The 107680-nt window shown below is 43.6% G+C and overlaps 1 protein-coding gene across 2 annotated transcripts; it reads right to left on the reverse strand.

The window, feature by feature from the left end:
- Positions 1–34162: 34162 nt before the first annotated feature.
- EFHC2 (EF-hand domain containing 2) lies at positions 34163–93880 on the reverse strand. 2 transcript variants are annotated; one of them, XM_054973952.1, is made up of 15 exons: positions 93762–93880; positions 82586–82774; positions 77407–77557; positions 74496–74719; positions 65133–65384; positions 64181–64291; positions 63741–63879; positions 58748–58913; positions 56213–56355; positions 54182–54378; positions 52067–52200; positions 49669–49866; positions 46936–47028; positions 40283–40388; positions 34163–35730 (listed from the first exon to the last, which is right to left on the reverse strand). In XM_054973952.1, exons 1-15 carry the CDS (start codon positions 93801–93803, stop codon positions 35635–35637), a joined length of 2241 nt encoding a protein of 746 aa, XP_054829927.1. In that variant the 5' UTR covers positions 93804–93880; the 3' UTR covers positions 34163–35634. The 2 variants fall into 2 exon arrangements, with proteins under 2 accessions (XP_054829927.1, XP_054829928.1); XM_054973953.1 differs by lacking the exon at positions 93762–93880 and adding an exon at positions 83737–83755.
- Between the last annotated feature and the right edge of the window lie 13800 nt (positions 93881–107680).

A 107680-nucleotide genomic window follows, 5' to 3' on the forward strand; every position in this document is an offset into this window, starting at 1 on the left:
TTGGTCAAGGATGAACAATATGTTAATAGCTCCTGGCACATTATTTTTTCCACAAAACAAAAAGAGGGATTTCACTTCCAAACTTGTGCACAGAAAGAAGGAAAGAAGTGAAAAATCACATTCATAAATTATTTATGCTTATCGCAATTCACATTAACAAGGTCCACACTGTCTACCGATTCCCAACATACAATAATAAAGTTCACGGTATGTACATCGCTCAGGAGAGGGAGGAGATAGAGAAGGGAATTGAGGACCTCAAGACACAACTTAAATTAGATTACTCTGAAGAGGAGTATAATAAGGGAATAAACGAGACCAATAGACTTATCAAGGATTGTGAAACAAGGCTGAAGGATTTGAAAATGAGGAAGCTACATCGAGACAAGCAGGACTATTCTACTGGAAATATTTACAATTGGAAGGAGTCAGCCCCTAAGAAAAGGGTGACCTGGGCACCATCCACTTCCGGGGGCCCTGATTTTGATACTACAGACCTTTTGGACACAGAATTGTCTGGAGAAGAGGGGGGCCGCACTCTTAGAAACCGTGTGGTTCCTACCCCCCAACCCCGACGTCCTTTTTTGGCGAGGGGACGGCTCTCCCGCCGGGGGAGACACAGAATATAGTGTTTAATTTATCTTCACGGACTCTTTCGGATGTTGAACTTGGTGTACTTAATAAAGGATTGGGATTTGTTCCAACTCCCCGATACAGTTGTTTAAATACTCGCATAGATCTCTTTAAATTGTTTAGACAAATAAAATTGAAAAAGCACTTTGGTAACATTGCCTCAGCTCCTCCTTTAGACGGATTAAAATCCAGATCTACTTTCACACCCAGGGTGTCTGATATACAAATCGACACCTTTGAAAAGTTGGTGTTGAGGGAGGTTGAAAAGCTAGAGAAGAGGGATCTACATACTTGGCACAACATGACCCATCAAGAAATGGCGGCGATACGACAACTGCAGAGTGATACAAATATAATTATTAAGCCAGCCGACAAGGGGGGAGGGATTGTGGTCTTGAACAGAATAGATTACAGAAATGAAATCCTAAGACAACTAGAGGACCGGGAGTTCTATTGTCCAATAGACCATGATCCGACACAGGAGATCGCAAGGGTAATTAAAATCATACTCGACAATGCCCTGGGCAATAATTTTATTGATCAGCCCTTACACAGGGCATTGCAAAACTTGGACCCAAGGGTCCCGGTCTTCTATTGCTTACCTAAAATCCATAAATCCTTGCAGTCCCCCCCCCCCGGAAGACCGATAATATCTGCATGCAACTCCGTTTTGGAACCGTTGGCTATTTACATCGATCGCATATTACAATCGGCCGTTAAAGGGGTACAGTCCTATATTCAAGACACCACTGACTTTATCCATCTAGTCGAAAACATGGATGTCCCGGAGGGGGCTCAGTTACTTACCATGGACGTTCAGTCATTGTACATGTCCATTCCTCATCAGGATGCTCGGATGGTGATCCAAAATGTATTTGATCAACGTCCAGAAAAATTTCCACCTACCAGCTTTCTTCTGGATTTACTAGATCTGATCATGGAGAAGAATTACTTCAGGTTCGACTCCCAATTTTTTTATCAGATAAAGGGAGTCGCTATGGGGTGCCCAGCAGCTCCAAGCATTGCGGTGTTATATATGGCACATTTAGAGGAGAAGTTTATTTATGACCATACTGCCAATCCTTTCTATCAGGAGATTGTCTGTTTTAGGGGATATATTGATGACATCTTTTATATTTTACGCCATAGTGACCAGGTAGAAGGGTTCATGAACTGGATCGATGAGATTGATCCCAATATCAGCTTTACATACCATAGCAGCCCGGACCATCTTCCTTTTTTGGATGTTATTGTATTTAAACATTCAGCCCGTTCACTTGGAGTTAAACCCTATAAAAAACCAACAGATAGAGCAGCATACTTACAGTATACATCCCGCCATAGATCAACTTTAAAGAAAAATATACCGGTGGGGCAGTTCCTTCGTATCAAAAGGAACGCTACAACAGAACAAGATTTCTGGCAAGAAACAACACGTATGGGCGCAGCGTTTAGATCACGAGGGTACCCAAGTTGGACTGTTAGCCGGGCCATTAAAAAGGCTGATTCTACACCACGATCCCATTTACTTACTTATAGACCCCGGAATCAGAGTCAGGACAGGATCACCTGGGCAATTTATTTCACCCCCAATTCAGGGGCCATTACTAGCATTATTAGAAAAAATTGGAATGTACTCAATAACCTACCTGGATGTGAGAAATTACCGCAGATTGGCTATCGGAGAACTAGGAGTCTGCGTGATTTGCTAGTTCACTCGGATTTTAAAACGGCAGAAAAGAACGACCTTCCCATTGGACATTTCCCCTGCGGTCACTGTAGTGTATGCAGTCTGAGTATAGATTTGAAATACATTCAACATCCGTTCACAGGTAGCCCCCTGTATTCCAGGTCCTTTTCTACATGCAGTACTATGAACGTCATCTACCTTCTTCAATGCAATTGTGGTCTCTTATATGTGGGATGTACCAGTCGTCCGGTACGTCTCCGTATACAGGAACATCTCTCGAGAATTAAAAATCACAATCTGGACACCCCTTTGTATCAACACTTTGACTCAGCACATCCCTCTAATAGAACCTTTAAATTTTCGGTTCTAGAGAATATAACTAAGCCAGGACATCACCAGAAGTTTCTCCTCCAGACAGAAATCAGATGGATTTTTAGGCTAAATACCATGATTCCTCATGGTCTTAACCATGATATTGATCTTTCGGCTTTTCTTTGAATTATGAATTTACTTGTTCCTTCCTTGTTCCTTCCCTTCTCCCTCCTCCTTACTATACCTGGTAGACCCAGTTTCCCTCCCTATGCTACTAAACTTATGTTAACTGTGTAGTGGGACTTTAAAATAACTAAGGCGTGTTCCCTTGGATTAGCTAAAAGATCAGGGAGGGACCGGGAGCGCACACAGGAAATTTATGGAGCATTTGATGTGAAACGGTTACCCAACCGCATAAGAATTCTTAGTAAGTAAAATACCGGGATATGTTTACATAATTATTGGGTTTTGACGCAAGGCTTGCAGTATCATTGTATATTGTCAATTTCAGACATTCTGGCCTGAGGAAAGACGATTCGGTCTGAAACGAGCGGAGAGACATTGCCGGCTCATACTCGTTGCCATCCTTAGCAAACGGAGTTTTGCTTCACTGTAAAGCCATACTTAGCAAACGGAGTTTTGCTTCACTGTAAACGGTGCTTTGCTTCTCTGAATTGCATTTTGTCATTGACTGAACTTTTGATATTGCGTTGCAATATAGGAGCGATTCCTTTCAGGACTTTGGAAATTGTATAGGTTGTAAACTTTATTATTGTAAACTGTACATACCGTGAACTTTATTATTGTATGTTGGGAATCGGTAGACAGTGTGGACCTTGTTAATGTGAATTGCGATAAGCATAAATAATTTATGAATGTGATTTTTCACTTCTTTCCTTCTTTCTGTGCACATTATTTTTTCCCCCAGTATTTAGTCAACTGTATCACAGCTTTGAGTCTCATTATTTATTCATTTTATTTATTCAATTTTTATACCACTTCTTTTCAGTTAAGATCTCAAAATGATTCACAACAATTACAATGGTTAAAAATATAAGGTTCAATAAAATCACAATAAAACAGCCTAATACAAATAATTAAAAAAACACTCTAGTCCCAACCTCAGCCTATAAAACCCTGTGAATAACGTAAAAAATGCCGGTAGATAAGAATGCACAGCAATTTGCTCAGCCTCACAAAATAATATTAAATGGCAAAGGCACACCAGAATAGTTCTGCCTTACAGAGTTTCTGAAGCATCAACAGGTCCTCCTGAGTACGAGTGCCTTCTGATAGTGCATTCCAAAGGGAGGGCACCACAATAATAAAGGCTGTCTACCTGGTGGAAGAAAGTCATGCCACCCTGGGCCCAGGAACCACCAGCAAGCCTTGCGTAGATGAACAAAGCAGGTGGGTGGGGGGAATCATAATGGAAGAACAGACCCAAAGGTATGAGGGCCCCAGACTGTGAAGGGCTATAAAGGTGAGTACCAACACCTTGAATTGGATCCAAAGGCTAATTGGTAACTTGTGCAGCTGCTTCAAAATCAGTGTTATATGAGCTGACCATGATGACTTGGTCAGCAACCTAGCAGCCGCATTCTGCACCACCTGAAGTCTCTAGAGCGTCTTCCAGGGTAGCCCTATGTACAGCAAGTTTCAGTAGTCTAAACGAGACTTGACTGTTGCATGGTTCAATGTGGCAAGGTCGGATTGAGATAGATATGGGGAAAGTTGTTGGACCTGGTAAAGATGGAAAAATGCTGTTCTAGCCACTGTGGCCACCTGTTTGTGCATGGAAAGCTTAGAATCAAGCCAAACCTGAAAACTCTTCACAGAGTCTGCAGTAGAAAGCTGGGCTCCATCAAGTAAGGGGAGTGACAAATTCCCCATAGTCAAAGTCCTTCCCAGCCACAGGACTTCAGTGTTCAAAGAATTTAACTTCAGCCAGCTACCCGTCAGCCACTCCAGGCACTGGGCCAAGGAAGAGATACCTGTTTCTGGTTGCTTATCAAGTAGAAGGTAGAGTTGGGTGTCATCAGCATACTGGTGGCATCCAACCCCAAACCTTCTAACAACATCTGCTAGAGGGCATGTATATATATTAAAAAGCATTGGGGACAAGATCTATCCCTGCAGGACCCCCCAGTATAGTTCCAGTTGGGATGAACCCTCATCCCCAATGACCACCCTTATTGAGCATCCCTGGAGAAAAGAGGCAAACCATTGTCATGTGTAACTCTTACCCCCAATGAGGCTAGGTAGTCAACCAGCACCAAATGGTCAACTGTGTCAAATACTGCCAACAGATCTAATAAAATCAGCAGTGCACACCTGCCCTTATCTAGCTGAAGCTGGATGTCATAAACCAGAGCTATTAAAACAGTCTCAGTCCCAAAGCTCAGCCTGAAACCAGACTGGAATGGATCAAGAACTGATTATCATTCAAAAAGCTCTGAAGCTGGTCAGCCACTGCCCTTTCAATGACATTACCCAGGAAATGCAAATTTGGCACTGGGTGGTAATTTCCTATCTCCCCTTTATCCAAGGAAGGCTTTTCCAACAGAGGTCTCACTACCGCCCCCTTGAGGGAGCTAAGAAATTGGCCCTATGCAAGGCAACAGTTAATAATTGCTGGCAAGGGGCTTCCCACCACATCACAGCAAGATTTAATTAGACAAGAAGGGCAGGGTCCAACAAGCAGGTGGTAGGCATTACAGCCATCAGGGTTCTGTCAACATCTGCAGGGGTAAGTGGACTGAAGGTATCTAAGAATGGACTCAACAATGCAGATGGGGTTGCTGGTATGCTACTAGCAACAAACTTGGCAGCCAGGTCAGCACAAAGCACAGATACTTTATCCATAAAATAAGTCTCAAATAAGTCAGAGCTAAAAATCAAATCATATGCCACTTTAGACTCCATAGAAGTAGTTAACTGTTGAATCAATCTAAACAATTGAGCTGGATGTGAACTAGCAGACGTGATGGAGGTGGGAAAGTAATTCCTCTTTGCCACTTTCACTGCCACTTTGTAGGCCTTCAATTGAGCCCCATAATGTGTTCTTATAGTCTTGTCATGAGTTTGGTGCCATTTATGCTCTAGACATCTTAGCTCCTCATTATACCATGGAGCCACCAAGGGCTGAGAGCGAAGAAAGCATTAGGGAGCAACTCTGTTGATGGCCTCCTGAACACCCTTATTCCAAGGCTTGGTAAGCCCATCAAGTGAGCTGCCAGCAGGCTGAGAGAAATCCTGCAAAGCATTCCGGAATCCATTAGGATCCCTGTGTCTTCACAAGCAAGCATAAATCAGCTCATTGCCCAAGCATTTGCAAAACGACAAGCTGCAATGGTCATGATATTAGGGCTATCAGCCCTTCTAATGCATGAGGGCTCTGTGTGAAGCACAGCTGGCAGTTTATGCTGCTTAGGAACATAAATCAGCGAATGGGCTCTTTACTCTTTTACGTTTTGTTTGGAATCGTCATCTAGCAGTCACCTGGAGAAACACCTTCCTTTGTCCTGTGAACTCACTGGAGGTAGTTTCAGTCAATGCCAACAGTTCCTCAAGCAGCAGACATTCCATTTGCATGAGGCAAACTCCCACCTCACCTTCCTTTAGATCATTTCTGTACCAGCAACTCTATTTTTAATAGGGCAGTGCTTGGGAGTTCAGCGGCAAAGCTCAATGTGAAAAGGTAAATGCAGTCCCACAGGCCCCTGGCGCTGCAGACAAGTGCCTGGCAGCCATATGAAAAACTGTGCAGCCCTGTCACTGTTATTTAGGTCAACATTACATCATCACCATCCACATGTAATAAAATCTAATTTGGAACTCACAGACAGTCCCTAGCTCTCACTTGTTGTTCCAGCAAATAGTTGAGTTACTTTCAACCTGCAAGTCTTGTGAGAGGAAACTATATTTTGATTTGCTTGTTGGACAGGTCAGAACACAAAGTTTGATGCATAGCAGGCAAGTGCCTTGCAATGCAAGTTGATCTGTGAGAAACTGTCACAGATATTCAAGTAAATTGACATGTATAAAATCAGACTCGATGGGATTTATCCATTTTCAAATAAAAAAATACTACACTGATTTTAACCCCTCATTTATTCTTGTCTCACTGAGAGCATTTTTATCTTCTTCTCTGTGTTCATCAACTACTTTTTGCCAGTTTTTCATATCTCAGGTCAAGTTAGGGTTGCCATCTCCAAGCTGGGAAATTCCTGGAGATTTGGGGGGTGAAGCCTGGAGATGGCAGGATTTGGGGAGGGAAAGGTCTTCAGCATGGTATAATTCCATAGAGTCCACCCTTCAAAGCAGCCATTTTCTCCAGGTGAACTGGTCTCTGTGGCCTGAAGATCAGTTGTAATCCTGGGAGATCTCCAGCCACCACCTGGAGGCTGGCAACCCTAGGTCTCATATTGCTATTCCACAGAATTCCCCTTTCTAAACCATTTTTGGGCAGGTGTAGGGTTATTTCTTAATTATAAGACTGACCTCCAAAATGTAGTAATATTGGTGATATTGGCTTCTGTATTGCACCTGTTAGAAATATAAAAGTACTGACCAGTTGTTTCTTTGTTCATTTTTAGAAAGGGCATCTTAATGTCTTTTGTAGTATCCTCTGGTCTCACAGTCAAGAAGATCGATCAGTACAGTGTGCTTATGTTTTGCAACAAAGAATTTAAGAGCGGGAGTCATTATTATACACTTTTTTATTGAAAAGTCCAATGGACATTTTTTTACATTTTAAGGTGATCCCTATATTAATCTCATTAGAGTGAATGAGTTACCTTTGGTGTGTTTTTGAAATAACTGGGCCTCATTAAGACACCATTAGGCAGTGTTTAGGTTTGTAATGTGTTCATGATTTCCTTGGAAACTTTTGCTGCATGATACAGCTGTTTTCAAAAAGAGTTTGAATAGAAAGGAGATTAATAAAAAATAAATTAAAACTGAGAAGGTCAAATCATACTTCCAGAAGGGGCAAATGAATGGAAAATAAGGTCTTACTGAAAGGCTTGATGTGGAGGTAGTTAATCCGTTGGTTTCTAAATGAGCAGTCTCTACGGTAAAGACAAGAATACTCAAAAGGCCAAGAAGGCCCCAGAGGTTAAAAACATGAATCTCAATAGCCATTTAAAAGAAAGTTTCTCTCACAGAAACCAGCTCTGTCCCAAATGGCAAATCCAATCACAAATAGTTGTGGTAAGTATTGAGTCAACTGGGTAAGTGACAAGAATTGAAAGAAAAGATGGAGATCAAGCTTTTTTGTGCAAATTAAGTTAGAGCAATTGATAAAGGTCTCAACTATTTTGCGCAGAAAAAAACATAACAACATTATGAATGTATTTCTACAAGTGAATTTGTCAGCACAACTACATTCCCAAATAATTTGATTGCTTACTGGGATGAAGTCATAACACATTATAAAATACATTGTAAGATTTGAGGGGGTTCTTTTTCAGTCAGAGAAGGATTTATTTTCTTTTCAGTTGGCTTCATTAATCACCCTCCCTCTTCCAAACAAAAAGGGAATTTGGTTTTACCATAAAGGATTTGTCTGAGTTAACCTTCAGGTTGTCATTGATGTCCGTACTTGAACCGTAGGATTCATTTCTCTGTGAAAGGGAGCTGTGAGAGATGCTGGTGATTGAGAGGTTAAAGGGAGTATACACATTCACTTCTGACTTTGTTTTTTAATTGTTTAAAAGCTATTGTGCATTTTAATTAGCATAATGACAGCAGAGAAGAATTTGATACCACAGTTTATTGAAAAGACCCAGAGATACCACCCATGTGGATGGATTCATTTCAGATTTCAGATTTTGAAAAATATTGCCTGCAGTCGAAAACAGAAAGCATCACTTCTGGCAGACCACCTGGATGCTAAGAAAGATGGGAGATCGCCAGATGAGTCTGAAGAATTCACTGGTATTTACATAGGTAGCTGAAATGTTTTTCCTGAGATAGCATTTCTCCTTGGTGTATCGAGACCACCAACAAAAGAAGGAGGGACTGAAATCTTGTTGCATTAATAGCCGCGGTGTTTATAGGTTTGGCATTTATTAACTTGTGGGAGCTATTTATTGAGCCATAAACTCTACTAATGGGGATATTATCTCTAAATTATATACTTCCTGCATTGTTTGGTTTAGTTATAGTAGCATAGTTACAGTTTATCACTATTACCAGCATAATCCCCTAATGGGATTTTAATTGCTAATTTTTTGTTTATACTGTGAATAAATTAAGAGCAATAATGTACAATAAGTTGCACATGTGCAGGCACATTTCCCTATACTTCCCTCACCCCATGAATACAATGTAATAATACAAAATTTACTAAATTCAAAGTGAATTCTATGCAGCAGCACATTTTTATAAATAAGTCAAGTTGAGTGCATGTGCCCCACGGTATTAAATTATCACCCCCCCTTCTTAGTTAAAGAAGAGCCCTGTTCACAAGTTACAGTGAACGCATTGTGTGTGTTATGTGCCGTCAAGTTGTCTCCGACCTACAGCGACCCTATGAATGAAAGACCTCCAAAACGATCTATCTTTAACAGACTTGCTCAGATCCTGCAAACTGGAGGACGTGGCTTCTTTTATTGAGTCAAGCCATCTAGTTTTAGGTCTTCCTCTTTTCCTGCTGCCTTCCACTTTTCCTAGCATTATTGACTTTTCCAAAGAATCTTGTCTTCTCATGATGTGACCAAAGTATGATAGCTTTAGTCTTGTCATTTTAGCTTCTAAGGAGAATTCAGGATTGATATGATCTAGTACTCACTTACTTGTCTTTTTGGCTGTCCATGGTATCCGCAAAACTCTCCTCCAGCACCACATTTCAAATGAATCAATTTCCTTCCTGTCATCTTTCTTTACCATCCAACTTTCACATCCATACATGGCAATGGGGAATACCATAGTTCGGATTATCTTGATTTTGGTTCCCAGAGAAACATCTTTATCTTTAAGGATCTTATCTAGCTCCCTCACAGCTGCTCCTCCAAGTCTCAATCTTCTTCTGATTTCTTCATTGCAGTCCCCCTGTTGGTTGATGATTGAGCCAAGGAATAGAAAATCTTGAACAACTTCAATTTCCTCATTGTCAACTTTAAAATTGTGTAATTCCTTGGTAGTCATTACTTTTGTCTTCTTGATGTTCAGTTGTAATCCTGCTTTGGCACTTTCTCCTTTAATCTTCATCAGTAGTCGTTTCAAGTCTTCACTATTTTCTGCTAGTAATGTGGTGTCATCTGCATATCTCAAATTGTTAATGTAACGTAAAAGAATGTATGATTAAATGGGTGAAAAATTGTGGACATGATATATTAATGGAGCAATGGGAAAATATGTGGACAAGAGGGTTGAAATTTACATTAATCTCCAGTATTAAAGAAATTTTTTACAAAGTGATGTATTGTTGGTATATGACTCCTGAAATGTATTGGCTAGGATGTATAAGGGGACATCAAATGTATGTTGGAAATGTGCTAAACAAGAAGGTACTTTTTTTCATATGTGATGGAGATGTAAGAAAGCAAAGAGTTTTTGGTTGCAGATACAATCATCGATGCAGAAGATTCTGAAGATTAAACTTCAGCCGAAACCAGAGACTTTTCTGATGGTTGTTGTGGGTTTTCCAGGCTGTATTGCAATGCCGGTCTTGGCATTGTAGTTCCTGATGTTTCGCCAGCAGCTATGGCTGGCATCTTCAGAGGTGTAGCACCAAAAGACAGAGATCTCACAGTGTCACTGTGACACTGAGAGATCTCTGTCTTTTGGTGCTACACCTCTGAAGATGCCAGCCACAGCTGCTGGCGAAACGTCAGGAACTACAATGCCAAGACCACGGCAATACAGCCCGGAAAACCCACAACAACCATCGTTCTCCGGCCGTGAAAGCCTTCGACAATACATCAGAGACTTTTCTGTTGGGAATAATGGACAGCCAGTTGGAAAAAAAGTTTTAGAACACTGTTTTTATATTTTATTACAGCAGCAAGAGTACTTTATGCACAAAAGTGGAAAACTACAACATTGCCTACAGTGGAGGAATGGTTGACAAAAGTTTTGGAGTTTGCGTTAATGGCAAAACTTACGCATTAATTAGAAAAAGGACATTAGTTAACTTCTTGACTGAATGCAAACCGTTAATAGACTTTTTGCATGAAATGGATAACAAGGATTTGTTGACATCTGGATTTATGGATTAAGAAACATGAACAATAGAAAAAAGAGGGGGTTTGTGACCAGCTTAGAATAAGTGGGACTCTAGAAATGATATATACTTGTTGCGGAGAAAATCGGAACTCAACCTGTAGTGTAATTTAGGGGTGTGTGTTGTTGTTTTCTTTTTTCTTTTCCTCTTAATTTTATAGATATATGTATTGTTAGTGTCTCATGTTTAGAACTGTGTGTTTTTTCTTATTCTCTGTGTTTATTGTTTATTATGTTATGGTGTATAGTTATAGTTTAAATAAAGAAAATTCAATCAAATTGTTAATGTTCCTCCCACCAATTTTTACTCCACCTTCTTCTAGATCTAATCCAGCTTTCCTTATGATATACTCTACATAGAGATTGAACAGGTAGGGAGACAATATGCATCCTTGTCTGACACCCTTGCCAACTGGAAACCATTCTGTTTCCCCATATGCTGTTCTGACAGTAGCTTTTTGTCCAGATTACAGGTTGCGCATCAAAACAATCAGATGTTGTGGCACCTCCATTTCTTTTAAGACTCTCCATAGCTTTTCATGATCCACACAGTCAAATGCTTTGTTGTAATCTATAATGCCCACTCTATGTACAGCGTACACTTGATTTTTATTATGTGCTTTGAGTAATTCTCATGTTACAGCCTGAACTACCCATCTGGCAATGGTTCGAGAAGTAGCTTTTCCCCCTTTATTTGGGCCCACATAACAAAGAAAAAGATGGATCTCTGACTTAAATGGTGCCATTCAGTTTAGGTAGAAGAGTATGGCCCTCCTTATGTTCAAGATATGAAGCATCCTGGTACTGGTCCCTAGTTTCACAAACATTTTCTCATTTACAAATTTTATTTAAGCTATCCACAGTAAACATAAAAGATAAAAAAACACAACAATCTAAAAAACCCCACATTAACAATACATATAAACAATACATATAAACATGAAATAACAAACACACACTGGTTCTTTTTATCAACAGATGTATGTACCTAAATGCAGGATGTACATGCATTCACTTTAACATGTGCACAGGCTACATAAGTTGATGAAACTAGCATTCAGTGCAAACCAGGATTTGAATGATCATCTGCAAACTAATTCCTGTTTCACAAATGAACCATACTTAAAACAAAATTATGGTTTCATATCATGACCGAACTGTACCATTGTTTACAAGAGATTTGGGTTGTCTAGTTTTTTAAAAAGCACCTTCTGCTGGGGTTCTCAATGTGGCTCCCATGGGTGCCCACTAACTCTTTTCCTGGTGCCAATCAAGCATTTTAGAAAGGTGTGGTGCCAGCCAAGCACTATTTGCCTAATCTACCCTGTGAAGGAATAGATTTGCAAGTCCTTCCAATTCCTTTGGGTTGGTTACCAGGAGGTCAAAAAATCCCACAACCATCCTCTCTGCTGGAGAGGCCATCTTTCCTCACTCTCCAGGGGTGCCAAAACAAACTGGATAACAACTACTGCCACTCTGAAAGTATCTCCTGCTATAAAGGTAAAGGTGCAAGCACCGAGTCATTACTTACTCATGGGGGGATGTCGCATCACGACGTTTTCTTGGCAGACTTTTTGTTACAGGGTGGTTTGTCATTGCCTTCCTCAGTCATCTACACTTTACCCCCAGGAAACCGGGTACTCATTTTACCGACCTCAGAAGGATGGAAGGCTGAGTCAACCTTGAGCCGGCTACTTGAACCTGGCTTCTGCCAGGATCGAACTCAGGTCGTGAGCAGAGCTTGGACTGCAGTCCTGCAATACAGAATTGCAAATTAAGCACTTTGTACCTGTGTTGCCATTTGCAGACTCCACCAAGTTGTTGTGCACACGCACACACACAATGCTCCTACAAGCTAGTGTAGGAGTGATGTATTACAACTTCATAATTTCAAGCTATCCAGCTCCTCCACATTACCACACTCCAGATAGCAACACCAAATAGGCATGGTGTGTCTCCCAAGATTAATCTTATAGTTTTCAAAATACAAGGAAGTGTAATAAATAAATAAAAAGGATGCTCATTGTCTGTTCAAGCATTCAGGTTGAGCAAGGCTACAAAGAAAAGGTGACAACACATAGACCTCTCTCCCTACATTTGGTACTTAGCCTAAATGATGTTTAAATAGGACAGGCTAGTATTTCTTGAAGTTGCAGTAGTTAAAGTTCAGCATTGCCTTAGTGCTCATGTAGGGAATTGTCCCTCATCATCTGGACAACATGGAGACCCTAGGGGAAAGCTTAGTCTTGCATGACTTGTGTCTCCTCGGTCAGCAGCTATAAGAGAAGAGAGCTTCTCTGTGTCTATAGAATTTGTAATCTCCCCTTGGGAGATTCCCTCCCATTGGGGTCATTCAGCCCTTTCTTCTTCAAGACGAAGGGTTTACTATCCAACCATATGGCTTTCAGCAGTCTCCATTTCTTTGGTGGTGACACAAGCCAGAAAACAGTTACTTACCTGTAACTGTTCTTCATGGAGGTCTTCTGTGCAGGCACACATGTGGAATGTGAATGTGCAGGCCTTTCAATCAATAGATTCTGTAACTTAAAATTCCTTTAGGAGGCATCTGCCCCTTTCCAGAGCACAGGTGTGGCTTGTTTCATTCTGAAACATCCCGCTGTCTGGTAGGAGCAATGCTTCTGACCCTCAATTTCTTCTTAACTGCTGGACTCTCCAGGTAAGTGGTGAAGAGCTCGCAGTTGAGTACAAGTGAGGGTATGTGTGCCAAGTGTTTTAAGAAAGTAGAGGCCAGCTTTTGCCCAGCAGGGCTTCTGATTGGCCTGTACTGATTTTTAAAAAGTTTTTTCAGCAACAGCTGCTACCACAGCACAAGGTTTTTCACTGCATTACTGTATGTGTATGCAAGAAAATATTTTTAAACAATATGTTCATATTTAAAGGAATTCTTCCAGTGGACAAGGTAAGTCAGTTTGCTCATAGCACATCTTGATAGTCTGAACTACCCATCTGGCAATGGTTTGAGAAGTAGCCTCGTTTCCTATATTTGGGCCCACATAACAAAGAAAAAGATGGATCTCTGACTTAACAGTGCCATTCGGTTTAGGTAGAAGAATATGGCCCTCCTTATGTTCAAGATATGAAGCATGCTCTCTGCCATGGATATTGGAGAAGGGGAAAATACAAGTAGTATTAACTCCTGCGAGGTATGGAATTTGGGAACTATCTTAGGTAGAAATTCCAAAGTAGATCTCAGCACCACTTTTTCTGCATGAGTCTTTAAGAAAGGTGAATCCATGCACAATCCTGGCGGAAATAATAGCTACCAGGAATGCCACTTCATTCAAATGAATCCTTAAGGGACAAGTGGCTAGAGGCTCAAATGGTTTAGCCATCAGTCTAGCCAAAACCAGTGGCAATGACCATTGCAGTATAATTCGAGCCACTGGAGGAAATATGTTCTGAAGACCCTTCAGAAATAGTTTAGATGTATAATGAGAGAAAACTGTCTTTTTGTCTACAGAGGAATGAAATGCTGAGATTGCAGCCAAATATACTTCAGTACAAGAGGAAGAAAGCTCAGTATGCTTTAGACTCCATAGATATTCCAGAACAGAAGCAAACAGGCATGTACGGAGTCAAGGCCTTTATTCTTGGACCACCCTAAAAATTTATCCTATTTATGGGCATAAGATTTCCTAGATTTGGCTTTCTAGCATTCAGTATAACCACCTACTGCAGGATTAACCATGTTGTCAGTTTGAGTCTGGGTATGTTGTAATACCTCACTCCTCAACACGAGGAGATCCATTACCAATGGTAAGTGTCAAAAATTGCCCTTGGCCATTAGAGAAAGTCTGTGAAACCATGCTTAACATGGCCAAAATGGTGCTATCGTTATGCAATTCGTCTTTTACATCTGTAGTTGTATCATGGTACAAGCTATGAGGGATATGGATGAAATGGTAAATAGGTGTCCTGACCATGTTAAGTGGAACGCATCTCCCAGAGACCATGACTCCATTCCCCCTCTAGAACAGAACAATAGAGCCTTTTTGTTCTCCTCTGTTGCAAATAGGTTTACATATGGGAATCCCCATTGTTGGAACATTGGTCATATACATGACTCTTTCAGTGACCACTTGTGAGTAGAAAAACCTAGCCTGCTCAGTCTGTCCACAATGAGATTGGATGTCCCTGGGATATGAATGGTCTGGAGGGAGATATTGTGTCACACTGCCCAGTCCCAGTTAGACATAGACTCTAGACAGAGGGTTCTTAATGTAGTCCCTCTCTTATTGTTTATCTAGAACATGGTTGTACAGTTATCCATAAGTATTTCGACATGTTTGTTTTGCACAATATCTATGAAGGAGGTAAGTGCATAAAGAAACACCCTCATTTCCAATACATTGATATGTAAACTCCTCTCACCCTGCAAGTGGCAGGGAAAGGGCCCTTTAAACTTCAGCTAACAGGCGGGGGAGATCCCCCCACCTGCCAGCTGAAGTTTAAAGGTCTCTGCCACTTGCAAGCAGCAGGAAAAGGGCCCTTTAAACTTCAGCTGGCAGGCAGGGGGGATCCCCACCACCTGCCAACTGAAGCCAGCCCCGGGCCCAAAGCTTCCCAAAGCAACACGAATGCTTCGAGAAGCTTTGATTCAGGATTTCCGAATTGGGGCCAGCATGCTGGCTCCTATTCATAAAACCCGAATCTTTACAGATCAGGTCTGATGCAGGTATTTTTCCCGAATTGGAAACCCGAGGCGCACACCCCTAGAAGAAATGCTGAAACAGAACATAAGCAATTCTAGGGCTGATATTAGACAACATGAAGCACAGATAGCTCATAGGAGCACATATTTAAAACAACAGATAGTTCGTAAGGCAACATAGTGGTGAAGTCTATGGTCCTTAACTTACTAGCAAAGCGTCTGAGACCCCCACCCACAATACAAAAGTCATTTCGAATAATTCTGTTTTGCATCGTTTGCAGAAAGCTTGGAGAGTGGAAACTCTCCTAACCTCCTCAGGCAGGTTGTTCCACAGGGTAGGGGCCACCACAGAGACAGCTCTTGTACAGGTTGCTGTTGATTTCACTCATGTGCAGGGTGGCACCTGCAAGAGACCCTGTTCAGATAAGTGAAGCTGCCGTGAGGCTTGGTGCCTCAGACAGTATGATGGTTGGTGATGTCAGTTTGGATCAGTTGGCAAGCTCTCCGAGGACAGAGGACTTAACTGATTTAGTAGAGAGGCTAGTCACAGCTAGTAATGCCTGTTCCCCTAAAGTAGCTTTGAGCCTGGTGGCTCTTTCGGCTCTGGCCTTAAGGGTGAAGCTATGGCAGTGTTTGCACAAGCTAACATTATGCCCCTTTCCCAAACAGACTAGGCAAAGAGTTCTGCTGTTCTGTCCGTTTTTGCCATTTTCATATTGCACTGAGTACATCTTTTAAATAAGGCTTTTTCAGCCATTCTGACCATCTGTCTTCTTGTTCATCCAGATGGAGAATGAATCTGATGGAAAGATGCTATGAAGGATTTCTCTGGCTGGTGGCAAAAAAGGAACGGAGGGTTGGAGGCGTCGCTCCTCCCAGAGAGTGGGCTGTTTTGGCAGGAAACAAGCTGTGCCTGTGCTCTGGGAAGGGGCAGAAGCCCCCTAGAGGAATTTTGAGCTACAGAACTTACTGATTGGCAGGGCTGCACATGCACAGTCCGCATGTCAGACTGCACAGAAGACCAAAGATAAACTGGAAGAAACCTGGTTTGACAACTGGATCTGCTTATAAAGTAGGAGAAACCCACAAACGACCCAAGGACTCAATGATCTGGGATTCTACATGCATTGGAGCTGCCTGTGGTAGAATCAGCTGCGCGATCACAAGTATGCCTGGGAGATGGGATGTTTGTGCTTCATGATTTACTCCCCAGGTTGCCACAGCACTACAGAGTCAGAGTTTTCTTGTCACTGAATGGTAGCAGTTGCAGAGAATTCTGAATTTTAAGGACACCATTTCCTTTGTAATAGTTTGAATTTTTGTTGTAAGTATAAATCATAATAGCAGCACATTGACAAAGTGGAGCTCAGGAGGACAAGGTGTACTGAGTCATCACAATGTCATAAGAGTAATTTCACCAGTATCATGAGTTAGTCCACAGGGATATCCTATGCACCATATGGCTGCCATTAACAAATGTAGCTTTCACTTAGTTCACACAAACAATAGAGGAGGTAGTAAAATGGCTCCTGAACTTTAGGCAAGGAAAGAAAGTACATAAACGAATGGTATTTCTTTTTTAAAAAGGCTTGTACATATAAATTGTGTGTCACAAAGAAAAAAAACATCTTTAGCTTCCGTCTTAAGTATGGTTAGTATTTCATAAAAAATCGTCAAGGCCTGCAGTATCTTTTCAGAGCTGTACTTTCTCCCCAACACATCTTCAACTACGATCAGTACTTCCAGATGAGAATATGTGCCACAATCTTCCCACATCTCCAAAACTTATTGATCTTGTTTATAAATAAAATGTAGTTTACGAAGAGCCAAATACCACTGAAGTTATGTTTTATAAATATTTTCTTTGAACAATCTGGATACATTTTGAAGAAATAGTATGCCAGATCTAATTCCGTTGCAGGATTGCATAGCTCAGATCTTGTGTCCTCCATTATTGATAGATGTTTATTTGAAAGGATTTTTTTTATGACAAAGCGTTTAGTCATTTCATTGAGTCCAGTGATAAAACATCCAGCAGCAGTTCTATTATTAATTTTTTGTAGAACTAGGCATTGATAGGGCTACCTACAGCAACTATAAGTGAGAAATAATTTTTAAAAATTATTTATTGAAACATTTTTACCTCACATTTTCTAGTGGTTCAATGTAGTTTACAACAATAGATTAAAAACATTTACAGTTAAAATTAAAATAAAATAATCTCCCCCTTTTAAAAGATGCCTTTCATTTAAATCCTCTCAAAAGCTCTGGCAAACAGAGGCCCTGTAGTGCCTCCTAAAGATCTCCAAGGTGGGAGCTCTCCTCACCTCTTCAGGGAGCCTATTACACAGAACAGGGACCACAGTGGAAAAGGCCCAAGCTCTAGTTGATGGCAGATGGGCCACCCTAATAGGTAGGATCATCAACAGATGTCTGCCTAGAGACCATAGCTAACTGAAGCAAAAGGGCACTGTGTAGTAGATAGCAATACACAAAACAAAGACCTACCACGGTCAGGTCTAAAAGACCCACAAAATTGAAGCACACTGTATAGCTGGAAGAAAACACACTTCCTCTAACAGTTCAGCAAAAATATAGTTATTTATCTAACCAGCAGGTATTCATGCAATCATATAATAAGTATAATAAAGTTCCAAAGTCACTAGAAACAAGTCAATGAGCATGCGATTTGAGCATCATAGAAATTATCCCAAAGAAAGGTCCAGATTCTCCAAAGTCCGTATGAATAGAAATTGAAAACGGAGCCCAAGCCTTCAAGGGAACCCGAAGTCACGAGCAAGCAAGAAGCCGACTTCTGGATCAGAGAACCCACAGTGGAGAAAATGGACATGCAGGGAAAGAATCACAGCTATCAATTGCTCAACAGGGCGCAAGCTGGATCCCTGTTTCGGTGTCACTTTTTCAAGAGCGTTGATAGACAGAGTTCCAAATGCAAAAAGAAACCTCACTTCTCTAATCCCAAGTGGTGTTGCCGAGTAGGCCCCCTCCCCTGCTTTAAAGCCTGCTATGAACTGTGTTAAAGTTTCCTGCGTTGCTGTTTCACTGCTGCACCAAAGATTGCTTTGCACGTGTGTGTGTTCTGATACACGTGTCAGTTTCCTGCCTGCGTGTCAATTACCCTGCTGCAATAGACTATGTAGTTTACTGACTCCATGTTTGGTTAACTGCACAAAGGACTCTCTTCCTGGGCAAGCCCTGCCCTGGCCTGTATCTGGAATTCCCAGTGTGTGTTTGGACTCTGTTACCAGTGTTCCCCGCGCCTGCTTTGCCATCTGCCACGGGACCGTGCCTGTTCCCTGCCTTGGACTGTGTTTTAAAGTGTTGTTTCCCCTGCCTCCATGGAAGCCTGCCTCATATGGGCCCAAGCCGCTGCTAGCAGCCGGGCGCCTGCCGGGGAAACCTCCAGCGAGCCTGGCTAGGCGCTCCCTGGTCAGTTCCCGCCTGGAGCCTCCCGCGGGCCGGTCGCCGAGCTTGCCCTCGCTACCGGGCAGCCTGCTATCCAGCCCCAGCTATGCCCAGCCGGCATCCATGTTCTCAGGCAGCCAGAAGACCCTGGGAAGAAGACTGCTTTGAGAAGCCATTTCAGCGAAGCGGGCACACCACGTCCGCAGCGAGAGCCCCTCGCCCCGCTCTGCATATCTTAGGAGCCGCCCTGGAGAAGAACTAAGTGCTGACCATCCCAAGCACTTAGAGAATGCATCTCAAAGAAACCTCCGCATTCCAGAAGCTGATGACATCAGGACAAGCCCTGTCCGCTGGAACATCCATTCAGCCCACTTGGATTTCCCCCTCCCTCTTTTGTCCCCTCTTCCTGAGGTGTCACTTATCACAATCTGATTACCAAAGTGGCCCATCCAAGCCATTCAGTAGCCCATTAGACCCTTTGTTTTAATCTGTGAGAACCACCAAGTACAGCACCAGCCCCAGGGTACGTTTTGGGGTATTTAAGCTGGTCTCCCAGACCACTCGGTGCCTCGGCCATTCCCTATCCAGACCTCCTTGCTGTCCGTCTGTGGTCTCAGTGCTGGCATTGGGCCACCCTCGCTGCTGCGTCTCTGCTTCGCTCCAGGATAAGTGAGTATTCCCCCTATCATCGTTGGGAACCAGCTAATGCGAACGTCTCTGTATTTCCTACTCTGTATTTCTTAGACCTTGTATGTTCTTTGTATGATTGTGCAAGCTAGGCTTACGCTACACTCAATACACGTGTTTGGACCTTACTCCTTGTCTGCCTCTTTTTCACTAGAGTGTCTGGGATCGGGACCTCCGTAAACATAGGTTATGATCCTCGCTTAATATTAATAGTTACAGACTGCTACAGCTAATTCCCCATTATAATAAAGAGCAGTTCTGGTAACAGTTTACTGGTGGAGAATGCGGGCATAACCCAGTTCGTGTGAATGCACGTGAGTCGACACGCGTGTCTTCAGCGAACTGACTTAGAGGAAAATTTTCCAGACCTCAGTGTAAAGAGCGCAATTTAGCTCAGGGAATTAAAAGTGTGAATGTGTGTGGCTCTAGCGAGCATTTCTATCTTGTGGGTGGCTTTTCCCCATTTCCTCCTTCAGCCAGCTTTGGACTACTTGCCTTTTGTGGTGCACCGCGAGGCCCTCCAGCCGTTATAACCGGTGTACTGTGGGTGAGGACCTCTGAACTGGTGAAGTTCCTGGCCACCTTCCGGGCCGCCTAAACGCGTCTATGTGGGTGGGATCCCAGAAGTAGGCTCTATAGATATATATATCCTGAAGCAGCACATATAAAATTCTCTTCCGCCCTCCCCCGTCTCTCCTAAGCCTGTCCAAACCCCGTTCCTGCCAGCACTTAGGCTTCAATCCCCGCTCCGGAGGAAACGTGAAGGGATCGATAGTCCGTTTGGTTGTTCAGTCAGTATAGCTTTGGGAATCTGAAGCCAGGTTCCTGGAGCCCCGCGGCAGCCGGCCGCACCGTGCTTAAGAGTTTTAAGTTAGACTCTTGGGCGCCTTTCCGCTTGCGAGTTGTAAGTCAGACTCGTGGGCGCACCTCGCTTGGGAGTCAGTGGGACTCTTGGGCACACCTTTGCTTGGGAGTTGTTAGAACTCTTGAGCGCACCTCGCTTGGGAGTACAGTAAATTTACTCCTGGGCCCTTTTGCTTGGGGACGTGCAGAGGCAGTCCTTGAGCGCTTTCAGTCTTTTGGTCTTGGCTTGGAGACAGTTTAATCGTTTGTCTCTGAGCGTGAGGCCTGGGGACTTTTTGGAGTTTAGTTCTTGGGCAGAGAGCTTGAGAGCAGTTGTAGCTTCTGAGCAGAGGCTTGGGAGCATTTCTGGTTGCCTGAGCAGAGGCTTAGGAGACCCCTTAGTTGCAGTTTCCGGGCAGAGGCTTGGGAACCCTTTTTGGTTCTCTGAGCACATAGGCTTGGGAGACCCCTGAGTTTTGGTTTTCCGAGTATAGGCTTGGGAGACCCCTGAGCTTTAGCTTCTAAGCAGAGGCTTGGAAGCACTGAGCGTTTTTGTTCTTGGGCTTAGAGAGCTTGAGAGCACCCTCTGAGCCAGTAAACTTTTCCTGGTCCCGTGGCTTGTAGGCAAGCTTGAAACGGGAATAGGAATTTTCCTTCTCCCCCGGTGGAGAAGGACTGAGTGTAGAACCCTTAAAAATACCCTTGTGAACCTAAAAGTAGAACCTTAAAACCCCCTGGTAAAAACCCTTGAGGACCTGAGGGAAGGATAAACCTCCCAAAAGGAACATAGAGAGGAAGAAGTTGTTAAAACCCTTGAGCAGCTTTAATCGCCCCACCCCTGGTGTCGCTGATCCACTCTGTAACCTCCCCCGAGATCAGCCTTAAACGAAAGTAAAAATGTACCGGGCAGCCCCCACCGTGCCCCGCCTGGAGAAGTGGCTAGTGAAGAAGGGAGATTGCCCTTGGGAAGCAGGTTCCTTCAAGGGACCTGACCCGCTCCAGATAGTCAGAAGTGCCTTCCAAGATTTTTGTGAGAAAGAGAAACCCAAGTCGAGCAAGAAGGACAGATACGGAGCTTGGGCACTTTTCACCGCCCTACAGGACAGCGTGTCCCTGATAAATAAATTACATATTGCGCAGGAAGATAGTGAACAGGAGATAGAGAGGCTCAGATTAGCCCAAGACAAAGAAAGGAAGGAGCTAGAGGAAAAAGCAAAGCGAGAACAGGACGCCCTGCACCTAGAAATCCAGAGTCTCAGGGCCAAACTAGTCGAACAGGAGAGAGACCATGAGGAAAAAGCAGTTGAGTGGCGCGCCGAACGCGTCAATTTCATATTGGAAAAACAAGGATTAACTACCGCCCTCCAGGACGCCCAGCACAAGGCTGAGGCAGCCACCGCTCGTGCCGACATGGCTGAGCATGCAGTAATCGAGGGACAGGAAAGAATTGCTAAGCTAACCCATGCCGCCCAGTTCATGGCAGAGCACAATCACTCCAAGGTAGCTTCTGCAGACCACTCCGCTTGTAAGAGGGAGCTAGAGGCCCTAAAGCAGCACCTGGGAATGCAGCAGGCCGTAATTTCCGCCGTGCATCCCGCAGCCCTCTTGGCCCTCCCCGAAGGTAGTACCGACAGTTGGTCACCTCCTTCGCCCCAGCCCGAGGAAGCTCCACAGCCCCTCCATCCGATAGCTACCAAAGAAATTGTCACCACAGATGATGATGGCAGGAAGACAGACCGAATAGTTAAGGAGACCCGCAATTGGAGGCCCGATGAGCTCCAAGCCATAGCGGACCGCATGGGACCCCTGAACCGAGACTCAGCTATACAATGGTTTGCACACGTGACCATGTCCCAGCCCTCCGCCAGTGGCTCCGATGTAGCTCAGCTGGCTCGCCATTGTGCCAGCCCCAAAATAGTCACCTCCCTCAACGCATATATTTCTAACCGGAGACTAGCCACTCGCAGTCAGTATGGTGCCATGAAAGAGCTGTGCGCCTTCCTGTGGCCCACCAAGAGTTTAAAAGCCCTGTATATTGCAGAGTCTCAAAAACCCGGAGAGGATCCAGAGGCATATTTAGCCAGGAAACAGCTCCTAGCCGAACTAGCAGACGAGGTAGATTTAGATTTGAGCGACATGCCGGACTTCGACGACTTAGAATTCAGGAGGGCAGTCATAGATGGACTCAACAGCACCACTCGCCTAGCCCTAGCAGGAGTCGAGCCCGGGAGCATTACATGGGGAGAGCTGGAATCCCGCATCAGGAGCATTGCTGGCCTGTTGCGAGAGACCGGCGCCATCCGCCATGTGAAGTCCCCGGCCTCGCGTAGAAAGGAAAGCGAGCCGATTAGCGCAGTTACCTATGCCAATCATGGCCCCCACTCTCAGTACCGACCACAGGGACGCAGCCCGTATCCGGAGGCAAGGGGAGGAATCCTGAGGGGAAGGAGCAGTAGCTTTAACCGGGGAAGAGGACCGAGGGACTACCGTCCGGGAGTTTCCTTTGCACCTGCCCCGAGTTACAGTTCCTCCTCCCAGCAGGGACCCCACGAGCCCCGACTACAGGATGCACCCATAGCCCCTTCTCACTCGCGAGCATCGCACCCGTACCACCATCAGGTCTACCCGCCTCCAGATCAGTCTAATGCTTGGGGAGCATCGCAGGGCGACCACGAGGGCTACCGGGACCGCGGCAGCACGCCCCAGTCCAGGGACTCCCTCCGTTGGGAACTATGGATGCGCCTCAAGAACATTGGAGCGAACATGGAGCTCTTCGACGGAAAGCCCACGTCCGTTCTAATGAAGGCGATCATGGAATGGGAAGACCAGCAGCAGCCCCCAGTACCTCCGTCGGCGCCCCCTTTGCCGCCAGACCCTCCCTTCTCGAGTCCCCCGATAGCTGCGGTTCGGGAACGCCCGAGCCCCAACAATCCCTTTAGAGGAAGCGCCGCTTCCACCGATCAGGGTGCAGGATCAGAATAGGGTTGCCCCGAGTCCCAGTCTCCCTCCGTGGGCATAGTTGCCAAACTAAAGCCGGACACATGGGGGAGACCGACAGTGAAGGCAGGGATCGGGACTCCCGGGGAAAAGAAGAAGCCTGCCACCCTCCTCATAGATACCGGAGCTTCACTTAATATACTCCGGCCCACCTTAGTTGCAAAGGGCACCCAGACCCCCACAACCATGCAGCTCGCCGGTTTTGGAGGCGGCACGCAGGAATCCCCGGTCTGGCAGGATATCCCCCTCTCCGTTGGGAACCTGGCCACCCGGATTTCGGCGTGCGCAAACCGGGGAGAAGACGATGGACTTTTGGGCATGCCATTTTTCCGTGCCGAGGGACTGACCATTGACTTAGCGAACGGGCTCCTGTGGCGCATCCCGGGAGGCCCAGACTTTGTTAATGCGGTCCATCGATGCGCAGCCCTCAAGGCCCCCCTTCCTCTCGCCCCCATCACAGGAGACCCCTGGGTTCAGGACTTTCCCGAAGTGTGGGTGACAGACAAGGCCGAGTGTGGGATAGTGAAGGGCGCCTGCGTCCTGATTGAAGGAAAGGACCCCCCTCCCCAAAGACAGTACAAGTACCCAGCAGAAGCTGAGGCAGGGATAGCCAAGACCATAGAGGGACTCCTTGAGTGGGACGTCATACTCCCGATGCAGTCCATCTGCAACGCCCCATTGTGGCCAGTTCTGAAAGCAGATGGAGTGACCTGGAGAATGACGGTCGACTTCCGTGCCCTGAATGCCACCACCCCTCCAGTTGCCCCGGTTGTGGCCAAGTATAATGAGATCCTAACGGCCATTGCCGCTGGGTCCCGGTTCTACTCGGTCATAGACCTGGCCAATGCTTTCCACTCCATCCGGTTGCATGAGTCTTGCTGGTACAAGTTCGCGTTCACTTTCCGCGGCCAGCAATACGCATTCAAACGGACACCCCAGGGATTCCACTCCAGCCCCAGTATTTGTCATGCCCATGTGGTTCAGATGTGGGAACGCCTCCAACCCTCCTCGAGGCCCCACGTACTGAGCTACGTGGATGACATTTTAGTCCACGCCCCCACGGAAGAATTAGCCCGCCAAATCACCAGGGAAGTCCTGGAACTCCTCCGCGAGACTGGGTTCAAGGCTAGCAGGGAAAAGGCCCAATTGGTTCAGACCAGCGTCAAGTACCTGGGTCTGACCCTGGGACCCGAGGGTCGCACCCCGGACGCCCAGCGAATGGAGGTCATTTCCAAGCTGCCTGCACCCACCGATGTCCCCTCCCTCAGAGCCCTTCTAGGAACTTTTAACTTCTCCCGAGACTTCATCGAGTCCTTTGCAGACAAAGCTCGCCCCCTTTATGCTCTCCTCAGGAAGAACACTCCCTGGGAGTGGGGACCGGAGCAACAGACAGCCTTAGCCGAGCTAAAGCGTAGTCTGGCCGCAGCCCCGGCCCTAGCCCATCCAGATGTTACCCAGCCCTTCTTTATCCAGTTAGCAGTATCAGACAAGAGCATAGGAGCCACGCTCACCCAGCAGCAAGCAGGAACCGCTAGAGTAGTAGCCTATGCCTCTCGCAACCTAACCGCAGTAGAAACTAAGTTTATCCCATGCGAAAAGACATGCCTTGCTCTAGTTTGGAGTCTGACCCATTGGGAATTTATCATAGGAGGTTCACGTACAATAGTGCAAACCACTCACACGCCCCTCAAATATATCCTGTCGGGAAAGATACAGGACGGACAAGTTTCAAACGCTCGCATAGCCCAGTGGACCCTGGCCCTGGTCAACCGCGGAGTAGAATTCAAAAAGGAAACCACTGAGCCACCAGCCCCCTATGGCCTATTGGTAACCGGGACCGAGCACGAGTGCCCCCTGGACCCGCCACCACAGGTTGTCTGGCCAGTCACTTGGGGAGTCCCGCTAGAGGAAGCCCGACAGAACGGCTTCACATGCTGGTTCTGTGACGGCTCCTCCTTTCACGTTGGAGGCTCCCCTCGGACAGGCTACGGCGCCGTGCGAGTGAGCGACGCCCATACCCTCAAAGGTCCAGCCCGCCCCCATTCCAGCCAAGCGGCTGAGGTGCAAGCGCTTCTGGCGGTGCTTGAGTTTGAGCCCCCAGAAAGCCCACTTGCCATTTACACAGACTCGGATTGGACGGCCAAAGCCGCCACGGTCTGGCTCCCGGTGTGGCAGAATCAGGGGTGGAGAGCTAGCGATGGGAAACCCGTAGCCCACCTACAGCTATGGCAGCAAGTAGCAGCACTCCTCCAGTCTCGCTCAGGCCCAACGCAGGTGACCCATGTCAAGGGACACCAGAAGACGAACTCAGAGACCGCTTACTGGAATGACCAGGCAGACCTTGCAGCCAAGGCAGCCGCCACTGAAAATGCTCCCCTACCGGAATCTGCCACCGATTGTCCCCTCCGCCCTGTCACCACTCGGGCACAAGCCCGCAGCCAAGCTCAGGGAACCGCAGGAACACTAGACCTGGCACAACTGCAGCGATCTGACCCAGAAATAACTGACCTCCTAGCCGCAGGAAGGGATCAGACAGGGAGACTCATGATCAGAGAAGAGGAAGGCATAGTTTGGGCAGTAGATGCAGCCGGCGAACGCCATTGGGTAGTGCCATTGGAAGTTAGGGCTGACTTAATTCAGTTTGTCCACGAGCAGGGACACCGAGGCAAGGATCTGACTCTGGAAAGGGTAAAAGAGGTTGGTTGGTGGCCTGGCATGCGCACCGAAGTAGCGCAATGGGTAGACAACTGTCTGTCCTGCGCTATGGTCAATGCAGACCCCACCGGACCTAGAGCTCCCCTCCAGCATCAGAGAATTGATGGACCCTGGGCTCGCATACAGATTGACTTTATCGGCCCCCTTCCCCCCACTGCTCGCGGCAATCGCTACTGCCTCACTGTCATAGACCCCTTTAGCAAGTGGGTCGAAGCGTTTCCGTGCAAGCGCAACAATGCAGCCACCACAGCCAAACTACTGTTCAACAATGTCTTCTCAAGATGGGGCATTGTGCGAGTCATGGACTCCGATTTAGGCTCACACTTTATCGGAGAAGTTACACAGGAGCTTTGTAAAGCACTAGGCATCCAGCAACGGTTCCACATAGCCGGCCACCCTCAAGCTTCAGGCGCCATAGAAAGAACCAACCGGACCCTCAAGGAGGCTCTCCGCAAAATGGTTCGCTCCTCCGGGAGAGACTGGGATGAAAAACTCCCCATAATCCTAATGGCCATTAGAGGCACTACCGCAGTTCACGGGCTCACACCCCATATGGTAATGACAGGGCGAAGAATGCAGCTCCCGGAAGCCTTCTGGCTAGATACGCAGCTCCCTTCCGATATGCAGCCTGTAGTGATTAATGATGCTTGGGTCCAGGACCTGCTCTCATCCATACACGCCGTCCACATGCAAGTGGCCCAGAAGTTGGGCACAGCTCAGAAGGATATGGACCGCAAATTGGGATGGGTCAGGAACCCCAGGCAGTGGGAAGAAGGACAGCTCGTTCTGTACAGGAAGTTTTCGCAAAAGGCGCACTCACTAGCAGCCAAGTGGCAAGGCCCAGTCCCTATCACAAAAAGAGTCTCCCCAGCTGTCTATCAGGTAGCCATCCAGAGAAGGACAGGAGGAACGTGGCTAAAATACTTTCATGCCTCTCAGTTAAAAGAATGGAAAGGGAAGCCGCTGCAAACCGCCCCTCCTGTGTACGACCCCGGGGGAACCACCACCAGTCCAGCCCCCCTCTGCCCAGTGATTCGCCAGATATCACTCCACCCTGGGCCAGAGATACCGTGTGTCCCCTTAGACCAGACCTTTGTAGCTTTAGAATAAAAGAAATAAGTAGAATATGTAGATATCAGTGTAAATGTTAAAAGTTTTCCCAGTTCTATTCTTTGACCTCATTAGGCGGGCCCCACAGTTGGGACCCTTAGGAGAAGACACGGCAATCAAAGCCAAATAGGACCACCACCGAAAGTGATTCTTAATTGGATTGTAAGCCGCATGTTCGGAAAAAATTGCACAGGCAAAAGAGATTTGCTGTGTGTGAAAGTGGTTGGAGAGGCGTTAGCCCAGAGGTGCATACATTCCTTCGAACATAGTGGAACCACCAAATAAGGTGATCCCTGTATTCGAAAATATATCACCCGCCGTGCTGGTGAAGATCCCGCATCTACGTAGATTCGGGGTCTCACCTGCCAGACCCACGCTTTCGCATGATGGTCGGCTTTGGCTTTGAGGGCCGTGCCTCCCCTGGAAAAGGTCCCCCAGATAACCCAATACCCCTCTTTTACTAATGTTCATATTCGTCATGGTGAGTTGCTATACGGCGCCACCAGCTAGTACGCTTCAGTGCAAAGGTAAAAGACCCGCCAGTATTTTGTAAATAGGTGCTCTCTGGAATGTGTTATTGAGGTGCGTTCGCTACGCACAAGGGACAGCGTGCCTCATTTACATAGCCAGAATCCCCCGCGCCAAGATGACCCCCGATTCACCCAGACCCAGTGGCGCCGGCAGATCTCGGCCGCCTCCGCCGCTTTTCGATAAACGCTGCCGAGCACCTTCGGCTCCACTTCGGCCCTTTCCGCCAGCAGCCGCCCGCCCCACGTAATCTTTTCCCTTGCCCGTGCCGTACAAGGGAAAAGAAGGGGGGGGAGACATGTTGAAGTCTTAATGAAGCCCTGCCAGGCCTTCCAAGTGAGGGCAACCCGAAAGTACCCCACACCCGTATGCCTCTTGCTCCGTGTATTTTTCTTTTTGCTCAGTGCATTTTTCTTTTGCTCAGTGTATTTTTCCTTTTTTGCCCGGTGTATCGTTTTGTCCTTAACTAGAAGATGGGGCCTCCCGAGGGAGTCCCCCCCAAAAATTGGTTGTCCTGCAAACATATGACGAAGGCCTATTTTTGAAAAATTAAAGCGAGGGCCCCCGTCTGCAGCAACCCTTATAGTTAATGGAAACCGCTCTTTAGTTTTTTTTCGTTTTAAAACGGCAAGGCCAGGCCGAGCCGGACCGATAACTCTCAGCCCGCAAAATAAAAGCAGCCCGCCACCGAGCAAGGGGCACCCGAAGGCCACATAGCCTAGGCACCCAGAGACCCCTGGGGCGAGTTTGCATAATCCCGCCTAACGCACAGCCGACCCTTGCCCAACGCAAAGACGTTTCCCCTCTGAAATATACACGTTATAGGAAGAAGCCCCCGTACAGGAGTTCCCCAGAGCAACAAGCTGGAAGGCTCGCTTAGTGCTCCGGGACTTCTCGTTCGAGCCCCACCTAATAGACAGTGCTGGCAGAAATACGCCCTCCGTTTTCCCCGCTTTACGTCATTTTATTTTGCTGCAATAAACTCAGGGAGCCTGTACTTATATCCGCAGGTCTCCCCAGGATATTTTCGCCACAAAAAGGAAAAGGAAGGCCAGGAGATGAGGCACCTGGCTACTCTGTGTTTGCTCGTGCTGGCAGGCACCCTAATAGAGGGACGCCCGTCCAAATTAATGCCCTACCCCCACTGGAGATGTATTAATACCCTGGCAGGAAATGAAATGATGGTCTGCAAGGTTGTGCAGCAGAGCAATATGACCACCCCCACGGATCGCACAAACTTCCGCAGTTGCGAAGAGCAGTGGATCCGACCCCCAGAGCTTGTTATTTTATGTGTGGGAGTGAAAACCATGTCTCAAGAATTAGTATGCTATTCACCTACTGACACAGTGTCACCTCTTGCTCCGATTCCGTGTATGTTTCTTCCCCGTATCTGGCCAGCCCCCACCACAGTCCCGGTGGTAGACAGATATACCACCCTTGCCGACTTCGAAACCTCGCCATTTGTCACTGAGGCTTTCGGACCATACTGTGAAGTTATTTTAGTGTCGGCCGCAGTATGGAAGGCAGGAGACCCCTTTAGAATGACCATCCTACTAGGCACTACTGCCACTGAGTCTGCATCAGTCACTATCACGCCCCCTTCAGGCGCAGTTCTCTCCTTTGCTATAGAACGCTGGGAGAACCTGACCTGGATCGTAAAAGAGGAAGACCTAGCCAAACATGGCCCACCCGATTGGATACTGGTTCAACAGACGCCCGAATGCCAAACCAAGCCCCTAGTAGAGAAATTTCACCGGCTTGGGCTGCTCTTTGTAAATTTGACTCATGAACCAGGCAATTATTCCCTGCTGATCCGGACCCAGGAGACCCACACCATCCAAATTGACCCTTTGATTGTTAGCAATAAGCAATTAAGCCAAGGCGGCACGCATATAGTGGGCTCCCATGTTTTGAAAACTGACATTCGAGAGAGAGTTCTAGTCCGCCCGCAAATGTCTTTAAAAGAGATCCGCATCGACTTAGCTGAACTAAATGTAACCCAGAGGCTGCCGCAGTGCGCTCCCTATCTGGAGGCCGGTAGCAAGGGTTGGAATGCATGGCTACAACTGTGGATCGATCCCTCCCCCTCTCTCTCGCGTGCCAGGCGAAGCATTGCCGACTGGACTGCTCCTGCAGCCGGAGGCTTAGCAATCATGGATTCGGTCAACATTGAGACTCTCGCTAATAAGTTTGCCCATGTCACGACTAGCATCTCCGACTTAGGTAAACCGGTGGTGCAGTCCCTAAATTCCATTTCGAATGGGCAACACGAGATCAGCTCCATTTTAGTTAACTGGGAGAGTCAAATTGAAAGAGATTTTTCTCTGCTGCTCAAAGGGACACAGTCTTTGGAACGCAACATGTCCATAGCCATGGCATGTATGCAAGCCCAACAATTAAATCAGGCTGTGGCCATGGGGCTAATTCGGCAAGCCACGGACGGGCATTTGCCCCTGGAAATTAAAAGATTGATTATGCCCAAATTGTCACCCATAGAACTGGAGCTTGAATCCTGGTGGTCTCTCGTAAATTCCTCATTCTCACCGACCACCCAGGAGCTTAAATTATTTTTATTAACGGCCAGTGCGCACGAGTCATTCCACGTGTATCCAGTCGTGCCTCTGGGACTCCAAGTCAGCGACACCGAAGTCCTCTACGCCCGCCACCCCGACCATTGGGCCCGCTTCACCCCGACCGGATGGCAGCTCATCAGCCTCCAAGGGTGCCAGCATCGAGACCAGACCGGCTTCATTTGCCAGGACCAAGCCTTTGCACCTCATCACCCCTGTGTAGCCCCGCAAGTTGACGCCCTCAACGAATGCTCTTTCGAGGTCGTCCAGGAGAACGGCTCCGCTGTGGTCTATATTGGGAGAGGATGTGCCTGCGTGCGAACGGCCTGCGACTTTGTGATCCTGAACTCGTTCCAGCTCAAGCCCGTGATCCCGAGAGTCAACCGCTGCTTCTGCAACCTGTCTTCGGTAGCAGCCTGCGACTTCACCTACACGGTACCGGTCTGGACCCAAGAAGAGATCCTGGTGGCACCCTCCATCTATCGTTATGTGAAGCCAGTTTCCCTTGGCATCGGTCTGGAATTAATCCACGAGCTCCTGGCCCACCCGCAGCTCCACCGCACCCTCCAGAGCATCCAGAGGGACGGGGACACCACTGCTTTGGTTGTGTCCCACAACGGAAAGGAGATTTTGGATCTGGTCCAGCGAATTAAGACCACCGGCGAGCATTCGTGGTGGGAGACCCTCTTTGGCTGGAGCCCCACTGCCACTGGAATTTACAATTTGGCTTTGCACCCGATTATTGTTATTTTGGCTTTTCAAGTTCTACTATGTGCCTCACTGCTTTATTTGGGCTGTTGGAGCCGCCGACAGCTCCAGCAACTCCAGCTGTCTTACCGTTTGGATCACTATAACCCCGACCTCCTCCTGCCCTAATGGTTATTCTTGGCGCCCTCCTTTAACCCTTGTTTATTTGCTTACGTTGGTATGAACTATGATTATGTTTATTATGTGTACGGACCCTGGACCAGCCCCATGGACGCTGTGCTGCCGGACACCGCTCCGAGGCCCTCTTGTGGACTAGGGGGGGACATATCTCTCTGCCTCCCAGCCCACGGCCCGTCTCCAAACGACCGCCAGCAGCGCCACCTCCATGAGGACTAGAACTGTGTGCCTGAAGCCCTTCTCGCCGCCTGCCGACCCTGCTCTGCGGATTGTCGCAGACAGCAAGGGGGGGTGGAAGTGTGTTTTGGAACACATGGACTAAGTTTGCCTGTTTCTGTAAATATGCAACCCAGTCCAGCAGCTGTACTGCGGACTGAGCCGTCTGCGATCTTCATTGCTCTATTGTCTTATGAATTTCTTGCCATTGCTTCTTATGAATTTTACTCCCATGAATTTAGCCCCGAACTAGTCCCTCCCTCTATCTACTGCAAGTGCGCCCATTAACTTTATCCCTATGAATTTGATTTTAACCTTTTGAATTGCCTTTTTAACCTGACTCCCTCCGCCGAGGTAATTCTAGCCTATTTATCGTTTTATGAATTCGGTTTTAAATGAGACCCCTCCTGAACGGTCTCTTTTACTGGGTATTTAAACATTGGTTTTAGACTGTCTGAATTTGGTTTTAATTTGACTGTATGAATTGGTCTTTTAATTGCAGAGTCTATTTTTCTGTCCCCTATGAGCCCTTCCGTCGCTCCCCCCCCTCATGAATTATTTCCCCGCACTTGCTTTTATTATTGCTGCTTTTGTCTATGAAATCGGTTTTAACTTCCTGAATTATCATTTTAAACCCTATGTATCTATGTATTTATGATTTTAACCACTTATGAATTAGCCTACCCTCAATGAATTATGCCATGCTTGCACATTTCACTTTACCTTGTATGAATTGCTTTTAATCCTACATTCATGAATTGAACCATGAATTGTCTTTGCTTTTAAATCCTATGCTTATGAATTGATCCATGTATATGAATTGCTCCTGGTTTTTAATGCTTTTTACCCGTCATGAATTCCGTATGAAGTACCTTCATCCATGAATTGATCAATGTACCCAAATATGAATTGTTGTTGTTTATATGCATGAATTGATCATTGCTGCCTATTACTATGAATTACTATTGCTATGAATTATTACTATTTATTCTGACAATTGCACTTAGCACACCCCCTGGTGTGAACCCAGAGACCTGCAGCCCATTGGCTGATCTAAATTGCACTTATTCGGTTAGGTGGTTCTCCAAACTAAATTTTTTGAGTGACGCCTCCCCCTCCTTCCCTTCCCACTCCTCTTCCGCTCGAAGCTCGACCACCGGACATTGCCGACCACCTCGCCTTTGAAGTCAAGTTCGGAGACCCGCGCGCCTGACGTGCCGGGGTCTCCGAGGGGGGGAATTGTTGCCGAGTAGGCCCCCTCCCCTGCTTTAAAGCCTGCTATGAACTGTGTTAAAGTTTCCTGCGTTGCTGTTTCACTGCTGCACCAAAAATTGCTTTGCACGTGTGTGTGTTCTGATACACGTGTCAGTTTCCTGCCTGCGTGTCAATTACCCTGCTGCAATAGACTATGTAGTTTACTGACTCCATGTTTGGTTAACTGCACAAAGGACTCTCTTCCTGGGCAAGCCCTGCCCTGGCCTGTATCTGGAATTCCCAGTGTGTGTTTGGACTCTGTTACCAGTGTTCCCCGCGCCTGCTTTGCCATCTGCCACGGGACCGTGCCTGTTCCCTGCCTTGGACTGTGTTTTAAAGTGTTGTTTCCCCTGCCTCCATGGAAGCCTGCCTCATATGGGCCCAAGCCGCTGCTAGCAGCCGGGCGCCTGCCGGGGAAACCTCCAGCGAGCCTGGCTAGGCGCTCCCTGGTCAGTTCCCGCCTGGAGCCTCCCGCGGGCCGGTCGCCGAGCTTGCCCTCGCTACCGGGCAGCCTGCTATCCAGCCCCAGCTATGCCCAGCCGGCATCCATGTTCTCAGGCAGCCAGAAGACCCTGGGAAGAAGACTGCTTTGAGAAGCCATTTCGGCGAAGCGGGCACACCACGTCCGCAGCGAGAGCCCCTCGCCCCGCTCTGCATATCTTAGGAGCCGCCCCGGAGAAGAACTAAGTGCTGACCATCCCAAGCACTTAGAGAATGCATCTCAAAGAAACCTCCGCATTCCAGAAGCTGATGACATCAGGACAAGCCCTGTCCGCTGGAACATCCATTCAGCCCACTTGGATTTCCCCCTCCCTCTTTTGTCCCCTCTTCCTGAGGTGTCACTTATCACAATCTGATTACCAAAGTGGCCCATCCAAGCCATTCAGTAGCCCATTAGACCCTTTGTTTTAATCTGTGAGAACCACCAAGTACAGCACCAGCCCCAGGGTACGTTTTGGGGTATTTAAGCTGGTCTCCCAGACCACTCGGTGCCTCGGCCATTCCCTATCCAGACCTCCTTGCTGTCCGTCTGTGGTCTCAGTGCTGGCATTGGGCCACCCTCGCTGCTGCGTCTCTGCTTCGCTCCAGGATAAGTGAGTATTCCCCCTATCATCGTTGGGAACCAGCTAATGCGAACGTCTCTGTATTTCCTACTCTGTATTTCTTAGACCTTGTATGTTCTTTGTATGATTGTGCAAGCTAGGCTTACGCTACACTCAATACACGTGTTTGGACCTTACTCCTTGTCTGCCTCTTTTTCACTAGAGTGTCTGGGATCGGGACCTCCGTAAACATAGGTTATGATCCTCGCTTAATATTAATAGTTACAGACTGCTACAGCTAATTCCCCATTATAATAAAGAGCAGTTCTGGTAACAGTGGGAAACCCAGATACCAGGATTTTTATTATTTTTTTTGTATGAAGCATTCGATTTTGCGGCACACACACCCAGCCATACAATTTAAGATGGTACAATTTGCAGATTTTTCTGTCTCTGAGAACTAGGTCTGCAATGCATCACAATTGTATTCTAATTAGTACAGATGTGCCTTGAATAGGATGCTATTGTGGCTGCATTGCTGTAGACCTCACCTCTGCATTATCACAGTCCCACAGGTCTGGGTGTCCTACGATCAAGTAAACAAAGTTGTATGGAACTGAGTGCTAGTTAAATTAGTTGGATGAGGAGGGGACAAACTTCTGCTACCTGTGTCTTCTCAGCTTTCACCATGTGCTTGAGCATTTGTGGAAGGAGGTGGTGCTCTCTAAGTTTTAACATGGGGTTCAAATAAGTATTGCCTCTCCTGCACACACAAGAACACACACATGCATAGAATCTGGATTGGCTTACTCCTATGAGAAGACTTTACCAGCTCAATTTCTTAAAATCTGTGTGCCAGTCTGATTTGATTTCTTTACTTATTGTTTGTAATTGTGGAGTAATACTACATTCAAGAAACAGAAAAAAGAATGAAACAAATGTTTAGGGCACTGAAGAACAGAAATCATAATTCAGATTTTCATAAAATCCCACTTAATCATCTTCGCAGAAAATTCATCCCTTTGTTCTGCTATGGATGGGATTTCCTCCTGTTGCTTGTTGCATCCTTTTCTATGGCTTGATTCAATTGATTTTGTAAGGAACTTTGAAGAACATGGGTTCTTCCATTAGAATTAGATAAGCAGTCTCCCATAACTGCTCTAGTAAGTGGTGATTGTTGCGTACCAGAAAAGTGCAGTTTTCTAAACCATCAGCCTCAATGTTGTGCATGTGGAAGATGAATGGTGGCTACTCAGTAATTTTTTAATCAATCAAAGCTTCAGGGCTGCAAAAGATCCTGCACCTTTAACTGTTTGATAAAATTCCATTAAGCACATCTTTTTAAGCAAGAGCAGCGGTGATGGAAGAAGCTGTACCTGGTCAATTTCCCCCTCCTATTCAAGGTAAGGAGGCTGTTATTTGACAATTCCATTAGCACCAAGAAACTATTCAGTCAGCAAGCAGCAAAGCTTGACTTGAGGGCAAGGGCTGGAAAAATATGGCAGGGTGGGCAGAGTTCCTTGGCTAAAATAATTCCTATCTTAATGAGTATCCACAACACATACAAAACCTGAGAATAAACATGTATTTAAATTATTTCTAATTGCAATACTGCATGTCCAATACAGTCTATTGGAGTCTGCAACAGTTACAGTATATGAATTATATTTCTACAATAAAGTAAAAAATCCCTTAAATTCCCCAACAAACCTATAACTGTGATTCTTTTATTTTTTAAAAAGTAGTAATATACAGTAACTCTCCAGAGAAATTTAGTGAAGTTACAACATTGATCCACAGAAGGTGTCCTGCATGGATTAAGTGCTATTCTTCAATGCCAAAAGCATCCTGTATTAGTGGTAAGTATTTGATTTTTTTCACTGGAAGGGTTGAGGGCTGCCCACTCCATTCATCTTCATACTGAAAACAACGAAGAAGACAAAACAAGTTTAGAACTATATATAATGCACTGGAAAGTAACCAGAATGGCTCCCAACACTATGAAGCAGGCACTTGCAAACAGACTGACACTGTTATAGAATATTAAATTACATTAACATTAAATTAAGATTTTTTTAATCAAAAGATAAATGCACTGTTTAAAAGAGGGCTGGAGGTAGCATTGTTCAAGAAAACAACAATTTTTCAGGAGACCTACTCCTCACTGACCTCTAAGGATCCCCAAAGTTTCAAGACGATTGGACTCTGGGATCCAATTCTGTAGGCCCCTGAATAAGGTGCCCCCAGCCACTCCATTGTTTCCTATGGGAAAAAAGTCAAAGCTGACTCCCATTGCAGAAAAACACTGGGGCAAGGCTGCCATGACCAAAGTACACTTCCAAATGCAAGCTTGAAAGAAAGTCCAACAGAACCAAATTAAGCACAGGAAAGGGATCCCCCCAGAACCAAAGTGAAGGAAAGGGACCAACATCAGATCAGAGAATAACATCTGTTCCACCCAAACACTGTTGCAACCTAGCCCAACAGAAGCAAATTGAAGCAAGAGAATGGAAAACCCCACCCCACCCCAAACCAAAGTGAAGTAAAGTAAAGCAACATCACAGAGAATCACATCTATTCTACCCAAACCAAACTGACGTAACGGACACTGTTACAACTTAGCCCAACAGAAACAAACTGAAGCAAGGAAGTGCCTTGTGCTTGTGGCTGGGTACTGCTTAGTTCTGTTCTCTAGTGTTTCCTCACTGGCTGAACCCAGTGCCTGGTTGCTGTGGATAACACTGGTTCTGTTGGGCTAAATTGCAACTGCTTGCTTACTTCAGTTTGGTTTGAATGGAATGGGTGTGATTCTCTGATGTGATTCTCTGATCATTCCCTTGCTTCACTTTGGTTCTGGGGTAATTCCATTTCCTTGCTTCAGTTTGCTTCTGCTGGGCTAAATTGCAACACTGTCCTTGGAGTGGCTGGGGGCACCTTCTTCAAGGGCCCATAGAATTGACCCCCGGGGTTCAAACTTCCTGAAACTTAGCAACTCCTTAGAGGGCAATCAGGAGTAGGTCTCCTACAAATCTGGTGGAGTTTGCTTGAAAAATGCAACCTCCACCCCCCACCCCCCGAAAACCTCCCAGATACTTTTCCCCATACGGAATAATGGAGAGTGGGTGGGGGCACCTTCTTTGGGGGCACATAAAATTGGCCTCCAGGATCCAATATTCATAAAACTTCGGGGGGGGGGGGCTTTAGAGGACAGTCAGGAGTAGGTTCCTTCCAAATTTGGCGAAGTTAGGTTTAGAAATGACCCACCTCCCAGCCTACCAGATATCCCCCAGGGTGATTGACCAATAGAAAACAATTGCTGAGTTTTACCAATTTTTTTCTGAAAATTCGGTAAACGTTCAGGATATCTTTTTTTTATTCAAATACCCAGATTTTACCGAATCAGCCAAAATTTGGTATTTTAATACAAATTCCAAACCAAACTGCACACCCATACCACCACTGGGAGATCAATGTTATAATGTGAAGACAGAATTAACTTCTAAAACTACTTCATTACTGCACTTTCTTACAATCCTGTTGTATTAGCGGTGATCTGGTTGATGGAGGTAGAACAAGTTTAAAGTTCAGGGACATATATTGTTGTTTTGTTGGGGGGATGGTTGGCTTGAGACGAATTCAGCTAATGAAAAGTGAACTTGAATAGCACATACTTAGAGAAGCTGTTGGGACAATTTGTATCTACCAAACCATGAGGGCCAATGATGAAAACATTACTTTCTAGGTCTTGTTAGTTTAGAAAGTGGTAGGTGGATTGAAAACACTGTGGATTCAGCCAAATGAATGTGAATCAGACTGAAATTTCTGTGTCAAATATAATCATCAACCACTCCAGAAACCGTCCATGCTAAATCACTACGGGGATAAACATATCATTGATATTGTTCAGAGATCCAACAAGGGGATTCAGATTCCATTTCCTTTTTAGTTTGATGCAATTTCATCTTTCCTGATCCTTCAACTTTTCCCATTAGTACCTCTTTTCATTAAAATGAACTCATTGAGATTATCTCATGCAAAGAGAAACCATGAAAGCCAACACAGTACTTTCAGGTAAACTGAATACATGTTGCTAATTTTAATCCAGATGTAATGCACCAGTAAGTATATTAGAAATCTACTTCTTAATGTAATTTGGAACTATATCTCCCTTGATATGTAGTATTCAGATACCCAAGTACAAAAAACATGTGGTTTATGTAGATTGTGAAACAAATGTAAGAAGACTGATCTTTTCCCAACTGTCAAGTAAATTCTAGCTCTGAGTATATTTATATAAGTATAGCAAAGTTTTAAAATTCCTACAGTGCATTCCTTGTTCTCAGTCATTATTACATAAAACTTTATACTTTGATAGCAAATACTAAAAGCAGTAGATAGTATACACTCACCATGAGGGATGTGCATGTTATTTCCAAATATTTGGGTTTGGCTTGTTTGTTAATTTTGTTTTAGTTTTTTTTTTAATTATAATTTCAATTTATAAACTGCCCTACCCCTGAGTACACTCAGCTCAGGCTGGTGAACAACATAGTAATAAAAACATTCATAAATAGTAAACAATTTAAATAATCCATGAGTAAAACATTCTTAGATGGTGTTAATACTTCAGATTCTAAATTTATCACTGGCTCCCAAGAAGGTGGAAAGAGGGCAGGAAAAACAGGAGAAGAGTGAAAGAGAGGAAAAAGGAAGAAGGAGTGTCAGCAGGATGGCACCTGTTGCTGTCCTCAGCCAAAAGCCTGACTGAATGTCTCTGCCTTGCAAGCCCTGTGGAACGGCATTAAATCACACAAGGCATGGATGTTAATTGGCAGAGAGTTCCACCAGGTGGAGCCAGGGCAGAAAAAGTCCTAGGTCTGGTTGAGGACAATTGGACTTCTTTGGGGCTGGAAGTCACCAGGAGATTGTTCTCTGCAGAGCAAAACGCTCTTCAGGGAACATACCAAAGGAGACAGTCCCGAAGATTTGCTCAAGGCCTTAAAGGTCAATACCAAGACCGTGAACCTGATTTGGTACTTCACCAGAAGCCAGTGAAGTGCAGCTGACGTAGCACTGTAAATATAGTTATGTCATATATTCAGGGCCATTACTGGATGCAGATGACTTTTACAATGGTTTCAAGGAAAAAGGATTCCTATCAGTAACTATCTTTGTCTCCCACATGCACAATCTTCACCTAAGGGATCTTCTCTCTCAAATTTCAGGCAGAACACGGGGGAAAGGATTCCTATTCACAATATATTTCTGATATAATGTCCCTCCAGCATCCAAATGGAGTGTAATTCTCAGATATTCACCCACGAGAAGTGCAGGAAGGCAATGGCTTTGCTCCCATTTCTCTGACTTCTCTGTTCTTGTGGTGATAATGATACCCTTCCTTCCTTTAAATGTGAATGGTCAGACTTGTGTGCAATTGTGGTGGGTGCAAAAGATTCTATAACAGAGATCTGCTCCCCTTTTCAGGTCCATTCAGCATTCAGTCCCGCAGCAGGACAAAAACGGCTCCCCCGGGACTATTTCTAGTTGGGAAAATGGCCAGTGTGGGAAGAGGAGGCTGAAACCCCTCCTCCCCCAGTACAGTAGTGCTTGGAGAATTAAGTTCTATCAGCTGCTGGGTGGTTGTGGAGAAAGCAAGTCAGGGTGGTGGGACCTCCCCCCAACTCACAGCCAGATATATTTTGTAGTTTGGCCCTCACCTCACCTTGGCCGTGTGTGTGTGAATATATGTGTGGTGGTTGTTGTTTTTAACTTCCAGGAGGATAGGGGACTCAGTACTCTGATGGGTTTAGCTATGTTTAATTCCAGTTTTAGAGCTAGTAAGAGGGGCAAAAATTTTAAATGGCCTGGACAGGGGTTTTCAGCAGAGAAGTAGTGGATGAAGGTAGGGTTAAGCACCTCTTCCCCACTACTAAGTCCATCTGAAAATGCCCCCTGCTCACATTTGCCATACAAGGAAAAGAAGGGTTGGAAACCCTGTACTTTCCTTGGCTCCTCTTATGTTATTCAGAGTTCACACAACAGCTATGTATATTTTTTTAAGGATATACACCTATCTGTCTTTCAATCACAGCTTTCCAAGTTTTCAAGGTAAGTACCATCCCTGCATCTATCATCCATCACCCTATATTGTACAGATTATTTGGGCCACACAACATACTCAGTATTTCCAGTGGGACTTGATAGTACCAGGTTCGTAATTCTTATGATTGCAGAAGTAAAACCGTTTATTCCTTTACGGCTTGCATCTGAATAAGTATTTTTTTTAAGTTTGATTTTTGATGGAACAGAGGTCACGGGGTGTGTGGGGGCAGGTAGTTATGAATTTCCTGCATTGTGCAGGGGGTTGGACTAGATGACCCTGGAGGTACCTTCGAACTCTATGATGCTATATGAACTTCAATTGTTGTTTAAAATTCCTGGATCTTTTGATCAGAAATGTTTTTTTATTTACCTGTAGAGGAAGTAAGATGGTCTGGAAAGTTGGAATTGGATGTTCTCTCCAGTTTAGTCCATCAATTAATTTCTTATAATTTACCTTTTCCTTGCAATCTTCAAACCTAAAATAAGATTGGATAATGCAGATACTCAGTAAATAGTATACTCTATTATTTTACTCAAGACAACAATGAATATCCTTTTTACATAACGTAAAACCTTAAGAGTTACATGCACACAAGTAAATGAAAGGGGAAGAAACCCTCTTTTTCCTGCATTTTATGTAATAGTTTTGATTCTGCTGAAAATATCCACTTACAGTGAAGCATGACTTCCTTGCCTGCCCCCTCCCACTGCAACCCAGAATGCACCCTGAAATGATGCTCCTGGAGAACAGGAGACCCTGAGAAAAAACATAAAGAGTGAATAAGAGGTCTCTGTGCAAGAGGAGAATGGACAACAAATCACACACACCCCTTCCATTAATGGAAATCCTCCATGGGATCTCACCCAGTATCTTGATGTATAAATCTTAACTGTATGATCATTACTATCATAATATTATTATAACATTTTGTTATTATTATTATACTATATTTGTGCTTTTAACTTATGATATAGTGGTTTTCTTTTTTACATGAAAAGTGCCTTATCACTTTTGGTCTACCAAATGAAAATCTTTAGGAGAACCTTGTTCTAGCATATCTACAACAGAAGAATTAATACATGCAATCAAATTAAAACAAATAAAGCTGGTTTAATGCAATCCATTTAGTTTGATTTTGCACTAGATATTTAAAAATATGCTTGGACTATGCCTTGAACCATATCTGGAAATCAGCTCACAGATAAGCCATCCCCAAAATTAATGTTACTCTTGTTTTAATGTTCCTTTTCTCTTTCAAACAGATGATCAACCTTCCTCCTTTGTCAGGCCATGCATATAGAGGATGAATGCTAGAGGTTCAGTTTTTCCAGCCTATTCCAGCTCACTTTCCCCCCAAAACATCTCAAATACATAACACAGCAGCTTAATTCAGACTCAATGTGAGACCACGGTTGGTTTATCTTGATGACTATGACAAACCAGGATTCAGCTCACAAACATTCACGTTCTAGTTTACCCTGTCTAGTATTGGTTTCATTTCTGTTTCCATGAGAGGGAACCTTCAGACAACAAGCTAGAATTAAACCAGGATGACTAATTCAGACATTGTAGATGTCATATGAAACCATAGTAAAGACTATGTTTAAGACTAGGGTTGCCATGCCTCCTATTATGGCAGGATACTTCCCCGCCAGCAATCTTCTCTTCTTGCCACAGCTCAAAGAAGTGGTGGGAGAAAAGTTAACAAAAAAATCAAGGTTGGGATGATGTTTTGATGTCACTTCTAGGGAAAACAAAGAAGTTATGTCTCTAGGAATCGTCAAAAATGCTAGTTTTACCATAGAGTTTCTGGAGATTCCTAAAGTAGTGTGATGGCTCTTCTGGGTTTTTCCCAGAAGTGATGTCACACCATCATCAATGGCACTTCCCATGTCCCTATCCTCCGGACTCCCTCTTGTTGCCAGACCATGCCTGGCACCCCTATTAATAAACCAATTTCAAACTCTGACTTCAACTTCTGGCTTTATAAATCCTCTCACCATCATTAGTAGAGTGTCCTTCATTCAGACAATCACACTAACCATAGTTAGTTTAATTAAGCCATGGTTTCATATGATGTCTGGACTGAATCTCTGCCCTAACTTTATACATTAAAAATTAAAAGTTAAAACTTTAAGTCTAAAGCAAAAGGGTGAAACTATTAAAAATAAAAGTTAAATGACTCTTGAGGGATTAACTTGTGGGAACATTCACAATGTACACGGAATAAACAGTGTAGAAAATGCAATCAGAAATTCAGTGGAAAGCACAGACTAGCAACAGGGGTTCCTCACATTTGCTTTCTCTTCTTCTTCCTCTCTAGTTTCCTTGATGTTCTTAACTGATCTGCTGTTGGCAGAGGAGCCTTGGCCCCTCCAGCTGCCATTAGTAGGGGAAAGACTTGGTACAGAGATGGTCCCCTAACAGTTCACTTTACATGCTGAATTCTGAGAAGAGCATCCTAACTGAAAATTAAATCCCTCCATCATGGATGATCCACCATGGGCTTTTAGTTGAGTGGTCTAAGAGCCTTTTGCCAGAAAGGGACAAGCAGAAATTACTGCTAATGAAGTATGAGTTTCCGTGTACTTAAGGGAAAGAGAAATATTAAACCTGTATGTTTGAAAAAGTGATATTAAAAATCCAACAAAACCAAGTAGAAGAAAATTATGGTAGTGAGCCCTGAGCCAAATCAAAGCAGTACTAGCTATGTTCCTGCTTTTGCTTGCTGATGGGGAATCTGGACAATTGCCACAAATATGTTTAACATTATTAAAATTATTCTTCTGGTTTGGGACAAGCAATCACTTATCACATACAAATTACTGAACCAATAAATTCTCATGTTTTTAGAGATTATACCCCAAATCCTAGACAATAATTATTCCCAAATCCTTTATGTTTAAATAGCAAACACACCCTATAAAAGTCAACTCGCATGAAACCTGATTTGTAGATGGATTGTAGGATAAAAAGAATTCTTTCACTAACTCTATAGCTCTTGAACATCTTTTTTTCAAAACAACCACTAGCTTTCATCATATAAGAATCTTCAGCAACACTAGATTGCTACATTATTTAACATCCTGTAATTTTATTAACAGGCTTTACCATTCCGTGCTCAAAATATAATATTGATATTTGGCTGGTTCTAAAAAGATCAGAGACGAATATTAGAACAACAGTTTAACCTTCATGGTTAGGGAAGGAAACCTGGCAATGTGTGTGCAGCGTCTGGTGAAAATGTCAGGATTCAGAAATGGGTACCTTTTAAGAAAAGATGATGATGGCACAAAGAACTGGAAAATTCCTTGTCCTTCTCCAGTGTCTAAAATTCCTAGGCCTCTATCCCACTTCCTCTAATTCTGACCCTTCTCGCTGTACATTTCCTAGTTATTGGCCCCAAATCCTAATTATTGGACTCTAGCTTCATTGCATTAAAAATTGCTCATATAAAATGTTAGTCACAGGCCTTTGTATGGGATGGTTTTTTGCGGGATGCTCAGCACATACAGGCCTAATTATTTCTCATCTCTTCTGATGATGCAATAGAGAACAAATACTGCCATGTCATATTTGTCTTCATAACAGCCCTACATTCTTTTTCAGTCGGATTCCGCTGCCGTCAGATGGTCAGTGGGTGAGAATAAAGCAGACATCAGAGGCATCTACAAGCCCTCAAAGACCAGCATGGAGAAGCACAGGGGAGGATTCTCTCATTCCTCTCCAACTCCAGTTCCTCTCCCAGTAATGATTAGAGAGAAATGTTCCAGATTTAAAACACCCATCAAGCTGATTGTACATTTGGGAGAGACAGGGAAACATTAGGCTATCACTTTTGGATGAACAAAGTTTACAGGTCAGAGAAACTTTTTTTTTAGTGTGCACAACATTGTTTAACAGGAATGGTTTTCAGGAAGATTATAAGGAGGATAATATGGGTGTCAACCCTCTGAGACTCACAGCACTGAGGCAGGAAGGGTCTACCTCTTGCTCCTCTCATTCTACTTTCTCTTTAAAAAAAAAAAAGACTACTGGCTGCTTTGCCAATATCCATCTGTATACTTTTTCACTATTCCTGTAAAAATTCAGGTTGTGTGTTGATGTATTGAAAAAACATCACATATGCACCCACCTCAGTAAAACTAGTATTATATAACTCAGGAAATAACCAGGAACGCATTCCAGTTTCCAGTTTTTTGGATCAAGTTTTTAGAGAATGTGCCAAAAAGTATGGTATAGTATTGTGGGAAACTGTTAAAGCTCTTATGATGCCTCAAGTCATCTTAATTACAATCCAATTGCCATGGCAAATTTGATTAATATCAGTATTTTAGATAAGTAATGCATTCCTTTGGTCCATTTTGTACTTCACAACAAATTATGCTATAGCATGTTTAAGATTAACATTATACTTCTAAACATTCTGGGTTTCAGTTCAGATAATGCTGATTTCAATAGGCAACAATCATATAACTGATACAATAAAGACTATCTAAAACTCACCTTTGTGAAATACCTTTAAAACCAGGCTATAATGCAATAGATTCATATTGATATTTTACAGTTTATGAATATAAAAGATCATCTCCTAAATGCTTAATACTTTTTTCTCTGCTGATATGGCATAATTCTCTGGTTGCATTTATTTAATTAACTGTTTTACAGAAATGGGGAGACAATTCTTCATTTCACTCTTGGATTCTGGCTGTCCCAAAACACCTTTCGACAGTTCAGATTAGCGGGAGTTCTAAAAATGAATTATTTTACTCCCTTTGTCAAATGCTCATGACCAGGTGTCAGAAATGATGAATGTGCAGCAAATTGCAAAGGCTGTCCATCTGCCTACCGCAGGGAACTCCCTGAAATGTTTGTGCTTTATGCATTTCTAAAAAACAGTGCCCTGTGCTCATTAAGGTGCTTTTAAAATAAGGTAAATATTAAGTATTATCTGTTGATCTCCTCTGATCAGATGTAAAAAAATCTTTTCACTGGGTGCCCTTACATAGAGGCTGCACTCACAAGTTCTATTGCTACTGTAAAGAAGCCAATCCCCAAATGCAATTCGGCAAAAATGCTTTCTACAAACTCAGTCTAGCCTGTAAGATGGTCCCATACTTTGACACAGCCAATCTGGCCACTTGGATCCATGCCATGGTAACATTGAGACTTGACTACTGTAGTGCACTGTACATGGGTCTCCTTTCTAAGTTAACTTGGAGACTCCAACTGGTGCAGAACCCTGCAGCTCTATTATTATTGGGAACTAGAAGCGTGTATATTATTTCCATTCTGTAGTCACTCCATTGGCTACCTATCAGTTACTGGGCCCAATTCAAGGTATTGGCTATCACATACAAAGCTCTTCACAGCCTTAGTCTGGCATATCTATAGGGCTGCCTCTCTCCCTATGTTCTACCACAGCAGCTTTACTCATCTGAACACGGTCTTCTGCAGCTGCCACCCTACACATGAGAAAATCAACAGCTGCCTGTACATGTGCATTCTCTGTGGAGGTCCCCACTTTATGGAATAGCCTACCTGAAGAGGTCAGGAAGGCACCCGGTCCCTGGTTTTCCTCAAACTATGCAAAAGTAGGAGGGCTGAACTGTAAGGAAGTGGTCTCAAAGAGATGCATTAGTAAAGGGATAGGGACTATATATAGTCTTTATTACTATGTCCTGTCTGTTGCTGTAAGTATAATCCTACTGGTAGTTTCTGTGTTGTTTAATATGTCAGTCTTATCATTGCTTATGTTCTGTTTCAGCATTTCTTCAGTCCTGTATTGTATTTTTGCTTGTTTTACATCTTTCCAAATTTGCATTTATACACCCTATTACCCTGTATATTGAAATGTCTCTGAATGACTCTGTGTAATGCTCCTTGAATCTCAGTAAGAAAGTAGGATTATAAGTACCATAAATAAATAAAATAAATTCAGCACACGTTAACTTTTTTCCAAAGTATCATCAGTTTTCCTGCTGTAAATATTAGCGTTATAACTTATTATATTCCTAAAGTAGCATAGGTTTTAAAGAGATCCGTTTCTAGTTCTGTAATCTGTGCATTCTACATAGAAATATTTTTACTGAGTCACTACTGACACAGCTGTCTTGACAGTGCATTTTCTAAGTGTCTATGTTTCAGTTCCTCTAATGTATTCAGTAGTACCACTTCTGTACTAAATAAGTGTGCAGTATATACATACAATCCACACCATTATCAATAAAAAGTTAAGAAAGGTTACACTAAGTCTACATGTAATTTTTATTTACTTATTTATTCATATGTTGTTTATAGTCCATCTTTCTCACTGAAACTCATGGCGGATTATTCAGTGTAAATCAAGACGATCAATAGCTGAGACATTCTATACACAATACAATAGGCTATGGATTGTAGAAATCTGAAAACAAGCATAATTCCAAATACAGGCTTGAAACACTGCTGAAACAAACATAAGTAATTTGACATGAACATACTAAATGCCATGGAAACTCTCAATAGCATATCTATACCAATAGATAGTAGATAGTAGTCTACAGTCCCTGTCCCTTTACCAAAGCATCTCTTTGAGCCATTTCTTACAACAAAGCCCTATTATCTGAGTGAAAAAGCCTTCCTGAATAATTCAAATGAATGAAGAGAAAGCTACTATAATGTGAACATATGAAGGGATTAACAGAAAGCATCAAGATTCCTTTCAGCTTTCTACTTAAATAGCTTATGCTAAAAGCAGATAGTAGATTTTTGGAAAATTAAAAGCAGGTTGAAGGGATGCACTCATCCCACTTTCATTTTGAGTAAACAGGCCCTACAAGCTTCTGCATTGTCTCAAAAACCTTCAAAACTTGTTTGATGAGAGGTGACAGCACAGACAGGGATGCTGGGTACACATTATCAAAACATTATCTACTGTCTCAAAAATGTCTGCCAGTCTCCAGTATAACTGACTTATCATCACACCTCAGACAAGCTGCATTACAACTATTTATGCAATGTTCCTGAGGAATCAGACTTACGCAGTCAGTAGTGCTCGCAGGAGATCATCTGCTATGGGCAGCCTGAAGGACTTGCAAATAGTCCTGCACTTGTTACTGGGCAGCAGTCCATACCTTTACAAAGAGAAATAATACTTTTCAGTCCTAAACCCAATCAAGTACTGAATGGCAGATTTTATCATATTCCATACTCAGATCGCCTTTGTTCTTGTGGTCAGGGTAAAATTGACACTTGTCTCATAAAATATTGGAATGTCCTCTTTTTACTGTTTTTAGGAATCATTCTCTGATTAATAATTCTCAGGGAGAGATTCTTCCCTATCTGATGCTAGATAGTGATCCAAATATAACCCTGTTGGTTGCTAAATTTCTGTGTAGCATATTTTCCTTTAGAATATCTAAAGTTTAGATATTAATTTTTTATTCTATTATTGCTCAAGATCATTTGATCATAGGAGCTCTAGAAAGGAAAGGAATATTTTTCAGGAGCATATGCTTCTTACAAATCTTTTCACAAGTATTTACTTCTTTTTAATGCACATTTAATAGCCCTTTAAAAGATGATTCTCATATTTTCATATTTCAAGAAAAAAATTCTGCAAACCTTGCCATTAATGACTCCTTGAGGATAACTTTGGCTACATTCAGACAGTACTTTAAGCTGACATTAAATTGGCAGGTGCACAAACCTGGCTTGTTGCTAGGCTTGAGTGTGTGCCTCCTTTCATCCCCATTCCTTCTCTCACAGAGAGTCAGAATTAGAAACTGATTCTGGTCACCTATAATATACAGATGTGGGGGTGCACAGGTTAACTGGAGTTAGTCACCCCTCCAAAGGATTCTAAGAGAACTCTGGCTAACTCAGGAAACTTACATGACCACACTCACACATCACAGGTAACCAAAGTTAGTTCCCAACTGGGATATAAGTACAAGAAAAGAAGGGGAAGAGCAAGGCATGTGAGCCAGGAATGAGCCAGGTTAATACATATACTAGTTTTAATGTTGGCTAAAAAATGATGGCTAAAAAGGATGTCTGAGTATAGCTTTTGAATACAGAAAAAGCCAGAGCCTGTGGACAGCAATGTTCCTCCCTTTTAGCCCCCAGCCAATGTGTTCATCTCCCTGCTCTTGGAAGAAGCCCTTTCAGGTGCTGCATAAGAGGTGAGAAACTAGTTCTCCCCTTCTTGTCTCCCCACCCCTACGCCATCCTGAATGAACATGTCAGGCAGGGGAAGGAAAAAGAAATCTCCGGCGCAGGTTGGGTCTGCCTGCCCCACTTCCCACAAACAAACCTCTCCTCAAGGACTCTGCCTCCAGGATGTTTAGAGCTGGTGAAAGAGAAATATTAATCTATCTTCTCTTCTAAATCTAGAGTTTTGAGCTGACTGAGTTGTTTTGGTCTATAAATTTTTAACAGTATCAAAATGTTTTACTCATAATGAGATCCAAACAGTATGATAGAATACGGTAAAGAACAAGTATGTCCAGTAAGGAAGAGAGCCAGAAAAACAACAGTACTCCATTATGTTGCTAAAGTGGCCTGGCAGACCAAAAACATTTTTATTTTTATTTCTTTTACTTCATTTATTCCCTACCTTTCTCCCCAGTGGAGACCCAAGGTGGCTTACATAATTCTCCTCTCCTCCATCTTATCTCAACAACCCCCCTGTGAGGCAGATTGTGTTACTGGCTCAAGATCACCCAGTGAGCTTACAGGGCAGAGTGGGGATTTGAACCTGCTTCTCCCAGATTCTAGTCCAACACTTTAGCCACTACCCAAAACTGGCTCTCAGGTGGGCAGAACTGGGGGGCTCAGGCACCCAGCCCTGATGCAGCTAGAAAAGTGCTGCTGCGCCTCCATCAGTCCAGGCAGCTGAAGTCTCAAAGGCAGGGAGACAAGGCAGCCACTCCATGTGGTCCTGCTGGCCAAGCAAAGGGCCCATGGCCATGGCCCAAGTCAGCTGACTGCCACTCTCTTCCCCCAAGGAAATCCTACGGCCTTGCTGTGAGGCAGAGTAGGATCTGGCCTCTGTGCCACTGGCAGCGGGCAGACCAAAGAGGGGTGGATCAATGCCCAAGCCCTGCTCCCAACAGGCTGCCTGCCCCTGGGTGCTGGGGATGGGGATTGGGGGGTGGAGCTGCGGAGGATGAGGGGAGGGATAAAAGAAGGGCTCCTAAAGCAGGCCAGGGAGGAGGAGAGGGGAGACAGCTGGCAAGGAAAGAGCAAGCCAACAAGCAAGCAAGCACATAGGCAAGCAAGAAAGCCAGAGAGCGAGTAAGCAAGCACCAAGGCTAATCCCCAGGGAGCTAGTGGGGATAAAGGTGGAACAAACCTACCTCTACTCTCTCATAACTTAGGCCTGCAAGGAACTCTCAGGAGTCCATGTGGCAGGATGGCAGACAGCCAGAAGCTGGCCCCCGCCCGTCTGAAGGGCTTACAGTTTAGGATCAGGTCATTATTCCTTCATATTTCATTGTAATCACTTTTTCAGCACTCTACAACTGAAATCAACAGCCCTGTGACTGAATTATGTCAATAAAAGTTGGTTCCCCTAAGATGATGGGATTTAGATCACATTAAGCCTGTGGCTAATAGATATCAACAAGGCAGACCCAGGTTTCAGAATGGAGCTGGTCAATTTTCCTGTCATGTTTCTTCTGCAAGTTGGGTAAGGAATTTCATATTCTCTAGTTGCTTAGAGAGGAGAGAATTAAACGATTCAGGTTTCTGAGAGGGAAAAGAATCCTTACTTGTCTCGGTCATAGTATACAAAGGATGCCAAGAGTTGACCAAAGTTTTCAAAGCCACTTTTCTTCAGATGTTCCTGGGACACTGCTAGAAGGAATGTAATGTCCATCTCATTCTTATCTCTTATGCTGTAATATCGCCCAACAGTTATAATTTCATGCTCAGATAATTTTCCATCTGAGATATTCATCATTACATTTCTGTTAACAAAAACAAATTCAAAATAAAGGTATATGTCGATATGAAAGAGAATATTTATGCAATTAAAGATCTTTGAAGCTCCTTTAGGTCAATAAAGGATACTTGCTTTCAGTCCAGGAACTTGTAGGTTTCATCTTCATGGGCACATTTTTAAGAAGGGACAGTAGGAAACATCTACGTTGTGCATCAATATGGATCTTGAAAAGTGGCACAACAAAGCTGCTGTCTGAAAGTTCAAGTCTGATGGAGATTCAAAGCTGCTATACAAGAATTTTTGGAAGGAAGAAGGTGGACTATTCATGACTGCAGAAACACAAGCAGATCTGGACCAGGGTAGGTTTGCCCCAGCACCCCAAATATGACCCAAGGTAATAAAGACAGACGCTGATTACATGGGTTCAACTAGTTTCTTTATTAACCTTCAACTTTAACTGCTGATCTCCATCAGTGCTCATACCATAAGCTGACTCTTTTGAGGGCGGATTGCACTAGGAATCCTCCTTGGATGCCCGCATCTGGCAAGTCCACCCTGGCTCCAGACTTGGCTAGCAGTTCTTGCCTGCCTTAATTATCATAGCCTGCACAGCCTCCTGTGCCAAGAGGTGCCCAGCTTCATCTGCCTCCCCTGACAGGCTGCAAGGCACCTACCAAGTTCAGGAGATGCTGTTCAGTACCCAGGGTGCTTCTTCACAGCACCACCCAACCGCCCAGCATGTGATGGCCTGGTCTGGACACACACCCCCTATTGCCGAGATGCCTCAGGGTAGTTGCCGATTAACCCTACTTATCCTGAGCAACTCACCCTATTCTTGCAAACTAGTTGTGGCAAAACCAGTTTTTACCAGGTCTATTTAAACTCCTATGACCATATACACCATGGAGCAGGTGAAAAACAGGCCCCCTCTCTTGCCAATCTAAGGGAAACTCCAAAAATTCCTGCACGGCCCCAACTGGCTATCAGCTATTCCCATGATGTATTCAGGGAGGGAGGGTGGTTTGATCTCTGTGGTGAATGGAGGTTGAGGGAGAGGGCAGCATGCTACATCCCTTGCTGCCCCACCTGGATTTGCTGAGCCACCTACATCAGCTCCCACCATCACACCTTGTGCCATATTCAAATTATGTGGGCTAGGGCAAAACTGGTCCATCGCTGAATGCAATGAACTTCACTTCTTTTTGTTATGATACAGAGGGGTATCTAAAGAGACATCTTTTGCATGACTCAAATACAACCCCCCTCCCTAAAAGAAACAACTGGGGTGAGTACATAAATGCTACATATTACAATAAGGGAAGACAGTACAATTCTATACATTCTTTAGTTCACGTTACAGTTGTTCACATGAAGCACACACTGGAGGGACAGCTGCAAACCTTTATGAGACTAAAAAGTATTGTCTGCCTTGGCCCTGTATCCAAGGAATTAATTATAGGGTTCATGTTTAACCAGCAGCTACGTCAAGGCTTGCTTTAATCAAGCTCCATAGAAATGAAATGGAAAATTGTCGTCAATGTATCAGATTAGATGCTTGTTTTATCTATCCATCAAGCATCAACTGCTTTCTGGAACATTTGATCAGACCCATGTAGGAATACAAGCTATATCTTAAAACATGGAAACAAAGCAAAGCAAGCAAGCTTTTACACAGTTACAGCACAGCCAAATTGCATTAGAATCTATGCAACATGTCATTTTCTGATTTTAAGGTTGTGCACATTCTGAGACAGGGACACTATATATTTGTTGTGTTTGTTTTGTTTTCCAGCAAGTTCTGAATGATTTTACATTAAGAATAACAGGTAAATAAGTTTCTGAGCAGAAAAGCCATGTGTAAATGTCTGTTTTGTCAGCATCCAAAGAAGAATGGACCAGAAGGAAATTTCAAATCTTCAAAAACTGTGTGAGTTATTAAACTAATTTCAGTGTGGCTGCTTTAAAGATGTTAGTTTGCAAAGTTCACTTAAATAGATTGTGTAATTCAAAAGTACATTGGTTGTATAGGATAGATAAGAGGTAAAGGTAGTCCCCTGTGCAAGCACTGAGTCATTACTGACCTATGGATTTGGTAAGATATAAATCCAAACAAATGCATGACTAAATGCTGTCATGCTGGAGTTGGGGACCACACAGGTAGGATTCTAAAATGTAAGAGCACTGAATTAAATTGTCTTCCTGAGTCATGTATTACACAGTCTTACCTGAATTCATTATAGTCCATAATAGTGGTATGCTGAGGATCCATAGCTGCAAAAATCTGCTTAATCTCTCTTGATCTTGGCTCTCCTATTGCTTTCAGTTTGTTCAAGATGGTGTTGATACTGGCCATGGCAAACTGAAAATATGTGATGGTGAGGAAAAGAACAGAACATATACTCAATACATAAAGCATTTTTAGTAAACGTACAAGACCCAAAACTATGACAGCCAGCAGTTTTTATTTTTACTTATGATAGGCACCCAAGTATCACTTGCTAGATTTTAGCAAAAGCAAACCAACCATCTCAATGTAGTTAAAACTGGGCCAAGGTCCCCTACAGTGCCATTTGCCAAAGTGCAGGTCAGAATGATGCACATCCATCTTCCCAGCCACATTAAAGGAACTTTTCCTCTGAGCAGCTCTCGTGTCCTTAGCCTGACAAGCAAGCCACTTTATTCTGTGTAATTCTTCTCTTCCTGGCACACGCAATACTACTGGAGTTGCCTTTAATTTCCCATAAGAAATAGAAGCAGAAATACATGTGTACTTATGACATGTCGTTTCCTTTGTGAATAACTGAAGAAACGACAAAGTGGTGGTCTGCCAGTGCCAGTGTGAGTGCCAACATACCGACAAAAAGGCTGGGGTTGTTAAATGTTCAGTCAGCCAGGGAAGAATTTGAAGGGCTGGGCATGAAGGACCTGTGTATAAATAGCTCAAAGTACAAGCATAATGATCTGGTAAAATAGGCCCAGGTATCGATGCATGTGAATCTATCCATGCAGTGAAGGAACCAGGCAAAGATTTATCTATTGCATGTTGTGCAATTGCCCCACAATAAGGAGTGTAGGAAGGTTGGAAAGCATGCAGATTTGCATGTTGATATGAAATTAGTCAAAAGTGATGCAATCATCACATCCAGGGTGACAGATGACCCTCCAGGAACTGTGTGCATACAGCTGAATGAATTGGCCCAAAGATACTTATGTGCCTGACCTGAATCTCAATGTCTTGATTTCTTAGGATTATACGATATGTTAAACTTGAGCTAGGTTGGGGGGAAACCAACCCAATATGCATTTAACATGTGTCCAGGGACTCACCTTTAAAACAGTGGGGGAAGGAGTAATCTCCCAAGCACAATGCAGCTGCAGGAAGGGCTTCATTATTCCCTCCCTTCCACCCCATGCACTTTCGCTAGCTGAAGAGCCAAGGGGAACAGGCTGTTTATCCTACTGCTGGTTCAATGTTTCTCCTGGACAGATACATGGAACTGGCAGTGAGACAAGCAACCTACCCCCCAAGCCATTTTCTGCTAGCAAAAGTGTATGGGGAATAATGAAGCCCCTCCTGCTGCTGAGCCACACACAGGAGACTATTCAGTATCTCCCCATTTTAAGGTAACCACAGATCATACCATGTTTATCATATATTCAGACCCTTATTCCCACTAGTGCAGATCTGCAAATTCAGTTTCAGACCCTTTCCTGAAACCTCTTGAGAAAATGCATCACCACATTGAAAAATACAAGTACCTGGCTGTTACAAAGGAATAGTTCTAAATTTTGTAGACATACAACTTAGGCAATTAAAAATGCCCCCAAGACTACATTATCCTTTTCATCACCCTATTTACACCTATCTTCTTTATCCCAGGAGAACTACACAAATGCTATGGCAAGAGGCAACCATAACAACTATCAGATGTTCTTATGGACTGTGTTTGGTTAGCATCAGTTCTTTTATCTATTGCATGGGGAAATTAACTGGTACAGCACAGACTCTATTAGCAGTTTCCTTTTGTTGCTTTTTCATTTTTATTCTTTACAGAGACAAAGAAAGAATTAGGACATCATGAAAGTAAATTTGCAAACTGGAATAATTAGGCACAAAGAAACTCCATGACATTTACCAAGATACAACAGCATGTGTTGTATCTTTCATGCAATAGGTTGAAGAAATGGACAAATTTCACTACTATGTTTTCAAATCAAACAACTATGAATGTATGTTGATCTTGGGATGAATAAACAAAGCATTTCAGAGACCATTATTGAAGCAAGATAATATTGCACGTGCTTTAATGGCCAAATAAGGATTGGAAAGCTCAGCTTGCCTCATTTGCATGCTTCTCCATGTAGTTGAAAGCATATTCATCAGCATCCACCACAAGAAAGACGTGTCCATGGAAACACACTTTGGCTCCAATATACAGATCTTGGGCTGTGTAATACTCAGACATTTCACTCTTAAAGGGCTCCTGCTCAGGCTTTGGAACACGGCTTCTTTCCAGGAATTTCCCACCAAGCACCCCTGTAACAAAACAACAAGCTGCATCTTTCAGAGAAAAAAAATCAGACCGTGCCCTTAGATGGCCCATCATACAGACAAAACTGCCCATACCTATTGAGCGACTATCTTCATTTTTAAAAAATATAATGTCTATCAAATACTCATCTTTCATGCTAACAGAATTTTTCATCTTTTAAAAGTTTTTACAGTTGTGCTGGAAACTGCACCAGGTGCATTTAGTTGTTCTTGAATTGGTAAGCCATCAGGATGCAGGTGCCCCATCCCACTTGTGTACTCTTATCATAACCATAGTTATGACAAGGCAAAGAAATGGTTAAGAATGATGGCCTACATACTAGTTGAAATACAATTTAAGGTCTATTCCCCCCATTGCAAGCATGTGTGCTTGCAAGACTGTAGTCCAGATGAAACTGCTTGTGTCACATAAAAGTAGTTACATTTTCTATCATGTTTTAAGAAAGCGTTGCAAAAGTGTTGTATTTTATAATGAATAGCATGCACAGAGAAATGGCTTTTCCATCAAACTGAGATACTGCCATTCTGTAGAGTGCAGGAAAGTGACATCACCCTCAGCACACTCTAGAGAAAGTTTGCCAACCATAATGCTTTGTGTTGAACAAGCAATCTGCCAATTCCAGTATGCTGTGGTTCATTTCCTGTTTATAGCTGGACTCATGACCAAAGGCCAAAAAGTGTGCATCTGAAACATTTTACGGTGTCTTGCATATTATTTGGTAATGCAAGTATAATAGAAAGGTATGGACTGCACATTAAAAGGCCATTTAGAGTAACAATTATATGAGAATGCAAAACCCAGAGTACTTATTCATCCAGAGTTTGGTATAGAAATCATCTTTGTCAAACAACACTGAAAGGTGAAAAATGCTTTAATGTAATCATCAGGGTCTGACTTAAGCCTGTAAAAGCAGGAACATACAGAGTCAAGAACAGAACCTGGTTCTTCCTATTTAGTTACTGGTGGGATAAAAAAACTGCCAGCCTGAGGTGGATACATTATTACCTAGTCAACAAAAGCTTTTAATGTCATTATTGATTCTGGATTTCTCTCACTAAAAACATTTTTTTAATGCTTTAAGTATAAAGAAAGCATGTTTTCAATTAAAAAGGTTTGGCCAAATAATGATAAACTAGCATAAAGGTAGCAGCACTGGCAACAGAATCCAAACTAGCTTCTCTCTCTCTTGATCTCTCTCCCCCCCCCCTCCCCTCTTTCTCTCTCCTGCTAAATTTTGGAAGACAGGAGAAGGTTGTTTTCTTGTAAAACATATCATCATGTTTATCCTGGCACAGGCAGCACAAGGGAAAGAGTTTCTATAATTTCCTCTCATAGCAAACTCTCTTGCATGACTGAAGGTGAAAACAGTTTCTCAGTTCCCCCACAATTCCCTGAAAGATCTATACTGTGTCACCACTCTGGCAGGAGGAAGATGGGAGTGAAGAGTAACATCTAGGCATCACCATCACAATTCTGGCATTTCATAAGGCCATATACTGGGCTACAGTTATTAATCCATGAAGTTCTGCAGTAAATGTCCATGAAATTCTGCAATTAAGCTAAAAGAAAATACACTTTACTGCAAAACTCTTATGCTTATATCAGTCCTTTTCCTGTTTCAGCACTTAATATTAATAGAGGATATTCATATTTCCCACATACTCTTTCCCATGAACTTAAATGAGGCAAAGTCCAGTCCTAAGAGTTGAAGAAATCTTTTTCAGCAAGTTCTTGATTATACCAAATTGACAACTGTCCAGTTGAATAATAAATATCCTTCCCTGTCCTTATCCAATTTGCTTGCAATTAGTCTCTTACCTGTATTTCTTTGTGGGGGCTCAAACACTGAAATGGTGTCATCGCTAAGAAAATAAGAAATTATGAACTTCCGCTGCTTGTCAATGGGGTCTGTAGTAATAAATTGCGCAAGAAACCGCAGTATATTGCTTTCAAGGCCTTGTCTATGACGACAGAAGCAAGAGAGGTACAAGACAGAGAATGATGCACTGGTCTTTCATCTGGACATGCACACTGCCTTTTCATTTATAAAATGAATACAATGTAACAGAGCCATGACCAAGTTTTTGTGCCAGTTTAAGCCCTAGGGAGATCATGCCATTGCTTAATGAATTAATTTGCCTTTCTAAACTTATTTATTATTAAGGGGAAGGGGACTGACAAATCTACAATAGCAAAACTTCAGGAATCTATATTAATGCTTATTTTTAAAAGCTCTTCTATTGTTATATGTATGACAAAAAGCAGTATAAAATATAATTAGATAAAAAGAAAAATAATGTGATGCTCCAGAGTCAATTCTATTTTACTTCAAACGAGGAACATTTTTTTTTTTTTAGGATACTGGAATGACTTAGTAGAAGTCACAATTGTACAGAATGCTGCATATCTGGACTTTCTCACCATTATGCAACTAACATTTCCCAATGCAAATCATATTCATCTCAATATACAAATTCCCAAAAAAGTTTAACAAATCCTAGAACCCTCTGCAAATTTAAAGAGCACCACTAGATAGCACAGCATATCAACGATTAGACAAAAAACACAAGAAAAATAAATGGGAATGCAAGAAGAAAGGGTACATTTCTTCTTTCCACCCCCGTGCCTAAGCATTACTGGAATTCTCATGAGTTATTTAATATTTGTGGTTCTTGCCATTTTTTTAGCAAAATGTTTGAGGTTCATAAAAACCTATGTATTTATACTGAAAATAAAGCACCGCATTCTGTGATTTCCTGACTTACAGGAATGGTAAATGTTGCAAAGCAAATTGTAATATATACATTTAGGGTTGTCAGGTGTCCTGTTTTCCCCCAGACAGTCCATTTTTTTCTGGGACTGTCCAGGGGGAATGCAGTTAAAATACTGAACATATAAATATCTGGTATTTTTGAGTGTAGGGGAGGAGGGGCGGTTGGCTGCTGGTGTCCACAAGCTGGTGGCAGCATCAGCAGGCCTTCCTGCACTGGCTCTGCCTTCACCCCCCTGCTTCCACCTTGCAGAAGCAAGCCCACTTGCCCACTCAAGCACCAGAGGCAGCAGTGGCGCCAGGGTTTTCGGTGCCCACAGCCGGCTGGCCGGCTGGCCACCCCCGCACACACGCACTTACCAGCCTGCGTGATAACATCGCGTGTGACGTCATCATGGGTGTGCGCGCGCCACTGGCCTGATCACTGCAGCTGGCAGCTGAGACGACACGTGGGTGGCCTCTGAGCTCTCCCGCTCGGTTGCCCTGCGCCGCTGAAGACACCTGCCCACAGCTGCTGCACCCGGCTGGGGGCGTGTGCTGGTGGCAGTGGCAGCGCGGGAAGGCTAGGAGGCTGCAGCTCCATGGCGCGCGCTCCCGCCCCCCGCGCCTCCTCCGGCGCTCCCTCCAGCACCCCGCGCCCTGAGGCCACCGCCTACCTGGCGTCAATGGGCGCGCCAGCCCTGACCAGAGGAGCACCTGCCCCAGCCAGTCTAGCCTCCTCTACTGCACATGGTGTTGGGTTTACTTAAGGATGGCTGGACCAGTCAGACAGCCCTTCCTTTCTTATTTAACAGAGTGCTCCTCCTGAGCTTCAGCACACCAGCGTGGCCTAAACTAATATTTACCACACTATCTTCCAGATTTCACACAGAGAGCCTCTCCTTCGAGTTAAAGAACCAATAACGGTCTATTTATTTAGGGAAGTATATTAACTTAAGTATAGTGGAGAGAAAAAGTGACTAACTAATCTAGCTAACTAGGATGGCTTCAGATTGATAACAGGCCATCTGCTTCATTTGTCCCAGGAGGAGATACCATGCTGCTTCTCCTGGTGCATGCAGGGAAAGGGAAGTAGAAGAGAGAGGAAGGAATGAAGTTCCCTTGGACTACATTCTACCAATCAGGAAGGAGACTGATACTAGCTATCTATCTGTCTAACTCTATGGTTCTTGCTTTCCTTTTGTTTTGTTTTGTTTTGTTTGTGGTCTTGAAGGTCTGAGCCAGAGACATCGCCAGTCCCTTTTTGTAACACCTGGGAGGTAACAGGCCTGCTCATCCACCCTCCTGAGCACCAGGGGAGTAGCCAGTGATGACACTGCTCTGTAAGTGACCTCATGGTACCAGGCCCAGGAGTTCGTGTGTGCGAGGAACTCTGGGGTCTACTCTATATTTTCTTCAATCTGGCAACCTTATATACATTTATATTACAATGAGTATACATGCTTAGGGCTGTGAGGAATAAATATCTTAAATAAATAATATTTCTTGATACATAAAATGTAACAACAATTTTCTTCCTCTCTTTGCCTTCTGGAATCTAAAAGAGAGAGGAATTTCTATCAGTGACTTCAGTTCAGATGTACCTGTCTTTTTCCATGAACTTCTTGAAGTCCTTTTGAGGTGGTTTGGGAAGCAAACTCATACAGGAGCAAAGGGAGTCTTCTTCAGATCCAAATCCATTGTATGGTGGAAACTGTTTTTCTATTTTTGGAGGAGGTGGAGCCTTGTAGGGAATTGGAGTAAAATCCACTGTAAAACACAATTCACAACCACCATTTTGCTCTTCAGTTCCGGAATATGTTTAAAATGATTCTACATTTCAATACAGCTATGCAATTCTGTCTACAGAAACAAAATTGCTCCCCGCTTTTGGCAGAAGTGTGTTTTAGAAAAGCAAATATTTCCTCTAATCAGGAAACCCCAATTTTGAAAACATTTTTCAAGTTTCTGTCCTCTGGGAGCAGACAGCTATTGATATTTTCCTCTGCTTTCTATCAACCTCTCTCCATGGATGGGAAAAACTCAAATGTTTCCCTGAGCCTGGGCAGACTGCCAAGAAATAAAGTCCTTATTATCCTAGAAATTGGACCTTTTGTTAAAGCTATATTTTCGGTCCCATCTCTTTTTTCCTAATGCAGCCTTAATACTCATGAATGGATATGAATTCTTCTCTTAAAGATCTCTTCTCTTCTCTTTAATATGATAAACTCATCAATATGAACCAAGTAAAACAATCTCTAACTTACACATGACCTCTCTGCCCTCTACTTACTGACAGCTGGGTTAAGTAAAAGCATTTGGGGTTAAGCCAATTTAGTTCCACTGAGTTCAGTTAGTTTACATGATTATGTTTTTAATGTTTTTTAAAAAATATATTATGGATAGAAATCTGCACATACAATTGCTTGAAAACAAAGTTTAGAGGGAGTTGCATGGTGAATTGCAAAATGATGGTAAGCATGTATTCACTGAGAATAAAGAACAGTAAAGTTTTCAAATAGACTCAGTGCTGTTGTATCTGGATAGCAGGACTTGCATAACAGAACTCTGATTAAGATCTTTCTTACATTCCAACAGTGCCATCTAGTGCAACTATAGAGGATGGGCTAAAGATAACATGTAAGTTTCAGTGACATCCCTAAGGAGGACAAAAGCTGTCCAGTCAGCTCTTTGGTGTCTTTCCCATTTGGCAACCACAGATTATACTGGGTTCAATCAACCTGTGAATGGGCACTGAATGACAAGAAGATGTTTCTGTGGCTCTCTTCTCCCAGGGACATCACTGTCACTTTGCTTTGGGAGCAAGCAAACGTCCTTTCCCATCACAAAATGTCTTCAGTTCCAGAATGCCAGCTAGAAAGAAACAACTATTAGAGGTGGTGAGGCTTGAACATGGTACACAATCTGGTCAATAGTTCCAAAGGGGCCACGTTAGTCTGACACAATCAAAGCAACCAAGAACCTTATGGCATCTTACAGACAAAATTAATTCTGGCCTTCTCTTTTATCAGCCAGGCACCACTTTGTCAGAAACATGAAGTATTATCCTCAATATAAACAGAAGGGCAGGGGGAGGAGAAAAGTTATTACAAAATAAAGCCAGAAGATGCATCATTATGAAAATAGGTATGCTATATTAATTTAGAGTTCATATGAAATCAAGACCCAATCAAAAGAGTAAACAATTTGATCAGAGACCACTCCCCACTGGTTTATGAATATTGCACATAAATTTGTAATGACTGGCTAAGCCAGTCAAAGGTAGTCACTCCCTTAATTTCAGTGGAAGACACTCGGTCTCATGCTTAACACTCAGTCTGGAATCAATGTAATTTAAAAACGTTAACCTCAGTAGGATTGTGCTCATTGTCGTCCTTGACCCAAGGAGTCCTGCTATGAAAATTTCACTCTAAGCTGACATTCAATTTGCAACCCTCTGCGTGACAGTAAAAAAAAAAAAGAATCTAACAGAAAGTGCTGATACATCTCTGACAGCTTTTAACTGCTATTAAATTTCAGTTTCCATCATTTGATTTCCCGTCAAAGCATAGGTAAAAACACTGTATTTATTACCTCCTATTGCATTCAATTTGGGTTCTCAGAATACAGCAATCAAAGTGATGTGAGAATAAATAAATTCTGTAGGTGGGAGTCACACATCCATATATATCCTAACACAGTTTAGATTAGAATATTTCCAACACTAAGCAACCCCTTGAGCAATATTAGATCAGAATATTTCAATGCTGAACTAAATAAAAGCATTTACTGTTACAGATTTATAGATGCTAGAAGAAAGGTATTTTAATATAATCATGGAAATGAATTACCAGAAGGGTAGAATAACAGAAAAAGGATTGAAGAACAATGATATCAGAGAGTTAGGTAGTAAGGCAAAATATCTCCTACCTCAAGTATTCCATACTGATGTCTGTTTACTCTAATTTTGCCCTAAATACTTACAAAGAATAATATTCTACAAGATCCGGGTCCAGTATCACCTTAAAGACCAACTAGATTTCCAAATCTAATTCAGTAGCTCTAAGGAGCTACTGAACCTGAATCTTGCTCTTCTACTGCACACCAACATGACTACCTACCTGCAAGTATTCTACAGCATCCTTAGGGAGCCTGTTCTATCGCTGTACTGATCCGAGTTAGGAAGTTTTCCCTAATTATTAGTTTTCTCTAATTATTAGTTAGATTTACTCTCTTTTAATTGAAACCCATAGTCCTGCTATGTGAGAACAAATGTTTCCTTATGTTCTTGACATCCATTTATATATTTCTAACTGTAGTCCTCTTCTGTTTAATATTATTTTAGACTAAAAATGCCCAGTTCCTTTCACTTTGATCATAAAATTTTGTTGTCTCTTCAGGATCCTTATAGTTTTCCTTTGAACTTTTTCCAATATGTCAATATAAGGGCCAGTCAAGCCATTAGGGAGTCTCAGATTCAATTGCCTTCAGCCATGATGCTCACTGTGCAATCTTAGGCCAGTCATGCTTTCTCAGCCTAACCTACCTATTAGATTATTGTCATGATCGAAAGGAGTTGCGGGGGAAGCCACGTATGCCACACTCAGCATCTTGGAAGAGGATAAAAATCGAGTAAATAAAATCCTTTCTGAATTGTGATACTCCAAAATGAACAAAGTACACCACATACAGTCTTGCAGGTACTGAATAAAAAAATGAGAGGAAAAGAGAGTATCATGGTAGCAACAATAACCAACAAAAAAAGCCATGAAATACTTACTAGAAAAACTATTATTGAACTCACATTAAAGGAGTGTAATACACATTTAAAGAATCATTTAGTAGTATAACAATTTCTCAGGGGTTTCATAAATAATACAAGCATTTTACCTTGGATACATAAGAAAGGCAAAGCATCTTACAAAAATTCATATTTTCAATGGTAAATGTAAAGTGCCAAGTGCAACAATAACATATTCATATAACAGTGGCAAAGAACAAAGTGCCAAGTGCAAGATTCAATTATTTTACAAAGTTTTTTGTAAAATAGTTTTTCTAGTAAGTATTTCACAGCTTTTTTTTGTTGATTATTGGTACTAAATAAAAAGGCAGTATTTCCCCCTTTTGCAAGATCTAAGCAAGTCTGTCCATGATAGGGCATTTGGAGGTTTTTTACTCATAGCGTCGCCATAGGTCAGAGGCAACTCAATGGCAAATAACACACACATTTCCCCCCCAAGTCTTGGCCATGAAAGAATTGTTCATGAAGATGATGATGGCATTGACATTCTTGGTCATGGTGTAAAATGTAATCATATCTTCAGTTTGACATCAACCATGACTTCTAATTTTGTTTCACTATTTCTACTGCCAAACTAGTACCCCATGCTGAAAAGAAGTCCAACAATCTGTAGGTCACCCACCTGGAGAGACGGTAAGAGCAGAAGCAATCAAGTATTTTAATAATAATAACATTCGATTTATAGACCGCTTTTCAGGACAATTTATTGCCCACGCAGAGTGGTTTACAAAGTAAGTCTGTATGCCATTAAAGGTACTTGATTGATTGACAAAGTATGTTATTATTATCCCCACAACAATCACCCTGTGAGGTGGGTGGGGCTGAGAAAGCTCTGGAAGAGCTGTGATTAGAAGAGCTGTGACTGACCCAAAGTCACCCAGCTGGCTTCAAGTGGAGGAGTGGGGAATCAAACCCAGTTCTCCAGATTAGAGTCCTGCCACTCTTAACCACTACCAAAAAACACCAAGGGGAGTCTCCAACAACCAACCACAAGCCAACCAGGACTTAGCCCAAGGAAACCCCAACACAATAACGTATATATTACCACAACAATATCTATTTATAAAGTGCAAAAGAAAATAGTGAATTTCGACTACTGTATATATACAATAAGCACCCTTCAAGTAATTGGGAAAAAGGCCCTTATGCCAAGTTTGTTATACAATCTAATTCATAAACAACTTAATATAACCAATGCTATAGAAAAATATCCAAGGTAAGTATCATCAATATCAAGTCCAAAGAAGATATTCATAGACATGTCCTTTGAAGTCCTTGTAATTAATTTATTTGCTTTTGCTTTAGTTTTGCAGGAAAGTCACCGCCAAGGAGAGCTCAGTTTCATCCGATGGGAAGCAGAGATCCGGGAGAGTTGGCAATGGGTGCGCTAGCTACTAAAACATCCCATTTCGCAAAGCTTCCTCACTAGCCAAATTTAAATTGTTGCTCCATTGCTGCTCCAATGGCACAGACCGTGTTACCAATGCATATGAGACAGTAGTTATGACTGGAGAAGCAATTTATGACAGTAGTTATGAATGGAGCAGAAAATTCCATCTTTCAATCTTCCTGCCTCTCTTCGCAAGTGGATCTGTGCCAGTCACTGATGTAATGAGGGCACTGATGTGATGAGGGCTGGGACATCACATCTACTGTTTTACTATTTGCTAGTAAACTACATTGTTTCTAGAGCTTTTTAGCTGAAATCCCTCCTGCACGTTTCAAAAATGTCAAAAAAAACACCCTCCCTGTAAAAGTTTACAATTTGAGATTAGTACATCAGTATTGTTACTTACTGACTCCGTATTTTGTCCTGTAATATTCCTTGGTAAATTCATCACAATCGCAGAGAACTATCTTTCTTCCCCAGCAATTGATTTCTGACCCTATTCTCAGGTCACAATCTTTATAAAATTCCTGATGCACAGCTCCTGTCTAGTAATAGGAAAAATACATTTTAAAAAAACCTCTACATCAATCTCTCATTGAGATGAACATTTCAGAAGTGAAAATTTAAAACAAAAATAAAACAAAAACAAAACTTGTTTTCCACCCAACCCTCAGCCCAAACCTCAGCTACCTTCTGAACTACCCAGCAAAACAACAAAAAATACTGAATTTGGCAAACCTTTCTGCTAAGGTCTCATTTACTTTCTTAAATAAAGTTAATCTATTTAAAGATCACATCTGCAAATGTACCTACTTCCACAGAGTACAGTTGCCTGAGCTCACTTACCTTACAATTGTCCAGAATGTAACGACCTTTATTTCCTACTAACCCTCCAAACACATTTAGAACTGTCCGATCTGTGATTGTACCAGGTTGGTACAATCCAACTGGAGCATACTGGGTGAGAAAATAAATAGGTATTTATTTGCATTTGTCAGAGCAATAGAACAGAATTAATCTGGGCTACTTAATAAATTGAAGTTTACAGAATCATGTTGTATACTCTTTTTGTATTGTTACTGAATGCAATGATACATTTGGCCAATTGAATGCACCAAGCAGCATGGTGTTACCAATGACATCATTAGAAACCAAGCATGATAAAGGAATAGATTAGTGTGAATTTTGTATTCTTCGTTATCTAGGAGACAGAACAAACTGTCATAAAAGTTATTTTGGAATTTTTAAAAAACACACTAGAATGTAGGAATGCATAATCTCACCAGCAGATATTTAGTGCAAATCCAACCAGTAAAAAACAAGAAACTCAAAACCTAGAAAGGTACTGCTGGCCAATAAACAGTAAATTACTGTAAATGAATTACTGTAAATTACTGTAAATATCAACTTAAATCTAGCCATTAAAAAAGAGCTCAACTAAAAAGGCCATACAATTTTTAATGAAGATATCGAAGTCTGAACTTTGGCAAATATTAGTGGGGTGAGGAGAGTTAAGGGGAATATGAAAGAGGATTCAGTAATTGTTGGACAAACGTCATTAATTGAAAGAACACAACGCTGCCCACAGAGGTTGCAGTGGGGCATGGGGAGCCAAACAACCTTTTAGGCATGTAGGACCCCAACCATTTAAAATATAATGGGTACCCTCTCACACTAAGGAACAACATCACTTTGAGTACTTGCATGTCCTATTGAAAGAATGAGAGAAGAATTTAAGGACTGGCAGCTTGAAGGATTGCATCTGGTACATTCAAGCCACTTGAATTTATTTCTTTACCTTTGGTAGTTTCTGCCTGTTGAGGAACAGAGGTACGGCATCTCGACCTGCATTCACTGGTGTCACTTCTTTTATCTCAATAGTGTCATCAGCCAAAAAATAATGCAGCACCAGTTCTCGGACATCCCCAAACAAGCTTTCAGTGTCATCCCACACACCATAAAAACGTAAAACATGTCCATCATGCTCCAGAAACTGATGGAGTGTATCAAAGCGTTCGTAGGGACGCAAAGGCTTCATACTGTCTATCAACTGCACATCAAGAGAGAATAAAGATTTTATTAAATTACCCCTCCTTAAGTACAGAAAAATCTAGATACATCATGGTATGCTTCCATGACCAAGTTTATTTTTTAAAAGAAAGTATGTAACAACTTTTGAAAAAATATGTTCCTTGCATAGCATTAAAAGCCCTCATGGCAAGAACCATGATGGCTCTTATTTGCACTTGTCGCAGTGAGCCACTGACAGTTAAGGCATGGGTTCAGAGAAGAGTATCCCGAATCAGTTCCCACAAATGAACCTTAAGGTTCTACCAACCATACCAACATAATAAAGTACTAAGAGCAATTAATGGTGCCTTTCTGCAGGAATGAACCTTATTGTAGATGAGGCTAGTTGGGCCCTGTGGAATGTCTATTTTGGGTGTAACCCACTAACTCTTACCCTTAGAAGGAATTCTCTCCTTCTAAGAGTAAGAATGTTGCTACCCCTGGAACATGCTGAAGACCTGTTTGGAAAGCCTCTGACATGAATTAATAGAGGAATAGATGTATTTTTTTCCATTTACTGTTTTAAAATGCTCTTGGTTTAAAGTCCATTTCATTGTCGTAAACTAGACTGTTGAATTTTTAATCTGTTAGCTGCCTCGTTGGGTCTGTGAGAGCAAAAGGTTGGCTATAAGTACTCAGAAATCAATTTTTAAAGATTACCTTGCCTAGCAAATAACAAAATAATTACCACGTCACTCTCTGTTGTAGTTAGCAAAATAATTTGGCAAAGAAGATAGCAAATGATAACATAGAAAGTGGAATTACATTAATCAGATATCACTTTTGTTATGCTTACAATAAGGATCCCAATGAAACCTGCCTCTTTGAAGATTGGAGTAGGAGACTACCCATCCCAATATATAGTTCAGAAATAGGAGCTATAATAATTTTCCCTGTTCATACAAAAAAATTTAAACTGCATCTTGGTTTTAACAAATGACAATAAACTTCTTCAGTAAAAATGCAGGAGAAAGCAGGATAAACCTGTCCAAAAAACGTCAGTGCAATAGATTTATTCCACCTAATCTCTCCCTAGAGTATCTATTTATCACAATGCTTGTCTTCCAGGCCTTAAAACAAACTTGCTATGAATATATTACAACTTCATTCAGCACAACAAAGTGATTGCTAAAACATTCAGTGGAATAAGCAGGAATATCATTTAAATGGAATTCTACTAAAAATGGACATATGGGGACAAGCTGTTCAGATAATCAGAAAATTCACAGTGTGGTTTCTGCTGCTGTTTTATATACCAGAAAGCCAAAGGCAAACTGTGATCTATTTTTCATGAATTAGTATAGGAAATTCAGCCCTCACCTCTCTGCACCAAATCATACCCAACTTCACAAAATCTCTCCTGTCTTCCTAGGGCTGCCAACTCCAGGATGAGAGATTCCTGGAGAGGGCAGAGTTTGGGGAGGAAGGGACCTCAGCAGGGTATAATGCCATGGAGTCCACCCTCCAAAGCAACCATTTTCTTCAGGGGAACTCATCCCTGTGGCCTCAAGATCAGTTGTAATTCCAGGAGATCTCCAGCTATCACCTGGAGGTGATACCTCCCTATGTCTTTCCCAATCTAAACCAACATTCCATTTTGCTGGATACTACTATTCCGATTTTCAATTCCCATGACTTATCCTTTCCACTCAGGAGTAAGAATATGTGTGACCATTCTGTGACATCACAACTGGTCAAGCCAATGGCTACAGGGTAGATGGAGAAACATATCCGCTCCCCATTTCTCTACCAATCTCCTGTTTATTTCTTCCTTCAGTTATTCTTCTGCTCCTTTCCCCTCAGGACCCATTTGCTGTTGCTTACCTAACTAACATTTTCCTCCTCGTCCCATCTTTCCTTTCTACTTCCCTGTTCTTTGAATCTCTTCTTTTTCTTTCCTCTTTCTTATTCCTTTAAGGGTTATCCAACCCTTAAAGGAAGGATCTGCACTCAGACTGGGGGAAAAAAGAGGCTTACTCTTCACCCTTTGTGATAGGCTGAAATAGCCACTAGATGGGCCTTCACAGAGGAATTAGAGAGTCCTTGGTCCTTTAATAGGACTAGATAGCCTAAGACAGGTGACAGGTTTGCCGAAGAAGGGACCAAGCCCTGTCCAATAGCCCAAAGGGAGAAACATTTCTTCTTGCCAGAATACAACTTCCAGGTGGAAGGTTTTCTAGCTTGTAAATGTATGTTTCTGATTGGGGAAGAGAATTCTACTCCAGGGGGTACACAAGCCAAGCTGTCAGCTTCAGTGTGTCTAAATCATGGTGAAAGACCATGTTGTCCTGGAGAAGGGTTGGTGACAGCAGGAACTGATATGTCCTGCCTTGTAACATTTTGTACAGGGTAGAGAACCAAGCCTGTTTCAGTCAATAAAAAGATATTACAATTGCTGATGCCCTTTCCCTCATCATTTTGTTGAGTGTCAAGGTCCTGAGAGGGAGAGAAGAAATACAGAAAATTGCCTGGCCAAGATATTTGAAAAGTATCTCCTAAGTACAACTTTCCCGTGCCTGCTTGAGAGCAGTATTGTGGGCACCTCCTCTTGATTGAAGTAGCAAAGAGATCTATGCTTGGAAAAACCCCACCGTAGAAATATGGATTGTAGGAAATCCATGTGAACTGACCATGCGTAATTCTGGTCCCTGGACCGATTCAAGGCATCTGCCAGAGTGTTGTCCTCTCCTGCAATGTGGATGGCTGAGAGGGAGACCTGATGTTGGATCACCCATTCTCAAATTAGGGAGGACTCTCGGGAGAGGGACAGAAAGACTGTGCCTCCCTGCTTGCTCAGATAATGCATGGCAGTAGTGTTATCCATGCATATCTGGACATTCTTGCCCATGACAAGGTGAGGCAACACTTTCAGAGTGAACTGGATAGCCCTTAACTCCAAACAGTTGACATGTAGCTTGGACTCGTGCTGAGACTAAAGACCATTCATCTGATTAATTCCAGAATAAGCCCCCCCCCCACAATCCATCAGAGAGGCATCTGTATAGATGGAAAGGTGAATGGGTTTGGAACCAAACAGGGTCCCTACCGTTAGGTTCAATTCATCGCTCCACCAGGTCAGGGAGTTGTGTATAATCCTCGGAAACGAGAACCACTTGTACAGGTTCTGGTAGTGTGAATGGAATATGCTTACAAAGCAATTTTGTAATGGCCAGAGCCGGCAAACGGTACTGTCAGTGACAGAGAGGCCATGAAAACAGTTTTTGGATTTGCCTTGCGCTTTGATGCCTGCACACCCTAACAGGGTTCCTAACATACTGCTTAGAGTGGTTAGGAACCAGATTATTCGTTCTCTGGTGGGAAAAACTTCAGCTAGTGTGGAGTCCAACACTGTTCCCATGAATGTTACCCCTTGTTGTGGAACCAAGGAAGACTTCTCTAAGTTGACTCATAGCCCCAATTGATGGAGGGTTGACAGAACTAAGGAAGTGCGATGAGAAATGGACTCGCTTGACTGGCCCACAATAAGCCAGTTGTCTAGATAGTGAAATGTGGTGCAACCTTTTTCCCTGAGGTGACCAACCACTACTGCCATAACTTTGGTAAACACCCTAGAGGCAGAGGAAAAGCCTTGTGCGGGAACCTTTTGGAATCGCATTGAAAACTGAGATATTTTCTGTAATGAATATGTATTGGCACCTGAAAGTAAGTGTTCTTCAAATTGAAGGTAACGAACCAACAGTAGTTTTCTAGGAGGGGTAAAACATCCTTTAATGACAACATTATAAACTTTTTTGGAACAATAAACTTGTTCAAAAATGGAGATCTAAGATAGGGCGTGAGCCCCTAACTTCTTGTCCACCATAGTGGGAATAAACCCCTTTGGAACTATGGTTCGGAACTGGTTCTATTGCTTGTTTCAGCAACAAGCTTTGTACTTCTTTCTTCAATAGTGTTTGAGTTAGGATAAGCCTTGACTGGGAAGGAACATCTGGAGGAACAGTAATCAACTCCTGAGAGTAGTCATCCCAGACTATAGACAGTACCCTGAGCTCCTGGGTGATTTCTTCCCATGCATGTAGTGGCAGGGATAGACCAACAGGGAGGGGAAAAGATGAGGGATTTTAATAAGGATAAGGCCTAGGAGGGAACCGGTGCTTATATGGCAGGGCTTTTTTTCTGGGAAAAGAGATGGTGGAACTCTCTATTATCACATGTGCGCGCATGAAGCATGTCAGCACTCCCGGAAATGCATGATGATGTCACTTCCAGAAGTGACGTCACTCCCGGAAGTGCCGTCACTTCCTGGAACCCGGCACAATGCACTGCGACAAGATAAATGTTAGTAAGCTTGGGAAATTACACTATTATGAGAAAGGGTTTTTTCCCTTTCTGTATCCTCTACAAAAAGTGAAATCTTCCATTCCCTTTCCCAAACATTTCATTTCTTTGGAATCATATTTTAAAATATTCAAGGAGGGGGCCTCTAAAAATCCAAAACCCATCTCACAAATCTAAATTCTAACAGATTCCCTCTGTCAGTGTAGGGAAAAAATTCCAAAATTCTTTCTCAAAATTCCACCGAGTCTGAAATTCCTAAACTAAAAATATTGAATTTTTGAATTTTCAAATTTTCAGGGAGGGTTTTGCTTTACCGGAGCAATTCAAAATTAGATACTCAACTTTAGCTGCATTAGATTTATACTTAGTTTAAAATGGCTTTTTTTGTTGCCTGCCAACTCTATCTTACCAATGGCTAAGCTGTTGTGACATTGTAGAATGTTTATAAATATTCCAATGTCCCAGACAAACAATATTCATAAAAACTTCCTTAACATCCATATGTCCACTGCAATTTCAGTGATGTTAATTAGCTGAGGGTGGGGAGAACCATTTGAGTTGCAGCTATTAAGACATAAGAATACCTATATGCTGATGAATATATTGATGAAAGCCTTCTGTGACTTGGACACAGCTACCCATTCCTAGCATAAAACTGGAATAACCATAACTGATATTTTATCTAATACAAATAACCATATCATATATATTTAACTAACACAGAACCAATCTACATTCAAAAGCCGTGGGAACCATAACAATGTCGACTTCAGTCAACAAAAGAATGAAAGCAACACACACATGCACAGCCCCACCCACCGCCATGAAAAGAAAGCAGAATGAACTCAAAGCAGCACACACACACACACACAGCTCCTACCCCCCCATGAAAATAAAACAGAATGAACTCAAAGCACAACACACATACACAGAAACCCCTGAATGAAATGAAAGCAGAATGAACTCAAAGCAGTTTAACCTCCTCTGGAGAGCCTGCCCCAGCAGCTCTGGTTGTACTCTCTCTCTCCCTCTCTCTCTCCCTCTCTCTCTCTCACTGACAGAGGAATGAAAAAAAACCAGAATGAACTCAAAGCAGCTAAACCTCCTCTGCAGAGCCTGCACCAGGCCCCAGCTTGCGCTCTTTCTCTCTCTCTCTCTCTCACTCACAGAGGAATGAAAAGAAAGCAGAATGAACTCAAAGCAGCTAAACCTCCTCTGCAGAGCCCGTGCTGGGCCCCAGCTCTCTCTCTCACACACACACACACAAACACACACACACAGAGAAATGAAAAGAAAGCAGAATGAACTCAAAGCTGCTTAGCCTCCTCTGCAGAGCCTGCACCAGGCTCGAGCAGCGTCTGCTTACACACTCTCTCTCTCTCTCTTTCTCATTCACCCAAGAAAGCAGAATGAATTCAAAGTAGCTTAACCTCGTCTGCAGAGCCTGTGGGGCCGAAGGAGAAAGGAATCATATGGCCAGATTCTAGAGCTGCCAGAACACCGTTCTGGAGCGTTCCCCCTTTTAAAAAGCCCTGTTATATAGTATGACCGGGATAATGCCTAGGGACCTAGCAGTCTCCTTATCCTCTTTTATCCTTTTTAAGAGCATCGTCTGCAGTAGACGAGAAAAGATCTTTTTACTCGAAGGGTAGATCTTCAACACATAATCTATGGTGTGGGGCTAATGCAGCGGTTCTTTTTTTTTAATAAAATTTTATTGGTGAATGGAAAAACAAAAGAAAATTTTCCAAATTTAACACATATAATCCCATTTTTCCCCTTACTCTGTCCCCCACCCTTTTCCTCCCCCCTCCCTATTGACTTCCAACAGCTTTCCAACCCTTTACCCTTCTTATTACTTAAATCTATTTCATTTATATTTTCCTACCAACTTTGAATCATAATATCTCTTACTCTAAGCACATTCTTATTCTTTTACATAAACTCTATCAAACATACTATCAATATAGTATATCTCATATCAATATAACATAACAATATAGTATAATATATAGCAGGGATCACACTATCTCTTACTTTAAATTTATTCTATTTCTTTTCTTTTAGGCATATACTCCATCAAATACACTATCAATATAGTATATATTATAGTAATATATCATATATATATTGTATGCTATGCCACCAATGTAGCACAGCACACAACACCATATAGCACATCCACATAATATGTTATAATGTGAAGTCTGATCCACTAACCCGTTATTTTATGTTATATATCATATATAGTATACCTCATTGAGATATCTATTTACTCCTTCTCAATATCTCATATATTCAATGTACAATTCCCTTAAATATTATATTAGCTTAGATTATAATTACATTCCCCCTAAATGGTAAGATCCCTTCTCTCTTCTCATTGCAACATTGTTTTTTGCTAATGCAGCGGTTCTAAGTCACGTGTGTCTCCGTATCACGATGGCCAAGGCCACCGCACATGCAGCACAGTCCCCAATGTGTCTTGCAGTGAGGATCTGCTGCTTAGAAAGTCTAAGGGCTTCTCCCTGCAGTATCTTTGTGAGGCGTTGTTTCTCAGCAGGGATAAGACTCAGTTAAGAACCAATCTTATATGAGAGGAATAACGGGTACCTAGCCGTAATGGCCTCTTAGCTGCCAATACAGAAGATAAGGGCAAATGAAGCATAAATCGTTCTTCCTAAAATATCCAGTTTCCTGCACTTTTTATTTGTGATGGCAGAATGGCCAGAACCCCATGGACCTTGCTTTGGAGGGTTTCTGTGACTCTGGAATTGGTAGGAGGATGGCTGAATAAGAACCCAGCCCCATTTTGTTTGGTTTTATAAAGGTTGTCTAACTTCTTTGAAGTTGCTGACATGGATGCCGGAGTCAACCAAACTTCTTTTGTGACATCTATCATCCCCCTGCACGATGGAGAATGCCACCAGGCCCTTTGCCTCAGAATGGAGAATCTTAAAGACTGGATCCAAGGAGGTCGGTGGACTTCTATGACTCCTGACCTCTAGACAACTCTCAGTGTCAGTTGGTGCCAAAGAAGCCGCTTTCTTCTGTGCAGGTCGCACTGGGGAAGGTAGTAATGGAGATAAAGTCATTCCTAGTTTAAGGAAATCTGGCATTTTGCTGTTTAGAAACAGCAGGAACTGAAGCTGATTGACTCCTAGGAGTTGGCAATGGAGTTCTTGGAACTGAACGTGAACTAGATGCCACTGAGGGAGATGGAGCCAAAGCTGAGGATTGTTTCTTCTTCTGTGGTGTCAGTCAGGTGCTTATCAGCATGCCTTGACTTTAGCTTGGCTTTTTTTCCCATGGCAACTCAGAAGAAGACCGAGGGGGGGGGGACAATCTTTAATAGGAACCAACTGGTTTGTATTATCGGCACTTGGAGACGAAGTATGAGGTACTGAGGAGGCCCATTCTGCGTGCTGCGGTCCTTTCTTAGTGGCTTTAGTCACTTCGGAATCGGAGACCCTTCAGGGATGACTTCTGAAGAGCCGTTTTCAGGTGTGATGCCCATTCCTGCTGGGCATTTGTTGTGCCCATCAGATTGGGCCATCTTGGAACCACTCTGCTTGGAGTCGAAGAGAAACTTGAAGCACATCCTTCTTCAGTGGCAGCTAAAGAATTACTGAGGGAGGGATCTGGTCATCCCGCCTTTTATAGCCATGCCTACTGAAAAAGTGCGTGAAAAGGCCAGGCAAGCATCTCATGCCTTTTGGAGCTTTTGATATGTCTGTGGCTGGTCTGCACATATGCAATTCTCATGCGGGATTGCACAGAAGGCACGACGATGAATAATTTATTAATGTTGTACTCATTAAAAGACATTACCTGGGCTGGTTCCCTGTGGCTGGGACAGCACTGGAATTGTATGACATCTTTGAAATATGTGTTTTATTTACAAATATATAAACAGAATACAAGTAGAGGCAAAGAGATACTCCTATGGGGTGACTGCACTCACCTTCAAAATGGTTGCAGATGATGGGATGGCAAGTGTATGTGTGGAAAAAGAAGAGGCTTCGTCTGTCCCTGCTTTCTGACCAGTGTGCTTTTGCAGATACATGTAAAATGCAAGTTCAATTGAGGTTTCCCCCTATTAAACATGTTTAGCACACTTGCAAAGAGAAAGAAAATGACACTATAGTGCTTCGGCCAACTAACAGCTGCCTGCTCCTCAGTCTCTTCCAAAGGCAAAGCTGCTGTTCTTCATGTATACGTACATATCTGAACCCTCCTCTCACCTGGATCACCCTGTTCAGGCTCTGATGGATACAATGCTATTAGGAGATTCTCCTCTAATAACTAACTCTGATTGAAGAAACTTCAGCTGAGTTTTCTGAATCATTAACTTAACAAAGAAGTGGTCTGCTAGCTGCAGCAATACAGTATACCTGATTCACACTATCTATCTAAAGATACCAGTTACTATCTGAAACTGTGCAATACACAACAAACAAATGACATTTAGTAAAATCTCAATCATCTTTGAAACTATCCCATTTTGCAATGATAAAAGGTATTTATACAGAAACAAATTTGATGTAATTTTGCTTCTTTGTTCTTAGGCCTTTCAATAGAAAGAGAATATTGCTAATCACTTAGGGAAATAAACAAAATACATTTTATTGTATTATATGGTCTTTTGATGGAACTTGTTTCTCTTGACCAAATACAATATAGCCACAAATGTATTATCTCTGCTTTTTAAATTTCCTCCCATGAAGTTCATCTTTTATGATCTATATAAATATTTTCAATTGCAACCTAGTTTCATTAGCCAGTATCTAACCTTTTGACGTTCTTTGGTATAGGGATCATCTGGACGATTTACTGAAGGATTTAGTCTGACTCCCATCTTCCTCAAAAAATTTCTGGTGAACTGATCACAATCTATAATTCTGTATCTTCTGCCATAGAAGATCACATCTCTGTCAAGGTTGAAATAATCCACAGTATAGAACTGATCTTCATCAGGAGGTGGAAGAGGAATCCGATGACGCCGAATAAGAGTACCTGTATTGGGTGGTAGATGGGGAATACAGTTAAGATCTATGTTCCAAAGTCAAAGTTCATACTAATGTTATGGATATGGAAAATACTATTCTTAGGTACAAAAGTTAAGAATGAAACAGTTAACACTGGCCAGGCCAGAAATTTCATTCCAAAAGGGCAATTAGAACCACTGTATATAGTCAGCAGACTCAATTAGTAATTTCTGGATGTTTCCGCTTTAGGATGGCGATAAATTCACTGAAAACAATTTTTTTCTTATTTAATATATTTATTTCCATGTAAAGATTGAATTTGTGAGATGTATTCTTAGTAAGCACTGATCTATCTGACAAGCATATACCACTAACAATTTTGTCATGTTAGGACATAGGTGGAAGGAGATAATACAGCTGAGTACATTCCTTCTAATAAATTTGTTGTCAAATAGTGTGTACAATTATTTATGATAACTATTTGCCAGCTGAACTTATTTGAGGGAAACCTTTTGCAACCCATTGTAAGTAGTTTTATACTCTTCTTGTGCCTATAGTATCCTGGCTGATCCTCAACAAATCAGTTCTTCTTGTCTTTCTTTCTGGCTAGAAGAAAAGATTGTTGTCAATAACTTCCCAGAAAATGCAATAATCTTGCAAAGCTTGGCTTTTGTCAAAGAACTACATGACGGTCCCTTTAACAGTTGGTGAGTTTTTAGATAGGCCTGCAAGATCTTCAATAGGCTAAGCTTGCAGCAAAGTATAAATGGATCCACTTAGACTTTGGCACGGACTGGCATCCCCTTCTATCAGCAAAAAGAATGTGGAATAAGGCTGGTGAGCAGCTGGTCATTCCTGCACTATCAAATGAGCAAAAAACTGCAGTCGGGCCCCTCCCAGAATGGCCTGTGGTTGACAAATTTGAATAGCAAGGATTTTTATCTCCTTTTCTGCTTTTTTCTTATCTTGAAAATCAATACACCTTCCTATGAAACATTAAAATGGGACTCATAAGCTTGTGCATGGTATTTTTGTATGTACTGGCTTTGTGTATGCTGTTTCTCTGTAATGTTGCCACTAGTGCTATTTTCCCATTAAAACATATGTAATCATCATTATTTTAAAATACATTATTGTAAATACTTACACAGTTGTATTCTGTATGGAGTTAAAATGGGATGTGTTTATGTTTGGAAAGTATTATGTTGGTGCAGACAGGCAAAGATGGAGGCAGATAAAGTTTGGCCCATTCTTTGAGTAATTATTTCACTACTTTGGTATGTTCTCCCATGATCTGGAGCCCTCTTAGCCCCAAAGAAGGCAAAAAAGCATGATAATTTTAGCACCAAAATCTTAAAACAGCAGGGATCAAAAACTGATTTTAGGTCTGTGCTTTTAAATATATCCTCACAATAAATTTCAGGAAATTTTTGTTCATAGAACATTTAGCCCAAGGTCAGTGGGTCTACCTCAATGTACTGAGAAAAAATAGTTCCCAGACAGTGGAACAAAAAACACTTTCTCAGTATATTTTTCCTTTTCACCTAATGGCCTGTATGCTCTGTTATCCTCTTCCAACAAAGAAGACCTGATCATAAGTATATACACTGCCAATTTTTGAAGCATTTGGAAACATCAGATGCCTTAAGATAGTCAGTGATTCACTGGAGCTGGGGGGATGTGACAGCAGCCTTATGTTCCTGACTGCACTTTCCATTTTCCTTTTCATCCTTGGGGAAACTTGCCAGCAGGCAGCTTCTCATTCCTGTGCAACTGGCTGACCTTGGGGAAGTTGGCCAGCTCCTTCTTAACTAGTCTCTGGCTGGGATCTCAACCACAGGAGGAACATGAGATAACCCCAAGGGATGGACCATAATGTTTCCATACCAGAGAACAGCAATCATCTGGGGTTCAATTGACAGGAGTTTACATAGTGTAAGTCCCCCCACACTGTCCATCCCTGAACATGAAATGTTTAAAAAATTATCACTTGCAAAAGCATTCTGAGTTCAGAAAGATAAACAGAATTCGTATGTATCTTTCAAGGTTATTGTTCTCGCCTTCTCTCCTTGATTTACATATATCTTAATCTGGCATTTAAATGTCCATTCCAAACTATAACTTAGTCCAGACCCAACACATTTTGATTATATACTGATTTTTCGGTTTACCACTAGTGCTTATAGGTTTTAATTTTTGCCTTAAGATGATTCTCTATGACAACACAGAAAAGAGGTCTACAGCTATCAGTTAGAAGTTGGTGCCTTCCTATCCAAGAAATCCATGGGGAAATACACAAAATATGAAAATGTCTCAGTACCGTCTTTCCAGTTTCACTTAAAATCTCCATTCAGATAAGATGTTATTTCCAAGGGAAAGAATGGAATCTCATAAGTCCTAGGAAATCTCATTATTGTAAGCTGCCTTGAACCACAAGGAAAGTCTGGGTAAAAATGGTTTGATAGATAAACAAACAAATGGGCAAACATATCTGCCAAGAAACCTCTGGATCCCTCTGGATAACCCCTCGTAACGCATTTGAGCCTTTCACTTTCAGACAGATACACACAGTACACTAAATTAGAACAAAGATGCTACTACTAACTTTCAGTGGCATCTTGCCTGGCTCAGCAGGACTCAAGGGCCCCCAGAAGTTTGCACCCTTAATCCTTCCTCTTGGCAGACTGTACACAAGCCCATTCACATTAATGTTACCTTGTGGGATTCCACTATTCATCACCTTGGGTTCAACCACCTGAATTGTGTCATCTTCTAGGTAGAAATATATTTTACAATGTCTTATTCTGTACAGCTCTTGATTTTTGTCAGGAACTTCTTCATCAAAATAAGCATCAAAAGACAATACCTGTACAGAAAGCACAAATCAACAAAATCAACACACAGTGTGTGTTGTAAGCAAAGGATGTACATTAAGTAAGGCAGTATAAATATACAGCAACAGTAAGCACCGCACAAATATACAATATGGCAGTATAAATACACAGGATAAAACCAAGGAGAGGGGAACACTGTAAACTGCTTTGAGTCCCCATTGAGGAGAAAGGTGAGGTATAAATGAAGTAAATAAACATTTGGTTCTAGAAGTTTGAATTTCAATCTGGCGCTTTACCTCACTGAGTTTCATCTTCACTCAAGAAATTTAAACTGGTTGCTTCTTAAACAATTCTGCAAAGTGAACACAAAATCTACATGGACTGGAATATATAATTGATTTTTTTCCAGATTCTCTCATTAACAAAATTAATGCTTAGTACAAATAGAATGAGCATGTGAACACAGTCTAAGAGCTGCAAAGCTTCATATTCTTATATGCATTCAAAACAACAAAGGTTTGTCTTGTGGTACCTTAAACACTTATTTTCATCTGTTCCCTGTAATGTAGCACATCTACACCTTGGCCTGGTGGATCTTCTGGCCTCCCTTTCTAATAGATTTTTCTCTCCTGCCCTGCATGTACTCAGGCATATATATTTCTGCCCCATGGGTATAAAATTTCACACAGCTGATGAAATGGCTGATGAAATGGCTAATGAAAGCTTCTGCCATCATATTTGTTAGTCTTTAAAATGTTACACAATTATCTGTTGTTTTGGGTACAGCTGAGAAATATGTTTACCCCTATACAGTCATTTATTTAACACATTAAAGACACACACATACTCTGTAATGATGAAAACAGTAAACAGTAAACTTCATGCAGAAAAGTCACAAAATAATATGAAATCTGTATCACACGTACATTTCTGAAATTGCTAAAATTACATTACTATACAAGTGTATAATGCAATTTATAATGTTAGCGGTGAAAGAGAAGAATGCTATTTAAGCACCACCTGCTGGCTTGATTAATCCAGTATGAAAGGGTAGTCAGGCCTTGCGTTGCTAGTAGGCAAGTGTTATTTTGTGATCTTCAAAACAAACTATCTTGTTACCAGGTTTGGGCTTTTTGGCAGTGGAGAACTCAAACATAAATCACACTGGGCTCCTTGAATACCCCTCATAAACCAACCAACCCCTAATATTCTAGTAGTGGTGGTCTTTTAAAAGCATTTGAAGGCTTTCCAGAACACTTCTCTATTTTATTTACCGAATTTCTGATCCATCTCGTCCAAAGTAACAATATGTTGTTATTATGGTTGTTGTTGTTAACAAACTAACAAATCCTAAGCAGAATTACTCCATTCTAAATCTGGAGTCCAGATTGGAGTCACTCTGGATAGGATTTCACAATTAGAATTAGGGGTGTGCAATTCAGATTTGGACTGCGACTGGAGCCTGATGCCCAGTGAGTGGATTCCTGACTGCTGCTGCCTGCTGAGACCTGCTGCACCTGGAGGACTTCTCCTGTTGCCTGGTTTGAGAGTCATAGACTCATTGGCTCCTCTCTTGGAGGGGGAGCAGGTTGGCTTGGTGTCTGGGAGGGATAGAGTTGGGGGAAGGGAAAAGGGTTTTTTTTTACTTTGCATTTTAAAAACTGCTTTTTTGCTCTGTGGGAGGGTGCTTGGGCTTTTGTGGCGAGGGGCTTTGGTTTCTGGCTTTTGAAATTGGTTATATTTACTGTTAATTTTATTGTTTGTTCTTCTTGGGATGTCTTTTGTATTATCTTGTTGTGGATGATTGGTTGTTTTGGTTTTGATCGTTCCTGTTAATTTTATTAAATTCACTTCTTCTGGTGGGGGAGGGCTGTTTTCTCCATTTGTTGGAATTTGCTCTTTCTTTACAGAAGTTTGGATGGTGCTTTTTTTAACTGGGTTCTGTTTTCTGTTGTCATAATAGTTTGGTTTGGTCAGGTGTTCAATTTTTGTAGGTTGTTTTTCTTCTAGGGGGTGTTTGTTGAGGGGCTTAGTTCTGTTTGTTAATTTAAATTACCTAGTTGTGTTTGGGTGGGTATTCACAGAGGGTTGTGAACTTTTAAACAGTGTTTTAAGGTAGGCTAGTTGTAGGTCTTGTAAATTAAAACTTAGTAGGTAGCTTTTAGGGACCAAAGAGAGTTTTTCCCATTTAATAGGCTTGTGTAGGAATTAAGAAGAGTTTAGGTTCTACTCGAAGTCTATAGATAAACAGGCCACCCATTAGTGACATTTAACAAGTTTTTTCCCTGCCTAGAGGACTGGCTCACCATCTCACAGATGGTTGAGGTACTGAGGCCCTTCAAGGAATTCACTGTCACAGTCTCATCTGACACAACAACCCTGGATCTGGTCATTCCTCTGGTGCATATGCTTCATAGTGCTATGGCCTCCTCCTGCACCCAGACGCAGGTTGTGCAGACCTTGTTCCAGGAGGGTGCACACTCATGAGAAGGCTGCAATGGGGCATTGTGTCCCAGTTGCAGCCCCTCACCGAGAAGGAGTCGTACATGTTGGCAACCATGTGCGACCCACCCATCAAGGGCAATTTCGACAAGCAGGCCAAGCACCTCAATAGTACTACTTGGGACTTATTGCACTTGACCCAGGTGGGCTTATGAAAGCTTATACTACAATTGTTAGAGTCTTTAAGTTGCCAAACAGACACAGAAACATAGGGCTGGAAGGGTCATCTAGTCCAACTCCCTGTACAATGCAGGAAATTCACAGCTATCTCCCCCCACTCCCCCAGTGGTCCCTGCTCCATGCCCAGAGGAAAGCAAAAAACCTCCAGGATACCCGGCCAATCTGGCCTGGAGAAAATTTCTTCCTTACCCCAAGTGGTGCTTGGCATTATCCTAGGCATGTAAAGAAGGGCCACGAGAGCCTAGCACCAGCTCATCCCTTCATGTCCTCCCTCTCCTGATCTGCCTACATTCATACTGAGACATAGAATCATCATTGCTGTCACGTGGCCATCTAGCCTCTTCTTAAATACCTCCAAGGAAGAAGAGCCTTTTGTTGTTTTGGCTGCAACAGATTTTTTTTTATCGCTGAAAGTACCTCATTGTCTATATAATCTTCTCAACAGCCCAGTAAAAACTATTACTACTTTCATATTGCAGATGATGGGGTGAGGCTGAGAAACAGTGGCTTGTCTAAGTCCAACTAATTTACTGATGGATAGGGTGAGATTTGAACAGGAACTTCATAGCTCATGCTGTTGGATACTACACTACATCCAGTTAGTGGTTCACTGATTTACACCCAGATCCCAAGATTAGGTCATATCATTAGTGCAGTCATCTTCAAGTTTCCATATCCAGGATCCACCCTTAATGCCCAGGTAGCAGCATGTGAAACACTGAGATCAAATGACGAGACATCCTGTGGTATCATAGCCACACGACAAGAAATCACATGACCTTACAGATGTGTAGGAGCTGCCAGTGTTGTCACCTGTAACAAGCTCAGCACTATGGTAAATGCCCCCAAAAGGTTAGTGACAGGAAACACAAGACAAGCACCAGGAAAAGTACTGTCAGCATGAGCAACTTTTGAAACTTCCCTCCTAGCAGAACCTCTCCCTTGCCTTCTCTTTCTGATGGCCCTGATCCCCCTACCTCCAAGAGTCATCCAGTGTCCCTCACTTGCATTTGCAACACAGAGCCTCTCTATAAGAAAAAGAGTCGCTTTCTCGGAGGGTGGGGGCTAAGTACATCTTCAGAACATTTGAGGCCTGACTAGTGGGGATGGGTGGTGGCTGGTAAGAGTGTTGGACTAAGATTTGGGAGGCCTCGGTTCAAATCCCCACTCTGCCATGGAAACCTACTGGGTGACCTTGGGCCAGTCACACTCTCAGATTAACCTACCCCATAGGGCTGTTGTGGGGATAAAATGGGGAAGTGGAGAATGTTGTAAACCACTTTGGGTCACCAATAGGGAGAAAAGGAGGGTATAAAAAAGTAAATAAAATAAAAATAAATGAAAAGCAGGCTAAGAAAAAGAATGCAGAGGGGCACTTTCACAGACAGGGACTTCATACCGCAAACATGTGAATGGAACTGCAGAAGACCAACTGGTGGGGCAGATGGCCAAGATAGAAAGAGAAGCCAAAGGAGAGATTCTGCAGGGAAAGGAGCATCCATATTACATGCATGTACACAGAATACTGGAGGCCTCACTGGGAAGGGGGTAGGCAATGGCCAAGCTAGATGTCAAGTGGCGAAAGACAAATGACAAAAGAGTGTTGGAGGGGGTCAGTCTCTGAACCTGTGATAAATAGGAATCCTACCCACCACTGACAGTGTGGTCCCATAAGAGTGATGCCCTTTCAAAGCCCACTAAAGTTAACTGGCATAGAAGGAAGTATCTCTGTTTACGACTGTACTTTGAGAAACTTTGCCTCATCATCCTACTGCACCTGAGAGTCAGAACACAGGAGATAAACTTCACATGAAAAGCACCTGATTGGTCCCGCAATATCTGCTAGTAGTCTAAAAACCCCACCCCTCTCCGAGCGAAGTGTAATTTCTTGCAAAGAACAGCCACTCAACTGAAAAGATTGTCTTTCAATGAGATTCTCTCAGAGAGAGACTGATTCTCTTTCAAAAATCAAACCAGCTGGTTTTGCTTCAGCTCAGAGATGGAGGTGGGGTGGGGTGAATCCGAGCTGTGATTCCCTGTCGGGACGGACAGATTTCTCTCTTGCTCGTAAAACACCTCTACTTTTTTTTTCTGTCTCTTGTTACGTCGTTCCCCCACCCACTCCCATCCCAAGTTCTCAGAGAATTTTTGAAAGAAAGAGTGTGTGCGTGCGTGTGTGTGTGTGTGAAACTCCCCCCTCTCTCCCCAGCAGAGAATCACATGGAGCAGATGGTTTTTTTAAACTACAATTCCCAGGGATCATAGCAGGATCTGACACTTGCCCCTGAGTATCATGTGTTTTGACCCTCAGAACAAAATTCATCTTCCATCCTAAATACATAGGAAACAAGTACTTCAATGCACTGCTTTCAGCATACCTGTTTATCAAATGCTACCCATGAAGGTGCATCATTTCCAACACCTCTAGGAAAAATGCTATACTTAGGTTTCAGTTTCTGTCCAAGCAAAGGTTCACCTCCTATTCCAGGTTTGTCTTCTCCCACCAACATAGAAACTCTGTTGCAGTAACTCCAGTGTTGAGATTTATGGAATTTTTCTTTCCCTAGCTGCAATCAAAATGAAATTGATGTTTTTAGAACAAAACATGTCAGAATATTTATAAAAACAACTACTACAAGAATAAAAAAACTTCCAAAGTTCACAAAACAGTGTTAAACATAAACAAGATAACCATAAAGAGTTAAACTGATATTGTTTCCAAAGGACAATAAATCATTTATAGGTACTGCCTATGCCAAATGTTTACTCATTTGACCCGCCTCCACTGCAACATACCCCTGAAGTGAATGATGCCCATTTGGTTGCAGTAACTTTGAGCACAATCTATAAAGCACATTTCTGAAATAATTTTCTCGGTGTTCAAATGGAATGCCACTGAAATGAATGGGTTTGCACCCTGAGGAGGTCAGGACAATGAAACAGTGGAACAAGCCGGTGCTGCTTGTAGGGCGTTGTGGCTCTGCTTCGTGCAGCCTTGTGTATTTTCTTCACCTGCAAATTGCAGGGCTCCCTGTTATATGGACTTTGACTTTCATACTTGTACTTACCTGTACTTACCTGGTGACTGAGCGTGGATACATGCACCTGTTTTTCATTGTTCTTTTGACTTGTTCTTTATTATTGTGATTTACCTGTGACTATATCACTTTATTGTGAATGTCTTCAGTGTTTTTGACTGTGCTTACCACTCACTTGTGTTGAGCACTGTTTGTAACAGAATATGTTTTGAGTGGGTTCCTCTTTTTATATTCTACATAAAACAATAAATGCTGGCAACTGTTCAAGTGGGCATGTAGGACTTTCTTGAACATCTGTACTATTGATTTATTGTGCAGTTATTTATTGTCCATTGCTTACTTGCAGCTGTAATGGTTTTATTTGCAATTGACATTGAGTGTTTTAATTATTAACTGGTTTTGGTCCCAAACATGGGGCAAATCCACATTACTCATTCTAAGTCACATGTTCCCCGCATTCCCCACGCAATCCCGAGTGCCGGTCACATTACCTCATTAAACAGACGCATTTCATTCGCATTTCTCCCAAATATGTGGTCACAGGTTTTCAACGGGAGTTTGCTGCCTATTGTTAAGGGTCCCAGGAGTGCAGTGGCGCGGCAAGAACAACCCCAGACACAGCGCATATGGAAGAAAACATGGCCAAACTTTATTGACAGAAAACAGCAACAGGAGCATTGGCAGTCATGAGGATCGGATCCCACAATAGCATCGGCTGGCCCGCCTGCCAGCCGATGACCCCATCCCCCTCAGACCCGCGCTGAAGGGGGGGAAAACCAGGAGTGGCATTCGGGGGGGGAGATCATCTGGGTGTACACCCCTGCATGATCCCCCCTGCCACCTGGGAGTGAGTCCTCCCTGACAGCCCCCGAGCTGGGCATGCAAATCCGTCCTCACTCCCAAGATCCCATAAGGGGATCCCCCTTCCAGGGAACCAGGGCGTGCCCTGATCCCCGAAAAGAGATCCGATCCCATGACCACCGCCACCAGAGCCACCCCAGGAGCTCCCGCCAACGCTCCTACAACCTCAACCATTCCAACAGGCCATCCCTCAGGTCCTGAAGCCAGATGTCCTGCCCCCAGGATGACAAATGAACCCCGTCTGGGCGAAAGAGCGCCTCCAGCCGAAAAGAAATGTCCGGGTGCACGATCAGCAAGCCCCGTGCCTCCATGATGTAACGTGCCATGGCCCGGGCCACCCGCTGGCGGATTCCGTCGACCTTTTCTGGATGCCGCGCGTAGCGCCACACCCGCCTCTGGAGCAAGTCCGACCAGAGGAAGAAAGTCCCTGGGAACAGCCCCCGCAGGTAGTCCAAATCTTTGCACATTGCCCGTTGGAGCTCCGGTCCTTCCCGCCTTCCCAGATAGTTCTCACCCAGCTGGATGATAAGCGCGTCAGGTGACCCCAGGCGGCGGGCCTGGTGGACCAAGGTGGGTACCAGTGCCTCCCACAGCATGCCGCGGTCTCCAATCCAGCGGATCTCGACAGCATCGTCCAGTCCAAGGTGGGCCCCCCATCCGGACACCGCCGCATACTTCCCGGCCCAGTGGACGATGCTGTGGCCACAAATCCACACCTTCCTTCGGTGACCTGGAGACGGGAGGAACACAAGACAGGGTCAGCAAGCGAGGACCCGTGAGGGGCGGATGTAGGAGAGAAAGGCCCTCGACCTCCAGCGGCCGAGGCGCCGGACAACCCGGTCGGGGAGGCCCAGGCCCGCCGCTGCCGTGGCGGCCCCAATGCGAAAGGAGTGAGAGGCGAATTCCGTGGGGGGGGAGGCCGGAGGCCTGGAGTCCTGCTTGCAGAATGGAGACGAACTGGTACCGGGTGACCGGAGAACTATCGCCGTGAACCAGGAAGGGGCCGGGGAGGGAGGGCGGACTGCCAGGTAGGCCCGGACCGCCGCGACGGGGCATAGGGTCTGGCCTCGCAGGGCCCGTAGGCGCACGGCAACCCCCCGTCCCAGCTGATCCGCTTTCGACCTCCTCACGGTGATAGCCACCATGTGCCTGGAAGCGGAAACATCCCTGAGGGCAATCGCCCTGCCCGAACCGTCCCAGCGGGAGCCAACTACCAGCTCGCTGACACGGAAGGCCCCGAAGAAGGCCATCGTGAAGGCCGCCCGGAAGAGCCGCGCCTCGTAGGCGGTCCAGCATATGCTGGGAACCGCCTTGAGAAGTGCCTCCAGGATGGAGAAGGTGATAGGTCTCCGCTGGTCAGGAGGGCGAGGGGAAAGCCGCCCCATCCCTCTATGGCCCAGCGGGCCTCGAAACAATCGCAGGGGTCTGGAAGCCCTTCTGCCCTGCTAAAGAAGGAGATGCCTGCCAGGGCCGCCCGCATGGTCCTGGGCGCGAGACCCTGGCCCCGCATGTGTGCTAGGTACTGCAGCACCGACGTGCGGGATGCCGGCCAGGGGGCCCGCTTGTTGTTGCTCGCGGCGAAGGCCAGGAAGCGTGTCACAGCCTTGGTGTAAGCTCGCCGGGTTGATGGTGCCACTGAATTCAGGATCCCTTCCATCACGGTGCTTCGCCAACTGCCGACAGAGCTGCTGGAAATGGGTCGGGTGTGCGGCTGGCCTCGGGAGCCAAGCTGAAGAACCTCTCGCGGATAGTGCATCCGCGATGCCGTTATCCAAACCTGCTACATGGCGAGCGGAAAAGGAAATGTTAAATGCAAGGCAGCATAAGACGAAACGGCGAACGAGACGCATGACCCGCTCAGAGCGAGAGGACTGCTTGTTGATGACCTGCACGGCGGCCTGGTTGTCGCACCAGAAGAGAACGCGCCTGTCCCTAAACTGCTCCCGCCAGATGGTCACTGCGACCAGAATGGGAAAGAATTCCAAGAAGGTAAGGTCCCTCAGGATCCCCAAGCCGGCCCAGGAGGGAGGCCATCGTTGTGTGCACCACCTCCCCTCAAAATAAACGCCAAATCCCAGGCTGCCGGCCGCGTCCGATTGAACCTGCAGGCCGGAGCCCGGGGATAAGGGAGTCTGCCACAGGGAGACCCCATTATAATGGGACAAAAATTCTAGCCACACCCTGAGGTCCTCCTTGATTCCTGCCGTTAAGCGGATATGGTGGTGGGGCGCGGATGCCCCCCTACAGGCCCTGGCGAGGCAGGAGCAGAAGGCGCGCCCTGGGGCAACCACCCTGCAGGCAAAATTTAGGTGCCCAATGATGGCCTGCAGCTCCCTGAGAGTGCACTTCTCCCGGGTCAGGGTGCCTGAGACGATGTCTCGTAAGCGGCCCAGCTTGTCGAGGGGAAGGCGGGAAAGCCCTGCCTCGGAGTCTAGCTCGATGCCGAGGTAGGTGAGCCGGGTGGTGGGGCCCTCTGTCTTTTCCTGCGCGAGAGGGACCCCCAGCTCGGCGGCCAGGGATTGGAATGCCTACAGCCGAGACGTGCACGTGTCGCCACCGGGGGCGCCATTATCAGGAAATCGTCAAGGTAGTGGCTGATGTGCGGGGACCCCATGCGGCCCTTGGCTGCCCATTCAATAAAGGTACTGAATGTTTCGAAGGCGGCGCATGCCACGGAGCACCCCATCGGCATGGCCCAGTCCACGTACCATCCCCCCTCGAATTTGAACCCCAGTAAGCAGAAATCTGACGGGTGAACCAGCAGTAATCTAAAGGCGGACTCCACGTCGCATTTGGCCATAAGGGCCCCGGGCCCGCAGAACCGCACCAGGCAGACTGCCTGGTCGAAGGAGGCGTACTTCACAGTGCATAGCTCTTGAGGAATGAAGTCGTTAACTGATGACCCCCGGGGGTAAGAGAGATGGTGGATTAGCCTGTATTCCCCCGGGGCCTTCTTGGGGACAACGCCCAGTGGGGAGACCCTTAAATTGGAAATGGGAGGAGAGGGAAAGGGACCCGCCACCCGGCCCAACGCCACCTCCTTGGCTATTTTAGCTGCAACCACCTGCGGCAAGTCTCTAGCGGACCTAAGGTTCCCCGAGGAGGTGGGAACCCGCGGGCCGGTGAAAGGGATGCGGAAGCCCCTTGTAAACCCCTCCAGCAGGAAGGCCGCAGCAAGCTTATTAGGGTATCGGGAGAGGAGGGGGCGGAGGGCATCGACCCGAACCGGGGTGTGGGCGAGGCCCAGCTCCGTGCTCACGGAGCTACTTCCCGCCAGCGGCGGGTGGGGCAGTACTGGAGCCGGATCCCCCATCCTTGTGCACCCCACCACTGGAGGCCCGGCCCCCCCGAAAGGGCGCCGCGGCCTGTGACCCACGGGTACAGGACTGGCGGGGGTGGGGGGCCCCACACGTGTCGCAGATGTGCTTGTAACGGCACTTGGGCCGCTGGCACCTGCCCTGATTGAATTCCCAGCACAGGCCACGCGGTTTGTCCCGGCGGCCCGCCCAGCATCCCCCTCGGGGGCCTTCACCCTTGCCGCGCATGTGAGGACCAACCAGTAGCAGCCAAAGCTTCTGGCTGATGAGGTCCCACCGGGCCTTGGGGCTGTGGGAGGCTCTTTTGCGAAAGGCCTCGTCATAGTCAAACGCGGCCATGTCCCCTGCCAGCGCCCTGGCCCTCAGCATGTTGCTCAAGTGATTGGAGAGGTGCCAGCCCCTTTCTGGGTACGCAATCTGAACCACCCCCATGTAGACGGTGAAACCCTCCAGCCAATTGTTGAAGGAGCGGTCTGCCACCTCCCTCCTGGCCCCCTTTCCTTTCCCGCCTGGAGGGGGGGCGCCCTGCCGTCCTCAGCCTCCGGCCTGAGCAGGCTGAAGATGTCAATGTAGTACCCGTCTAGGATACGCTTGCGGACCTTCCGCGCCAGGTGAATCCCCGGGGGGTCCTCATTGTCCCTGGGGTCCCCGAGGGGGGGGAGCCCTCCCCCTGATCAGAATCCCACACCCCCCGGGGGTCTCCTTTGCCAAGCTGGGCCCCCCTGCGCCTCTGGGCCCACCCTGGGATGCCCGGGACATGTGCCGCAGTGCCCCAATACTCCTCCCAAGGGGCCCCTTCGTCCAACGAGGAGGACTCATCTGAGGATCCATCGCAGCTTGATTCCTCGTGCCTTCTACGCCGCCGCCCCTCCTTCCGTGAGGTCCTCCTGCGCTTGGAGACTGGCTGCCTCTCTCTGCTGGAGCTGCTGGAGTGTGGCGACCGTGTGCCCCGTTGCCTCCTGCGGGCCCTGGGGGCTCTCTTCTGGGCACGGGATTGCCTGGGGACCTCGACAGGCTCCGGTGAAGGCGATGCCCTCCCAGACCCGGAGTTCCCCAGGCGATCCACCCGGGCTGTGAGCACTTCGAGTGCTCTAGCGATGCTGTGGAGAGAGCTGGGAGAGGCCTCCCGGGCCCTGCTGGGCTGCCTCCGGTTAGCACCCCTTTCTTTGGATGCAGAACGAGCCCGCCTCCTTCCACCCACTGCCCTGCCTCCCCCAGTGGTTGGCACAGGGGGTGCTGGCAGGCTCTTGCCTCCCTTAGCTGAGGCTGGGCGCCCTGTGCCCCTGCAGCTCTGGGCCGGCCCATGCCTGCCCTGGGTAGCCTTGCTGGCCTTTGGCTGCCCTCCCTTGGGAGGTTGTGTTGGCCTGGGCCCGCGGGAGCCCGCTGTTTTAGGCCTCCGTGCCGGCCTGGTGGAGGTTGATGCAGCCTTTGTGGTTGCCGAGGAGGCCCGCTGCAGCCCTTTTTTGGGAGCCATAACCCCTTGCCGGACCGTGGGTGAGGGGCGGGGTAAATGCAGCACCGGCCCTCCCTCCCTTGGGAACAAGCCACCGGCCCTGGCCTCCTCTTGCTGTGTGGGGGGGGGGGCGCAGCTAACTCCCGCCTTGCTCCCGCCGGCCTCGTGCGAGCGCCGGTCAGGGAGCTGGGGCCTTGACCCGCGGGAGTCCCTGGCGCGGCCGGTGTTCTTCGCTCCCACCCGGCTTAGTCTTGAACGAGCCGGGGAGCTGCGCTGCGGAGGACGCAAGGGAGAGGCTCAGCTAAACCTCTCCCTCTTCGCGTTCCTCCGGTCTTCCGCGCCACGTGGTTCCTTCTGTCTTCCGGCCGCCGATCCTCTCGCTGTCGCCGCCGAGCCCGAATGCCGGGAGGAGGGGGTGGCGGCCGGTATTTATGCCGAGCCGCTGGACCTGAGGGAAGATTCCCTCCCCCAGGTCCGGCCGGGGCCCCGCCCCCCCCGGCAGCACGCTGATTGGCCGCCCGGGCTTAAATCTACTGGCTGCTGGCCGGCCCGGGGCATGCCGGGCCGGCCCGCCCCTGCAGGCAGCAGCCACGCCGGCCCTCCTTTCCCCCATCGGCAGCAAACCTCCCACCCAGTAAGTCGGGCGTTCGCGCTTCATAGTGGCCATGAACAGGCCAATGAGCAATTTATGCGTTTTTTTTAAAAACCACCCCCCTTCCTGTCTCTCCGGCCGTTCCGAGAGTTCCTATTGGCTGATTCAACTTGCAAGTGCTCCGTAGTCTGCAAAAGACTGTTTTTGACTTCATAGCATTGGATTTATTGATTATGCTGTTTCTGAATCAAATCTGGTAGTTTGAAAAATCATTTTGGGGTGAATCCATCCTCAGAACGGACTCGCGAAACTTCCTTTTTAACTGTTTTTTATTTTTTTTATTTTATATTACTGTAATATCAAAATTATGAAATATCAAAATAATGACACTCCAAGGAAGTGAAACTTCAGTAAAATTCAGGCACTGAACTGTCCTGCATAGGAAATGCCCACGAAAGCTTCCCACATGCTTCCAAATTTCCAAAAAAGAAACGGGAGAGAGCCATCAGTGCTGTCAGTGGGGGAAAGAGAGGCATCATTATCTTCAATGATGTTTCTTTATAAGGCAAGATCGAAATAACGGAAAAGTGCGCTAAAAAATTTTTTAAAAAATGGGCGGGAAAGAAAGGTTTCCCAAAAGGTTGCCCAAAAAAGCGGTTTTCGAGCGGCCGTGTGACCGGAGGGACGCGCGAGAAAGACGGATTGGAAGCAGGAATGTGAACAAAGAGGAAAAAATCGCGGATTGGAGGCAAACGGAAGATATCCGATAAACATGCGGGTAATGGGTGAATGTGGATTTGACCATGGTTTGTATTTAAAAAAAAAAAATCTAGGTACATCTGTTTAGCTACATTCCACCTATAAACCATGGTTTGATTAAACTCTAGCAAGATGCCTGAATACAGGCTGCCCAATGATGTAATATTTTATGTCTGAATGCATGCTGTGATTTGCTGGTGGGTAATAAACGGAGATTCTAAACTATAGTTTGTACCTGGCTTAACTGTGGTTTGTTGTGACAACTCATTGCAAGAACTTTGAGCCCTGGAACCACCCCTTTAGTCTCGAGCATACAGAGAAAGAAGCACACATTCATTAATGATGTTTTCTCAGGACATGCTCTCTCTCCTACTGCTGACTTGTCAAGCCATTACCGCTGCCACCCAACTAATAGTGACACACCTAGCAGGAATATGCACTGCAGCCTCTGCAGATAGAAAAATTTAAATGAAAAAGATATGGGGATGTTTCTGTTTGGGGGATGTGTCAAATTGGCTGGACAAAAAAGAGTGGCTGACAATCAGCAAAAGAAAAAGACTGATGAGGGTTCTAAAATGACCATTTTGTTTCCCAGTTTAAAAGTTAAGAAATTTGATGAAGCTGCTAGACAGAAAAGGGAAGGAAAAGTGAAACTGATAATCCTAACCCAAGTGGAACTTGGTATTCCATGCAGGAAGGGAGGCAAGCAGCAGACTTCTGGGATTTATGAACAAACTGTGGCCTGCTTAGTAGATATAAGGGTTTGTGTAACAAACTAGTTTAAACAAATCACAATTTAGCATGATGTTTGAATGCAAGATGACTTTTCCAGGTATTGACTTTATTATTGCAAAACTTTTCTAAGAGTAAGCCTCACTGAATAAAATAAGATTTCTGAGCAGACCTGCTTGGATTACTTCTTTAATCCCACCCCCCCCACCCCCAAAATAAAATTTAAAAAACGCATTTTTGCCACCAACTTTGAAAGCTATCATACCTATTGCCATTGCTTTGCATGAAACAACTAATAAAGTACAAAGCAAATGCAATATTAATCAAAGAGGGCACAGAAGTGAACAAGTATAGAAGAATTATGTTTTAGATTACTCTTCTAAAAATCTTCTTTAAGCAATCAGCCAAGGAAGGCACAGATGCTGCCACAAACTTTTTAGAACAGTGCCAGATGGAAGCACTGACAGCAGAAGAGGTTGATGGAGGAAGGAGGACAGCACTGGGCAGCATCTCATCCAACTCCTGATTCTTGGTGAGCTTCATAGAATCCTCAGAGTTTTGCATGCTTACGCTACTTCTTTTGTTTTATTTGGGCATACTCATCAAGCACTAAGGTCTAGCATCCATTAACAAAAAGATACAGCATGTAGGTCAAGCTTACAGAGTTATGGGCTATTTTCCTAAGGAACGAGACTTCTTAAATTTCTCGGTTAATACATTTGGAATAGTAACGATCAGTCCAACAACTGACACAGTTGATATCAGATGAAGTAGGTCTATCATGGCAAAGAGCAGGTTACCTGAGAGGCAATACATTCACTGGAGAAAGCAGATATCTGCAAATAAAACTCTATCCCTTTTTGCTCTCCTTGAGACTATCTAGACTGTGTTTCATGACAATGAAAGCAGCAGTCTTCTCATTACAGAAGGATAGGTTTTATCAATTTTGTTCCTGTAGATGGGAAGAAACATCTGAGTGTTTTCAAAACCTGTTCCATTGCAAAACCCATGAGTAGTTTTTATCCACTAGGGAACAGTAGTAAATGGCTGCCAAGCTAAGATACCTATGGTAACACATATACAGTGCAATTCTGTGCTGAGTTACTCCAGCCTAACCCCATTAGAATGAATGGGCTTAAACAGGAATAACTTTCCATAGGATTGCACTGGTAAACATCTAGCAGTTCATTCCAGCATATGGTGCATTCAGCTTGGCAAACAAGCTACTATAATAACTGAGATAAACTGTTAAAAATTTGAAAAGGGAACATTTTTAAAGCTTTTTCAGAGTTTCAGAAGATATCCAACATTCAAACCTGAAGGATGAGCGCAAATCTGAATAGGGTCTCCTGCAGGTACCAGGCTGCACACAGGTGAAGTCAGCAGCAGCCTGTACATGGGCTTTCTCTGTGGTGGCCCCTATCCTGTGGAATGACCTGCCTGAGGAAGTCAGAAGAGCCCCCACTCTCCTGGCTTTCCATAAACAATGCAAAACCGAACTATTCAAAAAGGCTTTTTACTCAAATGCATATGTTTTTGTTTCCAAGGGACTGCTTTGAAATGTTTCACTGCAGTATGTACAGAAGAGTATTCTTGAGGAACACTGTGGGTGGTTAGGTTATACTTGCGACAAATTAAAGGGGGGGGAGAGAGACATATTTAATGGGTTGTTTATAAAAGTTTACTCAGAAGAAATATATAAAAATTATAGGCAACTGTTGATCCACTAGGGAAAAAAATCAGAAATAACAACACTGGAAATACCTTCTTATTATGACCAACCATATTGCCACAAAGTAGTGGGCAAACTTCTGAATTATCTGGAACCTGTTATCAGACTGGATGTTCAGTACAAAAAAACAGGAAAGGGGCAAGGGGAGGGAGAGAGGGATGTCTCTGTGCATGGTGCAGTTTGTAGCCTTCTTGAAATAAGAGTCCAGAAGGTATGGGGGATGTAATACATATGAAGACATATGTATGAGGTGTAAAAGATCTCAAGAGACAGGATGAGGAAGAGCTCTGCTTGTGACACTGGAACAAACCATAACACGTTTATACAGCACTGGACTAAATGAACCATAGATCTAACTCAATGTAAAGTGGTTCTCTATTTAAGAGAGGAAGTCTATGTAATTAGACATTATATAAGAAAGATCATTCCAGATGGGAAGCTGGGTCAGTCTGTGGAACAGCTGACAGATCTCCTTTGGGCCTCTCTTGTGGTGTGTTTTTTTCCAGGTATTTTTCTGGCTTTGTCAAACTTTACTTCATTTGCTGTGAGTATACCTTTTGCCTAGTCAATGCTTCTTTGTGCTCCTGATAAAGTGAGCTCTGACTCAGAAAAGCTTGTGTAGAAATCAATTGTGTTAGTTTTAAAGAAGCCACTGGACTAGAAGGATGCCTCAAAGGAGGAGCTGGATGCTGAGGGGGAATTCCGACAGAAAGGGTTGCAGAGAGGGTATAAAAGTACAGTCCTAATACCCATCAAACACCTGGCTGCCATCTCAGCCCATGTTTTAGGAACTCACAAGTCTCCCCAAACCAACTTTTGAAAGTCCCCGGATCTGAGAATACAGAGAATGTGAGGATGGAGAGCCAAAGAGGCTGTGCGTCCTGTGAGATGTCAGCATCCAAATGAAAGAGAGGAGGAGTGGTTGTCGAGAATGGGTGTTCTGTCGATTACTTCCAGGTGGAGGGTTGGCACGTGGAAGGGCAAAAGCAGGGAAGGGGGCAAAGTTGGGGCGGGCTCAGAAGCTTGGGCAGCTCGTGGAGTGCGCTGGAAAGCAAACTGCCGCCACTTACATTCCTGTTGAAGGAGTATCCAGGCAGGAGCGGTAGCGCCATGGTTGTGCTGGTGCCGGCCACCTCGGGGCTGGTGTTGCTGCCCAAACCCAGCCGGTCGCCCTCCACGCTCCGAGGCTCGAGGCAACGCCGGCACGCTGTTTAGAGTCCTGTTGCCTAGAGACCCCTGTGACGCCATAGAGAGCGGCTGAGGGAAATGTCGCGTTCTCTTCGCCCCTGTTTTTTGCTGCCCCCTGCAGGCAGGCAGCGCTCCCTACAAGCTGAGCGAGCCTTCACTTTCTCCCACTGGCGTGGCGAGTTTTTTTCTGGGTCACTCACCAAGTCAGTCGCACCTTTCCACTGAATCCCATCGTCGTCGACCTTGCAGTCCCTGTAGCACTGACTGCACATTTCTAATTTGCCCCTTACCATTTCCGATCGTACTTGTCCTTACATAGTTAGTTACTAAACCTTTCCGTTTCTTAAGCTGGTCCTACTTAATACAAGTTGGCAATGTACATTTCAGATGTCTATGCCTGATTCTTTCGGAATGGACTCTAGACATTTATCTGAAGATTACAAACTTTGATGTCTCTCTTGCAAAATCCAGCCTGAGTTTTAAAAGATTTCCATATGTCTGGCTAAAGAAGGAGCATAACAACTCAGGCTGGGAAATTCCTGGAGATTTGGGGGTGGAGCCTGAGGAGTTCAGGGTTTGGGGAGGGGAGGAACCCTAGTGGGGCATAATGTCATAGAGTCCACCCTCCAAAGGAGCCATTTTCTCCAGGTCGTCTCTCTTGTCTGGAACTCAGGTGTGAGTGCAGAGATCTCCAGGCCCTACCTGGAGGTTGGCAACCATTGGATACTTAAGTCAACTGTTAAACAAGATCTAGGGTGACGTCAGTTTGATTTCTAGTACTTCTCCTGTGTCCTGAATTCTAAAGCAACTTAGAGGGCCTATCAAGTCTGTGTATAATTTATTGACTTCTGCAATAACATCACATCAGTTCATAATTGTAAATTGCAAAGAAAAATGTTTTGATTGTACAAAAATTCGTTTCAGCCCAGTGACTGGGGGGAAAGTGTGCTCTCATCTGTCATGTAACATAAAAGATATATACTTAATAAGATGTCAAGAAAAAAAGGAAATTGCGAGCAAGATGTATTGTCGAAGGCTTTCACGGCCGGAGAACGATGGTTGTTGGGGGTTTTCCGGGCTGTATTGCCGTGGTCTTGGCATTGTAGTTCCTGACGTTTCGCCAGCAGCTGTGGCTGGCATCTTCAGAGGTGTAGCACCAAAAGACAGAGATCTCTCAGTGTCACAGTGTGGAAAAGATGTAGGTCATTTGTATCTACTCAGGAGGGGTGGGGTTGAGCTGAGTCATTCTGTAAGAGTTTCCCAGGGTGTGGAATGCTAATGGCGGGAGGCTTCAGCCTCCCGCCATTAGCATTCCACACCCTGGGAAACTCTTACAGAATGACTGAGCTCAACCCCACCCCTCCTGAGTAGATACAAATGACCTACATCTTTTCCACACTGTGACACTGAGAGATCTCTGTCTTTTGGTGCTACACCTCTGAAGATGCCAGCCACAGCTGCTGGCGAAACGTCAGGAACTACAATGCGAGCAAGATATTTTTAAAAGCCTTCATTGCAACAATTGACATTCTGTGAAAATGTGTTATTCATTCAGGCCCATATGCTTCTCTTTATCAATGTACAGAAAAGGAATACAGACTCTCAATTTACAGGCTGAGCATAGGGCAGCCCCACCCACCCCCGTCATCTCCGTTCTACCCTCCCAACATCTGAAAGCTCGATGGTTGTTGTGGGTTTTCCGGGCTGTATTGCCGTGGTCTTGGCATTGTAGTTCCTGACGTTTCGCCAGCAGCCGTGGCTGGCATCTTCAGAGATGTAGCACCAAAAGACAGAGATCTCTTAGTGTCACAGTGTGGAAAAGATGTTTGCAGGTCATTTATATCTACTCAGGAGGGGTGGGGTTGAGCTGACTCATCCTGTAAGAGTTTTCCAGGGTGTGGAATGCTAATGGCGGGAGGCTTCACTGTATCCTGAGGAGGTTCTTTTGCATATGGATTGGTGCTTGATGTGCTAATCTTCTCTGCAGGGCTATTGTCGGGTATAGAGTGTTTTGTTAGCCTGGTGTTTTTCAGAACTGGAAACCATGCTCTGTTCATTCTTAAGGTTTCTTCTTTCCTGTTGAAGTTTTGCTTATGCTTGTGAATTTCAATGGCTTCCCTGTGCAGTCTGACAAAGTAGTTGGAAGTGTTGTCCGGTATTTTGGCGTCCTGGAATAAGATACTGTGCCCTGTTTGAGTTAGGCTATGTTCAGCCACTGCTGATTTTTCAAGTTGCCCAAGTCTGCAGTGTCTTTCATGTTCTTTTATTCTTGTCTGGATGCTACGCTTTGTGGTCCCGATGTAAACTTGTCCACAGCTGCAGGGTATACGGTATACTCCTGCAGAGGTGAGGGGGTCTCTACTGTCTTTTGCTGATCGTAGCATCTGTTGTATTTTTCAGGTGGGTCTGAATACTGCTTGAAGGTTATGCTTTTTCATAAGCTTTCCCATCTGATCAGTAATTCCTTTGATATATGGCAAAAACACTTTTCCTGTAGGAGACTGTTTTTCCTTGGTTGTTTGATTCATCCTGGGTTTGATTGCTCTTCGGATTTCATTTCTGGAGTAGCCATTTGCCTGAAGTGCGTGGTTTAGATGATTAATTTCCTCACTGAGAAAGTGCGGCTCACATATCCGTCTTGCACGATCCACTAATGTTTTCATTATGCCTCTTTTCTGTCGGGGGTGGTGATTGGAGTTTTTGTGTAAGTACCGATCAGTGTGAGTTGGTTTCCTGTAGACCTTGTGACCTAACTGAAAGTTTGCTTTGCGGATGACCAAAGTATCCAGAAATGGGAGTTTTCCCTCGATTTCTTTCTCCATTGTGAATTGTATGTTCAGGTGGATGTTGTTGAGATGATTCAAAAACCCCATCAATTCTTCCTCCCCATGGCTCCAAATGATAAATGTATCATCCACAAACCGGAACCATACACTAGGTTTGTGGGATGCTGACAATGATGGAATAAGGCTGTTACATCCTCTGGGAAAATCTGATTAATAAGTGCAATAGTGTCTTTTTTCCCAGAGATTTCCCCAGAGATTTTCCCAGAGGATGTAACAGCCTTATTCCATCATTGTCTGACAACCAGTTACTTCCAATGGGATAACGAATTCTATGAACAGGTGGATGGGGTGGCCATGGGGAGCCCTCTCAGCCCAGTTATAGCAAACTTCTACATGGAACATTTTGAAAAAACAGCTCTAGAATCAGCACCCCACAAACCTAGTGTATGGTTCCGGTTTGTGGATGATACATTTATTATTCTAATATGAAAAATCATGCCTTATTTTGTTTTTAGAAAAATTGGAGTGAACTGGAACAGTTTCTATAACCACCTGGCAAAGCACTAATCATAGTCTGTGCTCATCCATATCAGCTACCACTTTGTAAAAATCAGATAGCAAACTTAGGCCAACAAGATGATGAGTTTTTCCAATGAGTGGAAGAGAGCCATCTGCTGCTTTTTCTGACCTCCACAACACCAGTCAGCCTGATGTAGGAACCACAAACAAAGCAATGCTGTAAAATATAACAACATTCCATTTATATACCACCCTTTAGGACAACTTAACACTCACTCAGAGTGGTTAACAATGTGTGTTATTATCCTCACAACAATCACTCTGTGAGGTGGGTGAGGCTGAGAGAGCTCCAAAAAAGCACTGACTGACCCAAGGCCACCTAGCTGGCTTTAAACAGAGAAGTAGGGAATCAAATTTGGCTCGTCAGATTAGAGTCCTGCCATTCTTAAACACTACACCAAACTAACAGTTATCTTTGTTACTACTGAGGCAGATACAAACCCTGATAAAGAGGAACCAGTAAAAAAATTACAGTTCTTAGCTTTCTTCAACAAAGACAAGGGCTATGGTAATTGAGAGGTTTGAAGATAGTAGCCAAAGACTATCAACTGACTGACACATACACAGACATCATGTCATCATTACTCATCTTTTGAAAACTTGTCAGTGAACATAAATACTCCCTTCAATGAAATATACTTTGTGTCAGGTAATATGAAAAATAGGCCTCTGGTCTGTCTTCTGTGATGGCTACTTCACACATTTCATGTCATCTCTTGATTCTGATGAATGATTATATGTAAACTAAACATCCAGCAATTCAAAATCTATTTATTTGAATTGGTATTGCAACAGAGTAAATGGATTGTGGCTAGGGTTGCCAGCTCCAAGTTGGGAAATTCCTGGAGATCTGATGGGTGAAATCTGGAGAAACCTGGAGAAAGTGGAGTTTGGGGAGAGAAAGGACCTTGGCATTGTATAATTCCATAGAGTCCACCCCCAAAATTAGCCATTTTCTCCAGGTGAACTGATCTCTGTGGCCTGGAGACCAGTTGTAATTCTGGGAGATCTCCAGCCACTACTTGGGGGCTGGCAATGTTGGCACAACGTGGTTTGAACTGTAGCTGAGCTATAAATAAGGCTTCCACACACTTGTTGTAGCAAAAGTGTATGTACAGTTTATTTTACAGTGACTTAATTTACAAGACTTTGTTCTCAGTGTCAAAGTACTCCGCCATGCACTTACTGGAACAAGCTCCACATTTACACCAGACACAGCTGGCTTATATACATCTATAGCACCCCCCAGTGTCCAATCCCAGCACATCAGGTGAGGTGACTAAGCTGTTTCTTCGCTCTTGCATCATCCAAGGACCTGTCAAATAGATCTATTACATCAGTTATGACAGACAGACCTAAACAGCAAGATGCACACATGCTTCTTGGCTCATTATGTCAACAGGCAACCCTAATTGTGGAGTGAAGCCTAAAAGCTGAAGGGACTGCAGATAGGACAACACTCAAGTGTCTCTTTCTGTGTAATGATTTCTATGGTCTGCTTTTGGGAGCTTGCATTTTATTCTAATTCTTTATAACTGACGGATAATAAAACTCAAAATCTGCTACTGAAAAGAATGAAAAGTTTTATTAAAATTGTATTAAATCAATCCCTTTAACAAGTAAGTTCAGCTCTATGTACTGCTTTGTGAACAGTAAGTTGGGGATAAATCTGAAGAAACATTGCACATGAGTTTTGTTTTAGTTTTGTGTCAATAGAGTAAAATATTTACATAATATTTAAATTACAGCTATTTAGCTTTCTGTACATTCCTTATCTTAAAATGTTTATTTCTTTGGCCTATCAAGGCTATGTTTTGTATATTTCTCAGGGCAGAGAGAGGGTGCGTCTGTGTGCACATGCACACTAAGCCTGCCATTTTCTCAAGGGGAACTGGAGTTTGTGGTCTGGAGATAAGTTGTAATTCCAGAAAAACTCAAGGCCTCTCTTGGAAGTTGACAACCCTGACACACACATAGGCCTTGACAATTCAGGAGCCAATTCGTTTTTGTATTTTAATGACTGTATTTTCTAATTATTACTTCCTACAAAAATAGATTGTAACCTTTTTTCAAAGTTTGTTGTATTTTATTGAATATTGTTGTATTTTATTGAAGTAATGCTGAAAGTGTTGTAGTATGTACATAAATATAAGGGTAACCCTGGCTGTCATCACCACAACAAAAGATTAACCTCTAACACTAGCCTAACTTCTCTCCAATTTTTCATAATTCCATTATTGCTTTAATAAGTTACATTTAATTGAATATTGGAGCAACTGGTTAAGAAAAGAATTCATCCACTACCGCTGGAATGTTATAAAGTTAAATTTATTTCATGCATATTTATTTTTGTCATAAAACAAAACATTCTGAGGTGAAATGATAAACTTTCTACTGCCACTGAGAATTGCTGAGAGATGTTACAATAAAAATCATTATTGAAAATACTAGACGCCACAATTAAATTTGTAGGTACCATTGCAATTTGGTGTCTGGCATTTGTCAAGTCCTGTGTGTGTGTGTACATATATGTATACACACACATACGTACGTACGTACATACATTCATACACATAGGTTCTTTTTTTAACCGGTCAATTCTATACACTCAGTGGAGCCAATATGCCCTATCTTGCAAGCTGTCTTGCCATTCTCTTTGAAAATAAAAGGGGGGGGGGAGAACATGCATACAGAAACAGCTGCATTTTAGAAATAGATCCTTTCCTTAGAAGAGTTGCACTCTTCTAAGCTAACTCTTCTTAGCATCAATGGGCATAGAAGGATATAACTCTGTTTAGGATTGCACTGTAGAAGTCCTGTTGAACCCTAAGTACTTCAAGCAGATGTACTCAGAATAGCGAGGCACTTCACACAACACCTGGTTTCTCACATCTCTAGTTGCTAGGAATCTGGGTGTACACCAGGGTCATTTCCTAGAAAAAGAACTGCAGGAACTTATTAGCATATCTCATTAGCATATGCCACACCCCCTGACATCACTGGAAGTGTGTCAGAAGGCACCATCCACCCCTCAGGCCCCTTTCCCCAAAAATCTCCAGGTGTTTCCTTAAAGCAGAATGAACTCAAAGCAGCTTACCCTCCTCTGGACAGCCAGCGCTGCTTGCTTGCACGCATGCACGCACGCACTCACTCTCACAAGTCACAAATGAAAATAAAGCAGCAGAATTAATTCAAAGCAGCTTACCCTCCTTTGGAGTCCAACCCCACCCGGCTTGCACTCACTCACTCACTCATTTTCTCTCTCTCTTTCTCTCTCACGAGTCACAAATGAAAATAAAGCAGCAGAGCAGAATGAATTCAAAGCAGCTTATATTCCTTTGGAGCCCAGCCCCACTCGGCTTGCACTCACACACTCACTCATTTTCTCCCTCTCTCTCCCTCTCTCTCATGAGTCACAAATGAAAATAAAGCAGCAGAGCCTGCTGCTAAAGACGAGGACAGCCAGGAGGAAAAGGAATCACGTAGGCGGGGCCAAAACCCACGTGACCACTTTTCAGATCTACCGGAATGCCATTCCAGTGCATTCCACCTCCAAATGAGCCCTGGTGTACACAATATTGGTGTTCACACTCAAAATGTTCCTGTTTGGCTCACATAATCCTAGCTTTCTTGTTTTGGTATGCTATCAGGCAATACTGTTCTATAAACAATTAGCTTTGACATCCTGAAAAGCCTTATATTAGGGAAACAGATTGGTATGACATGCTGCTTGAGATGCTGATTTGAGTTGTTTCAGTGTAAGAAAATGTTTTTGTAGGTGGTGAATCTGTGGACATTACAGTGTAATTTCCAGAATTCTTTTGTGGTGTATCTAAGCATGTATAGCTTCTTAAAAAACAGCTTAATTTTTACCATTATCCCTGGCCTCTATATATTACATTAAAAATATTGTGTATTTTCAGCTGGAAAACATACAGGGTATAAAACAAAGGCTCTGCTGCTACCTGTAGTCTCTTATTCTTGATCATTCTCAGGGTTGAATCTATGAGGCCGGTGACTGTCTTCTTTGTCTATTGATTTTTCTGTTACTTTACTTAAATATATTCCTGTTTCCTTGTCTATTTCTTGGAGTATATGTAGGAGATTAGTAAGACAACTGTCTAGTTGTTATAGAAGCAGTATAAAAGGAATCTGTAACTGAATACCCACAATAATATTTTCAGCATATAGAATGGGGAAAATAAGAATCCAAAGCTTTGGAGATAAACAACAGGATTGCCCTTATTCGATGTACTGTTTTCTAATGGCATACCAATGGACCCAGCCAATGGCATACCGGACCCAGCTAGGTTGCGGTATTATAGTGGCAACCTTTGACTTAGCCCAGACTCCCCTGGCACCAGTTCCACTTTCTGACATTCATTATCCAGTGGTTGCAAACGTTTTTTTTATCTTAATAGAGCAAGTCTCAACTCAATCCTATATAGTATAACAAGTGTACATGTGTAACCAAAGCACAACAAAGAGATTAACAGCACCTTAGAGACTAACAGACTTGATGCCAGCATAAGCTTTTGTGAGTAAGAATCCATCCGATGAGTTTAACTCCTGTTGTATTTTGCTGCTATAACCTAAGATGACTTCCCATCCAAAATTATCACCTGGGCACAACAGAAAGTTGTTTGTAGATATATTGCTAAATTACCTCTGGCAGAGCACTGCCATTTTCCCCTACCTGTAGAATATGCTGAGTGACCGCTTGGCCTGTGGTCTGTATGATGAAGCCTTGCAGAGGTTGTAATTACAACAAAGTTACCTGTTGGTTATGTACCTTCTGTGTGGTCTCCTCATCATGATACTTAACATTAACCTTCTTTCTGCCTTTGAAAATTCCCCAGAGATTGCTTTACAATTCTTCTGAAGCCGAATGAAGGAACTATCTGTTATCTTTGTTCCCTGTTCTACATTTTTAAAAACTTAACCTTCCCAAAGAAGGGCAGGGAAGTATAGCTTAAATGTTAAAATTCCCATGCCACATCAAAACTTCATTTTCCTGTCAGTCTTCAAATCTAATATTGATCAAGGCTTCTTTAAAGATGTGCCTGTACTTCCTTCCCATGCTACCGTTGTGCTGCCCTAGATACAGCATCTATTTCAATTAAGAAAAACCAAAGAAAAATATCCTTAATTTAAAATTTAAAAAGCTTGCTAGCTAGCTTTTCAGGCCTATTTGAAAATCTATTGATTCAAACAGTTCTGAGAAATGATCTTTTATGCCTAGAATAGGAAAGTATACTGCCTGTAGAATGTACTATATATAGTTCTGTAGGAACTGCAAGAGAATCTCAAAGCTCTTCTATCATGGAGCTGAATGAAAGCAAAAACTTTGTTCCCTGCATTTTCCCCTTTTCTTCCTCCTTCCACAATTTAAAAAACATTAACCTGCTTTGTTTATTCTTTTCTTCAAAAACTATAAGCTATTAGGTGAATGGTTTGTAGGGAAAAGCTGAGTATGTTGGTATGAATGTAAATATGCACCCCACTAATTGCCAGTTCCAGGTTGCCGCTTCTTCAGTTGCCCTAATGATAAAAGCAAATGAACCAGTGGTCTATGCATCTTAACCCATTTGATGCTTGTCTTCATTTCACTATATAGGATTTGCCAACAGATTGTTGCTACAGCACGACATACACAAACTTGATCATTTGTTAGCAATGGCAGTGTAATATAGGGAACAGTGCCTAGCTCCGTATCCACCAACTTATAAGGGCCCAGACTGAACCCAAGTACCATAGTTACTGCTGCATCAGTAGTAGTCCTGAAGCTTGGGTCACAATATGTTCTCATGCTTTATTCAGAGAATCTGTTCAGACATTTCCAGATGAATATATAAATGAAAAATACCTAATCAGTATTTTTCAGATATATTTGGGTATCCAGACAGCATTCAGGATTTTTGAGATACCAGTAAATTGGTCCCAAAAAATTCTGGAAATATTCAGGAATATATGGGAATATTCAGGGCTAGCCTTTCAGGGATCCCAGGAACACAAAAAACCAATTTATGTCTTTCCTTCTTTTCAGACAACCGGCTGTGGGAACTATTTTTTTGAGGGTGGGGTGGAGAATGAAGAATTTTAACAGGTGAAAATTGGAAGTCTGTTGTAAGAGGGAGGAACTGGCAAAAATTACTGCCCCACCTTATACAAGCAGAAATTTTAGGGGGATCCTAATCCAATGACAGGTGAACCAAATAAAAATGTTGTAGCATAGACTTTGATGAATGATATATGCTACACTACACTTGCTTGTTTGGTGTTTCCTGTATCAGTTTTTAATTATCTAATATAAAAGTGTTTAGGTTAACACTACAAGTTAGGTGCACCAGAATAATTTATTTAGCTCCTGATTCAACTGTATCTTTGGCTTGATTTGAATTTGGTTTACACATTACAGATATCATGTGAAGGCTGCTTTACAGCCCTGCATGTGATAAGCTATTAGCATACAGTAAGTTTTTGGTATGAGGTGGCTCAGAGCCCATATTGGGCAATTTTCATAACATTGCAGCAAAACTTTAAGATCATCTGCAGTTGCTTGATGAAAGCAGCCTAAGAGAATGCACATAAAAGAAAAGCCAGGTTCAGAGCCGTGTGTGTGGACTGCACAGTGTGAACTGCCCACTTGGCCCTCCAGATATAAGGAATGCAGTCTGTGCATTCTCATTTCAACCATCAAACTGCAAATGCAAATTATATGGTGAAAGTTTGCTTTAGCTTTGCACATTTTATCATGGTAAGGGAATTTCTCTCATCATCCAGGGAGCTAACCTAGTTTTCATCTCTTATTCCCAGGAAAATTTAATTGCGAGAGTAAAGGGTTTTTAATCCAACTATATGACAGTGTTTCAGTTACAACTGTTTATTATGTATTCTCATTTTTAAAAGAAATGGAATAAAAATGGAAAAACTTGGAAGGGAGGTGCTTCAGTAAAAAAAAGAGAGAATAAGAGAATAGGAAGCACTCAGAACTTGGTGGGAGAGCCTGGTATCTAGTAGGAGAGTAGGTATCTAGTATCATCTCATATTTTGAAGACACCATCTGCTGATGCATTCTTCATTTCTTTATCTTAGATACAGCTTCCATGTGAAGGCTACCAAAAAGCCACACTTTGTGGTGACTTTCTACCCAACAGATATAACATTTACTTTTGGTGACAACATCCAGCTGGGGACCATAATGTTTCATGTAACTCACACACCCCACAAGTTTTAAAGACTTCTCTGGATAAGAAATCCCAAAGAATAGAAATATGGTAGGTGCCATGATTCAGTGACAGATATGCTTTTTTCTTCTTAAAAACAATTCTTGTGGCAGATAGATAATATGACAAAATAGAATTGGTCCCTCTGTTTCAGAGTCATTGGCTCCATTTCTTTCCTGTACTTGAGCATCTCTGTATCAAACACATGGTTTGTCAACTACAACAATGCTTACACATTGAGAAGGGAAAGAGGGAAGACTTCTTCCCAAACATGTTTGTACTTATTTACTTCATTTCTATCCCACCTTTCTCCCCAAAGCAGCTTATATCATTCTCCTTTCCTGCATGTTATCCCCACAACAATCCTGTGAGGTAGGTTAGGCTGAAAGAACGTGACTGGCCCAAGGTTACCCAGCATGCTTCCAGGGCCAAGTAGAGATTTGAACCTGGATTCTCCCAGATCCTACTTTGACACTCTAATCACTACACCATACTGGCCTATACTGTTTATCACTTAATTGATGTGTGCATGGATCCAGTTCACAAAGGCATGCACACCATGTGCAGGCAGTCTCAGAGGCAGGATGAGGAGGCTGGTTTCTTCTTCTGTAATGTCCTTTTCATGTATAAGGTCTAATGCAGAAGGGGATCTGGGCACAAAAACTTGTTTCCTTCTGTGTGCAGAGTGAGAAAAATGTCTACAATTATAAAATCTGTCTGATTATGCAAAATATCTTTGTGTGCAGTTACCTCTTGCTCTCATGTCCTCTGTAAGGAAGAAGAGAAAGGAAAATGTTTACTGCTCCATCTCTCCTAGCAGTCCCCAATATTTTCCAGTTGGGATTAAGTAGGAAAGAATTCAAATGCTACTGTATCTGGAGAACTCTCCTCCAGCACCACATTTGAAATATGGTACTGGAGTAGAGTTCTGCAGATACCATGGACAGCCAAAAAGACAAATAAGTGGGTACTAGATCAAATTAAGCCTGGATTCTCCCTAGAAGCTAAAATAATAAAACTGAGGTTATCGTACTTTGGCCACATTAAGAAAAGACAAGATTCTCGGAAAAAGTAAATAATACTAGGAAAAGTAGAAGGCAGTAGGAAAAGAGGAAGATCTAAAATGAGATGGCTTGACTCAATAAAAGAAGCCACATCCTCCAGTTTGCAAGATCTGAGCAAGTCTGTTAATGATAGGGCGTTTTGAAGGTCTTTCATTCATAGGGTCACCATAGGTTGGAGGCAACTTGACGGCACATCACACACACACAATTTATTTTGCACTGTATGGAGCCACCTCAGCTCAGTGAGAATGGGCACAAGACAGATGCAGGGAAGGTGGGCCTACTGCAGCAAAAGACGTGTTTTCCTGCCTAGCCTTGCCTGGCCTAGCCTCATGGTAGCAAGGTGTGGGACATCCCCACACAGCCTCACCCTGCTTAACTGTCCAGCTTGGCTGGACACTTACTTTGGAGTGGCAGAACCAGGGTGTGCTGGGGATGGAGCCCTTTTTCAGGGCCATTTCTCCCTCCCTCCACCCCTGCTTTTCTGTGACTTTTTTTCCACACTGATACACACTTGCCTCCTCCCTTCAGCTAGGATGGAGGCTCACTTCTTCCAAGCTTAGAGGAGCACTTGGCCACAGCCATTTCTGAAAGCTTAAGGAACAGATATCTACAATTGTTAAGACACGTTACCTTTCCACAGTAATCAGAATCCAAGCCCATAACACCTTGTTAAAGCTATAATAGCACTGACATTGTTCCTTTAAACTTTGCTTATTAAATGAAACAGTAATGTGTTAGTTGTGCATATATTACTAACAAATAATTGCACCAATATTTGATTCATAACTGTGAACTAAACGGCATGATATTTGCATGGGAGAATTATTTTAACACGTGTTAAACAAAAATTATTGGATAACTGTGGCTTGTACTTGGACACTGTAGAATGCTTTTGTAAGTAACCAACAGTGCAGTGATAAGCAGTTACACTCACTGAAGGCATCAGTTCTCAACAAAAATTCTTTGTAGTAAGCCCCACTGAACTTCATGGCATTTGTTTCAGAATAAAAATATATAGGACAGAGATACATGTTATGACCAAAGGAAATTGATGATAAAACTACAAGGCGTGCAGATAGATGCTGTAAATGTCATATGCTCAAGGGCTTTTTATAGCTGGATAATTTTTATGAGGCTAAGAAGGCAAATATCATGCAGATCATCACACAAGGGCTAAACCAATCCAGAAAGCTCGCTTGCTATAAATTGGATGTATTTTTGTTATGCTATGCATTTTTCCTATCTTTCTATTTTTTCCCTATTTTCTATTTCAAATTGCAACTCCTGTGTTAATGGTGTAAGAATTTAAAGGATGAGATCATATTAAATGCAATGGGCTGCATTCAAGGAATCACAAGTGGAAGGAAAATAACCACTCATCATCTTTTACAAATATTTGCACAATAACTTGTACAAAAGTTCATACCGGTATAACATTCCTCGCACAAGAGCTTGTGCAAGCTCTTCTGAAAGTTAAAGAATATCTTTGGGGTTTTTTTTTTTGTACAAAGTGCAAAAGAGCCCTTCATGTGGAAACTGGGAAGTCAGAATGACTCAGGAATATGCCCCATTGGGCAGTCCTCGCAGCACCACAAGCCAAGACTGCAGGAGCCTCTCAGCTCGGACCTGGTCAGCTACACCAGTGATAGACAATGCACTTGTCGCATTACTGCTTGACAGTGCCAGCTCCTTGCTCACAAGAGATAAGGGGGACTGGAATGAGAGCACTGACTCCATGGCAGATACAAGTGCAGAGTTGTGCTACGGCAGCCCACCGTTGCATGTCCATAGCTAAGGATTATGTCCATTACAGTTATCAGACACCCAAGGTGCTTATTATGGAGCAATAATCTTCCCCATGCATCTTCCAATTCAGTCAAGGTACTTTTTTTGTGGTGATCTTACTAATGATTTGTAGGAAATCTCCCTGCGAAGGCTGTCCACCATCCTGTTTTAGTTTGTAAGGCTGACTGCATAATTAGAAATATGTTTTTCTTTTAATGATGTTTTTAAATGTTTTATGGAAATGGAATGTTATTGTATTTTAATGGGTTTTGTGATCCGCCCTGAGCCTGCTTGCGGGGAGGGCGGAATAGAAATGTGAAATAAAATAAATAAATAAATAGTTCGTCTGAACATTTTT

This window comes from Eublepharis macularius, chromosome 3 (assembly GCF_028583425.1).
Source record: "Eublepharis macularius isolate TG4126 chromosome 3, MPM_Emac_v1.0, whole genome shotgun sequence".
Lineage (NCBI taxonomy): Eukaryota > Metazoa > Chordata > Lepidosauria > Squamata > Eublepharidae > Eublepharis > Eublepharis macularius.

What these genes read in the sequence shown, in the direction of transcription:
- EFHC2 (XM_054973952.1), bottom strand. Translation starts at nt 93,803, where the DNA reads ATGGCGCTACCGCTCCTGCCTGGATACTCCTTCAACAGGAAT. An exon ending in CAGGACAAAATACGGAGTCA is followed by an intron (nt 58,914 to 63,740) that starts GTAAGTAACAAT and finishes TGTGTTTTACAG; the next exon opens with TGGATTTTACTCCAATTCCC. An exon ending in TGGAGAAGCATGCAAATGAG is followed by an intron (nt 52,201 to 54,181) that starts GCAAGCTGAGCT and finishes ACATATTTTCAG; the next exon opens with TTTGCCATGGCCAGTATCAA.